The sequence below is a fragment of the Bos indicus x Bos taurus genome, chromosome 4 (assembly GCF_003369695.1).
Source record: "Bos indicus x Bos taurus breed Angus x Brahman F1 hybrid chromosome 4, Bos_hybrid_MaternalHap_v2.0, whole genome shotgun sequence".
NCBI classification, from domain to species: domain Eukaryota; kingdom Metazoa; phylum Chordata; class Mammalia; order Artiodactyla; family Bovidae; genus Bos; species Bos indicus x Bos taurus.
In genome coordinates this window covers 13,914,031-14,058,209 of record NC_040079.1, presented here as the reverse complement: position 1 = coordinate 14,058,209, position 144,179 = coordinate 13,914,031, and the positions used below count along the sequence as shown (strand labels likewise).

At 42.9% G+C, this 144,179-nt stretch overlaps 1 long non-coding RNA gene and 12 gene segments (V, D, J or C); 12 read left to right on the top strand and 1 right to left on the bottom strand.

Moving 5' to 3' along the window:
- The first annotated feature begins 20,275 nt into the window (after nucleotides 1-20,275).
- LOC113891088 lies at nucleotides 20,276-22,033 on the top strand. The segment is given in 2 exon segments: nucleotides 20,276-20,511; nucleotides 20,628-22,033. Coding segments are annotated over 2 exon segments (525 nt in total).
- Nucleotides 22,034-44,844: 22,811 nt separating this feature from the next.
- LOC113890861 lies at nucleotides 44,845-45,409 on the top strand. The segment is given in 2 exon segments: nucleotides 44,845-44,938; nucleotides 45,030-45,409. Coding segments are annotated over 2 exon segments (429 nt in total).
- A 14,014-nt stretch (nucleotides 45,410-59,423) lies between these two features.
- LOC113890860 lies at nucleotides 59,424-60,298 on the top strand. The segment is given in 2 exon segments: nucleotides 59,424-59,750; nucleotides 59,847-60,298. Coding segments are annotated over 2 exon segments (501 nt in total).
- Nucleotides 60,299-62,124: 1,826 nt separating this feature from the next.
- On the top strand, nucleotides 62,125-62,768 carry LOC113890859. The segment is given in 2 exon segments: nucleotides 62,125-62,252; nucleotides 62,335-62,768. Coding segments are annotated over 2 exon segments (483 nt in total).
- Nucleotides 62,769-64,439: 1,671 nt separating this feature from the next.
- LOC113890858 lies at nucleotides 64,440-65,011 on the top strand. The segment is given in 2 exon segments: nucleotides 64,440-64,525; nucleotides 64,647-65,011. Coding segments are annotated over 2 exon segments (414 nt in total).
- Nucleotides 65,012-82,073: 17,062 nt separating this feature from the next.
- On the top strand, nucleotides 82,074-83,137 carry LOC113891094. The segment is given in 2 exon segments: nucleotides 82,074-82,473; nucleotides 82,607-83,137. Coding segments are annotated over 2 exon segments (384 nt in total).
- A 2,343-nt stretch (nucleotides 83,138-85,480) lies between these two features.
- Nucleotides 85,481-86,691, top strand: LOC113891093. The segment is given in 2 exon segments: nucleotides 85,487-85,629; nucleotides 86,111-86,691. Coding segments are annotated over 2 exon segments (381 nt in total).
- A 4,137-nt stretch (nucleotides 86,692-90,828) lies between these two features.
- On the bottom strand, nucleotides 90,829-98,853 carry LOC113891109. The gene is made up of 5 exons (XR_003510665.1): nucleotides 98,765-98,853; nucleotides 95,123-95,214; nucleotides 93,779-93,955; nucleotides 93,380-93,551; nucleotides 90,829-93,189 (listed from the first exon to the last, which is right to left on the bottom strand). It is a non-coding gene; the product is annotated as an uncharacterized LOC113891109 (long non-coding RNA).
- On the top strand, nucleotides 98,182-99,020 carry LOC113891100. The segment is given in 2 exon segments: nucleotides 98,182-98,453; nucleotides 98,540-99,020. Coding segments are annotated over 2 exon segments (372 nt in total).
- Nucleotides 99,021-115,595: 16,575 nt separating this feature from the next.
- LOC113891092 lies at nucleotides 115,596-116,378 on the top strand. The segment is given in 2 exon segments: nucleotides 115,596-115,860; nucleotides 115,994-116,378. Coding segments are annotated over 2 exon segments (384 nt in total).
- Nucleotides 116,379-118,903: 2,525 nt separating this feature from the next.
- Nucleotides 118,904-119,886, top strand: LOC113891101. The segment is given in 2 exon segments: nucleotides 118,904-118,986; nucleotides 119,499-119,886. Coding segments are annotated over 2 exon segments (381 nt in total).
- A 13,258-nt stretch (nucleotides 119,887-133,144) lies between these two features.
- LOC113891102 lies at nucleotides 133,145-133,802 on the top strand. The segment is given in 2 exon segments: nucleotides 133,145-133,202; nucleotides 133,315-133,802. Coding segments are annotated over 2 exon segments (378 nt in total).
- A 4,549-nt stretch (nucleotides 133,803-138,351) lies between these two features.
- LOC113890856 lies at nucleotides 138,352-138,828 on the top strand. The segment is given in 2 exon segments: nucleotides 138,352-138,400; nucleotides 138,503-138,828. Coding segments are annotated over 2 exon segments (375 nt in total).
- The last annotated feature ends 5,351 nt before the right edge of the window (nucleotides 138,829-144,179 follow it).

Here is a 144,179-nt window from a genome sequence, read left to right as displayed (position 1 = left end):
CTTGGTTGGGAAGATCCCCTGCAGGAGGGCCTGCGACCCACTCCAGTATTCTTGCCTGGAGAATCCCATGGCCAGAGGAGTCTGGCGGGGTACATTCCATAGTGTCGCACAGAGTCGGACACGACTGAAGCGACTGAGCACACACGTCCCTGTTATATTGCAAGTTTTCCACAATATAGCATCAAGCCTGTCGTCCTGTTTGAAGTAAAATCCTTACTACTTCTGTGCCAGTTAGTTGACAAAGACAGCGTTGAAAACAGTAAGACTTTATTTCCTTTGCCTCATTTAAGCAACCCACTTTCTCTATTTTGTTTTCATGTTTTCACTGCTGCAGTCCTGACAGTTAGACTAAAGCGTACTTTCACAACCTCTCCAGTTTCATGCTGATTCCCTGAATAAATCTGTTCTCTAGAGGTTGTTGTAATTCACACCCTAGGCTTTTGATTTGAAATACTTTCCCTGAGGTCTTTAACTCAAGAAGACACGATATTTTCTAATGCTTCTATTCCTTTTTATGTGTTTGCTATATTACCTATTGTTATACATATTGGTTATAAATATAAATACCTATATTGTAAGTAACACCTTCTATCCATCTTTACCCACAGATGAATCTATGAAATCTAAAGCCCTGGTCAGAGTGGATGTGATTATGGGTCATGGTTTCTAGGAGTCTGAAGAGATAACCAGATAACTCTGGTGGGTAGGATGGTAAAGAACCCGTCTGCAGTGCAGAAGACCTGGGTTCGATCCCTGTCTTGAGAAGGTCCCCTGGAGAAGGGAATGGCAATCCACTCCAGTATTTGTGCCTGGAGAATCCCATGGACAGAGGAGCCTGGTGGGCTACAGTCCTTGGAGTCCCAAAGAGTGGGACAGGACTGAGCTACTGACACTTTCACTTTTCAAGTGGTAACCCAGCTGCAAGACTGGGATTGAATGGCATAGCCTTGGCCATGATACGGGCACCCTGAGCCTTGCATAGCAGGTAAAGGGAATGACAGTTGCCCTAAATCCACTTATTATTAACTGTAGTCACTCGGTACACCAAGGTTTTTCCCAAGAGCATGAGTGCCCAGAGGAGGGAATTTTCCTGGTCTTTGATTGTGGTATCTGCAAAGCTTTCCTGGCTCTGGGGAGCAAGGAAGGTCAGATACACACGAGAATTCCCTACTCTAGCAATCCCATTTGAAGGACTCCCTTTCCAGATTCTGGTCTTCATTTTTCCCCCCCATTTTCCCATCTTTGCCACATGAACCTGGCAGATTCAGCTTCCTTATAATACTATGTTGCACCGCCGTTTTCATATCTTCCAACTCCACTGCTTCTTCCAGAACCATCTGTTCCCTCCCTGCTGCTCAAATTGGCACAGTGATCAAGTTGATCATTTAGTGGAGACTGTTCCTGGCTGATCTCAATTCCATCCATCCTTATCTCCCCATGACATACTGTTCTTCCACGATGGCTTATGGCTTTATAAGATGTTCTTTTTTGTTCTTACATTCCAAGTTTACTTTTTATTCAGACACAATTGACCCCATCTCAAAGGCAATTTCATTATTTCCTCAGTCCTTTGCTGATCTATATTTTGGAGTTAACACTGATTGTCTTTTTTTTTTTTTTTTTTTTTAGCAGTTTTGTGAGAAACGCTGGGCTGGAAGAAGCACAAGCTGGAATCAAGATTGCCAGGAGAAATATCAATAACTTCAAATATGCAGATGACACCACCCCTTATGGCAGAAAGTGAAGAGGAACTCAAAAGCCTCTTGATGAAGGTGAAAGAGGAGAGTGAAAAAGTTGGCTTAAAACTCAACATTCAGAAAACGAAGATCATGGCATCTGGTCCCATCACTTCATGGGAAATAGATGGGGAAACAGGGGAAACAGTGCCAGACTTTATTTTTTTGGGCTCCAAAATCACTGCAGATGGTGACTGCAGCCATGAAATTAAAAGATGCTTACTCCTTGGAAGAACAGTTATGACCAACTTAGACAGCATATTGAAAAGCAGAGACATTACTTTGTCAACAAAGGTCCGTCTAGTGAAGGCTATGGTTTTTCCAGTGGTCATGTATGGATGTGAGAGTTGGACTGTGAAGAAGGCTGAGTGGTGAAGAATTGATGCTTTTGAACTGTGGTGTTGGAGAAGACTCTTGAGAGTCCCTTGGACTGCAAGGAGATCCAACCAGTCCATTTTGAAGGAGATCAGCCCTGGGATTTCTTTGGAAGGAATGATGCTAAAGCTGAAACTCCAATACTTTGGCCATCTCATGTGAAGAGTTGACTCATTGGAAAAGACTCTGATGCTGGGAGGGATTGGGGGCAGGAGGAGAAGGGGATGACAGAGGATGAGATGGCTGGATGACATCATTTACTCTATGGACATGAGTCTGAGTGAACTCCGGGAGTTGGTGATGGACAGAGAGGCCTGGCGTGCTGCGATTCATGGGGTCGCAAAAAGTCAGACACGACTGAGTGACTGAACTGAACTGAATGAAGATAAAAGATCTCCTTACACTTCAACTTCTGCGTTTCTCTCACTACCTTTAATAAACTTTTCCTTTCATGTCTCCCATTCTATTCCTCTCCCTTTCAGAAGACAGTTTGAAGAAGGAAGATCTCAGTTGGACTATAACTGCCAGATAATGAGATAGAGGTTACGTAGAATGAAGATTGCCTATTAAGGGTGATATATCAAAGGGATAGTTAGGGTTAGAATTAGTGTTGGGATTAGAATTGAAGGAAATTGAGTATAAAATGTGATCACTCAGACATTTCCCAGCACCCCTTGGACCACTGCAGAAGAAACAATGGTGAAGCTTCAGTTATTGGCCACAAGGTGGCACTATGATGCCACTGAGATCTGGGGCTCTGGGCAGGATCTGGGAGAGAAACCTGGGAGGGAAAGTGTTAAGAAACAGGCAGGGATCCAGCACTAGGCAGCTGTTGACGTTTTCAGTTATTTCCAGGCTACCTAACAACCATGGAAGAAGTGGGAGGCCCCTCTAAACCTTAATGAGATCAGCAGTTGAAGGGTTTGGGCAAAGCAGCTTTGATGTCAGGCAGGGGCAGGTGCAGACAGAGGAGCAACTGTCTCAGAGGAATACCGGGGACCCAGGGGCCGAATCCATGCACCCCAAATTCAGTACATTGCAGCCCCGCCCATCTCCCCTGCAGCAACATCTAAGCCAGGAGGAGCTGATGTGCCTGAGCCAAGTCACAAGGAACCCTGGGAGAATCTGCAGGGGTGGGGGCCGGCATCCCAGGCAGGCCCGTCTGGCCTTTGGAGAAGAGCCCCAGCTCTCTCTCTCTCAGACCTGTGGATCAGAGCGTTTAGCAGGGACAGTCCTCCTCGCCCTGACCCTGCCACTAGCCCCAAACTCTGCGTGATTCTTTGTCTCCTGGCATCAGGTGAGTTTGGAACTGTCTGAAACCTCTGCAGGGTTTGCAGAGTCCCAGCTCCAAGTCATCTCTTTCCTTCTCAGACCCAGTTTACTCTTCTCACTAAGCCATATCTTTGCTGTGTGTATCTGCCTCTCCAACAGGACCGATGGATGCGGCAGTCACCCAGAAATCAAGAGACCGTATTATACAAACAGGAAACAAGATGGTCCTCAAATGTTCTCAGCATATGAACCACTTGAGAATGTTCTCGTACCGGCAAGACCTGAGACAGGGGCTAAGGCTTATCCATTATTCAAATGGTGTCCGTGACACTGGCTGGGGTGGGGGTGGGGGTAACAGAGATACTGTATCCCTCTGAATCTGAAGCAAGAAGGAGACTTTCCCCGTGACCCTGGAGTCGGCCAGGACCAACCAGACCTCCTTGCACCTCTGTGCCAGCAGTGAACCCACAGCGTGGCATAGCCAGCTGCTCTCTGCACAAAAAGGGCAGCCACAGGCATGAGGTGGACCCTTCTTCCTAAGGCCACGTCTCATCAGGGGAGAAAACTGCTCATTTTGGAGATCTCATGAGACTAGTGTGAACTGCGCTCCATCAGCGTGAAGGGTGTGTGTGCTGTAATTCGAAAAGACACATGACCTCACTGTTCACTGCAGCGCTATTTACAATAACCAAGACATGGGAGTGACCTAAATGTCCGTCAACAGATGAATAAATGAATGAAGATGTACATGTATAAATAGAACATCACTCAGCCATAAAAAGAATGAAATGATGCCATTTTCAACAACATGGATGGACTTGGAGATTATCATAACAGGCGAAGTCAGACAGAGAAAGACAGATATATGATATCACTTTCATGGAATCTAAAAATGATATAAATGAATTTATTCACAAAACAGAAATCAACTCACAGACATGGAAAACCATCTTGTGGTTACCCGAGGGGATAGCAGGGTGGGAGGGAGATATATTAGGAGATTGGGATTAACATATGCACACTGCTACCTATAAAACAGACAACAAGGACCTACTGTACAGCACCCGAAACTATATTCTATGTGTTGTAATAGCCTATAATGGAAAACGATCTGAAAAAGATTATATATATGCATATATAACTGAATCACTTTGCTGAACACCTGAAGCTAACACAACATTGTAAATTATATCAATACTTCAATTTTAAAAACAGTTAAAAAAAGTAAATTCAAATAGCACTTAATGTTACATCTCTCAATTGAGAATATTCTGATAATTGAGGAAAGTCAAGAAACACCTGGAGTAACAGCCAAATTTGGCCTTGGAATACGGAATGAAGCAGGGCAAAGACTAATAGAGTTTTGCCAAGAAAATGCACTGGTCATAACAAACACCCTCTTCCAACAACACGAGAAGACTCTACACATGGACATCACCAGATGGTCAACACCGAAATCAGATTGATTATATTCTTTGCAGCCAAAGATGGAGAAGCTCTATACAGTCAGCAAAAACAAGACCAGGAGCTGACTGTGGCTCAGACCATGAACTCCTTATTGCCAAATTCAGATTTAAATTGAAGACAGTAGGGAAAACCCCTAGACCACTCAGGTATGACCTAAATCAAATCCCTAATGATTATACAGTGGAAGTGAGAAATAGATTTAAGGGCCTAGATCTGATAGATAGAGCGCCTGATGAACTATGGAATGAGTTTCGTGACATTGTACAGGAGACAGGGATCAAGACCATCCCCATGGAAAAGAAATGCAAAAAAGCAAAATGGCTGTCTGGGGAGGCCTTACAAATAGCTGTGAAAAGAAGAGAAGTGAAAAGCAAAGGAGAAAAGGAATGATATAAACATCTGAATGCAGAGTTCCAAAGAATAGCAAGAAGAGATAAGAAAGCCTTCTTCAGTGGTCAATGCAAAGAAATAGAGGAAAACAACAGAATGGGAAAGACTAGGGATCTCTTCAAGAAAATCAGAGATACCAAAGGAATATTTCATGCAAAGATGAGCTCGATAAAGGACAGAAATGGTATGGACCTAACAGAAGCAGAAGATATTAAGAAGAGATGGCAAGAATACACAGAAGAACTGTACAAAAAAGATCTTCATGACCCAGATAATCACAATGGTGTGATCACTGACCTAGAGCCAGACATCCTGGAATGTGAAGTCAAGTGGGCCTTAGAAAGTATCACTACAAACAAAGCTAGTGGAGGTGATGGAATTCCAGTTGAACTATTCCAAATCCTGAAAGATGATGCTGAGAAAGTGCTGCACTCAATATGACAGCAAATTTGGAAAACTCAGCAGTGGCCACAGGACTGGAAAAGGTCAGTTTTCATTCCAATCCCAAAGAAAAGCAATGCCAAAGAATGCTCAAACTACCACACAATTGCACTCATCTCACATGCTAGTAAAATAATGCTCAAAATTCTCCAAGCCAGGCTTCAGCAATATGTGAACCGTGAACTTCCTGATGTTCAAGCTGGTTTTAGAAAAGGCAGAGGAACCAGAGATCAAATTGCCAACATCTGCTGCATCATAGAAAAAGCAAGAGAGTTCCAGAAAAACATCTATTTCTGCTTTATTGACTATGCCAAAGCCTTTGACTGTGTGGATCACAATCAACTGTGGAAAATTCTGAAAGAGATGGGAATACCAGACCACCTGATCTGCCTCTTGAGAAATCTGTATGCAGGTCAGGAAGCAACAGTTAGAACTGGACATGGAACAACAGACTGCTTCCAAATAGGAAAAGGAGTTCGTCAAGGCTGTATATTGTCACCCTGCTTATTTAACTTCTATGCAGAGTACATCATAAGAAACGCTGGACTAGAAGAAACACAAACTGAAATGAAGATTGCCGGGAGAAATAATAACCTCAGATATGCAGATGACACCAGCCTTATGGCAGAAAGTGAAGAGGAACTCAAAAGCCTCTTGATGAAAGTGAAAGTGGAGAGTGAAAAAGTTGGCTTAAAGCTCAACATTCAGAAAACGAAGATCATGGCATCTGGTCCCACCACTTCATGGGAAATAGATGGGGAAACAGTGGAAACAGTGTCAGACTTTATTTTTCTGGGTTCCAAAATCACTACAGATGGTGATTGCAGCCATGAAATTAAAAGACGCTTACTCCTTGGAAGGAAAGCTATGACCAACCTAGATCGCATATTCAAAAGCAGAGACATTACTTTGCCAACAAAGGTCTGTCTAGTCAAGGCTATGTTTTTTCCTGTGGTCATGTATGGATGTGAGAGTTGGACCATGAAGAAGGCTGAGCACCAAAGAATTGATGCTTTTGAACTGTGGTGTTGGAGAAGACTCTTGAGAGTCCCTTGGACTGCAAGGAGATCCAACCAGTCCATTCTAAAGGAGATCAGCCCTGGGATTTCTTTGGAAGGAATGATGCTAAAGCTGAAACTCCAGTACTTTGGCCACCTCATGTGAAGAGTTGACTCATTGGAAAAGACTCTGATGCTGGGAGGGATTGGGGGCAGGAGGAGAAGGGGACGACAGAGGATGAGATGGCTGGATGACATCATTGACTCGATGGACATTAGTCTGAGTGAACTCTGGGAGTTGGTGATGGACAGGGAGGCCTGGTGTGCTGCGATTCATGGGGTCGAGAAGAGTCGGACACGACTGAGTGACTGATCTGATCTGAAGGAACAGTAGCATCCAACATGAAATTTATATTTCTCTTTCTTTTTTTAAGCAGAAAGCACCCAGGCAGCTTTAAATACCCTGAGTGATCTGAGCTCTCCCATCTTGAAACTGTTACATAAAACTGCTTGGGGCTCACTGAATACCAGGCAAGAGTTCTCCAGAGGAAAAACAATCTCAGTAATAAATTTTAAAATACACAAGTAAACAGAACACTTAGGAGAAATGTTAGTAGATGCGTCAAACAGCTGCATTAAACCCCAAGATGATCAACTGCAGAATTATCAAAATTGGATGACAAACTCAGTCTGTCTTGTGGGCACAGGGCAGTATTTTGCATCTTCTCAGGTCATGAGGTCTTCTGAGGTCACAGAGACCATCTCACATACTCAATATTTTATACATATGACTATTTCCGTAGTCTCTTACTTGTGTGTGATTCATTTCTAAGTTGAACTGCATGGAACACAAGCATAAAATGGTACATGACTCCCATTTGTATACAGTTTGTTAATTAAGAAAGAACTTCATTTTTATCATCCATTTGATTTGGATTAAAGACTATGAGCTTTTCAATTTTTTCTTGTAAAATATAAAATTTTTATTGGGCAACAATTTCATTTGCCCCTAGGCTGTATCCCTCCTGGGCTCCTTACACGTGGAAGTCCACACACAAAGGGCAGAGTTTCTTCCCCTGGGATCCACTGACTCCAAGACTGGGGGTTCACAGCTGGGTTTCACAGGAAGGGCAAACCCCAAGTGCTGCTCACCCCTTGACCTTCTGTGCCACATACACCCTGGGACAGGGGAACACCAGCTGACCCAGGACCTGATCACAGACAAGAGAGCAGGTTGCTTGCTGGGCAAAAACTCCACTCACCAATTGGCCAATCTGCTGAAAGTCTCAATGGTGAAATTGATGAATAACCAATTTTGATAAGTTATACTCTTTACACAGAGAAGGCGATGGCACCCCACTCCAGTACTCTTGCCTGGAAAATCCCATGGATGGAGGAACCTGGTAGACTGCAGTCCATGGGGTCGTACGAGTCGGACACGACCCAGCAACTTCCTTTCACTTTTCACTTTCTTGCATTGGAGAAGGACATGGCAACCCACTCCAGTGTTCTTGCCTGGAGAATCCCAGGGACGGAGGAGCCTGGTGGGCTACCGTCTACGGGGTCGCACAGAGTCGGACATGACTGAAGCGACTTAGCAGCAGCAGCAGCAGCAGCATGCTCTTTACAGCAGTTCAGGATGCTTGGAATGATTTCAGCAGTCTTTTGAGTTTTTTTCTTTTGAAGTTTTTGATTGGCTACAGCTTTCTTTCAGCCATTGATCCTCAGCTGTTTCTGGGCAAACTTGTCAGTCTAGCTTATTTTGAGGTCAAATTTGGATGTTGTATATTTCAGTCACTGAGGACTTCTCACATTCTCAATATTTGATGCATGTGATTGTTCTTGTCTTCTCTTATTTGTGTGTGGTTCACTTGTAAGGTGAGTTGCTTGGAATACAAGCAACAACTTGAACCCTTCTCCTGTGTAATTGTGTATTTATGTTTTAGGAATACTTTAAGGTGTAATTAATAGGGAGAAAATGCTCTAATTAATATATATAATACTCTCAGTTCAGTTCAGTCGCTCAGTCATGTCCGGCTCTTTTCAACCCGATGAGTTGCAGCACGCCGGGCCTCCCTGTCCATCACTAACTCCCAGAGTTCACTCAAACTCACCTCCATCGAGTCAGTGATGCCATCCAGCCATCTCATCTTCTGTCGTCCCCTTCTCCTCCTGCCCCCAATCCCTCCCAGCATCAGAGTCTTTTCCAATGAGTCAACTCTTCGCATGAGGTGGCCAAAGTACTGGAGTTTCAGCTTTAGCATCATTCCTTCCAAAGAAATCCCAGGGCTGGTCTCCTTCAGAATGGACTGGTTGGATCTCCTTGCAGTCCAAGGGACTCTCAAGAGTCTTCTCCAACACCACAGTTCAAAAGCATCAATTCTTTGGCGCTCAGCCTTCTTCACAGTCCAACTCTCACATCCATACATGACCACTGGAAAAACCATAGCCTTGACCAGATGGACCTTTGTTGGCAAAGTAATGTCTCTGCTTTTGAATATGCTATCTAGGTTGGTCATAACATTCCTTTCAAGGAGTAAGCGTCTTTTAATTTCATGGCTGCAATCACCATCTGCAGTGATTTTGGAGCCCCCCAAAATAAAGTCTGACACTGTTTCCACTGTTTCCCCATTTATTTCCCATTAAGTGATGGGACCAAATGCCATGATCTTAGTTTTCTGAATGTTGAGCTTTAAGCCAACTTTTTCACTCTCCACTTTCACTTTCATCAAGAGGCTTTTGAGTTCCTCTTCACTTTCTGCCATAAGGGTGGTGTCATCTGCATATCTGAGGTTATTGATATTTCTCCCAGCAATCTTGATTCCAGCTTGTGCTTCTTCCAGTCCAGCGTTTCTCATGATGTATTCTGCATAGAAGTTAAATAAACAGGGTGACAATATACAGCCTTGACGTACTCCTTTTCCTATTTGGAACCAGTCTGTTGTTCCATGTCCAGTTCTAACTGTTGCTTCCTGACCTGCATATAGGTTTCTCAAGAGGCAGGTCAGGTGGTCTGGTATTCCCATCTCTTTCAGAATTTTCCACAGTTGATTGTGATCCACACAGTCAAAGGCTTTGGCATTTGGCATATAATGCTCTAATAATACCTAAATATACAAAATAAACACAAAATGCTCTAATATAATACACGCTCAGTCATGTTGACTCTGTGACCCCACGGACTGTCCATGAAATTCGCCAGTCCAGAATATGGAGTGGGTAGCCTTTCCCTTCTCCAGGGGATCTTCCCAACCCAGGGATTGAAGCCAGGTCTCCCACATTGCAGGTGGATTCTTTATCAGCTGATCCACAAGGGAAACCCAAGAATATTGGAGTGGGTAGCAGATCTTCCTGACCCAGGAATCAAACCAAGGTCTCCTGCATTGCAGGCAGATTCTTTACCACTCAGCTATCAGGGAAGCCCAAATTAATATTTCTGGGTAAGTTTTGACAAGGGCATACACCAATGCAACCATGATTGAAATCAAAATAAAGAACATTCCCTTCACCCAAGAAATTTTCCTCATGCCTCTTCCCAGTTTATTTCCAAGAAAACCACTTTTCTGATTATATGACTATAGTTTTGTCTAATAGGAAATACTGTTTTGATTGAACTCTTTTTCTCAAAATTATTAATTTTTAAATTTTATTTTATGTATTTATTTGTGGCTGCGCGGGGTCTTTATTGCTGCACGGGCTTTTCTCTGGTTGTGGTGAGAGGGGGCTACTCTCTAGTTTTGGCGTGCAGGCTTCTCACTGCAGTGGCTTCTCTTGTTGCCGAGCCTGGGCGATAGGGTGCACGGGCTTCAGTAGTTGCGGTGTGTGGGCTCGGTAGCTGTGGGTCGCGGACAAAACACAAACTCAGTAGTTGTGGCACACAAGCTTAGTTGCTCCAAGATATGTGGGATTTTCCTGGATCAGGGATCCAACCCGTGTCTCTTGCCTTAGCAGACGGATTCTTTACCACTGAGCCATGAGGGAAGCCCCTCAAAATTATTATTTTTGAAATGTACTCAAATTGTGTATATCAGTACTTTTTCCTTTATATTACTGAGTAGTAGTCTATTGTATTGGAGAAGTAAATGATGACCCACTCCAGTATTTTTGCCTGGAAAATCCCATGGACAGAGGAGCCTGACGGGCTATGGTCCATGGGGTCACAAGAGTCAGACACGATTCAGCAACTAAACCACCACCACCACCGGTCTACTGTATTTTAAAATTTGCTTATCCACCCTCCTATGGGTGGATGACTAGGTTGTTCTGGTTTTCAACTCCTCTGAATAAAACTGCTCTAAATATTCTTGTACACATCATCTTTAGGGTAAATGCATTCATTTCTCTTAGGTATAAATGTTAAGAGTGGAATGATTGATTCATAGGGTAAAGCCACGCTTGACTTTATTAGAAGCAGTTGAACAGTTTTCCAAAGTGGCTGCACCAATGTGCAGCACCAAGCGTAGGGGTTCCCCTGTACCGCCACCCACACCAATATTTGGTATTCTTTTTATTGTTAGCCATTCTATCGGGTTCATAGTGATGTCTCCTTTACACTTCATTAATCAGTAATGATTAATGCAATCAATGCAGCGATCAATGCAAAGAAATAGAGGAAAACAACAGAATGGGAAAACAACAGAATGGGAAAGACTAGAGATCTCTTCAAGAAAATTAGAGATACCAAGGGAACATTTCATGCAAAGACAGGTTCGATAAAGGACAGAAATGGTATGGACCTAACAGAAGCAGAAGATATTAAGAAGAGGTGACAAGAACACACAGAAGAACTGTACAAAAAAGATCTTCATGACCCAGATAATCATGATGGTGTGATCACTCACCTAGAGCCAGACATCCTGGAATGTGAAGTCAAGTGGGCCTTAGGAAGCATCACTACAAACAAAGCTAGTGGAGGTGATGGAATTCCAGTTGAGCTATTTCAAATCCTGAAAGATGATGCTGTGAAAGTGCTGCACTCAGTATGCCAGCAAATTTGGAAAACTCAGCAGTGGCCACAGGAAAAGGTCAGTTTTCATTCCAATCCCAAAGAAAGGCAATGCCAAAGAATGCTCAAACTACTGCACAATTGCACTCATCTCACGTGCTAGCAAAGTAATGCTCAAAATTCTCCAAGCCAGGCTTCAGCAATACGTGAACCGTGAACTTCCAGATGTTCAAGCTGGTTTTAGAAAAGGCAGAGGAACCAGAGATCAAATTGCCAACATCCGCTGCATCATAGAAAAAGCAAGAGAGTTCCAGAAAAACATCTATTTCTGCTTTATTGACTATGCCAAAGCCTTTGACTGTGTGGATCACAATCAACTGTGGAAAATTCTGAAAGAGATGGGAAAACCAGACCACCTGACCTACCTCTTGAGAAATCTAGATGCAGGTCAGGAAGCAACAGTTAGAACTGGACATGGAACAACAGACTGGTTCCAAATAGGAAAAGGAGTACGTCAAGGCTGTATACTGTCACCCTGCTTATTTAACTTCTATGCAGAGTACATCATGAGAAACGCTGGACTGGAAGAAGCAGAAGCTGGAATCAAGACTGCTGGGAGAAATATCAATAACCTCAGATATGCAGATGACACCACCCTTATGGCAGAAAGTGAAGAGGAACTCAAAAGCCTCTTGATGAAAGTGAAAGTGGAGAGTGAAAAAGTTGGCTTAAAGCTCAACATTCAGAAAACTAAGATCATGGCATCTGGTCCCATGGCAAATAGATGGGGAAACAGTGGAAACAGTGTCAGACTTTATTTTGGGGGGCTCCAAAATCACTGCAGATGGTGATTCCAGCCATGAAATTAAAAGACGCTTACTCCTTGAAAGGAAAGCTATGACCCACCTAGATAGCATATTCAAAAGCAGAGACATTACTTTGCCAGCAAAGGTCCGTCTAGTCAAGGCTATGGTTTTTCCAGTGGTCATGTATGGATGTGAGAGTTGGACTGTGAAGAAAGCTGAGCACGGAAGAATTGATGCCTTTGAACTGTGGTGTTGGAGAAGACTCTTGAGAGTCCCTTGGACTGCAAGGAGATCCAACCAGTCCATTCTAAAGGAGATTAGCCCTGGGTGTTCTTTGGAAGGAATGATGCTAGAGCTGAAACTCCAGTACTTTGGCCACCTCATGCGAAGAGTTGACTCATTGGAAAAGACTCTAATGTTGGGAGGGATTGGGGGCAGGAGGAGAAGGGGACGAAAGAGGATAAGATGGCTGGATGGCATCACTGACTCGATGGAGGTGAGTTTGAGTGAACTCTGGGAGTTAGTGATGGACAGGGAGGCCTGGCATGCTGTGATTCATGGGGTCACAAAGAGTCAGACATGACTGAGCGACTCAACTGAACTGAATCAGTAATGATATTTACTTTTTCATATCTTCCTATCTTTTTTTATAACGTGCCTGCTTTTAAATTTGTTCATATTTAAAAATCATGTTGCTTTATGTTACTGATTTGTAGAGGATATTTTTATATCCTAGATAGGAGTCTTTTGACCATTAAATAGATTGACACTGTCTTCTCCCACTTGGCTTGTCTTCTTGCTTTTTAATGCTGCCTTTTGATAAATTGAAGATTAAAATTTTTATAAGGCCTAATTTATCACTTTTTCTTTTTCACTTGGTGCCCTTTGCATCCTGTTTGCCTATCCCAAAGTTATCTATTTCTTGCTCCATTGCTTCACTTTAATAACATCATTCCCTGCTCCTTGCCGTCAGCTGGAAATAACCCACTTCCAAATCACAACTTAAACATCTCACTCTGCCCACAATTTCCTATCCTAATCTTTGACAATACCTAGCCATTGGTAACTAGTCTTCCTTTCTTCTACTCCTTAGGATCCTTCCATATTTTCATCACCTCCTGATAGAGTAGATTCGATGATGTTACATTCTTTTAACCCTTCCTTTCAAATATTCCTTCTTCAGCCATAACCTTTTAGGTTGCCCTCATATTACAGAAACCCAAACCAGAGTGGGTGCATTGATCTCTCATTTTCACAACAGCAGCTGAGAGCTGTCAGAGTAAGTCACATCTGTACAAACTAGTATCTAATGTGACAAATCAAGTCACTAACCTCACCTGCTTTTACATCTCTGTTTTGAGATACCAGTTAGTTCACTCACTCACTTTCCAAAACACTATTCCAAATATTTAAAATGCTTTCCACTCTCTGTAAAATGTGCCCACTTCTTGCCTCTTAATTCAAGGGTGAATCCTAACGCAGAGGGCAGTGCCCTTCAAGGGGGATCTTTGTGGGGCCCCTGGTCTCTACCGAATATGTGAAGAAACCCACCCTGCTGTAGACTTCCCTGAGTAGAGGTAGGTGAGGAGTAGAGTCCGACTTCCCTGGATCCCCTTCAGAGTCTATGTCCCGAAGTCACACTATTTATTCTCACATAGCATATTCCTCTGCTTCTGCTGCCTGTCTCAGCAATGCTAATTGCAGAACGTTAGAAATTTTGTTACTGCTAATTGCAGAATGTTGGAAATTTGTCATTGCTAATTGCAGACAGAACTTTTGTTACTGCTAATTGCAGAATGTTAGAACTTTCTCTTTTTTTTAAGGCAGAATACATTCTCCAAGCTCGTTTTCCTCTTTTCGCCTGGCCACATCTACTATTTTACCCAGCAGGGTGATGGCAGGTTGAGGAGGACCAATGAAGATCCTATTTATAAAGGTGGGACAGAGTTCAGGGAAACCAGTAAAGGAAGGAGAAGCGTCCTAAGGGTGGCATAAGTGGGTGGCTCTTATCCTCACAGACCTGAAAGTTGGCGGGGGAGGGGGGGCTGTTTCCTGGGCAGTAGGGTGCGGTAATTTAGGGAGTCAGGTCTGGCCTTTGGTAAGAAAGAGTAGCTAGGATGAAATGTAGGGAGGAGAAGGAGGCCATGGGGTAGACATTTATTATAAACCAGGACAGTGGTGCCTTGCTTCCCTTCACTCTCCTGCCATCATCTCCTATAAACACAACTCAATCTAGAGGAAGCCCAGTTACTAGAGTCCATAAAGGTCAGAATCACAGGGTAAGACGGGTCTGTAGGGATAAACAATAACTCCCCAGAACTGAAGATGGGCTTGAGAACAGTAACCCCAAGTTAGCTAGGTCCCTGCCCGTGAGTGGATCACGGCTGAGACTTGTTTCTGGAGGACCTTCACTCCCAAGAATTTATAGACAACCCAGGTCCCCTGCAGACCCAGTCAGATGGACTAAATCTTAAAGTCTCTGCATCACTGGCCAGTCAGGATGGGGGCGGGGGGGCGGCACCCAGGAAAGGAAAATATCCAGACAAGGCTTGGCTTGACCCCCGCATCAACAAGACGAGGGTGCACAGGCTGAGAGAGACCTGGAGGCTTCCTCACAGACCCTCCCCCTCGGCTGACGTCATGGTGGGTGGGCTTCAGCACGGAGACCCGCGAGCAGAAGCCGTGGGGCTAAGGAAGATGAGGGGAGACAGGGCTTCCTGGTTGCTGGTCGGGGTGGGTGTCGGGGCAGCAAAGGGGTACCCGCCTCAGAGAAACATCAGCACAGCTGTGTGGGGACAGACGTCGCCCGGAGCCATCTTCCTGCTTGGCCTCCGGAACCCACAGGGTGAGGACAAAGGGGCGGGGCTATCACAGGATAATCCTCCAATCAGAGAGCGCGAAGCCAGAACTCCGCTCTCATCCAGGAGGACCAGACTCTGAGGGCTCGGTGCCTGCAGCCCACCCCAGGGTGCCATGGGGTCCAGGCTCCTTCCCTGGGTAATGCTGTATCTTCTGAGAGCAGGTAAGTCCTGTGGACAAAGAGATAATTGCCCTTCAGAGCTTGTCGACTCCCGAAAGCTCTACCTCACCTTAGGGGTAATCATCAAGCTCTCTCCGGTGCTTATTTGATCTCTGTGGTTCCCACAGGCCCTTTGGAGGCTGAAGTCACCCAAACTCCAAGACACCTGATCAAAACGACGGGACAGACAGCGACCCTGAGATGTTCTCCTATGTCTGGACACAGCAGTGTATCTTGGTACCAACAGGCCCAGAGTCAGGGCCCCCAGTTCATCTTTGAGTTTTATGAAACTCTGCAAAGAGCTAAAGGAAACTTTTCGAATCGGTTCTTAGCAAAACAGTTCCCTGACTTTAGCTCTGAGCTGAACGTGAACTCCTTGGACCTAACGGACTCTGCCCTGTACCTCTGTGCCAGCAGCTTGGCACAGCTGTGCTGAGTCACCCGCGCTCTGCACACAAACCTCTCTGCCTTGGTTTGAGCAGTGACAGAGCAGTGCAGCCTTCCACCCAGGTTTCCCTCCTCCGAGGGATGTTTTTAGCCGCTTCAAATTTGCTTGTTGTGCCCTGCTGAGCTCGGAGCACTCCCCAGGAAGAGCAATCAGAGTCTCCTCAGTGCACTGAATGTTTCCACATCTCCCAGCATCAGCCAAGTAGTGGGGATCATCAACAGAAGGGGACACCTGAGCCCTTTGCTTGTGCTAGAGTCTCTGTAGATATCATACCCGTTAAAGCGCTGTGACAGTCATGCAAATCAAATATTCTTATACCCACTTTATAGATAAAAGAACTCAGGGACACTAAATCATTTTCCCAATGTCTCATGATTTAGAAGGAGCAGAACTGGGAGACAAACATGTCTGTTTACAAAATCCATACTTCCTCCATATGCCCAGCTGTTCCATCATTAGCCTCTCTGGCCCCATCAGAGAGAGCAGAGGCAGGGCTTCACCTTCACCTGTCCTGGTAGTCAGCAGTGGAAAGCTGATACCTCATCGTGGACATCACCATGGCCTCCTCCTTGGCAACACTGAGGAACATAAGATTTCACATGGATTCATTCTCATTTGTATGCAGCCCTCTCATCTTTTTTCAGTCTGTAGCTCACCTCTTCATTTTTTACAGTCTGTTTTGATGGACACAAGTTTAATACAACTGACATTATAATTTTCTTTGTGTCTCAACTAGACAAATGCTTCCTCAAACAAGTACCTGGAAATATTCTCCTTAATTTAGTCTAGTAAATTAAAATTTTTCTTTTCATAAGTAATAATAAAATATACGTGAAATATATTTTCATGTAAGGCATTAAGTAGAGATCTGGGACTATAAGGAAAGAATATATTTGCAGAGATGTGGAGGGACCTAGACAGGGTCATACAAAGTGAAGTAATTCAGAAGCAGAAAAAGAAATATCATGTATTAATGTTTATAAGCGGAATCTAAGAAAATGGTGCAGATGAACAAACCTTTTTTGGATAAATTAGAGGTCACAGGACCTGGTCCACTTAACTATGTGGTGGATGTCCATTTCCACGGATCACTGGGGCAATGCCAGAGACACAGAGCTGAGGGTCACTTGTCCTCAAACCCCAGTCTCCTCCAGCCCACACCCTGCCTGTGGGGTGGATCGCTAGGCAGGGCTCTTTCTGGGCTCCCCCTCTTCACCCCCAGCCATTTCAGAAATGCTGTTTGTGACAGCAAAGCCTCCATTTTTAGAGAGAGGCCATGTATTAGTCCTTGAATAATTGTGTGAGTCTTTCTGGGCAGAAATAATCAAATATACAATTGCCTAGCATGGCCCAAGGATAGACCAAAGCCCTGGTTTTGCCTGAATGATTCACATCAATGCTTTAAAAACTAATGCAGCTTCATCTCCTTAGGCAGCGAAGACTAAAAATAGACTGCTCATTTCAAAGAGTCGAACCTTAGAAGACTGGAGTTAGAACATGTGCCCTGGGGACAGCACCTCTTATTACCCTTTGGAGAAAGCTGTGAGCTGCTGATGAACACTGGAATAACGTCACGACCAACACTGGAATGAGTAATAGGAGCATTTCTGCTGCTGCTGCTTAGTCACATCAGTCGTGCCCAACTCTGTGCGACCCCATAGAAGGCAGCCCACCAGGCTCCCCGTCCCTGGGATTCTCCAGGCAAGAACATTGGAGTGGGTTGCCATTTCCTTCTCCAGTGCATGCAAGTGAAAAGTGAAAGTGAAGTCGCTCAGTCGTGTCTGACTCTTCGAGACCCCATGGACTGCAGCTTACCAGGCTCCTCCGCCCATGGGATTCTCCAGGCAAGAACACTGGAGTGGGTTGCCATTGCCTTCTCCAAGGAGCATTTCTAGAGCCAGTGAAAATGTAACTTATTTTTGAGTTTGGAAATTCAGGCACTAGGGGGTGCTGATTAACCTTCCTTTTCAAGTAAGAATTATTTAAGGCTTGTTCTAGAATGATGGGTCAGAGGCTCTGCTCCAGGTGCCGGCCAATTGTTGTACAAACAGAAGCCACGTAAATCCACACTCAGCACAAAATGAAGTCACCATCGACCTCATCATTCACCCAGCTCACCGGTCAGGGGCTGGCCGTGTGCACAGGGCACTTGTGTTCCTTCGCCCTTGGCTTCTGTTTTAAAATAAGCATTTATACTGTATTCCACGGTCAGTGCCTCTCTGGATATTGTCTATTTAGACACCACAAATTCTACAACCTGATCAAGGGTCTGAGTTTAAAGCTCTCATGTGGTTAGGCTGTTTTTGGTTTTCAGTAAATCGTTGTTGATTATCTATTGTATGTATAGTAGTTTGTATCTGTTAATCTCTTACTCCTAATTTGTCCCTCCTTCCCTCTGTTTCCCCTTTGGTAACCATGGACTTGCTTTCTATGGCTGTGAGTCTGTTTTTGTTTTGTGTATACATCCGTCTTATTTTTCAGATTCCACATACAGCCGATAACATGTAGTATTGGTCTTCCTCTGTCTGGCTTATTTCACAAAGCATAATGTTCTCTAGGTTCATCCACATTGCTGCAAATGACAATATTTCATTCTTTTTATAGCTGAATAATATTCCATTGTATATATACGATATATATTATGTAATGTAGCACACACACACACACATATATATATTTATATGTCACATCTTTGTCCATTCATCTGTTGGTGGGCACTTGGGTTGCTTCTATGCATTCTTAATAATGCTAAGCTATGTTCTATAGTTAGGGCTTCCCTTGTGGCTAACTGGTAAAGAATCCACCCACAATGCAGGGGACCTAGGTTAGATCCCCTGGAGAAGGGAATGGCTACCCACTCCAGTATTCTTCCCTGGAGAATTCAGTGGATAGAGGAGCCTGATCGGTTACAGTCCATGGGTCACAAAGAGTTGGACATGACTGAGCGACTAATACACACGTTTTACAGTTTAAAAAAAAAATCAACAATGTATAAAGACAAATGTTAATAATCCCCCTCCCTCTCCAGACATACCCCTATCCAATCCCATCTTCAGGGTGTGTTTCTTACCTTCTTCTCAATGCTGATGCAAACCTGTCTACCCAAATACACCCACAAAAGTGGGGCCACCTGTACACATTAACCGCCACTTGCATGCTTTCTTCTATTAGTCTACTTCAGACATTTTTTTCAGATCAGTAGATAGAGATCTAAGTTGACTCTATTAACTGCTTCATATCGCATAATGGGGGTGGACAGGTAGGTTAATGGCCTCATGCATGGTCTCAGAGCTGATAAGTAATGGAACCAGATTACAAAGCACCGTTTGTCTGCATCTGTGTTGGAGGGCATGGGAGCTATAGGGTCCCTCTGGGAATCAAAGATACAGAACCACTGGGGGTTTTCGGTCTTCAGGTCAGACACGAGAAGTAACAGGGTCTGAGCATTTCTTATAGTCCTGCAGGTAAGAGCATCATCATATTGGCAGAGGAGAAGTGTTAGAGGCGTCTGACTGGGGCTAAGCCCCAGAAAAGCCAAGCTTTGAGCAAATTATTCCAATCCCAAGATGCATCAGAGACGCAAATGTAAATAAATTAGGGGAGGAAATTTTGTTTAAATGAGAAGTGGGGAGAGAGATAACTGAATGGTCGCTTAATAAATGTGAAATGCAGAGGAATACAATGTTAGCTAAATGCCACGCTGGTTCTGATCAGTTTTGCTTGTTAAGGCAGGTGAAAATGGGATAATTTATCGTGAAGGTGAAGTTACCATCTGGACTACTCCTTTTATGTCCATGAAGGCTAGTGACAAAGGGAGAAGTGGTAGGGCTGGGACCACAGCTTGCCTGTTCAGTTGTCGTTCACTCTCTACGTCGTGTCTGACTCTTTGCAACCCCATGGACTGCAGCATGCCAGGCGTCCCTGTCTTTCACTATCTCCTGGAGCTTGCTCAAACTCATGTCCATCGAGCCGGTGATGCCATCCAACCATCTCACGCTCTGTCGCCCCCTTCTCCTCTTGCCCTCAATCTTCCCCAGCATCAGCACTTATTCGGTGGGACGCGCTAATAAATCATGCTCTGACCAAAGAGAATCTCTGGGGCTGGACATAGGTCAGTTTTCCTGCATAATAAAGTTGGAGGAAACTTATCTTCTTCTGGAAGGGATTGTGATTCTTGTTCCTTTTCTGAAGGCGTGGTCTTCATAAGTGCATGCTCAGTTGTCTCCAGCGTTTACGACCCCATCGACTGTAGCCTGCCAAGCTCCACTGTGCATGAGATTTTCCAGTCAAGAACACTGGAGTGGGTAGCCATTTCCTCCTCCAGGGGATCTTCCCAACCCATGGATCAAACCTGCATTTCCTGTATTGATAGGCAGACTTTTTACTACTGAACCACGTGGGTAGCTCGAAGGCATCTTAGATACACTTAATTGATTACTATCAGTGAGGCTCAGTGATGTCACCATGGGAACTGCCTTGTGGGAACAGGTGACGCCGGTCCTCCTCTGCTCATGCTCACAAGGACCCTGAGCTGGTGAACCTCCCATTGCTGCTCTGACCCTGCCATGGGCTCCAGGCTCCTCTGCTGGGTGACCCTCTGTGTCCTGGGGGTGGGTGAGTCCTCAGCAAGCAGGTCCTGTGTGTGTGTGTGTGTGTGTCTGTGTCTGCGTATGTGTGATGATGATTACATATATGCTCTACCTGATTGTCCCCCACTTCTGTTCCCACAGGTCATACAAGAGCTGGAGTAGTGTCCCAGTCACCTGGGTACAGGGTTGCAGGCAGGGGCCAGACTGTGAATTTCAGGTGTGATCCAATTCCTGGTCACCAAGTCCTTTACTGGTACCGACAGATGCTGGGGCAGGGTCTGGAGTACCTGACTTATTTTCAGGGCAAGGAGGAACCAGACAAATCAGGAATGCCTAAAAACCGGTTTTCTGCTGAGAGGCCTGAGAGCACGTACTCCTATCTGAAGATCCAGCCAGTGGAGCCCGAGGACTCGGCCCTGTATCTCTGTGCCAGCAGCCCAACCACAGCGCGGCACAGTCACCTCCTTCCTGTTCACAAACCCCTACGTGCTCACTTCTCGTCATGGTTCCCAGAAATGCCAGAAAAAGGAGCTACCTGTTCTTCCCTCTGCAGGGGGAGTAAGTGGATTTGGGGCTTCAGCTGTTCTGATAGTTGGAGGTCAGAAAATTACCTTTGAAAGACTAGAGCATCTGTAGGGTAGTCATAATTTTCGCTTATGGGTTTCTGAGATCCCTTTATATAGGAACTATAAAATTCTATAATTGGGCCACAATATCAGACTTTAGTCTCAAGTAGACTGAAATACACTCTTATAAAACTATGTAGTTTTAGCACATTTATAATAAACTGTTCATACTGAGTGTCACCAGCTCAGACTACACCGTGCCCAGAGGTAGGCCAGCCAATGCAGAACACTTGTAAGGTCATCTGTAGCTACTAGTCTTAACAATAAATAAATTAGAATCCTAAGTGACTGATATAAATTATCCACAAGGAATTTTCATCCACAATAATGTATGCTAATGTATGTCCATATATTGCTTTTTACTTCTTGACAATCCTGAAGTCATTCTGTGTTTAATTTCCTTCTTCTCTAGTCTGTTTCTTTTTAAATAGAAACTCAGTTTGGTTTTCATAAAAGATAACCCTACTTGAGAAGATATCAAAGAAGAATGGTTAAAAAAGATTGGAATAAGAGTCATGTCAAACATTCAGGGTTCTTGGAGGTTTCCAATTTATACTCCCACCAGAAGTATATGAGCCTTTCAACTGGCTTATATAGACACATGTACATACATCCACACATATTCTGTGGGTTACTTTTTCACTCTCTTAATGATGTCTTTTGGTGAAGAGAACTTCTTAATCCAAAATTATTCCACCCCCCCCATTTGTGGTTTGCATTTTGTATTTTACTGTCTAGGAATTTTTTTCCTATTTCAAAATGATCATGTTTTCTTATATTTCCATCTAAATTCTTTATATTTTAAACTTTTACATTACCATCTAATCCAACTGGAATTAATTCTTTGTATATGAAATGAGGAAAAGGTCATGTCATGATATTCCATATAGACATTAAATTGACCCAATATTTTTTGTTGAAGCACAGTACTTTTCTTACCACTCTGTAATACCACTTTTGTCATATATCAGTCACTGAATATATGTTGGTCTGTTTTGTCAGTTCTTGCACAAATAACACACTGCCTTATTTACTGTAGCTTTATAATAGATCAGCTTCCCTGGTGGCTCAGATGGTAAAGCGTCTGCTTGCAATGCAGGAGACCTGGGTTTAATCCATGAGTCAGGAAGATTCCCTGGAGAAGGAAATGGCAACCCACTCCAGTACTCTTGCCTGGAAAATTCCATGGATGGAGGAGCCTGGTACTCTAAGGTCCATGGGGTCCCAAAGAATCAGACATGACTGAGCGACTTCACTTTATAACTTATCGTATCAAATACTATAAAAGGAAAACCATACAATCACATCTACAGATGTTCAAAAAAAGTTTGATAAAATCTAACATCCATTCCTGATTTTAAGGAAAAAACTCTTAGCAAATTAGGAATAACTGGAAACTTCATTATTTCCATTATTAATGAAGAGCATTATAAATGCTCTTCATTATAAAGAGCATTTATGGGAAGTATTAGTCACCAACTTGTACCAAACTCTTTGTGACCCCATGGACTGTAGCCCCCCAGGCTTCTCTGTCCATAGGATTCTCCAGGCAAGAATACTGGAGTGGGTTGCCATTCCCTTTTTCAGGCAGTCTTCCCAACGCATAGATCAAACCCGGGTCTCCTGCATTGCAAGCAGATTCTTTACCATTTGAGCCACCAGGGAAGCCCATTTATGGGAAACCTATGGTTAATAGATCCTTTCTGCAAATAGACTATGATAAGGTAAAGATGCATATTGTAATCTCTAGACCAAATACTAAAAGTAGCACAAAGAGGAAAAAAACCAATCTTTTTAACAAATGGTGCTGGAAAAAAATGTATATCTTGTGGGAAAATAATGACTTTCAATTCTTATCTCAATCCATAAACCAAGACTGGACACACTAAGGTTCACAGGCCAAATAGGGCCTCTGTCTATTTTTATACAGCCCAGGAGCTAACAATGGTTTTTGCATTTTTAAATAGTTGAAAAATATAAAGAACAATGTTTTGTGGCAGATGGTGATTATATGAGATTCATATTTCAGTATCCATAAGTAAAGTTTTGTTGGAATAGAGCTAAGCTCAATCTTCCATGTATTGCTTCTGGCTGATATTGCATAGCAATGGCAGAGTTGAGTAGTTGTAGCAGAAACTTCATGGGGTGCACAGAACCGGACATATTTACTATCTGATTATTTACAGAAAAGGTTTGCTTATCCTTGCCAAAAGCAAAACTTAATATGAGATGGAGCAATATTCCCCAAAGATCTTAAAGCTTCTGAACTATAAAGTTTCTGAAAGAAAAAAAGAGGATAAAAAATGTTCTAGTTTTTTAAAGTATTAAATTTTTCTTTATCAAAGTTTTAAAAATTGTATTCATCAAAAGATACTAAGGAAATTAGGTAATACATGGATAGAGGAGCCTGGTGGGCTATAGTCCATCGGGTTGCGAAGAATCAGACACGGCTGAGTGACTAAGCACAGCACAGCACAGATAGATGAGAAAGAGTATGTATTCATAATATAAAGAATTCCTACAAATCAATACTTAAAGTGACAAATTTAATTGAAAATTGTAAATCAATTTTTAGAAGATTTGAATAGGATGTTCAGATAAGAGAAGATATGTAAGTAGGCAGTTTCCTCTTCAAGGAATTGATGACCTTGTTTCCCTGGCTGCTTGGAAGATGTTTTGGTTGATAGATCTCTACTGGCAGCCTCTCTTGGAATGAACTTTAGTTAAAGAGAAAGCTTTATTCAAAGTCCCACCTCTTCCTGTGTTTGTATGCATAGTCACTCAGTCGTGTCCAACTCTTTGCAACCCTATGAACTGTAACCCATGAGGCTCCTCTGTCCATGGGCTTCTCCAGGCAAGAATACTAGAGTGGGTTTCCATGCCCTCCTCCAGGGGATCTTCCTAACCCAGGGATTGAACTCAGGTCTCCTGCATTGAAAGTGGATTCTTTACCATCTGAGCCACCAGGGAATCCCATGAATACTGGCGTGGGTAGCCTATTTGTTCTCCAGGGAATCTTCCCAACCTAGGAATCAAACCAGGGTCTCCTGCATTGCATGTGGATTCTTTACCAGCTGAGCTACCAGGGAAGCTCAGCTGGCATCTAATGACTGGCCAGTATCCCCTTTCCTGGAACACTAATTAATGAGGTTTAGAATTTTTATTCTCTTCTGGAAAAGTGTTTGCTTCATGCTTCCCTCACTACCATGTGCAATGGGTGAGCCCGGGACAGATAAACAGCTAATCAGCAAGACCTGCGCCTTGAGTGTCCTGGCAGATTCTGATTCAAATCCTAGTTTAGATAGTACCAAGCCTGCCTGGGCTTCCTGGGTGGCGCTAGTGGTAAAGAATCCACCTGCCAATGCAGGAGACACAAGAGATATGAGTTCGATCCCGGTATCTGGAAGATCCCCAGGAGGAGGGCATGGCAACCCACTCCAGTATTCTTGCCTAGAGAATTTCATGGACAGTGGAGCCTAGTAGGCTAGAGTCCATGGGGTTGCAAAAGACAGTACTGCTTGAGCTTCTTCAATAACGCTATTGCACAACTGGCCCCTTGAGGGCACTGTGGATCCACTGAGTGAGCCTCTGTTTGCAGCACCTGGGAGGGACATGGAGAGAGCTCGAGAGGGAGGGGAGGGGGTGTCAAGTGAGACTCAGTCCTGGCTTGGTCCCTGAGCCAGGGAGGCCATTTGATGAATCCATTACTGCTGGCATTTAGAGAGCTGATTGTAATCTTCTCGCATTAACAGATATGCCAGTGTGTTTGTCACAGCAGGGAGCCATGAACTTCCCCTGGCGGGGTAGTAAAGGCCTCTGTTTCTTGGAGGCTACATTTAGTACAGAGTGTGCTGGGGCTTCAGTGGGGCAGCCTGGATAATGCAAGCCAGATGTGAAAAAAAGGAGCACTTGCTCCAAGGGCAGTAGAGAGGTGTTGGGGTGGCCACCTGGCCCAGCCCTACACATAGAGCTCTACCTGCTCCCTGGGGGCTCCCCTGGGGGCTCAAGGGTAAAGGATCCGCCTGCAAATGCAGGAGTCACTGTTTCAATCCCTGGGTGGAGAAGATCCCTTGGAGGAGGGAATGGCAAGCCACTCTAGTATTCTTGCTTGGAGAATTCCATGGACAGAGGAGCCTGGCAAGCTATCGACCACAGGGTCACAGAGAGTTGGACATGACTGTGCAACTTAGCACAGGGTGACAGGACAAAAGAGAACATTCTCAACCAGCTGAGCCTGATTAGTGGGAGGTTGGAGCATGGGGGTGGTGCAGAGTACCTGCGGGAGCCCACAAGGACAGGGGCATCTGAACAGTAATGTCACAGGTAAGCCCTCCAAAAGGAAAAGGAGGGAACCACACATCTGCTGTCTCACCCTCAGAGACCAGACCCCTGAGTAGGGAGAAGCCCAGTCTCCTTCTGCCGGAGTTGACCAGGGTGCTCGGCTTCTTGGCTGTGTGTCCTGCTGTCTCCTAGGAGCAGAGGAGCTCTGAGTTCAGCGGCACAGCCCTGGACTCAAAGGCTTTAACTGTTGATGGAGTGTCTCCAGCTTCCACCTCCTTCCTCCAGGGTTCAGTGGATGCTGGAGTCACCCAGTCCCAAGACACCTAGTCAGAGGCAATGGGGGAAGGCTGTTCTGGAATGCTGTCCCATCTCTGGACACAACAGTGTGTGCTGGTACCAGCAGGCCTTGTGGCAGGACCCCAGGCCCCTTAGTATTATGAAAAGGCACAGAGAGACAAAGGAAACATCACCGATTGCTTCTCAGCTCAACAATTCAGTGACCACAGCTCTGAGCTGGACATGAGCTCCTTTGCAGCTAGGAGACTTGGCCTCATGCCTCTGTGCTTGCAGCTTAGCACAGCCCTGCAAAGTCCCTGGCTTTCTGTACTCAAACCTTCCTGTCCTAGCAGAAGATATAGTGGGGAGAAGAAGGGGGCTCTTAACCAAATTTGAGGGATGTTTCAATTTCTTTTCTAACACTCTCTCTGTCCTGCTGAGCTTAAGCCAAAGCACTCCTAAACATTCAGACACCAGATTTACTGAACATTCTCACCCATTCCTAGCAAACGGCAGGTGCTCCTCCTCTGTGCTAGAGTGGAGGAATCTACTATGTGTTTTAATGCAAGATAGTGGTGCTGGGAAGACTTTGAGAGTCCCTTGGACTGCAAAGAGATCAAACCAGTCAATCCTAAAGGAAATCAACCATGAATAGTCACAGGAAGGACTGATGCTAAAGCTGAACTCCAATACTTTGGCCACCTGATGTGAAGAGCCAACTCACTGGAAAAGACCCTGATGTCAGGAAACATTGAGGGCAGGAGCAGAAGGGGGCAGCAGAGGATGAGATGATTTGATAGCATCACCAACTCAGTTCAGTTCAGTTCAGTTCAGTCGCTCAGTCGTGTCCGACTCTGCGACCCCATGAATTGCAGCACGCCAGGCCTCCTTGTCCATCATCAACTCCCGGAGTTCACTCAAACTCACGTCCATTGAGTCAGTGATGCCATCCAGCCATCTCATCCTCTTTCGTCCCCTTCTCCTCCTGCCCCCAATCCCTCCCAGCATCAGAGTCTTTTCCAATGAGTCAACTCTTCGCATGAGGTGGCCAAAGTACTGGAGTTTCAGCTTTAGCATCATTCCTTCCAATGAACACCCAGGACTGATCTCCTTTAGGATGTACTAGTTGGATCTCCTTGCAGTCCAAGGGGCTCTCAAGAGTCTTCTCCAACATCACAGTTCAAAAGCATCAATTCTTCGGTGCTCAGCTGTCTTCACAGTCCAACTCTCACATCCATACGTGACCACTGGAAAAACCATAGCCTTGACTAGACGGACCTTTGTTGGCAAAGTAATGTCTCTGCTTTTGAATATGCTATCTAGGTTGGTTATAACTTTCCTTCCAAGGAGTAAGCGTCTTTTAATTTCATGGCTGCAGTCACCATCTGTAGTGATTTTGGAGCCCCCAAAATAAAGTCTGACACTGTTTCCACTGTTTCCCCATCTATTTCCCATGAAGTGATGGGACGAGATCACCAACTCAGTGGACATGAATTTGAGCAAACTCTGGGAGATAGTGGAGGATAGAGGATCTGGCATGCTGCAGTCCATGCAGTCACAGTGAGTCAGACATGACTCAGCAACTGAACAACAATAAGCATGGGTATGTCCACTCTGTCGATGAGAAGGTCTCAGTAAACCATGGAATAAACAGCAAGCTGGAGATCATGGACTTTCCAAATATTTCCTGTTTTAAAGTATCAGAGATAGGATCCAACCTAATCATCATGCTTCCAAGATAAATGTTCTCCTAAAATTCCATGAGGTTTCCTGGGCTTTGGTCAACAAGTTGTAGCAGAACACTGTCTCTGCCATCTTAAGACTGGCTGAGCTGTAGCAGGTGGTCACACATCATGATGTGGTTACTACAAGCTTACTACCTGTGAACTTCTAGGACATTTGACTTCAAGGCAGATAATGTTTGTCCAGACATAATTCCTTATAGAATGAGGCATGATAGCCCCCAATACAGGAACTAGTGACTAGAGAGAGGGGAATTTCCAGTCTATCAGCGGATTCAGTAAAAGAAACAGAAACCCTCCAGGAATTTTCAGCAGAATGGGAGTGAATACAGGGAATTCATGCTTCTAAGCCATGGGTGGGTCTGGAGAAGAAAGGGTCTCCAAAGGTTGTGGCTTGTTCTCAGGTGGACTGCTTTTGACCAGAAAATCTGAAATTGCTACATTTGCCCAGATCAGCCACTACAGAAGATAGCTGAGAGTCATAACTATTAAATGCATGGTGTTGCCACTTATAGATCGCAGGCACAAGTTTATTAGTGAATGCAGACTGCTTTTAGAGGCACAAGTTTATTAATGAATGCAGACTGCTTTTAGAGGCACAAGTTTATTAATGAATGCAGACTGCTTTTAGAGGCACAAGTTTATTAGTGAATGCAGACTGCTTTTAGAGGCACAAGTTTATTAATGAATGCAGACTGCTTTTACTCTGCCTGGTGAAGTTATAGAAAATTCTTTTATTTATCCTTCATTTTCTCTCTGCCATGTACATTATTTCAATTAGGTTTCTTAAGAACCACACGAGATAGAGCAATATATCCACTTTAAGATGAAAAAACTGACTCCTGAAGAGTTTAGTTAATTTGCTAAAGCAGGCACAGCCAACAAATAACAACTGGGACTCAAACCCACCCATGGTTTTGACCCACTTCTGTGTTTTGGTAGCGGGAGACATCTCCAGCATCGAACCACAGACCCAAGTCTCGTTCAGAAGCACTAAATCTGACACAAGTTTTCTTCACAACTTTTCACATGGGAGGCTAGAAGGACAAGAGCTCTGACTTCAGAGACCTTGGTCTGTTCTGCTGTTGACTATTCTGACCTGCCTTGAGCTGGTGACTTGGAGAAGGTTTGGCTGAGTTTTCCCATTTGTAAACTGAAGCCAGTGATACGTGACTTGCAGAGATTTTATGCAAGAAAACGAAACAGATTGCCTAATGCAAAGTACAGGCTTAAGAAACCTGAGTTCTCTGTTAACTCTCTGACAAATCTCTGGCCTAGCACAATTACCGACTGTGCCCAATTCTGGGATCAAAGACAAGGACGGATTACTCTTGTCTGAGTCACCTGTGTTCCAGACACAAAGTCATTTGAAATGCAAATACAGTTACCTGATAATTTATTATGTGAAACTGGCTACAAAGACTTGCCTCTTGAGGAAAAATGAAAAGGGAACCCAGCATAGCCTTTCTTGTTTGATATTAAGTCTGATATGCAAGAAGGTGTGGTTCTTCCAGAAAATTCCAGTTTCCAAGCTGTTAGCAGTGATGCACAAGATCTGCTAGAAGAAGGGACAGTTCTTTCACCTGAAAAGTGACCACCATGGAGCTTCTAGGGTTTTCCGTCACATCCTCGCCCCCCTCCTCTGATTTCAGCCTCAACTGCAGTGAAGGTTACATGCAAGTCTGCATCCATTTGCTCCAAGCTATGAGAGACTTTATTTTTCTGGGCTCCAAAATCACTGCAGATGGTGACTGCAGCCATGAAATTAAAAGACTCTTGCTCCTTAGAAGAAAAGTTATGACCAACCTAGACAGCATATTAAAAAGCAGAGACATTACTTTGCCAACAAAGGGTCCGTCTAGTCAAGGCTATGGTTTTTCCAGTGGTCATGTATAGATCTGAGAGTTGGACTATAAAGAAAGCTGAGCATGAAAGAATTGATGCTTTTGAACTGTGGTGTTGGAGAAGACTCTTGAGAGTCCCTTGGACTGCAAGGAGATTCAACCAGTCCATCCTAAAGGAGATCAGTGCTGGGTGTTCATTGGAAGGACTGATGTTGAAGCTGAAACTCTGATACTTTGGCCACCTGATGTGAAGAACTGACTCATTGGAAAAGACCCTGATGCTGAGAAAGATTGAAGGCAGAAAGAGAAGGGGACGATAGAGGATGAGATGGTTGGATGGCATCACCGACTCAATGGACATGAGTTTGGGTCAACTCCAGGAGTTGGTGATGGACAGGGAAGCCTGGCATGGTGCAGTCCATGGGGTTGCAGAGTTGGACATGACTGACCAACTGAACTGAACTGAACTGAACAGTCTCCTTCCATGCATGCTGGGAGTCCTTCCCTCTGCTTTCTGCCCCAGGGTCTTCTGTGATGTCCTAGGAGCCCTCGCAGCCTGTGTCCAGAGCAGGCAGAGCTGTAGGGGTGCTAATGGTCCTGATGGGACAGAAACCAAGGGACACAACTCTAGTGTTTCCATCAGGGACAGTTTAGGGAGGCATTCCCTGCTCCTCTTGGAAGGTCCTAATGGAATCCATCTTCTACTGCCCAGCACAACCTCAATATGGTGCCTTATCCTGGTTTTCTCCTTCCGTGCTTCATTCTGCCTGCTCTCTGACAGGGATGGAATGACGTCATCAAGGGAGGCTTCTCCTTGGAAGAGACCACCATTTTCCTTTTCTTCATACTGCGGTTCAGTCATTCAAACAGTCTTATGGTAGCCTATATGAATGAATCTTTCCTCATTCATTTTGGTTGATTTTGAATTCCCAACAGACTCATATAGTTTCTGTTCCCTTAAAGCTCTGAACCTATTTGCAACTAGAATTACATTTACAAAAGTAGAGTTGACTTGAACTCAGTCATTTTTTTCTTCAGTCATTCAACAAACACTTGTTGAATGCAGAGTAGATCCAGGTTTTGCAAGACCTAAATCTTATATAAAGAATAGAAATCTTTTAAAAGTCTTTGATTTTGTGCAAGTGAGAAGGCCTGAAGTTATTTTATTCTTCATTGACTTCATGGTCGATCTACTATTTACTACTCACCATGTGTAGGTTCTGTTCCATACTGTTCTGGGTGCTTGGAAACACCAGTGCAAAAAAACAAAAAACAAAAAAAGCCCAAACCCCCAAACAAAGCTTCTAGATGAGGTGTATGTTTTCAGCAACACCAAAGTTTAAACTCAGTTGTTAATTTAAAAATAAAAAGGGAAGTTTCTGGCACATACTCATCTCCCTAAAAAAGTCAAAATGCTGTTTGAAAATACTAATATTAGAGGCAGTTAATACCTTATTGTGAGAACAATTCTCAGCTTTCAAGAATCCCATGCACCCTACCTCAAAGAATGTGAGTCTCAGCTGAAAAACTCCCTTTTTGGCACTAACTCAGCCATAGGAGGTAGGCTGCTTTGCTGTGAGGCTCTTGGTCCCTGGGACCAAGTAGGTCCTGGGAAGAGATGGGAAAATTCTTCCCCAAGTTTTCCAGGCCCCAGTAACAAGCTTTTCCATACCGTTCTATATCACCCTCCTCCTTGTCTGATTTTGGATTCCATATCCTTCCTGACTGTCATGTGATCATAGGGATTCCCCATCCAGATACCACCAAGATAGGTGATCACAGAAATAGGGAAGTCATCCATGCACACATCCGTGACCTATATATGACTTAACAGTAAGCACTGATATTGTCTAGCTGTAAGTTTTGCACTATAGCCAATTTATGATTCAATCAATACGCTCTCATTTGGTGGATGTAACGCCTGCCACATGGAGACAGAACATTTCCCTGTGGCCCTGGAGCCATCAGGTATGTGTACATCTGGGCGAGTATTTTATCCACATTGCTAACAAGCCTCATTCCTTTTTCACAAAAAACACAGTCACGTAAGTGAGTGATCTAGCTCTCCATGGCCTCCTCTGGAACAAAGGGAGGAATCTTACCCCCCGAGGATACAGAGACCTGAGCATGGATGGTGGGGCTCCCATCATAAATAGTTCTTGAAATTCCCATGACTTTGACCTTGAGACTGAAAACATTCTGGAAATCAGGTAGCTCTTTTTCAATGGAAAGATCTCTGTTGGCTGATAGTCAAGTACCCAGAGTTTAGGCAAAAAAAAGAAAAAGAACTAGTAAAATTTTGAGCATAGAAGTCACAAAAGTACCAGGACCGCCAAGAGAATATTTCTTAGTCCACAGAAGTATGAAAAATTTTTAACAGTGTCCAAATAAGGAATATTATCATTATGCAGAGAGGAAAAAAATTCCTTACTTAAAAGGTGGAGGGAAAGCTCATAGATCTAAGATTTCTTTTTAAAGCACACTTACTAATTCTTCCTGTTCTGAGCTGTTAGCTTTATATAGATTGTTGACTTGCTCCTGTGGGAAGGTCTGTGACTGCTGAGCTTTGCAGCTCGTGCGTGTGTCAAGGACAGTGACATCATCGAGTTACCGAGAGCCCAAGTTCTTTTTTTGAATTTTGGTGGTGTCACATGTCTCTTGGGACCTTAGTTCCCCAACCAGGGATTGAAATTGGCTCCTGGCAGTGAAAGCGCCAAGTCCTAACCACTGGACCTCCAGGGAATTCCCAAGAGCTCAAGTTCTATTTCCCTGAAACAGAGCTGGATGGCATGAGTCTCTGTCCTGGGCCAGAAATGGTCATCAGACTCCTCCTGTGGGACTTTGTATCTCTTGTGGGCAAGTAAGTACCGGTGGGGTCTCTCCCTGGAATTCTCAAGACCTCAATACAAGCCTTCCTTTTGGGATAATTACATCAGCTCTGTCTCTCACAGGTCCTGTGGAGGCCAGGATAGACAAGATACAAGATACAAGATCACAGTGACAGGAGAGACAATGACTCTGGAATGTCACCAGACTGATAACCATGACTATATGTACTGGTACCAACAAGACCTGGGACACAGGCTGAGGCTGACCCATTATACCTATGATGTTGACAACACTGAGAAAGTTGAAATCTCCAAAGGGTACAGCATCTCAAGATCAAATACAGAGGATTTCTACCCGACCCTGAAGTCTGTTATCCCCTCCCACACATCCATGTACTCCTGTGCCAGCAGTAAGTCTATAGTGCTGCATGGCCACTTCCTCTCTGCACAGAAGGGTGGTTAAAAAGACTGAGGGTTGACTGCACGTGGGAGGTCTGGCCCAAACCCCTGGAAGTCCCTGTCTCCATCAAAGTCACAGAGCCGTTGCCAGCCTGGGGGTTTGACTGCAGTGGGCAGTGTGACCCTCGGTGCTGAAGTCTGCCCCATGCCAGTCTCAGTCTGACTGCCCATCACCCCAACACCTTCGCTGGCTGGTTCTCTCTTCTGAAGTCCCTCTGCTTGCAGAAAGGAAAATGCATCTTTAGTTGAGATACATGAAGAGCCCCTTGATAATCTCCGAGTCCCACCCTCTTCTCCCTGCTGTGGGCTTTGCAACTTCATCTACCGCTTACCCCACTCTCAACTATCCTTCACCTTACAAGTCAGAAACCTTCATTCACATGGTCTCTGCTCCCGACTGCCTTTCTTTAGGGCAGTAGTCCTACAAATTCCTATAATGTTTGCCTTCCTTCTATCCCTCGCCATCATTCCGCATGAGTTTCCCCTGACTCTTCCTGCTCCAGCCGTAAGCATCCACATTTAGTTATTTCCTCCTCTGGGTCATGTTCCTTGTCACTCTAGGATCTTTTTTATAGACTATTTCTTCTGCACTAAACATATATCCCTCCTTCTTATTTCTAGATCTCTGCTTCATTCCTTACATGAAAATCTATTTCAGGTATTTGTGCCTGCTTAGTCACTCAGTCGTGTCCGACTCTTTGCAACCCTTTGGACTGTAGCCCACCAGACTCCTCTGTTCATGGGATTTTTCAGGCAAGAATACTAGAGTGGGTTGCCATTTCCTCCTCCAGTATACTTAATTGTAATTGTGAAGAGCAAATTAAAATTTTACTAGGAGAAATGAAGGAAAAATATTTGGGGGCGTTCATCTGAGAAGGGATTATTTTTTTTAAGAGAAACACAAAAGAACACAAACTACAGGAACTTTCTAGGTGGTCCAGTGGTTAAGAATAAGCCTGCCAATGCAGAGGCCATGGGTTTGATCCCTGGGTTGGGAAGATTCCACACGTCATGGGGCAGTTAAGCCCATGCACCACAACTGCTGAGCCTGCACGCTAGAGCATGTGGACCACGAGAGAAGCCACTGCACTGGGAATCCCACGTACTGCAATGGGAGAGGAGCCCCTCAATCAGGAACCAGAGGAAACCCACGTGCACCAATGAAGAACCAGCGCAGCCAAAAATAAATACATAAAAATAAAATACAAGCAAAAAAAGCATACAAACTGCAAAGAAAATATTTATAATGTGAGTGCATTCAATTAAACCCTTGTACATAAACACACTGTAACACACTGTAAAAAAATGAAAAGGTAAGCTGCAGGCTGTAGACAAATGATACAGAATCAGTGTGACAGAGTCTAACCCTGCTCACCAAAGTCCCATGGCACCTCTGTGATTCCTATATCACTTACAGTTAGAGGGCTGGGAACCTAAGACCTGGTTCTGAACAATGGGAGGCGTGTAAGCCAATTATGTAAGTCAATTTCCAGCCTTGGCCCTTATAATTTTCTATGGCATTGTGATGGGATTCCCCAAGTATCCTCCCATTTGGAGATTTCCTTTAAAGGCTCGTCAGATATGACATAGAGTTGTAGTCATGGCTAAGATTTATTAGTTTACAAAAGAAATATTCAGTGGCAGATCATCAAGGAAAAAGGGTTTGGAAGAATCTGGACACGGGCTTCCTTATGCTCTCTTCCTCCTGGGAGGGCTCACACAGCACAGAGCTCACTGTTCCTGGGTCACAAAAATGCAGCAACATGGGTGTGATGATCCTGCCAAGGGAGCCCACTGAGGACTTTGCAAATCTGGACTCTGGCTAGCATCTGGGAACTTGGCTGGTGAACAGCTGTCTACAGTGATAGAAACTTTTCTTGAGAAGAGTATCTCATTGTGCCCCACAGTTCATGTGAACAATATAGCTTATGCTGTACACTGAATTTCCTTCTGGGAGACTAGATTTTTTTCATTAATGGTAGGCAGAGTGTGCCTGTGGGATCAGATCCCCCCAAAAAACTTGGGCTGAGTTCTCAATGGGCTCCCTTGGCAGAAGTCAGCCAAATTCTCAGGAAAACAACTGCCTTGGGAGACCTTCAGAGAAACCCTAGAGACGCACCTGTACCCCAAACCTAACCCCTCCTAGTTGTGTGCCCTAGATACTGTGTAGGATGATGCAAGAGAGATTCGGGCAGGAGAGCCGATAATTCTAGACCTTGTCTAGGCTAGTCTTGAATTGCTCACACCGGTGACACGGCAAATATCCTTAATAAGAATCAGATCAGCCAGAACACCAGCCTTTCCTCCTCTGAGCGGTGGAAAGCCTTTCCTCCCTTCCTGCCCCACCTGGATTTTGTCTTGGATTTGTTCCATTTTGCGGCCCAGGAAGCAGGAGAGGCTGGGAACACAGGAGATTTCTTCCTGGAACGCTCACACCTCAACTACAAGCATTTCACATGTAGCCCGAGAGGGCCCTGTCTCCAGTCACCCAGGTCACCACCCACCATGAATGCTGCTGTCCCTCAGAACCTTTAACCCCTGGGCACAAGGATGGGACACGTAATGACACCTCAGTGTGAAGAAGCCTCCCATCAGGGGGTGATTAACTGTTGCCAACAGAAACTGGACTCAGACCACTGGCTTTTCTATCTCAATAATAGAGAATTTAAGAGGGAAATGGATGGTTCTAATAGTTCTACATCCATGGGTCTTAAATGGATAAGGTTGGCATGTAAGCCCTAGGGTTTGAATACTCAGAAGACTATCTCAGAGAACGTGACTCTACTGCTTCCAGCTCTCTGACACACATTTCCTTGTTTTCTTGTTTCATACCAACTCTCAGGGCCTTCTTCAGTCCTCTAACCTTTTCTACCTCACCACTCAGACAATGAAGAACACGTTTCATAACAAAAAAAGAAAAAAAAATTTAAAAAAAGATACTGATCACTGAAATTCAATTGTATGTCTGCTATGCTTTTTTTAAGATTCCAGAAGCTCTGTTCAATTTTATATTTATTGGTATTGTATCCATCCTGGTACTTCTAGGGATAAGGGGGTTCTCTGCCTTCTCAACTGAGATTAAAGGTATTGCACTGATGGCCTTGAAGTACAGGCAGCACCGTGTCAAAGGCTTTGGTACACGATACATACGGAGAACAGCAAGAGCAAAGAGGAAGCTGGTCTTTGCCCTTCAGCTAGAACAAAAGCTGCCAACTTAAATCTACACCCAGGGCATCATTTATCCCTTTATCTTCAAGTGTGTCAGTTAGTTCACTGTGCTTCTAGGATAAAGCTGTGGTAATTACCCCAGCTTCCACCTAGTCTTGGGCTTCCATGTAGCTCAGTGGTCAAGAATCTGCCAGAAATGCAGGAGACTAGGGTTCAGTCCTTTGGTTGGGAAGATCCCCTGGAGGAGGAGGAAATGGCAACCCACTCCAGTATTCTTGCCTGGGAAATCCTATGGATAGAGGAGCCTGGTGGGTTGCAAGAAGTCAGACACGACTGAGCATGCATGCACATGCACCACCTTATCTAAGCTCATCTGATTGGGAAACTCGAGAACCTGGTAAAAGAGACATCTCCGAAGAGAAGGATCAGATCAGATCAGGTCAGGTCGCTCAGTCGTGTCTGACTCTTTGCGACCCCATGAACTGCAGCACGCCAGGCCTCCCTGTCCATCACCAACTCCCGGAGTTCACTCAAACTCACGTCCATTGAGTCAGTGATGCCATCCAGCCATCTCATCCTCTGTCGTCCCCTTCTCCTCCTGCCCCCAATCCCTCCCAGCATCAGAGTCTTTTCCAATGAGTCAACTCTTCGCATGAGGTGGCCAAAGTACTGGAGTTTCAGCTTTAGCATCATTCCTTCCAAAGAAATCCCAGGGCTGATGTCCTTCAGAATGGACTGGTTGGATCTCCTTGCAGTCCAAGGGACTCTCAAGAGTCTTCTCCAACACCACAGTTCAAAAGCATCAATTCTTCACCACTCAGCCTTCTTCACAGTCCAACTCTCACATCCATACATGACCACAGGAAAAACCATAGCCTTGACTAGACGGACCTTTATTGGCAAAGTAATGTCTCTGCTTTTGAATATGCTATCTAGGTTGGTCATAACTTTCCTTCCAAGGAGTAAGCGTCTTTTAATTTCATGGCTGCAGTCACCATCTGCAGTGATTTGGGAGCCCAGAAAAATAAAGTCTGACACTATTTCCACTGTTTTCCCATCTATTTCCCATGAAGTGGTGGGACCGGATGCCATGATCTTCCTTTTCTGAATGTTGAGCTTTAAGCCAACTTTTTCACTCTCCACTTTCACTTTCATCAAGAGGCTTTTGAGTTCCTCTTCACTTTCTGCCATAAGGGTGGTGTCATCTGCATATGTGAGGTTATTGATATTTCTCCCAGCAATCTTGATTCCAGCTTGTGCTTCTTCCAGTCCAGCGTTTCTCATGATGTACTCTGCATATAAGTTAAATAAGCAGGGTGACAATATACAGCCTTGACGTACTCCTTTTCCTATTTGGAACCAGTCTGTTGTTCCATGTCCAGTTCTAACTGTTGCTTCATGATCTGCATACAAATTTCTCAAGAGGTAGGTCAGGTGGTCTGGTATTCTATCTCTTTCAGAATTTTCCACAGTTGATTGTGATCCACACAGTCAAAGGCTTTGGCATAGTCAATAAAGCAGAAATAGATGTTTTTCTGGAACTCTCTTGCTTTTTCCATGATCCAGCAGATGTTGGCAATTTGATCTCTGGTTCCTCTGCCTTTTCTAAAACCAGCTTGAACATCAGGAAGTTCATGGTTCACATATTGCTGAAGCCTGGCTTGGAGTATTTTCAGCATTACTTTACTAGCATGTGAGATGAGTGCAATTGTGCGGTAGTTTGAGCATTCTTTGGCATTGCCTTTCTTTGGGATTGGAATGAAAACTGACCTTTTCCAGTCCTGTGGCCACTGCTGAGTTTTCCAAATTTGCTGGCATGTTGAGTGCAGCACTTTCACAGCATCATCTTTCAGGGTATAGATAACAGAAAGAGGGCATTAATTGATATCTCAAACTTGAGTCACCTTTGACACATCTAAGTAGGATCGTCCAGCAGAGAGTTAGACGATGGTGATAGGAGATCCACTCACTCAGGTTCTGAAGTGATGGGTGAGGATGCTTCGATGAATTCACCCCCAGTCTATGACATTCAACAAACTCTAGATATGTTTTAGTTAATAGTGATTGGCTTTGAAGGCTATGGGCCTTTGCAGAGGCAGTGATGTCACCTTGGGAACTTCCAGTGGGGACAAGGCCCCCCCCAACTCATGCCCAGAAGGACCCTGAGACGGTGAACCTCCCACTGCTGTTCCTGCCTGCCATGGGCTCCAGCCTCCTCTTCTGGGTGACCCTCTGTCTCCTGGGTGCGGGTGAGTCCTGAGAACATCAAGCTCTCGCTGCGTTTTTCTCTTTCCAGTTAAAGTTTCAATCATCTCCTTTTTCCATTTTCAAATTCTATCTTTCTCCCCAACCTCGGCAGAACTCACAGAAGGTGCGGGTAGCCCAGTCCCCCAGACACAAGATCACAGAGAAAAGAAAGACCATGGCTTTGTGATGCAATCCTGTTTCTAACCACAGTATCCTTTACTGGTACTGTCAGACACTGGGACAAAGTCTGGAGTCACTGATTCTCTTTAAGGAAGAGACTGAAATAAACATTATTCAGTTGCCTGAAAATCGATTTTCTGCAGAGAGGCCCAGAGGCGCAGACTCCACTCTCTGGATCCAGTCTGCAGAGCTGGGGGACTCGGATGTGTATTTCTGTGCCAGCGGCCAACCATAGCCTCACAGAGACCCTTCCTTTCTGTGCACAAATTTCATGATTCTCCCTCTTTGTAGCTCATGGCAGCTCCAGATAGGCTCCCCCGCCACCCCCCTCCCCCGCCTTATTCCTCATTATGCCAGGGGAAGACGTGGGTTTGCAGAGATAAGCTGTGATGCATATAAATGGAGAACACAAGCTTTTCCTTAAAACACAAGAGATGAAATTGAAAATCATTACGACTCAGGGATTAGAATCATTTCATGGTGACAACTCAAGAATCCAAAATGAAAGTACTTGTCACGGATTCAGCCCTCAGGGGCTAGTGATGGTTGTTCTCCTGTAATATGCAATCAAAAACCATGTCCAATAAACTTTAATAATACAGGTGGTGATTTTGTGAGTGCAGCAAACAGCAGGCTCTCTGAGCTTTTTTTCCATCATCTGAGTGATTCAAGTTTACATCCTTCTCTTTTTGTTTTTACTTAGGAAGCTTTAGGCATCAAAGTCTCAACACAGAGTATGTGTTTGGAAAACACTCCCCCCCCCCAGTTTTATGGGGGGAATATTATGATGTTGTTAATGGTGATGATAATTTCAGCTATTTTATTCAGCCATTTTTCAGCTTCAAAGAAATATATACAAATAGATATCCTGGTAACCAGTCTTAAATCCTAGCCCAAAACAAATTCTTGCTCAGGAATTGTCTAGCTTTTCATGATAACTAACACAACTCAACACTCTATATAGGTTTGTGACTTCCCTGATGGTCCAGCGGCTAAGACTCCACACTCCCAATGCAGGGAGCCAGCGTTTGATCCCTGGTCAGGGAACTAGATCCCACATGCCACAGCTAAAGATCCTGTGTGCTGCAACTAAGTCCTTGTGCAGCCAAATAAGTAAGTGAATAAAAAAGAAAGAAAGAAAGAAAAACACTGTATGTAGGCTTGAGCCAGACATTCAGAGGCTATTGAGGAAGGACATTTCCAGTTGTTTGGCTTAGTACATGAAAATAGTTCCTTAACACATTAAAATATTTTTTAGTAAGAACTTCTAAAACAGTTGCCCTGATCCAATTGCCCCCTCTGATACTGTATTCTCTACTCTAACTTCTGCTTAGGTTCTCAATGATAATTATAGAAATCATTCTGAAGCACTGGTTGGAACTATTTGGAAAGCAACTTACTGAGACCCTCTTGAAGGCATGGTCACTACCCCTCAGCCTCTGTTGGTTTCACTTCTCTCCTTGTCCAACCAAAACTGCAAGTCATAATACATATTCATTCACTCAGTGCACATTCCTCTCCACGGCTCTGCCCATATCTCCATCCCACTTAGTTGTCTGATAAAACTTCAGTCACTGATGACCATCTCTTTGCTGTTGTTGATTAGTTGCTAAGTCGTGTCCGACTCCTTTGTGATCCCATATATACACATGTATACATATACATGTATCCTCTCTGTTCTGGATTTCTTTCCCATTTAGGTCACCATGGAGCATTGAGTAGCGTTCCCTGGGCTGTACAGTAGGTTCTTGTTACCGATTTGATACATAGTGGTGTATATTTGTCAATCCGAATCTCCCAATTCATTCTATCCCCCTTCCCTTCTTGGTATCCATAAGTTTGTTCTTTACATGAATGGGTGTGTGCTAAGTCATTTCAGTCGTGTCTAACTCTGTGTGAGGGCTGTAACCTGCCAGGCTCCTCTGTCCATGGGATTCTCTAGGCAAGGATGCTGGAATGGGTTGCCTTGCCCTCTTCCAGGGGATCTTCCCAACCCAGGAATCAAACTCTTGTCTCTCATGTTTCCCCTGTTGGCCGGCAGGTTGTTTACCAGTAGTACCACTTGGGACGCCCATTCTCTACATCTGTCTCTATTTCTGTTTTGCAAATATATTCAGTTGTACTATTTTTCTAGATTCTACACATAAGCAATATTATACAACATTTGTTTTTCTCTTTCTCACTTACTGTACTCTGAGGACTGTCTCTAGTCAGTCCATGTCTCTGCCAATGACACAATTTCATTCCTTTTTATGGCTGAGTAATATTCCATTGCATGTGTACACCACATCTTCTTTATCCTTTCCTCTGTTGATGGAAATTTAGGTTGCTTCCATGCCCTGGCTATTGTAAACAGTGCTGCAATAAACATTAATGAATTGAACTTTGATGATTATTTTTACCCAACTATTTAGATTAAACAAAGAAGGGTTGACTTGAGAGCTCTCATCCATAAGTACTATAATTAAAGTCAAAAGAATTTTATTTGGAATTTTAAATAAAAATTAATCAATGTTAGATTCTTAATCTGAGATTGCTTAGATATTTAGCTTAAATGACCTAGGGATGTTACACTTAAATTTTAATTTTAGCCAAAGTATTCCTTTTAAAAACTTAAAGAGTATTTGTAATCAAATTGAGACATTGGCTTTGTCATTTTATTATTGATGTTTTAAAATGTTTTCTTTTTTAAACCTTTATTTATTGTATGACTTCTGATGTTCCATTGGACCCTGTGGCAGGAAGGGAAATGAAATAGGGAGTGGATATTTAGACTTGATCACAGTGTACAGAATAAATTTGGGATTTGTTTAATTGTTGCAATGTCAGGACATATATGTGCAGTTTTCTTAAGTATACCAGAGGAGCAATGGTTGGATTTGGGGAGAGTAACTGACATGTTTCTGTCTTTTCATCTCCCCTTAAATTCAGTCTTCTAGGACAATGCTTTATTTGATATTCCCCATGTTTGGGAATTTGATAAGGTAATCCTCCTATTCTAATCTTTTTATTCCTTGCTGAATCTACTCTATGGGAAGAGAAATAGATAATCTTATTTAACCTCTTTTTCTACTTTAGTCTCTCATCTCCTTGCCTTCTTCTTGCTGGCTGTCTACACAAGAGATAGATGTTTTGGTGTTTCCTCAACATGCACGAAGAATAGCAAAGAACTTTCTTATCCATACAGGGTCATGCTGTAGTTCGGAGGAGAGAGAAAATGAGTTAAGTTCCTATTCAGCATAGTGTAAACCAATCCTTTTGATTTCACATCTGAGCCCTGTTGTTACCAATATCAAAACTGATATTATTATCTTTGCCTGACTCCAATGTCTAACTCTCAGGTGGTTCCATCTTAGGCCCTAAGACAGTATTATTCATTGTCCCTCTAACACCAAGAAATCGTAATACCCATATGTCCTGTACTTAAGGAAACAACACAAAATCCCCTTATGTTTTCAGTCAGTTCAGTCGCTCAGTCGTGTCCGACTCTTTGTGACCCCATGGACTGCAGCATGCCAGGCCTCCCTGTCCATCACCAACCCCAAGAACTTGTTCAAACTCATGTCCATCGAGTTGGTGATGCCATCCAACCATCTTATCCTTTGTCGTCCCCTTCTCCTCGTGCCCTCAATCTTTCCCAGCATCAGCGTCTTTTCCAATGAGTCAGTTCTTTACATCAGGTGGCGAAAGTATTGGAGTTTCAGCTTCAGCATCAGTCTTTCCAATGAATATTCAGGACTGATTTCCTTTAGGGTAGACTGGTTGGATCTCCTTGCAGTCCAACGGACTCTCAAGAGTCTTCTCCATCACCACGGTTCAAAAGCATCAATTCTGCGTTCAGCTTAGAGAGAGCATATTTGTGCTGCTTCTGCCCACTGGCCACTAAGAGGCGCTGTGGCGTCGTTGTCATCTAGTGTCTATGCTGGTGCTGCCTGAAAGGATGGCATTAAAACCAGAGGGTTGGATTTAGAATTAGGGAGTTGCAGATGTCTTGAGTAAAGGCTGAGAGTGAAGGAACTAGAGACCAACCCTTCTTCCTCTGTTGTGTAGGTGGGTTTTGCTCTGACCGGACCTCTGAGTGCTCGCTCGCTTCAGTCGCGTCCGACTCTGCGACCCCACGGACTGCAGCCCAGCGGGCTGTGAATGACAGGTGCACCCGAACAGTGGGTATTTCTCTGAATTTGCTGAAGTCGTGGCTTCACAAGGAACTGGGGTGCGGTGGCTTGCAGGTTCTGGGTTGGGGAAAGCAGAGAAGCAGTTTGAGTGTCAGAGCAGCCCAGCCTAGCGAGGCAGAGCTCAAGCCACCCACTCTGCTGAACTTAGAGGGCAGGGCTGGGAGAAGGGCAGGTGCTAACCCGGCCCTCATCAGGGGACCCTGGCCCCGGGGAGCTGACAACCACAGGGGCACGACTGGCAAACCCACGTGTCAGGCAGGGACTGAGTGGATCCGGGAACAGAATTTCTGCAGGGAGATACGTAATGGAGTTTTGCCATTCACTCCAGATTCATGTGTCCCTTTGAAGCAGATGAAATCTGGCAGAAATGAGAATTTTTTTGTCTGGGCTACCTTGGTCTCATTTCAAGTTCTTTCTGTGGGACTGCGTCAGTCTCCTCTCTGTATCTCCTATCTAGCCTATGTGGCCTCTTTCAACCAGGATCCCCATGTACTGTGATTGATTACATTCCTGTTGCTGTTCTAACAAATTACCATACATTTTGTAGCTTAAAACAATGCAAGTTTATTGTCTGATGGTTTCGAAGGTCAAAAGTCCAAAATGAGTCTGTGCCGTGCTTAGTCGCTCATCTGTGTCCGACTCTGTGTGACCCCATGGACTGTAGTCTGCCAGGCTCCTCTGTCCATGGAATTCTCCGGGCAAGAATACTTGAGGGGGTTGCCATGCCCTCCTCCAGGGGATCTTCCCAAGCCAGGGATCAAACCCAGGTCTCCTGGATTATAGTCAGATTCTTTACCAGCTGAGCTACCAGGGAAGCACCAAAATGGGTCTAAGTGGGTTAGAATCAAGGTGTCAGCAGGGCTGCCTTCCTTCTGGAGGCTGGAGGGGAGCATTTGTTTTCTTGCCTTTCTCAGCTTCTAGAGGCCACAGGATTTCTTGGCTCGTGGGTGTTTCCATCTTCAAAGCCAACAATGACAGATCAAGTCTCTTCTCATGCTGCATCGCTGTGACCCTTACTCTTCTTCCTTCTTTTTCCACATTTTACAGTCCTTGTGATTACATTGGGCCCATCTGAAAAATCCAGGCTTGTCTCCCTACATTAAAGTCAGCTGATTAGCAACCTTAATTCCACTGAGAACCTGGATTCCTTCCCCTGTGTTACATAATATAACATATCCACAGTTCCAGGGAGCAGGCATTGAAATCTTTGGGGACCCATCATTCTGTTTACCATACCCTAGGTACAGGTAACAAGGAAGGAACAAACAATGATCCCTTATAAAAATATAATAATGGCCTCAGTTTTACGTTTAGGATCCAACATAGACCAAAGGGATGGACTCTGCAAGGGGAACAGGGACCTCTGGTAACATAATTTAGCCTGTAGACTCTCTGCTCTTTAAAATTGACATGTGCATCTTCAATCTCTCCCAGTGGCTCAGTGTTAAAGAATCTGCTTGCAATGACCCAGATTTGATCCCTGGGTGGGGAAGATCCCCTGGAGAAGGGGATCTCAATCCACTCCAGTATTCTTGCCTGGGAAATCCCATGGATAGAGGATCCCTATGGAGGCACAGTCCATGAGGTTGCAAAGAGTTGGGCATGACTGAGTGACTAACGCTCCTTGGTTCAAAAGACTTAGTAGTGCATCTCTGTGTTAATCACAAAATAAAGATTGAACTTGTCCTTCTTCTTGGTTAACAATAACTCACTTGAACAACCCAGTAAACAGAGCCTTGCTTCTCTCAGCTTTCTGTAACCTCAACCATGTGGGGAAGTAGGTTTGTGGCACCAAACCCCTTTTATAGGCAAAAGGCGAAATGTTAATATAAAGACATTGAGTTTTTCCAGAAATAAGGATAGCATATAAATCAATGCTAGAGAATTTTATTTGCAAAGAGAACATGAAAATCCTCTGCTTATTTCAAGGCGGGGATAGAGAAATATGGGAAATTCTATGCTAGGAGTTTTGAGAATTTAATAGAACTTGAGGATATATAAACTCAGAAAGATCTTTCACTGCAAAAAGAGATTTCAAATGGAATCAGTTCTCAGGGCATCAGTTCAGCCCTTGAAGCCCTAAAAAGGCAGTTGCTATTCTTGTTTATCCTGGAGCACTCAGAGCCAAACTCCTAACCGATGGATGAGTTTGAGTGTGATATGACCAGGGTCATCTCGTCACTGGTGACAGGAACTCGAGGGTTCCTGGAGGAGCTGGATTGTGATGAGACAGTGAATTCATCTCTAAGTTCTTGGAGTTTGAGATTCAAGTGGAAATATTGGGTTGGCAAGCTCTAGATAAGAGAGAGTATAGAGAAGGCATTATGAATTGATGCTACCAAAATAAATCTGGGGGAACCTCTATCTCATATCAATTATAATTGAGTTCAGTCCTGCCTGATTCATCTGCCGGAGATGCAGCCTTCTCTGAAGGGAGCTGCCGAGTGGGGAGTGGTAGCTCATTCAGTGATGTCACTGACAGACACATCTTGCCAGGACAAGTGGTCCCGAACACACTTCTCTGCTCATGCTCACAAGGGCTTGATCTGGGTAATTCCCCACCATTCTCATCCTGCCATGGGCACCCGAGCCCTCTGCTCTATGGTCCTTTGTCTCTTGGGGGTAGGTGAGTCCTCAGAACATGCCCCATCCTCCTGTTGGTTTGCCCTATTGTGACTCCCATATTTTTCTTATTCTGTTTCCAAATTCTTTCACAGGAACCACAGATGCTAACCTAGGAGTCACCCAGACCCCTAGGCATGAGGTGACAGAAAAGGGACAGGCAGTCACTCTGAGTTGTGAGCTGATTAAAAGCCACACTGCCCTTTATTGGTACAGACAGACCGCGGTGCGGGGACTGGAGTTTCTGGCTTACTTCAGCAACCAAGCTCCTATTGATGAGTCGGGGATGCCCAAGGACCGATTCTCAGCTAAAATGCCTAACTCGTCGTTCTCCACTCTGAAGATCCAGCCCACAGATCCTGGGGACTCGGCCACATACCTCTGTGCCAGCAGCAAAGACACAGCACTGAAGAGTCGCCCCATCCCGAGCAGAAAACCTCTGCTTCCCCTTCCGGTTCTGCTCCCAGCCCTCTAAGTCATCCCTACTTCTCTTTCACCAAGAGAAGTGAGTGGGTTTGGGGCTTAACAAGAACAGAAAACAAGGTATCAACATAGACGATCTTGTATAGGAAATCCTGTAGGAATGGGATTCAGGGATTGCTCTGAAATTGTCAATGGGCTCAAAATTCATCCCTCATATAAGATAAGCCTTAATTACTCAGATCATAGAATTTCCTGCCTTCCTGCACTTGCCACCCCCATCTGAATGGAAGAAGCTCCAGATAATGGCTGTTCAGCATTCTCCATTCTTTTTCAACTCTAAGTTGTTAACAGAATCCTGCCCCACCCCAACACAAGTTGTTGTTTTTTTTTTTTATAGTATCCTGTTTATTGTGATTATGTGATTATACATCCCATTCTAATGATAATATCAACTTAACATATACAGGGCTTTTTCAACACATTTAAGGTAAAGTAAACAACTTAATTCAGTGGGTGTAAGTTGCCACTCCTTGAATCTAGGTATTTATTTATCTCTCTCCTGCCTAGGAGAGATATTGATATTGAAATAAAACCACTCAATATCACAGCAATCCAAGTCTATGCCCCAATCAGTAATGCTGAAGAAGCTGAAGTTAAATGGTTCTATGAAGACCTACAAGACCTTCTGGAACTAACACCCCCAAAAGATGTCCTTTTCATTATAGGGGACTAGAATGCAAAAGGAGGAAGTCAAGATATACCTGGAGTGACAGGCAAATTTGGCCTTGGAGTACAGAATGAAGCAGGGCAAAGGCTAATAGAGTTTTGCCAAGAGAACACATTAGTCATAGCAAACACCCTCTTCCAACAACACAAGAGATGACTCTGTATGAGGACATCACCAGATGGTCAATACTGAAATCAGACTGATTATATTCCTTGCAGCCAAAGATGGAGAAAGTGAAAGTGAGAGTGAAGTTGCTCAGTCATGCCCGACTCTTTGCGACCCCATGGATAGTAGCCTGCACCAAGTTCCTCCGTCCATGGGATTTTCAAGGCAAGAGTACTGGAGTGGGTTGCCATTTCCTTCTCCAGGGAATCTTCCCAACCCAGAGATTGAACCCAGGTCTCTCAAATTGTAGACAGACGCTTTACCATCTGAGCCACCAAGGAAGTCCAAAGATGGAGAAGCTCTATACAATCAGCAAAAAGAAGACCAGGAGCTGACTGTGGCTCAGATCATGAACTCCTTATTGTCAAATTCAGACTTAAGTTGAAGAAAGTAGGGAAAACAACTAGACCATTCAGGTATGACCTAAATAAAATCCCTTACAATTATACAGTGGAAGTGAGAAATAGATTCAAGGGATTAGATCTGATAGAGTACCTGAAGAACTATGGTCGGAGGTTCATGATGTTGTATAGGAGGCAGGAATCAAGACCATTCCCAAGAAAAAGAAATGTAAAAAGGCAAAATGGTTGTCTGAGGAGGCCTTACAAATAGCTGTGAGAAGAAGAGAAGCAAAAAGCAAAGGAGAAAAGGAAAGGTATACCCATTTGAATACAGAGTTCCAAAGAATAGCAAGGAGAGATAAGAAAGCCTTCTTCCGTCATCAATGCAAAGAAATAGAGGAAAACAATAGAATGGGAGAAACTAGAGATCTCATCAAGAAAATTAGAGAAACCAAGGGAATATTTCATGCAAAGATGGGCTCAATAAAGGACAGAAATAGTATGGACCTAACAGGAACAGAAGATATTAAGAAGAGGTGGCAAGAATACACAGAAGAACTGTACAAAAAAGATCATGACCCAGATAATCACGATGGTGTGATCACTCAGCTAGAGCCAGACATCCTGGAATGTGAAGTCAAGTGGGCCTTAGGAAGCATCACTATGAACAAAGCTAGTGGAGGTGATGGAATTCCAGTTGAGCTATTTCAAATCCTAAAAGATGATGCTGTGAAAGTGCTGCACTCAATATGCCAGCAAATTTGGAAAACTCAGCAGTGGCCACAGGACAGGAAAAAGTCAGTTTTCATTCCAATCCCAAAGAAAGGCAATGCCAAAGAATGCTCAAACTACCACACAATTGCACTCATCTCACACGCTAGTAAAGTAATGCTCAAAATTCTCCAAGCCAGGCTTCAATAGTACTTGAACAGAGAACTTCCAGATGTTCAAGCTGGATTTAGAAAAGACAGAATAACCAGAGATCAAATTGCCAACATCTGTTGGATGATAGAAAAAGCAAGAGAGTTCCAGAAAAACATCTACTTCTGCTTTATTGACTATACCAAAGCCTTTGACTGTGTGGATCACAAAAAACTGTGGAAAATTCTTGAAGGGATGGGAATAACAGACCACCTGACCTGCCTCCTGAGAAATCTGTATGCAGGTTAAGAAGCAACAGTTAGAACTGGACATGGAACGATAGACTGGCTTCAAATCAGAAAAGGAGTACATCAAGGCTGTATATTGTCATCTTGCTTATTTAACTTATATGCAGAGTACATCATGAGAAATGCTGGACTGGATGAAGCACAAGCTGGAATCAAGATTGCTGGGAGAAATGTCAATAATCTCAGATATGCAGATGGCAGAAAGTGAAGAACTAAAGAGTCTCTTGATGAAAGTGAGAGAGGAGAGTGGAAAAATTGGCTAAAACTCAACATTCAGAAAACTAAGATAATGGCATCTAGTCCCATCATTTTATTGAAAATAGATGGGAAAAGAATGAAACAGTGAGAGACTTTATTTTTGGGGGCTCCAAAATCACTGCAGATGGTGACTCTACCCATGAAATAGAAGACGCTTGCTCCTTGGAAGAAAAGTTATGACCAACCTAGACAGGGTATTAAAAAGCAAAGATTCAAAAAAAAAAAAAAAAAGCAAAGATTCAATGCAATCCCTATCAAGCTACCAACAGTATTTTTCACAGAACTAGAACAAATAATTTCACAATTTGTATGGAAATAAAGAAAACCTCAAATAGTCAAAGCAATCTTGACAAAGAAGAATGGAACTGGAGGAATCAACTTGCCTGACTTCAGGCTATATTACAAAGCTACAGTCATCAAGACAGTATGGTACTGGCACAAAGACAGAAATATAGATCAATGGAACAAAATAGAAAGCCCAGAGATAAATCCATGCACCTAAGGACACCTTATCTTTGACAAAGGAGGCAAGAATATACAATGGAGAAAAGACAATCTCTTTAGCAAGTGGTGCTGGGAAAACTGGTCAACCACTTGTAAAATAATGAAACTCTAACACTTCCTAACACCATACACAAAAATAAATTCAAAATAGATTAAAGATCTAAATGTAAGACCAGAAACTATAAAACTCCTAGAAGAAAACATAGGCAAAACACTCTCCAACATAAATCACAGCAGGATCCACTATGATCCACCTCCAGGGTAATGGAAATAAAAGCAAAAATAAACATATAGGACCTAATTAAACTTAAAAGCTTTTGCACAATGAAGGAAACTATAAGCAAGGTGAAAAGACACCTTCAGAATGGGAGAAAATAATAGCAAATTAAGCAACTGACAAAGAATTAATCTCAAAAATATACAAGCAGCTCAATTCCAGAAAAATAAACGACCCAATCAAAAAATGGGCCAAAGAACTAAATAGACATTTCTCCAAAGAAGACATACAGATGGCTAACAAGCACATGAAAAGATGCTCAACATCACTCATTATCAGAGAAATGCAAATCAAAACCACAATGAGGTACCATTTCACACCAGTTAGAATGGCTGCCATCCAAAAATCTACAAACAATAAATGCTGGAGAGGGTGTGGAGAAAAGGGAACCCTCTTACACTGTTGGTGGGAATGCAAACTAGTACAGCCACTATGGAGAACAGTGTGGAGATTCCTTAAAAACCTGGAAATAGAACTGCCTTATGACCCAGCAATCCCACTGCTGGGCATAAACACTGAGGAAACCAGAATTGAAAGAGACACATGTACCCCAATGTTCATCGCAGCACTGTTTATAATAGCCAGGACATGGAAGCAACCTAGATGCCCATCAGCAGATGAATGGATAAGAAAGCAGTGGTACATATACACAATGGAGTATTACTCAGCCATCAAAAAGAATACATTTGAATCAGTTATAATGAGGTGGATGAAACTGGAGCCTATTATACAGAGTGAAGTAAGCCAGAAAGAAAAACACCAATACAGTATACTAACGCATATATATATGGAATTTAGAAAGTTAGTAATGATAACCCTATAATTAAAACAGCAAAAGAGACACAGATGTACAGAACAGATTTGGACTCTGTGGGAGAGGGCGAGGGTGGGATAATTTGATAGAATACATTGAAACATGTATATTATTATATGTGAAATGGATCACCAGTCCAGGTTCGATGCATGGGACAGGGTGCTCGGGACTGGTGCACTGGGGTGACCCAGAGGGATGGGATGGGGAGGGAGGTGGGAAGGGGTTCAGGATGGGGAACACATGTACACCCATGGCTGATTCATATCAATGTATGGTAAAACCACTACAATATTGTAAAGTAATTAGCCTCCAATTAAAATGAATAAATTTATTAAAAAATAAAATAAAATAAAAATAAATGGTGAAAAAATAAAAAGCAGGGACATTACTTTGCCAACAAAGGTCTGTCTAGTCAAAGCTACAGTTTTTCCAGTAGTCATGTATGGATGTGAGAGTTGGACTGCAAAGAAAGCTGAGCACCAAAGAAATCGTGCTTTTGAACTGTGATGTTGGAGAAGACTCTTGAGAGTTCCTTGGAAAACAAGGAGATCCAACCAGTCCATCCTAAATGAAATCAGTCCTGAATATTCATTGGAAGAACTGATGCTGAAGCTGAAACTCCAATACTTTGGCCACGTGATGCAAAGAACTGATTCATTTGAAAAGCCCCTGATGCTGGGAAAGATTGAAGGCAGGAGGAGAAGGGAATGACAGAAGTTTAGGTGGTTGGATGGCATTACTGACTCAATGGACGTGAGTTTGAGTAAGCTCTGGGAGTTGGTGATGGACAGGGAAGCTTGGTGTGCTACAGTCCATGCGGTCACAAAGAGTCAGACACAACTGAGCGAGTGAACTGAAATGAACCTAAGTCCTGCCTAAGGAGAGTGCAGGCCTGACCTAGAGCAGAAGACAGAGGCCAATGCTAGCTGAAGGCTTGTGTGGGACTCAGAATACCAATGCTGCCTCTTCAGCTGTCTGTTTGGGAGCAGTAACTGGACTCCTTTGAAGAAAAACTATGGAAAAACTAGACAGCGTATTAAAAAGCAGAGACATCACTTTGAGGACCAAGGTCTGTCTAGTCAAAGCTATGTTTTTTTCCAGTAGCCATGTACAGATGTGAGAGTTGGACCATAAGGAAGGCTGAGTACTGAGAATTGATGCTTTCAAACTGTGGTGCTGGAGAAGACTTTTGAGAGTCCCTTGGACAGTGTGGAGATCAAACCAGTCAATCCTAAAGGAAATCAACACTGACTATTCATTGGAAGGACTGTTATTAAAGCTAAAGCTCCAATACTTTGGCCACCTGATGGGAAGCGATGACTCACTGGGAAAGACTGAAGGCATGAGGAGAAGAGGGTGACAGAGTATGAGATGGTTGACGGCATCACTGACTCAGTGGACATGAGCTTAAGCAAACTCTGGGCAATAGTGAAGGACAGGGAAGCCTGGCACGCCGCCGTTCATGGTGTTGCAAAGAGTTGGACACGATTTAGTGACTGGAGAACAACAGCAAAGTGGACTCCACATTGGGATATCTAAGTCTGCAGACCTGTCCAGTCTAACTTTGCTCTCTTTTTCCTTGATCACATGTCTTTAAGACCCGAATCTCTATTTTTCTTCTGATTTATGCAGAGATATCTACATAATATTGGCAATCCATTCTGAATGGTTATAATTACTCTCTTCCAAGTTCTTTTTTTAACATCCAGATCCCTTCTCAGCCCCTCTGAGGACATCTTTGGCAACTGATGCAAAGAATGCCTGTATTTTGAGTGCCTGAGGCAATTCAGGTTTATAGAGTTAAGAGGCAAATTCCACTTGCAGTTGTCCTGGGCTTGCCATTCAGGGGCCCTAACTTTCAAGATGGAAACTTGGTTTCTATTGTGTTTATACCAAGAGGTATAATCTGCTTTTGTGTTTGATTTTAGCACCGTCTTTGTCCTCCTGGCTACTCCCCACTGCTTCTGGATCATTTTTCTCCCTCTTGCTTTAAAACCCAGCGCCTTCCACACACCCGACATGGGCATGTTCCCCTTCATCACTGTTGCAGTTGCTCCATTCCCATCAGGCCTCACCTTCTCATTCCGTGCCCCCACGATTAATCCTGTGACCATCTTGGTGATGTCATTGTCGTGTAGACTGCTTACACATGGTTTTGGTTTCTTAGTTTCTTGGCCTCCTCCTTCAGATGGTGTTTTGCCTCCAGTCTTTTTCAGGTGCAGGTCCATGTTGACAGAGCATATAATAAACAACACATAAGTTCCTGCCAAATTTTCTGCTTCAATCATCTATGCTCCTACCTTTACCTCCTTTCTTTCCATCTCATGAACTCTGGTTCCATTCCTCCTATCATCCCATCCACTGAACCTCAACCCCTAAATCCAACAGATATGAAACTCCCATGTTCGTAATTCTCACATTGTTTAAAACAGAGTTCAAGGTTTAGGGCTATAATTTCAACCCCGGTTAAATCTAATGGATTAAAATATCTGTTTGAGATACTTCTTTTAAAAAATTATTCAGTTATTTATTATGGTTATGCTGGGTCTTGGTTGCTGCTATCAATAAGAAAATGGATGAATAAACTCTTGGAAATTCATCCAATTATTTTATATTAAACCAAATGTAAATAAACTAAATCTATTGGATAAAATAGATAAGTACATAAAACAAATTTTAGAAATGCAAGTCCAATATAGCACCACTTGATATCATTTTAAACACAGGTAAAAGAGCACTCTTTATTGGCAAGATCATTTACTAAATATGTCACCATGGACAATTACTTCATCTCTCATTATTTCAGATTTCTCATCTTAGAAGCAGGAATAATAATTATAAATACATTATGGTATTTTTGAAAGGCAATTTATGAAAAACACTTAAAATGATGGCTGAAACTTTCAAGCTTTCAACACATATACCCATTTATTTTCATTATTGTGCTTGATAAAATCCATATGTAGTAAAAGTATAAAAGCAAGAGAGGAAATAGACTCACCAAACTCAGACTAATTGTTACATCTCAGAAGGAAAGAAAAGACCAAGAAGAGATAGTAAAGAGCAACTTACTTGATTTGCTGTATTTTTCTCTAATTTAAAAAAATTAAAAACTAACTGGTCATATGTTTAAATTTGTTCAAATTCCATGATTAGAGATTTAGTGCATTAAGAGTTGAAGAGATTATGGTCTGCACAATTTCTGCTGATGTATCAAATCTTAATATTTCTAAGGTCTCTGAGTCACTCCCAAGTGTGGTCTTTAGCTCTTACCAAGGCTAATCGACTAGTCATTTGGTCATTCCTGGACCCATAAGTTCAAATTCAACAATATTCCTTCCCCCAAAATGTAATACTAGTTGCTTCACATATAAAAAGAATGTGTCATTTTAATCTTCCAAGTAGATTGTTATAATTATGTGTTAATTACATCCAGCAGATTTATTTGGGGTTATTAACAGTTCTGGAGAAGGCAATGGCACCCCACTCCAGTACTCTTGCCTGGAAAATCCCACGGACAGAGGAGCCTGGTAGGCTGCAGTCCATGGGGTCGCTGGGAGTCGGACATGACTGAGCGACTTCACTTTCACTTTTCACTTTCACGCATTGGAGAAGGAAATGGCAACCCATTCCAGTGTTCTTGCCTGGAGAATCCCAGGGACTGGGGAGCCTGGTGGGCTGCCGTCTATGGGGTCGCACAGAGTCCGACACGACTGAAGTGACTTAGCAGCAGCAATAGCAGCAACGGTTCTATTCTCAACCCTGTTCCCCAGTTCAAATGCAGAAGACGGGTTTTGGATGATCCAGTTGCAGGCTAGGGTTTTTCCATTAAATATAGAGCTGTACAATGGCAGCTACTCTTGGCTGGATATTTTCTGAGATCCTGGTTGATTACAACCTCCCCATTCTTGGTCAAAGATTAAAAAATTCAAGATCAAGCTTGATATTGAGTCTTCAGACAGTGAAAAGAAACTCACAGAAATAGCCTTTTTAGGTGGATCATCACGGAAAAATCTATATTTCCAAGGTTCTTCTTGAAATCAGAGTGAACGATCAGTAACTAATGAAGTCTCAGACAGAAATAATTTAGAGTATGTGATAATAAGCATGACTGGCCAGGCCCTGTCTCCTGAAGGAAAAATGAATGGGGAAGACTCTTAAGGAGAAATGGAATAGATCACATGCACAGAGAAATCCCAAATTATCCAACATAATTATTGCAAAAGGTCAGAGAACACTTAAAAGAGCACTTGTGCCTTAAACATTGTCACAGGGAATTTAAAATTGCTAAGAGAATGGATGAGACATTACAGTGGTTTGAAGTCATTCTTCATTCTTACCATCAGGATAGGAAGAGAGCAACATTTACAGTAGAAAGTTCTTATATGCTTCTTCCAAAGTGATGGGCATTCCACTAGATGCTGAACACATTCCGTTAGTACCCCATATTACAGACAAGGGAACTAAAGAAGAAAACTTGTATGTAATTTTCCAAAAGTCAGCTAAAAAATGGTGGGAAAGGATCCAAACACAAGAAATTTGAGACCAGATTCTTTTTAATCATTTGCAAACCACTAATAAACAAAATTAAAAGTATAGGTTCACTAAACTGGAGAAAGAAAGATACATCTTTAGGAAAAGTGCTGAAATCTTAGGAGGCTCAGTGTTCTTATGTGGAAGGGAAAGGCAGCCTCCAGTCAGGAGAGACAGATGTTAAAGGGGAGGGGGAGTGCATTTGGGCTCAACTGCTCTCAAAGTTATTAGAAAAGACAGAACTGTTTTCTTAGCTGTTACCAAAGTTGACAAGATAACTGGGCCCCCCAGAGCCCTTTGGGAAGATCCTCTGGAGAAGGACATGGCAACCTACTCCAGTATTCTTGCCTAGAGAATCCCTGTGGACAGAGGAGCCTGGTGGGTTGTGGTCCATGGGGTCACAAAGAGTGGGACACGACTGAGCTACTAAGCACACTCAAAGCCCCTGAGAAATGAAGGCATAATCTCAGAGGCCACAGGGAAGCTAGGAATGACTCTGAAAATCAACCTGATTGAAGGGCTAAGTACAATCTGGACAATATTGACAGGGATTGAAGTGAAAATATTCACATTATTGTACAAACATTATCTATAGGCTATTTTAAAGGGTCATGCCTCATACACTTACAAAATTACGATTCCTATGAAAGGCTTAGGAAAATACAGGAGGTATTAAAGCAAAAGCATGCAAAACAAGAGAATGCCTTGTAGATGGGGTTGCTCAACAGAGGAAGTTGAAAATATGCAATATTTAATGGGGCTTGTTTTAGAAGACTCAGAGCTTAATTTCACATTTCTCACTAGGGAAGATAGCAGAGATAAAATCTAGAAGAACATATTAAAGAGCTTATGATTTGGGCCAGGATACAAACATAACATTAAAGAAGGCATTCAATTCCAGTGACTGCTGCTAACACCACTGTGTCTGAGGAACAACAGAATGAATTTTAAAGGCATTTCAAATTTTGACAACTTCGATTAAACCTTTCTTAAAGGGTTAGGTAATCACAGAGGGAAATAAAATGATTAAATTGGGATCTTTCTTGTAGAGATAAAATGTTGTAATGGAAATACTATTCAAATCCTGGAGCACTCCAGATTTGAAAAAAGAGTGTGAATTGATGAAAAAAAATTAATGACTTAGATTGTTGTTTTCTAGAATTTCATAATGGAAGTAGTACTTAAGTTTGGGGCAACTTTGAGTATTGGCATTTAACCATTGGTAGCTCATCATGATGTCATTTTTTTTTAAAGATATTTTTTGGATGTGGACCATTTTTAAAGTCTTTATTGAATTTGTTACAATATTGCTTCTGTGTTATTTTCTGGTTGTTTGGCCTTGAAGCATGTGGGATCTTAGCTCCCTGGATAGCAATCAAACCCATACCCCCTGCATTGGAAGGTGAAGTCCTAACCACTGAGCCACCAGGGAAGTCCCTATGATGTCATGTAAGTGTGTCATTGAACCTCTGTTTGGTCATAATGGGAAATGTAGCAGGAGAGATCGGAGAGGGAAAGGGAAATGGAGAGCTAATGCCCAGTGTTCCAGCCAGCCTGGCCTGTGAGTTCTTTAATTACTATACTGCTGTGGGCCATTTCATGTCCTCTGAGGCCCAGCTTAATTGCCCTCTGTGGCTCCAGGAGTAAATCCCAAAGAGCAGTAATTAATACTGGGGGGAGCCCCTTAAGAAGGTGGAAATAGAGTTGTCCTGCCACACGGCTCATCTCTAGACACAATGGTCGAGTTCAAGGTGTTGAGAGAACACGAATCTTGAGAGTCTTACGGGGAACATCTATTGCCCACTTTCGTCTCTGGGAGTTCCTGGAACAATATCCTAGCCCCTCTCCCGTCCCCTCCCTCTTCTCTTTGGTAAGAGAACTGAGTTAATGATTAGAGATTTTTTAAAGGAGGAACTCAGCAGGCTCAGACCAAACCTTCCTACTTCTATCTTGTGTTTGTTTGTCTTTTGTCTGCAAGGAAGATGCTTTCTATTCTCCTGGCTCACAATTATGGTAAAATTAGTGAGCAGACTGTATTCAGTGGGGAAGACTGGCTGCTGGGGAAAAAGTAGTCAGGGGTATACATTCATCTCAGAGGATATGAGCTACTACTCGGCGACACATCTTAGCCCCACCTTTACTGGAGCCAATGCTGATGTTTGAATTTCAGTTTGACTTCAGTTTCTCTCTTTCTCAAGTGTTTTATCTGAGCAACAGGATTATTTTTGAACTTCTAAAACACGAACACAGATAACTCCCCATTGTCCATATACCAATGTAACAGCACAGTTCACCTTGCGTCTTGACAAAAGGTTCATTTCTAGTGATACTACCCAACTGGCCACCAGGAGATGCTGTGGTTCCACATTCCTTGGTGGCTTACTGGGAGAATTGCCTTATGGTGTGGGTTAGAGAGAAGCTCTAAATCTCATGGTCCCTGAATCATGAAACTGATTTGCAGACACTGAGCAGGTGTTGGAGACAGAAAGATAGGGATCAAAGACTTCTACAAACGGGTTAAGACCCATAGTGAGCACAGACTTACAGGCAAGCCTGGGATGGACTGTGTAGTCCATGGGGTTGCAAAGAGTCGGACATGACTGAGTGACTTTCCCTTTCATTTCCATTTTATTTTCCTTCCATTTCACTTTTTGGGATGGTTGCCATGTAAAGGAGCCAGTGATACACGAAACGTTAACATCATGCAGTCCAAATTAATGTGTGTGTGTGTGTGTGAGAGAGAGAGAGAGACAAGTGCAGAAGAAACAGAAACAGTGTGCTTCCCATCCCCCTTATCCTCAACCCAAGTCTCATTAACCCACAGAGATGTGTGTTTAGGTGGGTCATAGGTAGATTGCAAAGAGTATGGACAGTATTCTGGTAGATGCCTCGTGATGCTGTAAATATTCTGTGGAACAAGAGGGATGAGCAGGGGACATCTCTGTGACTTCAAGAGATGTCCTCTTCATGGTTAAAGAAATGGCCTTAATGGAAAGGAAGATCTTGTTTTTCTGTAAGCTAATGCAGATCATCAAGCCAGCTCTCTACTAAATTACCAAAAAAATTTAGAAAATAAGTCCTCAAGGTCATTTCTCTCTGCTCCAGGGGGGCACCTCTTGAGCCTGTCAAGATGTGGGCGGAGAAGGAGATGGTTGGTAAATTTTTGTGTCCTGATAGAAGGAAAGCAAAACAGCTCCTGTGTCAGGACATAAGAGAAGCTGTTGGAATGGGCTTCCCTCTAAACCCAGCCTGCTTCCATCCTACCACTGCTGGGGGCTTTACGGCAGGGCCCCAAGGAGGACGGCCTGAACTGTGTTCTAAGTCAGAGGGGCCCTGAGCCTTCAGAAGTCCACAAGTAAGTCTGTATAAGCAGAAAATGTACCAGGGCCTCGGGTGACCCTAAGACTGATTTTTCTCTCCATAAGAGATTGGAGCACTTAGGAAGTAGCTGGCTCACTCATATTCTGAACTTGTTATAGGCTCACAGCTTCTCTGTTTCACAACATTTTGTATCTTATAGAAAAGTCCTGGACAGGAGTCAGAAAATCCACATGCTGAATGCTGTGTCCTGATTTGCAATGTTTTCTATTTGTCTCTGCTGTTATTGCCCCTCCTAAAGAATCTGCCTGTCAATGCAGGAGACATGTTTTCGATCCCTGGATTGGGAAAATCCCCTGGAGAAGGAAACGGCAACCCACTCAATATTCTTGCTGGAAAATCCCATGGACAGAGGAGCCGCAGGCTGCAGTCCAAGGGATTGCAAGAGTCAGATATGACTTCGCAACTAAGCAACAGAAACAAAAAACCCTGTGTCCAGCTCTGCATTCTTTAACCTCAGGTTGCAAGATGCTCTCCTGAAGCAAGTAAACACTGGACCGGGGAGTGGGCACTGCTGATTCTATAAAACTAAGAAAGTTTATCATAATATTTCCAAGTAGTCAGTCATATGTTTCTCTCTGTCTCTTGACAGATTCCCAAGTTTGGGGAGTTGAGGAATATGTCTCTGTGCCAACAGCCAAGACATGGAGCTAACATGTTTCATTTCCTCTGTAAACAGAATCTTACTACTCTCCATACCCCCAAGAACTGGGTCATTTTCCAGAGTCTCATCCTCATCACCAGAAAGAGTTCATTTATGAGTATTGGTTGGCTTAGTACAAGGAGAGTCAAGTGTTAACCATCAAAGAACCTTTTAGAGCTTTGTTAGGGGTTGGAGAGGATTAGAATGAACTGAGAGTGCTTTATTGCAGTTCCTCAAAGAAGGCTGAAGCCCTCATTTTTCACTGCACAACCCACACCAGGACCTGCAGGATTAAGGCAATTCTGAGGAGTTGGACACGACTGAGCGACTGAACTGAACTGAACTGACTGAGGTTCATCAGAGGTAGCATGGCTTCCCTGGTGTCTCAGACAGTAAAGAAACTGCCTGCAATGCAGGAGACCCAGGTTCAATCCCTGGATTGGGAAGAACCCCTGGAGAAGGAAATGACAACCCACTCTAGTATTCTTGCCTAGAGAATTTCATAGACAGAGGAGCTTCACAGTCCACGGGGTCGCAAAGAGTCAGACACGACTGAGTGACTAACACTTTCTCTTTCTCTTTATGAGGTAAGATGGAGCCCCTTCATGGAAAAGGTGCAGACATACAGAGGCCCTGTGCTGCAGGCTGGGGATTATGCAGCATATGTCTCTAGCTTTTGCTGGGAATAAAATCTTCCCAAGCCAGTCTCTTTCCAAGGCTTCCATTTATGCCCCTTAGAGATGAGCAAGGAGAAGGCAATGGCACCCCACTCCAGTACTCTTGCCTGGAAACTCCCATGGATGGAGGAGCCTGGTAGGCTACAGTCCATGGGGTCGTGAAGAGTCGGACACGACTGAGCTTTCGCTTTCATGCATTGGAGAAGGAAATGGCAACCCACTCCAGCGTTCTTGCCTGGAGAATCCCAGGGACGGAGGAGCCTGGTAGGCTGCCGTCTACGGGGTCGCACAGAGTCGGACATGACTGAAGCAACTGAGCAGCAGAGATGAGCATGGTGGCCAAGTACAAAAGCTTTGGGAGGAATCTGTGGCAAAGCTCTAACTTGGCAAGGATTTATTTTGATTTTCTATATCCAGGTGATAGGGAATGCCAGCCAGAGGCATGCTGAAGGTCTTAATATGTAAAGAGTAATTTACTGATGTCTGGAATTTGTGGTGCTGGTAGTACATTCAAGCAGAAACATTCAATGGACCGTTGACATATGACACATCAGAGAAGGCCAGAGGGGTGGGAACACCAGGGCTGGGAGAGGTGACAGTTGGGGAAGGTGCTTGGGAGCAGGGGAGGGGGGGCGGTCTGTGAATGAGCCAATACACCCTAGAAGAGTTGGGACCTGTTCAGTCAGTCTTTTGTAGAGAATGAACGTTCACCTTTGGAAGGAGGTCCCGTGAGCAGAGTCAGAATGCAGTGTCCCTGCCAGGTTGCTCTCTTGCCTTGCGGAGGACTCAGAAGCCCCGCCCTTCTGTTCACACTCACAAGAGCCCCTCTGGGTGAAGCTTCCTCCTGCTGGCACTGTCATGGCCACCAAGCTCCTCTGCTGTGTGGCCCTGTGTCTCCTGGGAGTAGGTAAGTCCCCAGAAATAATCTGCATTCTTGGATATTTTCCGTTATGATTCCAATCATGCTTCTTATTCTGTCCCCAAACTCTGTCCTTCTCCACAGGGCCCACAGATGCTGGAGTCACCCAGACCCCTAGGCATGAGGTGACAGAAAAGGGACAGGCGGTCACTCTGAGTTGTGAGCCGATTAAAAGCCACACTGCCCTTTATTGGTACAGACAGACCTCGGTGCGGGGACTGGAGCTGCTGATTTATTTCAACAACCAAGCTTCTATCGACGAGTCGGGGATGCCCAAGGACCGATTCTCAGCTAAGATGCATAACGCGTCATTCTCCACTCTGAAGATCCAGCCCACAGATCCCGGGGACTCAGCCACGTACCTCTGTGCCAGCAGCAAAGACACAGCGCTACAGAGTTGCCCCGTCCCGAGCAGAAAACCTCTGTTTCCTCTTCCGGCTCAGCCCCTAGCGTCATCAGCTGTCTTCTTAGGCTCCTCCCCTAGCAGCCCAGCGGTTCAGCTTTCTATGACCCTAGGGAAGGCAAGAATAGAATGAAACAACCCATCACATTAGGAAATATTTGGGGGGAAGGCAGTAGAGGGCTTGGTTTCTGGCATTTCTCACAACTTTTTCACAGAGGGTGACAGTTCATTTGATGTTGTCATTGTTCAGTCACTCAGTCATGTCCGACTCTTTGCGACCCCATGGATTGCAGCATGCCAGGCTTCCCTGTCCTTCACCATCTACCAGAGCCTGCTCAAACTCATGTCCATTGAGTTGGTGATGTCATCCAACCATCTCGTCCTCTGTCATCCCCTTCTCCTCCTCCTGACAGTCCATGGCTAAGGGTAAATGTCACCCACTGGGCCTTCAAGTGATTATATAACCAGCAGATAAACCCAGTTTGAAAGGGCTTCTACAAAATACTTGACTGGTGATCCTCGAAAGGGCTTCCCAGGTGGTTCTAGTGGTAAAGAACCTGCTTGCCAATGCAGAGGACATAAGAGTTGTGGGTTTGATCCCTACGTTGGGAAGATCCCCTGGAGAAGGGCATGGCAATCCACTCTGGTATGCTTGCTTGGAGAATCCCATGGACAGAGGAGCCTGATGGGCTACAGTCCATAGAGTCGCACACAGTCGGACACAACTGACGTGACTGAGCATGCACGCATGATTCTCAGAAGTGTCAAAATCATTCAAAACAAGAAAAGACTGAGAAACTCTCATGGCTTGAAGAAATCCAAGAAGACAGGTCATCTAAATGTTCTGTGGTGTCCTGGATTAGATCCTGGAACAGAACAGTAGAAAAAAAGAGGGAAATTGGAGTTTAGCCTGTAGCTGACTGGTGCGTATGTTAAATCCTTGGTTCTGAGCAAAGAATCATGCTTATGCATGACGTTTACAACAGGGGAAGTTGGATGAAAGGTAGAGAGGAACCATAGTATCTTTACAACTCGTAGGAAATACGTTCTCCAGTGTTGGGTCTCCAGAGTCCCTGCTAAAGCAACAAGGGATGTTGCTATTAATTGTCCTGGTTCCCCAGGCTCAGCGGACTCAGACAGATCCAGACTCAGCTGCTGCTTCTTGGTCTCCGCTCCAGTGCTTCCTGAACATTGGGCTGGGCAATGTAGGCTGAGCAGAAGCCTGCAATGCAGAAGTCCACCACCAGGGCTGGCCCACCGCTTCTTGGAGGCTCCCCTTCTGTCTCCTCTGCACACCACCGCCACGCACACTGGGGTCCTGACTCCGGCTTCGCTAGCTGCTGCGAGCTGACAAACACTGAAGCTTAACAGTGAAGAGAATGTGTTGCAGATTTATATACAAAGGGCTCAAGCTGATTCATTTAGTATTATGGGGAAATGACACGTGTAAAAACTTCCCAAATGATCAGCAGAACATTTCGTATTGTGTGGCAGGTTGAATAATGACCTCCGGCCCACCCCACTGTCCCAAAGATGTCCATGTATTCATCCCTGTAATCTGCAGATGTTGCCAAGATGGAAAAAATGGACTTTATAGATGTGATTCAGTTAAGACTTTGAGAAGGGACATTTATCTGGGATTATCCAGCTGGGCCTTAATGAGACCATGTGTATCTTTATCAGAGGGAGGCAGAGGAGATTTGATACAAATAGAAGAGGAAGAAGCAAGGCAACCACAGAGGCAAAGTTCGAACCCATACGAGGTCAATACCTAGTTAAAGGCATAAACAGGCCAATTTTTTGGGTGTCAGATCACCCCTCAAAGGCAGCCTTCTTTGGGGAAAACTAAGCATGCTCTTTCTTCTGTGCTTCTGTTTCCCTAGAGGGAGCCACCGAGACTGTGGGCGCCTGCTCACACCCTGATGTCAGTGCCAGCCCGCACCGTATAGGGCCCCCGGGACACGGATCTGCTTTCATTTCTGCTCCTACAACAAGTTCGCTCATCTGGGAAAGCTCTCATTTTCATCTGGATCCTGCCATGCTCTCCAGTCTTCTCCGCTTAGCGTCGCTATGTCTCCTGGGAGCAAGTGAGTCCTTAGAAACGTGAACATCTCCCTGGGCGCTTTTCCTACCTGCCCCTGACACGTATGTTCTTGTCTTCTCCCACAGGGTACATATCAGCTGAAGTCGCCCAGTCTCCCAGCCACAGGGTCATAGAGAAGAAACAGGCTGTGAATCTGAGTTGTGACCCTATTTCTGGACATGAATCTCTTTTTTGGTACTACCATGCTGTGGGGAAAGAAATGAAACTTCTGATTTACTTCCTAAGAGAGTCTATGCAGGATGACTCAGGGATGCCCAAAGGCCGATTCACAGCAGAAAGGATGGAAGGGACATCTTCTACGCTGAGGGTCCACTCTGCAGAGCTGGGTGACTCAGGAGTGTATTTCTGTGCCAGCAGCCGAGACACAGTGCTTCAGAGTTCTGTCCTTTCTGTGCAAAACCACATCCTATCTGCTCCTCTCAAGTCAGGCAGCCCTGAACAGAAGTCTTTCCCTGTGCCGCCTCTCCAAGGAAGAGAGGAGAGGAATAACTGGAATTAGCCGTTGAAACTCAAGAGTATTTTTTAAAAATGTAACAGGGGATATCTGTGGCTTGGGAGACTCCTGGGGCTCCTCACATAGAACTCAATCTATGCAAATCTATTTGTTTTAATTTAGCTTATTGAAGTATAGATGATTTACAATGCTGTGTTAATTTCTACTGTACAGCAGTGACTCAGTTACACACACACACACATATGTATACACTCTTTCATATTCTTTCCATTATGCTTCATCACAAGATATTTAATAAAGTTCCTTGTGCTGTACAGTAGGATTTTTTTGTCTACCATCCTATACATACTAGTTTGCATCTGCTAGTCCCAAACTCCCAATCCATACGCAAATCTACGTGTGTGTGTGCGTGTTATCCTGATGTAAAGCACAGTGGGTTTCTTGCCTACCTTGGTGCTCTGATCTAAAAGGAATTGTGATGCTGATTGTAGCCACATCTTTATATTCCTTATTACATCACAAACAAGTGTCCCTGATAGAAATAAAAATCATGAATCAAAACGCTTTTACTCTTTCAGTTTGCTTCCTGATAATGGAGATGATCAGTTTAAGTTACATGGGTCTAGCACACATCCATTATCAAATACTTTTAAAAAACCTCATTTTTGAGTGGAATAACCAGGTCAATTATCATCAGGACAATTTTCCTTTATCTGTAGAGACTGATTTTTCTAACATAAAAAGCACGGGTTACTGCTAAATGCTAATGTGTGTCAGCCCATCCTGACCATTTGTGAGGTCGGGGCCAGTGGCTGCACTAGGGCTCTGGCATCAGGTGAGGCTGATTCACTGGTGTGGTGGCCTGATGCTTCCAGATGCAGTCAGAGTGGAATGAGGGACTGGATACATCTCTAAGCCCTGATGTGTCTCACCCTCACCCTTTGCCCAGATTTGCTCGGACCAGTGTAGGAAGGCTGCTTCTAGGCACATTTCTACTGGCCATAAGGAAGCATTCTGTTGTCACTGATGGCTAAAAGGTGTAGATAATTTCTTTGATACTCTCTGAAAAGTGGTCATAAATAGAGGGATTCCAGGACCTGATTTCTGCATGGTGAGGAGAGGATAGTTTGCAAACATCAGTCACCCATCTGTGATGCGGAGGGCAGAACAAGACTTTAGCAAAAGCTAGGACACGACTGAAGTGACTTGGCAGCAGCAGCAGCATTCACATGTTGGGGGCTTCCCAGGTTGCTGGTGGTAAAGAACCTACCTGCCAGTGCAGGAGATGCAAAAGATTGATCCTTGGGTTGGGAAGATCCTCTGGAGAAGGACGTGGCTACCCATGCCAGTACTCTTGCCTGGAGAATCCCATGGACAGAAGAGCCTGGTGAGCTAGAGTCCATGAAGTCGCAAAGACTCTGACATGACTGAGTGACTTAGCACAGCACACACATTCACGTGCTGAGGAATCTCTGAACTATCTTATAGGAAAAAAGAAATGAGGAGGGAGAGGGAGAGGCCAGGATGAAATGGGGCAGATGTAGGAACAGAGGCAGATAAGGGAACATCACCTCTACTTTATACTGGATCCAGCCAAGTCCAGATGCCCCTGTCAAGCAGGAAGCTGTGTCCATTATCAGTGAGGGTGTCCTTGTGCTGGTGACATTGACGTCACAAGCAGACCTGCCCGTCTGTCTCTCAACCCAGAGACCAGAGTCTGGAACACAGGTCTCCTTCCTGTCCCAGCCCTGCCATGAGGCCCAGGCTTCTCCTCTGTGTGGCCCTGCATCTCCTGGAAGCAGGTAAGTCCTGGTCAGGAAGGACATCTCTAACTAAAGCTTGTCCCCAGTTCTGTGCCTTTCGTTTACAGCGGCAACATGACTCTCCTGCACTCTGCCTCTAAATCTTCCTCCTCCTGTGCAGGTCATGTGGGAGCCATGGTCGTTCAGAACCCAAGATACCTGGTTACCGGGCTGGGAAAACCAGTGACCCTGAGCTGTTCTCAGAATATGAAGCATGATGCCATGTACTGGTACCAACAGAAGCCAAGCCAAGCACCAAAACTGCTGTTGTACTACTATGATACACAAATCACCAAGGAAAAAAACACCTCTGAAAACTTCCAGTCCAGCCGGCCTAACACCTCTTTCTGTTCTCTTGACATCCGCTCGGCAGGCCTGGGGGACTCAGCCATATATCTCTGTGCCAGCAGCAGAGACACAGAGCTGAAGCCTTCCCTGCCCTCTGTTCATAAACCTCTGTTTCCCAGAGCCAAGAGTCCCCTCTAGACCTGCCTCCCCTCTGGCAACCATGAGAGGAAGTGGTTTAAGACTGTCATTATCTCCTCCGTAGATAGAAGTTGGGTCTAAACCTACAAAAACCATTAACAGTTATGCCAGGAGTGGAAAAGCGGTTACTCTTACCCGACATTCAGTTGGTGGTAATTTCCCTGGATCACCCCTTCTGTTCTCTTCAGTAGAGTAATAAAATTTTTTTTCTTTGTTGTTTCTGTTAAAGTCTGAGAGGTTGACTCAGAAACATGTTTAAGGACAGACCCAGGCAAGAGTTAGCACCATTCCCCTGAATTCTCACCATTAGAGGAAACTTCCCTCATAAGCATGTGAATGCAGTCTCACTGTTTCCTTATCAAGTAGGGAAAATGATGGTGATGGTCTAGTTGCTAAGGCATGTCTGACTCTTGCAACCCCATGGACTGTAGGCCATCAGGCTCCTCTGTCCATGGGATTTCCCTGGCAAGGATACTGGAGTGGGTGGCCATTTCCTTCTCCTCTTCCCAACCTAGGGATTGAACCCAGGTCTCCTGCACTAAGCTGGGTCTCCTGCACTAAGCTGGATCTCCTGCATTGCAGGCAGATTCTTTACCAACTGAGCCACCAGGGAAGCCCAGGGAAAATTAGAACTGCTAAAATTTTGTGCCAGATTTGAAGACACGTGAATTGCCTGGGACATGCATTATGCACAGTGCCTTTATCTTTTTTTTCCTGATATAAATCCATCTATGAACCATTTAAGTTGCACGATAGGTCTCGTGTCAAAATCGAGAAGCAGCACTGTGGAAGATGTATTAAAATTACTAGAGTTTTAAACTTTACATAATTGTATTAGTTTTGCCAAATATCAAAATGAATCCGCCACAGGTATACATATGTAAAGTTTAAAAATAAAATAAAATTAAAGTAAAAAAAATTACTAGAGTTTGTCCTATCTTTTTAATATTAATAAAAATACCAAATACCACAGCTTGTTTGAAGGAAAAAGGATTTCTGCACTCTACTATGAACAACTTTCTGAAAGCCAGTTTGTGTCTTACGTCCTTTACTAGGTTGAAATATTTATGGTGACTGATTGAGTAAGTGGTGCATGAGTGAATAAAGTTCATCAGTGCAGAAAGGAATTGGCATCTGCTAGTTCTGAGATGCCTGATTTAGAAGATGAGAGCGTTTTAATGCTGTGTCCCTGTTTTAATGCTGAAGGACACAGATATTCTTACTATGCAATAATGTGTTGCATCACTGCATATAGTCATCAATATCACAGGTGTCCAAGTCTTTAATCAAGAGACCAAGAAGTACTGCCCTAGATCCAATTCTGGTGATGTTAGGTAAAAATCAGAGAAGCTGAAAACTGGCATTTGAGCCACCTACCGTCTAACTTCCATGTTCTACTCTCCTCTTTCTTAACCCACCATACATTTGCACTGCATTTCTTGTGAGTGATTAACTCTTTATCTCTTTATTCATCTACCTAGATGTCAAATTTTTCTTCTATAAAACGAGATGTTGGGCCTAGATTAATCTAGGGCCGCTCACATTTTATGGCTCCACGCTAAAGTCTATAAAACTGACTCATCTTGAGTGTAATGGCCAAAGAATTCCACCAGGAGGCAGCAGATGAGCTGCCAACTGCTGCTTTCCTTCCGCAAACATTCCACTTCCTCTTGAATAAAAAGAGGGGAGAAATGAAGACTACAGGCTCATCTCATTTCAGGCCCAGATGAAAGGTGATATGAGCCAACGAAAGAAAATAAAGGAACGAAAGATAAAAAGTGGAGAGGGGAGTGGCACGAACTGTTTCGGAAGCTAAGGGTCTGTAAGGAAGGTTCAGTTCAGTTCAGTCGCTCAGTCGTGTCCAACTCTTCGCAACCCCATGAATCACAGCTCGCCAGGCCTCCCTGTCCATCACCAATGAAGGTTATTAATCTCTCAACACTGTCCCCATATGGACACATTCTAAACTAGGTGGTGTGTATAGTTAAGAAAAGATGCTCCACTCAACTGATGTACAAAATTAGTTCTAGAAACAATATTTTTTTAGAGAAAATCCTTGTTGAGGGAAAATGGGAAGGAAGCCAAGGAGGCTGGGCAGGCCATATGACTGGGATGCAGATCTGACCTTGTAAGGAGAGAGGGAGGGAAGGAAGGAGGAAGGGGAGGAAAAGAGGAAGGAAGAAATGCAGGGCTTCGGCTGCCCTTCCTTAAGTCACAGTAGAGCTCTGAAGCTCTGTGTCGTCATGGCCTGCGGCTCACCATGGGGGCAGGGACAGTGGCTCGCTTCTCTTGAAACGACACCCTTCTGCTCTCTGAGTGGATCCCTGGGTGGGGTCTTCTCGACTTGCCCCCCTCCCAGGATGGAACCTCCACCCTATGGGCAAGTCAGAAAGAGGAAGACTGGGGCCTTATGTTCTTGGCCTGTTATTTCTGGAACAGAGTCTGCCCTTTGAATAGGTGCTGGTGGAAGGAGGGAACACAGACCTCTGGGCTGGACTGGCCAGGAATAGTTTCTACACTGCAGATCTGGAGGGGAGGAGCATTGCTGGCAGCTGGCCCCTCCCCAGGAGAAACTCGGGGATCCCGGTGTTCTGGACCACATCCGCATGGGCTAGAGCTTCTATCACAGAACGACAGGGCAAGAGTCACGGCTCAGTGACACAGACTCGCATGGCTTCTCCCAAGATTTAGAAGATTTTCTTGAGTAACTGTTTCTCCATTTGCTGTATGCTCTTGGGACAATTTTCAGAGGTTACAAATGCTCGTTTCTAAATGTTCAGCCATCATGCCACTTTCTTTGGAAATGAGGTATTCAGAGCTCCTCAAGCTGTCATCCTGGAGGTGCTTTTCACCCCAGTACAAGTGGTCACATAACAGGTGGCCAGGCCCTGGGTTATAATGTGCCAAACCCTGCTTGAGCCTCATTTTGTCCCAGGACAAAAGCATGACCGTTCTGGGAGTACTGGTGAATCTTTTCTGTGCTTTCTCTCTAATGTTTGTTAGTTCCGTTCTACAGAGACACAGACTACTCCTGAGTCAAAATTTTATTATGATCCCTACAAAGGTTTCTGGAACTTTTTGTGAGCTTCTTCCTCTCTGGTAGTCTTCCTCCCAAATTGTAGTTGCTTTTGTTCCCTCTATCTTCTAACCTCTGTCTCATCACAACATTTACCTCCTCTGTTTTTCCTCCACACTTGTTATGTGTCCGATTCTGTGTGACCCCATGAACTGCAGCACGCCAGGCTTCCCTATCCATTACCAACTCTTGGAGTCTACTCAAACTCATGTCCATCAAGTTGGTGATGCCATCCAACCATCTCATTCTCTGTCGTCCCCTTCTCCTCCCACCTTCAATCTTTCCCAGCATCAGGGTTGGCTCTTCGCATCAACCCTCTTCATTGTGTACAGATTTTTCCCCTTTCTTTTCTTGTTTCGGAAGAATCAGTCTTGTGCTGGCTGTTTTCCAAAGACTGAGTACAGTTGTTTCCTATATTCTATTTTTTCACTTGTACAGAGTAGGATTCTAAATTTAATGGATAGATTTAGGTTCTGGTGACTGCATTTAATAGCATAATAGATAGGAAATGATAAATCTAATGGGAGATGATGTGAATGAAACTGAGGGAAGACAAATTTCCAGGACCTAGTGGATAGTCTATAGTCAATGCTGTCAAATGCTTCAACGAGATCAAGCAGGCAGAGAAAAAAATTAAGTTTGGGAGCTTCCCTGGTGGCTCAGTGGTAAACAATCCACCTGCCAATACAGGAGACATGGGTTCGATACCTGGTGTGGGAAGACCCCACATGCTGTGGAGCAGCAATGCCCATACACCACAACTATTGAGTCTGTGCTCAGAGCCCAGGAAATGCAACTACTGAGCACATGTGCTGCAGTTGCTGAAGCCTACGCACTCTTGAGCCCGTGCTCTGCAGCAAGAGATACCACCACAGTGAGAAGCCCAGGCGCTGCAACTCGAGAGTAGCCCCCATTCTCTGCAACTAGAGAAAAGCGCCCCCAGCAATGAAGACCCAGCACAGCCAAAAATAAATAAAATAAAATAATTTCAAAAAAGAAGTTTATGTCCTAGTAAATATACCATACTAATCTGTAGAGGAATAGTTTTATAAGCATAGAGTGGAAATACACCACAAAAGCTGAAGATGGCATCTAAAGGAGTGACTTCTTTGTGGCAAAAGCAAACGTCTTTATGTAAATTTCACTGGGTTCCAGGAAGTTATCTCATCACAGAGGAGCCGCTCACAGGGGATGAAAGAGCCTCAGAGAAACCACCTGCCTCTGCCCTTTTCCTGATGCTGCCGTGAGCCCCACACTCACCTGCGTCACAGTCCTTTGTCTCCTGGGCGCAGCGAAGTCCCTGTTTTGATCTGTTCAGTGCCCTGCTCTCAGCCTTTCATCCAGGTCATCAGACGCCCTCCAGGGCTAAGTCTCCAACTTCAGTGTGCTTTCTTCACAGGTTTCCTTGAGGCAGAAGTCACCCAGACTCCAGGGCACCTGGTTCAAGGGAAAGGACTGGAAGTGAAAATGTATTGTGTTCCCAAAAAAGGACATATTTATGTGTTCTGGTATCAGCAGATCCTGACCAAAGAGTTCAAGTTCTTGATTTCCTTCCAAAATGATAAAGTCTTGGATGATAAAGAGATGCCCAAGAGATTTTCAGCTGAGTGCCCCTCAAACTCACCTTGTAGTCTGAAGATCCAGCCTACGGAGCCGCAGGACTCAGCTATGTATTTCTGTGCCAGCAGTGATTGCACAGTGAGAAATACCGGCTAAGCTTAATGCACACTCAACCCAGGTTCAGCTCAGGAAGCAGGTGTATAATAGAATTAGAGCAATCTTAAGCCATATGAAAATTTCTTTTAAGAAAAAGTGTATTATTGTACATCTTATAAAATCTTAAAACAAGAACACAGGCATTCTTCTGGAATGAAGTCCCAAAACTATGCCATGGTAGATTTGATGACTCCTTTCTTTTTCCAACTTGTTGGCTCCATTTATTCTCCCTTATTATAAACTGTCTTCTCTATTTCTTAGATTTCACAGTAAACTGTTGTTCATTCACTCAGTTATGTCTGACTCTTTGCAGAGTGGACTGCACTCCATGGACTGCAGCATGCCAGGCTTCCCTGTCCTTCAACATCTCCCGGAGCCTACTCAAACTCATGTCCATTGAGTCAGTGATGCCATCCAACCATCTCATCATCTGTCATCCCCTTCTCTTGCCTTCAGTCTTTTCCACATCAGGGTCTTTTCATAGTATGTAGAAGATTTTAGATTCAGATGTCAGCCCTCCAGCCACCTTAAGGACCAACTTTCTCTCATGTTAGATTCCAAATCTAGAAAATCGGGGAAAAGATGATCCTGTTTTACTTGAAAACATGCTTTTGGAAAATACATTAGCCAAAGGGGTTGTGCTATTTTGAACAACATGGCAGCTGAGGCTTTGTCACTTTGACTTTATAGATCAAAAACAGCAAAGACAGGAATTCTTTAATTAGGGGCCAGGACACCCAAGAGATGGTCATCACACATGAGGTGTGAAGGATAATTAATGCATTTGCTGGACACAGAAAACCTAGGAAAACAGAAAGAACTAGAGAAGGGAGCAGATCCTTAGTTTCTAGAATAATGTCAGCCCAAGTGAAGAATCCGGAGAAGGCAATGGCACCCCACTCCAGTACTCTTGCCTAGAAAATCCCATGGACGGAGGAGCTTGGTAAGCTGCAGTCCATTGGGGTCGCTAAGAGTTGGACACGACTGAGCTACTTCACTTTCACTTTTCACTTTCATGCATTGGAGAAGGAAATGGCAACCCACTCCAGTGTTCTTGCCTGGAGAATCCTAGGGATGGGGAAGCCTGGTGGTCTGCCGTCTATGGGGTTGCAGAGTCGGACATGACTGAAGCAACTTAGCAACAGCAGCAGCAAGTGAAGAATCTAGTTAATTTCTTTTTTAAGGCATTAAATCCAGGTAACACAAAAAACACGTTAATTTTAAGTGTGACCATGTCAGACCCCACAGTCACTAATTAGTTTCTATGGAGTTGACGGAGGAGACAGATTAATATGTTCTCAGCAGAAAAATACATATTGTGCTGACAACTGAAATCCAGATAATTGAAAAACCCTCAGGTATCTGACCCAAGTTGTAATGAGGGACAATACAATCTACATCAGTGTAAGTGAAGGGAGCTGGGGAGGTCATTGCCGTGACATGGAACAGTTAGAGAATTCAAAATCCCTCTGCTAAAATCTAATGATCCATTCTTTTTACAAATCTGATCATTTAGCATCATGTAACAAGAGTTTATTTCCTCTTTCTAGTCATATCTGTTCTTATTTCAGTATAAGCTGAACCAACTGTGTTATTCCCAGAAGTCCAAATATAATTCTTTTTTTCTCAGGCAAAATTTCATTCTGACCCCCTGAAACAGAAACGCAGAGAAATGCTCCTTAGTGTCCATTTTCGTTCCTCTGCAAACCCAGTCTTACTCTTGATCCCCAGCACTTTTGTTTTTGTTACAGAAGAGTCACTCTTTTGAATGCTATCTTCAGCTTCTTAGGGGGTACTCCCATTCTTATGAAACTATTAAATATTAGAAACTCCTAAATATTAGAAGCATATATTTTGCTGGAATAAAGACTTATTTTTGTTTCTGTACTGCCTCATCTATTTGAAGCATTTGACAATACTGGCTATACCCTAGGCCCTGGAAATTTCTCTTCCTTCAGCTTCATTCACATCATTTTCAATTAGGTTTCTTGTTTCCTATCTGTTTTTTAACACAATTTTCAGAACATGAATCTGTCCATTAAATATTCCCTTTCCAGGCTTCCCTGTAGCTCAGACAGTAAAGAATCTGCCTGTAATGCAGGAGACTCAGGTTTGGTTCTCGGATCAGGAAGATCCCCTGGAGAAGAGAATGGCAACACACTCCAGTATTCTTGCCTGGAGAATCCCATGGACAGAAGAGCCAGACTACAGTCCATGGGGTCACAAAGAGTCAGACATGACTGAGTGACTGACACTACTATACTACTTCCCAGGAAATTCTTGTTCTACTTAAATTTTAACATGTAATTTAATGCATTAGGTGTCTTTTTTAGTTAGTTTAGCCTGTTAAGAATCTCTACTTGAAAAAAATGTAGTGTGATCTGAGACAACTTGCCTCACCTGAGGGACAGAATAAACAGGTAAATTCTAGGACAGCATCAGGATTTCAGAGGCAGAATTTCTGGGGTTGGTTATAGGAATGCATATAATTTTGCCAAGACCCTGGTTATTTTTGTTCATATTAAAATTTGAGAATATATGTCGAGAACTTTATAAGATGGATAGAATTGCAACCCTTGTATAGAACTCTACCATTCTCTTCTTGATCTTTTTTTTTTTTAATTTTCACTCTCTTCGTTTCCCTTTTCTATTTCTTCTTGCTTCTTTTTGTTGTTAGAATGATTTCTGTATTTGATACATAACAGGAGGCCGGTAAGAAAGGAGAGACATAATTACAGCTAAATAATTTAAAATCCTAGATCAGTATTAAAGACACCCACTCATTTCTGATGAAAATTTTGCAGCACGTGCTTCAGTGTCAAATGAAAAAATATATTCCAGAATTGCTGGCAGAATCACTTCCTGATTCTCCTCCAGGTCTTTGGGGTCCTGCCTGCCAGTCTTGTTCCAGGTTGATGTCAGAGGACTCAGTTGGCAAGTACTGTGATTCCATGACCCAGCTTCTCTGGAGTGATGAGGCCAGGGTTTGGTGGCAGTCTCTGGACTCAGAGATTGAATTAAATCCAACAGAGATGTTTCATACCTGCTAGTGTTGGAGGGTGTCCTGTGGAGGCGTGGGTTGGCAGGGGCTCATCACAGGGACGGGGTACTGCCAGCAGCAGTCCTGGTAGGTCCCCCTTGGCGTAAGCCCTCCTGAAGGTTGCCATCAACCCTACCATAGAGTCTGCAAGAGCCCTCGAGTCCTAAGAGCCCTTAAGTGGATTTGGAGCCTGTTCACATCGTCCATGTAACAAAATCAACAAGAGGTCAAACATTTGGACTGAGGGTTCCCTGTCTCCTGCAAAAGGTGCCCCTCAGGCTGTGGGTGTTGTCAATGGGGCCCACGGTCTGCAATTCTCTTTGCTGCTGTGCATCAGAAGCCATTGCTGGGAGAGCTCTTCCTACTCTGATCCTGCCATGGACATGAGGCTCTTCTGCTGGGAGACCTGCCTCCTGGGGGAGGGGAGTTCAGGGGTGCATGAGGACCTATGTAGAAGATGTTTCCTAGAGCTACAACAGAAGCACCCTCTGTGCTTCTATCTCTTCCCACAGGACACGCAGACCCTGGGGTCAGCCCAATACCACCCACTGGATCACAGAGATGGGACGGGGCGAGTCTTAGATAGGATCCAATTTCTGGTTACATCAGTTCAGTTCAGTTCATTTGCTCAGTTTTGTGAGACTCTTTGCAACCCCTTGGACTGCAGCACGCCAGGCTTCCCTGTCCATCACCAACTCCCAGAGTTTGCTCAAACTCATGTCCTTTGAGTCAGTGATGCCATCCAACCATCTCATCCTCTATCGTCCCCTTCTCCTCCTGCCTTCCATCTTTCCCTGCATCAGGTCTTTTCCAATGAGTCAATTCTTCTCATCAGGTGGCCAAAGTTTTGGAGCTTTAGCATCAGTCCTTCCAGTGAAATATTCAGGACTGATCTCCTTTAGGATGGACTGGTTGGATCTTGCAGTCCAAGGGACTCTCAAAAGTCTTTTCCAACACCACAGTTCCAAAGCATCAATTCTTTGGTAATCAGCTTTCTTTATGGTCCAGCTCTCACACCCATACATGACTACTGGAAAAACCATAGCTTTGACTAGGTAGACCTTTGTTGGCAAAGTAATGTCTCTGCTTTTTACATGCTGTCTAGGTTGGTCATAGCTTTTCTTCCAAGGAGCAAGCGTCTTTTCATTTCATGGATGCAGTCACCATCTGCAGTGATTTTGGAGCCCAAGAAAATAAAGTCTGTCACAGTTTTTCCATTGTTTCCCCATCTTTTTGCCAGGAAGTGATGGGACGGGATGCCATGATCTTCATGTTTTGAATGTTGAGTTGTCCGGTCACGTATTTGTTGAGAATGTCTGGTCACATATTTCTTTACAAAATGTGAGGCTGGAGATGGAGTTTCTGTTTCCTTCCATATTCCCAAAGCACCGCAGCTGAGTCAGGGTGCCCACGGATGGATTCTCAGCCGAAAGACCTAAGGGCACCCGTTCCCTCCTGAAGCTCTGGCCTGTGGATCCAGGGACTCAGCTGTGCGTCTCTGATCCAGGCGGCCCTGGTGCAGTGTGGCTGAGTCAGTTTCCTCTGGTACAGGCTCCCTGGCCTCTCTTCTCCCCTTGAGCTCTAGGAAGACGTTTGAAAAGGCCCTTCCTCATCTTTCTGCCTTGGAGGAAAGAAGCAGCTTGATGGCTGTGACTCCAGGTGCTACCGGCAGGGAGCCAGACTGTAAATTCTGTCTTGAATTATCCTGGTGGATGTGCTTTGGGACTTGGGCTTCTGAAATTCCTAAAAATAATGCAGAATTAGGCAGCCTGTGGTTAGGCCTGTGATTAGAATTGGGTTTAGAAGACCTCCATCCCAACAATTTCAAGTACAGAAGCCAGATAGCTGAAGTCAGTATCTCAGAAATGCTAAGAAACTCCTTCTGAGTTTACCTCAAACACAACTCCCCTGCAAACTCTTTCTCCAGCAACATACCCTCCCAAGATGATGACCTCCCTGTCTGTGGACCCATGGACATTCGACAGCTAGGGGTTTATAATAGTCCTTTCATCAGAAGTCTGTCTCCTCCACAGACTGACAGACCCTTGAAGGCGGTGACTATATAGGAGTAACTGTGAAGGAACAGCAAATACAGTCTTTTTAAGAGGATGGAAGTCAGATAAACGCTAATTAGCGATCCCCACTCAGAGACACTTTCAAGAAACTCAAATCACAATCCTTGTCCAGCTTCCCAGGAAAGCATGAAATGATACTCTATGATATCAAACCCTCAACTCCTCCATTCTCTCTCATATAGGCTCCAGGTCCACAGGCACTAAAACTGGAGTTTTAGGAAACCTGCTTCCTAATTCTAATTCTGGGACTTCCCTGGTGGCTCAGTGGTAAAGGGTCCATCTGCCAGTGCAGGAGATGCAGGAGACTCGGGTTTCATCCCTGGATCAGGAAGATTCCCTGGAGAAGGAAATGGCAACCCACTCCACTATTCTCGGATAATAGTGGAAAATCCCTGGAAAATCCCATGGACAGAGGAGCCCGGTGGGCCACAGTCCATGGGGTTGCAAAAGAGTTGGACACAACTTGGCAACTAAAACAACAACAACAATCCCAATTCTGGCTTTTATTTTAAAAAAGCGGTAAGATGCTGGCAGATGTCCTCGACTTTCTCAGGCTCAGCATTCTCTTTAAAATTAGAGACTTGCATCATTTACTTGTTCTCCAAGATCTGACATGACTATTACTTTTTGACTCAGGATGTATCTCCATTTTTTTCCCCCCACACCTGTGACCACAGGGATTGCTGGGGAAGACATGTCACAACCATCTGGAAGTAACCAAGCATAATTGTACATGTGGATATGACTGATCCAAGAACACCTGCTTGGAAGGGGCCCCGTGGAACACCCCTGCAAGCCTTAACGTGGATTCTGACTCGAAATGTGTTCCTATCAAAGAAAACAGTGTGTATTTTCTGCAATCTCCCCTGCTGCTGCCAGTTGGCAATAAAGGAGTGTGTCAGAAAGTCTACCACCACAGAAAGTGGTCAGACCCTCTGGTGTACATGGCAGCCCTGATTCAGACCCGTCATCCTGACCTCATTATGAAGAGCATCTTTTTCATATACTAAAGGGTTCTGTTTGGGACCACAAGTGCATGGCTATTGTAGATCAGAACACAACTTGCAGCTTCCCGGTGTGAAGAGCAGACCATTTATTATCGTGGTGAACTGTGTCAAAGAAAATTTTACTCAGACACTTATTACAATGATAAGGCAGGCTTTATTCAGTGAAACCACAGCAATGGGGTTTTGTGGTAGGGGAGACAGATTGGGCACAACTCAAATAAACCAAGAAAAGTTTACTTTATAGTCAAAGAGTAGGGAGGCAGAGGGGTTCAGTAGACAGAATTACTAAGAGGAAACTTCAGGAATAAGGGGAGATACTGGCTAAACTGAGCTACCTGGGTTGTTGAAGACAGGTCAGAATGATCAGACACCACCTTGGGGGATTCGGGGGTGTAGGAATTAGGTTAGATAACAAGGGTATCAGATACTGAGGGTGGGTACTCTGGCTAACTGACTTATGAGGGTTTTTGGTAAAATTGGGCTCTTGAGGACTGCCCAAGAACAGGGCCTAGTTCAAGAAGAGAAGGGATTCTTAATGTAGAGAATGGACAGAATTTTAACACATTTGTTGTAAGAAATGAAGGAGAATGATGAGGTGAAGAGACAAAGATGACTCTCAGATTTTAATAGTTACAGGATGTTCAACAAATCCAGGAATCACAGATAAAAGAGAACATTGAGTGAGCAAGTTTAGTTTGGATCGCTTTTGAAATTGTGGTACGTTTGAGGTGTCCACATGGGTATCCTTACAACCGTCCCCTGCCAAGAACCCCTCTCTCTTTCCTTTTTCCAAAGCCAGTGACCTCACCCACTGCTGCCCCACATTTCAAGGCTAACACACACACATGCACACACATGCACATATGCACACATCTGCTAAGACATCCATTGAAGGCACACGTCAGCTCTTTCTCTCCCCACCTTCCCCAGCAGAGGGCAGTATCAGATTTAAAAACCAGTCATCTATTTTAATTTTGTTTTATTACTATCTTCTCTTATCTAAATCTTGTGCATAACAGGAATACTATTCTGGTGCAGTAAAAGCAAGTCCATATTTCCATTTTTACTATTAAGAAGTATAGAGTAACAAACTAGAGTTTCTCTGGGGCTTTATGCATCAAAATAATAAGACATCTAGGAAAAAATTTAACTAATAAAATGAAAGCTATTGACTGAAAAGGACAAAATATCGCTTGAAAGAAATTAAGGAAGGTCTCAATAAATGGAAACCTATCCCAGGATCATGTATTGGAAGAGTTAATATTATTGAGAAGGAAAAACTGAATTCCAAAATTCCAGCTACCTTTCTTGGCCTGGAAATTGACAGTTTAGTTCAATTCAGTTGCTCAATTGTGTGAGACTCTTTGCAACCCCATGGACTGCAGCATACCAGGCCTCCCTGTCCATCACCAACTCCAGGAGTTTACTCAAACTCATGCTCATTGAGTCAGTGATGCCATCCAACCATCTCATCCTCTGTTGTCCCCTTCTCCTCCTGCCTTCAATCTTTCCCAGCATCAGGGTCTTTTCAAATAAGTCAGTTCTTCACACCATGTGGCCAAAGTAATGGAGCTTCAGCTTCAGCATCAGTTCTTCCAATGAATATTCAGGACTGGTTTCCTTTAGGATGGACTGGTTGGATATCCTTGCAGTCCAAGGAACTCTCAAGAGTCTTCTCCAACACCACAGTTCAAAAGCATCAATTTTTCAGCACTCAACTTTCTTTATAAATCAACTCTCACATCCATACATGACTACTGGAAACACCAAAGCTTGGACTAGATGGACCTTGATTGGCAAAGTAATGTCTCAGCTTTTTAATAGGCTGTCTAGAAATTGACAAGCTGATGCTAAAATTTATATGGAAATTTAAGGTACTAAAATTAGTCAAAACAGTTTGAGAGAAGAAAATTTTCAGATGACTCACATGTCCCCATTTCAAAACTTGCTGCACGACTACAGAAATCAAGACAGTATTTTGCTGGAAACAGGATAAGCACATAAATCAATATAATTTTTATTAATAATAAAATTACTAAAGTCAATATATTAATAAAATTAATGGCATTAATATAATTCTATTAATAAAATAGAATTGAGAGTCATCTCAAATAAATCAATACATTTATTTGGAATTGACTTTAGATAAGAGTCCTGATGCTGCTGAGTCATGTCAGTCACGTCTGACTCTGTGGGACCCCATAGACGGCAGCCCACCAGGCTCCTCCATCCCTGGGAGTCTCCAGGCAAGAACACTGGAGTGGGTTGCCATTTCCTTCTCCAGTTCATGAAAGTGAAAAGTGAAAGTAAAGTTGCTCAGTCACGTCCGACTCTTCGCGACCCCAGGGACTGTAGCCTACCAGGCACCTCCATCCATGGGATATTCCAGACAAGAGTACTGGAGTGGGTTGCCATCGCCTTTTCCAGATAAGAGTGCAAAGGCCATTAAACTAGGAAACAATATTCTTTCTAATGAACGGTGCTAGGAAAACTGGATATCCATGTACAAAAGAATACAGTTGCATCCCTTCCTCATACCATATACAAAAATTCACTCAAATGTATCAAAGAGCTAAGTATAAGATCTGAGATTATTCTTAGAAGAAAACAAAGGTGTAAATCTTCATGATGATGGAATAGGCAATGATTTAACTATCACACTAAAAGCACAGGCAGCTAAGAAAAGCTAAGTAGGCTGGAATTCTTTGAACTGAAAAAAAAAAAAAAAGAGTTTGTGCTTCAAACAGCACTCTCAAGAGAGGTAAAGATAACCTCCAAAATGAGAAAACATTTATTAATCATATATCTATGATAAATATATTTTTAAAAAGCTTATATATATATATATATTTTAAAAAGCTTTCAACTAAACAATAAAAAAATACTCCAACTTTAAAGTGAGCAAAAGATCTAAATACACATCTCTAAAGAAGATATGTAAGTGGCCAATAAATGTAGCAGATAGTCAGCATCATTAATCATTAAAGAAATGAAATCAAAATCACAGTAAAATGCCATCTCACATCCACTTGGCTGTGATGAAAATGACAGACAACAACAAATTTGGGGGCAGCTGGGGAGGAATTGGGAGCCTCATGCATTGCTGGTGGGAATGGAAAATGGTACAGCCACTGTGTAAAATGTATGGGCAGTTCTTCGAAAGTTAAAATGGAATTACCATATAACCTAGCAATTTCAACTGAAAGCATGTGTCCATACAAAAACTTTCACGTGTGTGTTCAGGCAGCATTATCTGTAATAGCCAAAAAAGTGAAGAGATAACTCATTTCCCTACTGCCCTAGCAGGCTGAGGATTCCTCGATCTGAAAGCATCCTGAAAGAGTCCCTTCAGGCTAGACGTGTGTGTTCAGAGATGGGCATTTTTGTCAATAGCATTAGTGAACAATTTGGAGTGTTTTCAGGAGAAATGACTGAGCGGATTCTAAGTGGTGATGGCAGCTAAGTTCTGATTGAAGCATATAATTGGGTAAGCCTATGAATACCTCCCACAATAAGAGAGACACTTTGAAGAAGGCCTTAGGACCCTGCTATTATAAAAGAAGGTCTTGAGCCATGGTTATTTGGACACTAAAAGTTACTATGATCTTATTTATTTTTCGAGGCCTGAAGCATCCTAGATGTACAAGGTACATCTCCTCCAGGGAGCCTGTGCATTCTAAAAGGGAGGGATGGTGTCTAATTCCTTCTTTGCATCTTCTTTCATATAATTATCTACTGTCACAGGGTAGGAAAGGACAAAAGAATGGAAGAAAGGAAGATCCCTCACACACAGGTATTCCATTTGTGATTAAAGAGAATAATACAAATAAATAGCAATGAGACAAAAGGTTTGAGAGGGAGAGTTTATGGTTTTTCTAGTGACTGTTCTTTGTATTACCTAGATCAAAAAAAAAAAATCAAGTAGGATATCACAGAGAAGAAAATGGATTATGAACCATTAACTAAGGTTCTCTCAAGATGCTTGAAGCCTTGCTTAGCTGAGGTGGACGAAAGAAATGGAGTCAAATCCTTTTCTGTCTCTATTGTTTTTGGCACAAATTCTGGTCTCCACTTCCCTGCCTCTCAACAAACGTACCTAAATATCACATGTGGTCACTCCCTGTACTCAGTAATGGAAAATGGAAAGATGATAGAAGCCAATGAAAGAAAATGGAAGAATTAAAAATAAAAAGTGTGCAGAAGTGGCACAAACTGTTTCAGAAGCTAAGGACTGATAATGAAGCTACTCATCTCTCAACACTCTGTCCATACTGAAATATTCTAAACCAGGTTGTGTGCATAATTCTGGGGGGAAAAAGACTAATCTTGAACCTCAGTTCCATTTAAGTGAGGTAAAAGATTAATTCTGGAGACAATGGGATGCACTGGAAATGGTGACCTCATAGGAAGACCCGCCTCATAGAAGCCAGCTTTGAGCTCTAGCTCCCCAAGCTCATGCAGTAAATACACTTCCTGGTCCTGCCTGCAGGCTCTCTTCATGCGCAACCCTGTCATGGGCACCAGCCTACTCAGCTGAGGGGTCATCTGGCTCCTGGAGGCAGTGAGTTTTGAGCTAATGGATCAGCATCACTGGCTTTATCTGTGGGTCTATAGCTGTGTCTCGAATATGCCCTGGACCTCTATGTTGCCCAGAGATGTTCTAAAAGGTATTGACATTCAATGCAAATAATTGCATTTTGGAGTACAAAGCAAAATTCCTATGAACTTTTAAATGAATGCAGGAGACTTCAAACATTTCTGAGCTCCCCTTGCCTTGCTTCATTGGAAGGCATTCATGTCCCCTTCTATTAAAACTCCATCTCATGCAGTCCCTTCTGCTCTGAGGTCCCATGAATGTTGGCATCACCAGGAACCCAAAACACCTTGTCAGGGGTGAAGAACAGGAGGTAACACTGAGATGCAGCCCAGTGAAAGGACACAGTTAAGTTTACTATCAGCAGCTCCTGGAGGAAGATCTGAAATTCATGACTTACCTTGAGCAACCAAAAAATCATAGATGAGTCAGGAATGCGAATGGAATGCTTTTCTGCTGAATTACCCAAAGAGGGACCCGGTGTCGTGAAGATACAGTTGTTGGAGCTGGAAGACTCTCCAGCGTGTTTCTGTGCCAGTTCCTAATCCGTATCAACGCAGTCATGTCCTTCCACTGCACAAACATTCTCCAGGCCCATCCCAGAAACAGCCGTGGGCTGGGGAAGCCGAGATGTCTGATTAGTGAAATTGGCTACAAAGCCTTCCAAGGGATGAAGATGGAGACAGGAGAGGGCTGGAACACGCCAACTGAGGCTCAGGGACGAAGACTCCGTTACCCCAAAATGGGAACATAATAAGAACCACATCATTTGTCATGGGAAATATGCATTGCCTGATGCTTCTCTTTACTTCATACTCTATTTCGAGTTCTCTACCGCATGCTTTAAATATAGGATTTTATTTAATCACCAAGACAAGCAAAGGCACTATTTTCTTCATTTTCAACATAGGAAAATATGGTTTCAGGAGTTCACTTTTTCTTTCTCAAGCTCAAAAAAATGGGAGGTGGGCTGTGGAGAAACAGAGAAAACAAGGTGTGTTTGGCCAAAAGGGTTGTGCTCGTTATACCAACCTATGTTGCCTCTTATTCTTTCTGGAATGTTCCCTGCCTAGTGCTTGCACAGGTAGGTATGGATGCCAGGATTAGAAATTCTTCAAATGTCTATGGTATATCCCAGAGATGGTGGGAATAGAGTTGGATAAACTGGTCTGGAATTTAAGAGATGGGTCTGATCCTGAAATAGTATTCTTAGAAACACATCACCTCAGATTTTCATCTCAGTGATTTTTTTTTTTTATTCTCGTCAAACAAAAAATGTTGGACACCTACAGAACACCGTTTTGTTATCATTTTCTTTGATGAAACAATTGCAGAAAATCAAAAAGCAGATGAACCAACAAGGACCTACTGTACAACACAGGCAACTCTGCTCAGGGCTATGTGGCAGCATGGATGGGAGGGGTATTTGGGGGAGAATGGATACAAGTATATGTATGGCTGAGTCCCTTTGAAAATATAAAACATGGTTAATCAGCTATACTCCATTGCAAAATAAAGTTAAAAACATAAACTCTGTGTTCTTGTGTGACCAGAGCATCTACTGTGCTCCCATTGTGATCAAACCTTCCTTACTGCAAGGAGGAAGGTGGGCCAATCACAGTGAGGCTCTGGCCTGGAAATGTGGGGTGGCGCCCACTAGGGCCAGACAAAATGCAGAGTTTGGGGGAGGGAGGCACAAGGGAGGTGCAAGTGACTCAGATCTCTGTCCTCAGTCGCCTCATCTGCCAGATTAGGGAGACCCTCTTGAATATCTACAGGATCCTGTCCAACCCTCCTTTCTGGGCTTCTGATAGATTCCACACATTCAACCAGGGGAAGCCCCATAGCTAAGTGTCTTTCCTCATCGGTCTGTGCTGGAGGCTACAAGGAGACCCCCTTCCTACTATGGGCAACCAGGTGATCTGCTGCGTGGCCCTTTGTCTCTTTGGAGCAGGTGAGTCCCGGGTTCAGAGAGCAGATTCCCATCCTAAAGACGCTCAGCTCCAGAGCTAAGCCTTTCCCTCACGGCAGCAGCATTGGCTGCCCTCTTGGGCCTTGTTTCCCGAGTTGCTCTCTTTCTTCCATAGGCACCGTGGCTGGTGGGGTCACTCAGACCCCTAAATACCTGCTCAAAAAGGAAGGCGGAGCTGTGACCCTGGAATGTGAACAGGATTTTGATTACGACTCAATGTACTGGTACCGACAGGACCCAGGTCTAGGACTGAGGCAGATCTTCTTCTCGCGAGTTGTAAACAATGTTCAGAAAGAAGACATAGCTAAAGGCTACAGCGCCTCTCGTGAAAAGAAGCCTTTCTTTCCTCTTACCGTGACATCAGCACAGAAGAACCAGACGGCTCTGTATCTCTGTGCTGCTAGTAGAGACACAGTGACTCAAAGCCACCTCCTCTCTGCACACAAATGAGTCCTGCTTCCCACCAGGTGATGGGGCTTTTCTGTGTTCAGTATCCTGGGCAGTCAGCTTCTTCCTCCTGAACCAGGCACCCAAAGCAGCTGCTGCAGCAACACACGTCGTGGAATGGCACAGTCATGATTCAGCAATCCCCTGGGTTGATTCTTAAAAATCACACCTATCTACACTAGGGGGCTTCCCAGGTGGCACAGCAGTAAGAATCTGCCTGCCAATGCAGGAAATGCAAAAGATGTGGGTTTGATCCCTGGGTCAGGAAAATCCCCTAAAGAAGGAAATAGCAACCCACTCCAGTATTCTTGCCTAGACAATCCCATGCACAGAAGAGCCTGGCGGGCTCCAGTCCATGGGGTTGCAAAGAGCCAGATATGACTTAGCAACTAAATCAACTACTGAAAGGAAACAGGTTTCCTCCTTCCAGTGGAAGAATTTATGACCAAAAAAGGCAGATTTTAAAACATCACTTGATTTTAAAACATCCACTGTAAAACTATCGAACTCTTTATTATTTCAGGGTGCCCCTAGTACTAAAAAGAACTCTTTGTTAAATGTCATAATGGCCCCCATTCCCATGGCCAAGTTGTAAGAAAGTGACTGTATGAAAGTCAAAAAAGTTAAAGTGTCACTTAATGTTTTCTTAGTGTTAACAAGCCATTGCATCAATTACCTTGGAAGAACAATGTCTAGAAAAATAGAATCAAATAACTATAATGTTTCTTGGACACATACACATAGTTTCTGAATTTAAAAATATACTAGAAAAAATAATGAGTAAATTAGACAAGTCAGAAAACCAGTTTAATTGTATAAAAACTTAAATAGTCCAGAATTGTGAGGAAGTAGAAAGGGATATGTGAGAAAAACCTACTGTCGTGGCAGCTCTATTCATGATGACCTCAAGCTGGAAATACCCAAATGACCATCCGCAACACGGTGAACAAATAACTGCCCTTAGGAATGGAATCAAATCTAGCAGAAAAGCAAATGTTATTTGTGAAATCATGGATGGATCTCATGAATGTATGGATCTCTTCTTGAAAAAGAAGCCAGATCACAGACTGTACAAAGTTAAGACAGCAGCTACATTCTGAGGGCATTTTTATTTCACTTGTAGAGAAGCATGAGGGAGGCTTCTGGGTTATGAAAATGTCCTCTATCTTGATCTGGGTCGTAGTTATATAGATGTAGTCATTTGTGAAATTTCACTATGCTGTACACTCAAGATTTGTGTAGTCTATTATATGTGGAATTTATATCTCATTTTAAAAGCTTAGAAAAACAACAGTAACAACAGCCACCTCAAAATGTAGTGACTTTAACATATATTATCTCTCATGGTTCTGTCGGCTGAGTGGGCCTGGCTGGGCAGTCCGCATTTGGGGCCGCTCATGCGACTGGATGGACGTGAGTCTGAGTGAACTCCGGGAGTTGGTGATGAACAGGGAGGCCTGGCGTGCTGTGATTCATGGGGTCGCAAAGACTTGGACACGACTGAGCGACTGAACTGAACTGAACTGAGGCGGTCATGGTCAGATGGTCCCTGAGGCGGAGACGCCTGAGGCTCCAGTCGCCTGCACATCCAAGATGGCGTCTTTCCGCACGTGGCTGACCCCTGCCCTGGGGTGCCTGGGCAGCTGTGCACCAGCCTAGCGTGTCTGTCTTTCTACCCTCAGCCCCTCAATGTGGCTAGGTGGGTTTCCTTGCAGAATGGTGGCCTCGGGGTAGTGAAAATGATTATCTCGTGGCTGGCTTCCCCTAGAGTGAGCATTCGAGAGACCCTGGAGGGATCTATAAGGTTACTTGTGACCCAGCTTTAAAAATCATAGCATCACTTCTACCGCATTCAGGCTATTATAAAGAGATGTGTGTTTATATAATACATAGATATGTTTAGTATTCAGTCCATTATATGAGGGGACTGGCATAATATACTCATGAAATAAATACTTCATTGAGAAGATGAGGACGTGTTTTTTTTTTCAATGTAAAGAAGCATTGAGCTTCTAGCCTGGTAGGTTCTTATGTTCCTCTATGGTTCTAGTGATTAACAGGCATGAGTTGTCTTGATTACTTTGAGGATACGTTACAGAAGTAAAGAATTAACAATGTCATTTACCACACAAATATAGCCATTTCCTTAGATAAGACTAGGAAACTACTACCATTTCAATGATCTAGGCCTCAGTTTCTGTCCTATAACATTGAGAGTTGGGTTAGAATATCTCTGAGTTCTTCCAGCAATGTTTGAATGGTTCTTTTATGGAAAAGGGCTTCCCTGGCGCCTCAGACAGTAAAGAATTTGCCTGCAATGCAGGAGACCCAGGTTCACTCCCTGGAGTGAGGACGATCCCCTGGAGAAGGGCATGGCTATCCACTCCAGTATTCTTGCCTGGAGAATCCTATGGACAGAGGAGCCTGATGGGCTATAGTTCCAGAGGTCGCAAAGAGTTGGACATGACTGAGTGACTTTCACTTTCACTTGATTGAAAGAGGGGCGGATCCTGCATCAGTGATAATGATGACCACCAGGGGGCAGACTGGAGCATCCTTAGAATTATGCAGACACTCAGCCCTCCTTCTAGGGATGGAGAAAGAAAGGGCAAGGTCATATCTTTCTGCTGAGAGGTGTGGTGTGAGGCCAGTTCCTGAAGATGCTGGTGCTTCTGCTGCTTCTGGGACCCAGTACGAGCCTTATTAGCTAAGTAGCTTGGTCAAGTGTCTGTGTGTGTGTGTTGGCATGTGTGAAGTGATAGTCAGGGATTGTGGACTTTTATAATTTTTGAAGTTTTTTTGGTTGCTTGGTTTGTGGGATCTTAGTTCCCCCACCAGGCATTGAACCTGGTCCCTGGCAGTGAGAACACTGAATCCTAACTGCTGGACCACCAGGGAATTCCTTAAGACTGTGGATTTTTTTACACTGAACAAAATGAGAGGGAACATTCCATCCTATTTGGAGGTGTAAAGGGTAAGGTGAGGAGCCACCAGTCAGGAGAGATGGGGGATGAGAAGCCTAAGAATTAGGACAGGATGATTTCACATAACAGACAGGATTCCCTTGGAGCCGGGAGAAAGGTGAGCGAATGAGCAAGGCTGTGGTTTTCTGCCTATGGTCATGTCTTCCTGTCCTGCTGGGCTCTCATCTCCTTGACCTCTGTCTCAGCAGGCTCTGGGCTTGGCGCTCTCGTCTCTCAGCAGCCCCGCAGGGCTGTCAGTAAGAGTGGGGCCTCTGTGACCATCGAGTGCCGTGCATTGGACTTTCAAGCTACAACTGTGTTCTGGTACCGTCAGTTCCCGAAACGAGGCCTCGTGCTGATGGCAACTTCTAATGAGGGCACTGATGCCACATACGAACAAGGTTATACCAAGGACAAGTTTCCCATCAGTCATCCAGACCTAACATTTTCATCTCTGACGGTGACACGTGTGGATCCTGCAGACAGCAGCCTCTACTTCTGTGGTGCTAGAGACACAGCGCTGGGCCGAGATCAGAGACCCAGACAAGAATCTTGGTAGCAAACCCCTTCCGCACCCCACTGAACCATGGGGCCCTGTGGAAGCAGGTGTGGAGAGAGAAAAGCCACAGCCTCTCTGACTGAGTCATCTGTGGCTATGTGTGTAGAGAGAGAAACGGAGAGAAAAATATCTGAGTAGAGAGCAGGGGGAAGGTATGGTGCTTGAGAACTAGCCATATGGAAATGGAGCTAGGCCTGTAAATGGCCAACCAACCTGGAAAGTTCCCTGGGCTGAAAATTATAAAATCTGGATTTTTTTTTTCTGATTCTCCCGAATGCTAATCATAAGTTTTTAGATAAATTGACACATAATCCTATAGGTAGATCCCAAAATGCTTCTAGAAAAGCAATGAATACTTCTATAATGGGCTTCCCTTGTGGCTCAGACAGTAAGGAATCCATCTGCAATGCAGGAGACGGAAGTCTGATCCATCCCTGGGTTGAGAAGTTCCCCTGGCGAAGGGAATGGCAACCCAATCCAGTATCTTGCCTGGAAAATTCCATGGACAGAGGAGCCTGGCAGGCTACAGTCCAGGGGATCACAAAGAGTCAGACATGACTGACTAACACTTTTATAATAAACACTGGAGTTTTTTCCTCCAAGAAAATTCAGCACTGTCTTGTCACCATCCTAGACTTTCAAGACAAATGGAATCATTAGGCAGCCAAGTAGAGATGTTCACTCATGAAAGAATTCAGGAATGTGCTATATACAGTATTGAGGTTGATAAAAGAACAAGGTAGGACTGGAAGGGGCAACCCTCTACACCCAAGTACAGAACATGCGCAGAACCTTCACAAAGGGATCAGAGGAAGGAGAAGACAGAAAGGATAAATAAGAAAGACTTCAGACAACAAGGCTTGTCTCAAAACTAGAAAGTTCTGTGAGAAGCCACAAGCTAGTAGGTGAAGCACTGAGTTTAAACCCCTGAAAAATCCTTTTCTAGGAAAAGGAAAAATCACACATTGACGGTAAACCTTGTATCAGTTCAGTTCAGTCGCTCAGTCGTGCCCGACTCCTTGCGGCCCCATGAATCGCAGCACGCCAGGCCTCCCTGTCCATCACCAACTCCCAGAGTTCACTCAGCCTCACATCCATAGAGTCAGTAATGCCATCCAGCCATCTCATCCTCTGTTGTCCCCTTGTCCTCCTGCCCCCAATCCCTCCCAGCATCAGAGTCTTTTCCAATGAGTCAACTCTTCATATGAGGTGGCCAAAGTACTGGAGTTTCAGCTTCAGCATCATTCCCTCCAAAGAAATCACAGGGCTGATCTCCTTCAGAATGGACTGGTTGGATCTCCTTGCTTAGCCCAGTAAAAATAAGCAAAAATATTAACATACACTTTGGAGAAGAAACATCTGTAATCAATAAACATTGATTTCCTGGTGATCAAGAAACATGGAGAAAGACACAATTATATGTAAATTGATATCCATTTGATTAGCAAAATATAAAAAGCCTAGAAATAAAGAGTGTTAGAGAGAGTCTTTCAAATTGTGGTGCTAAAGAAGACTCTTGAGAGTCCCTTGAACTACAAGGAGATCCAACCAGTCCAGCCTAAAGGAAATCAGTCCTGAATATTCATTGAAAGGACAGATGCTGACGCTGAAGCTCCAATATTTTGACCACCTGGGGTGAAGAGCTGACTCGTTGGGAAGACCCTTAGGCTGGGAAAGACTGAGAGCAAGAGCAGAAGGAAGCAACAGAAGATGAGATGGGAGGATGGCACCAGCGACTCAGTGGACCCAAGTTTAAGCAAACTCAGCGAGATAGTGATAGACAGGGAAGCCTGGTGTGCTGCAGTCCATGGGGTCACAAAAGTCTTGGACACGACTTAGTGACTAAACAACAACAGCATGCGTGTGAGATCAAAAAGGAGAGACAATGAAAGAAACAACTGAAGGGATATTGAAGCTAGGACGATGATGGTGGCAGTGCTAGAGATACAGGGAAATGAGAGTTTTAAAACATAATTAGGAAATGAAATCAAGACCTGGGTAACTGATTCATCACGAGAGGCAATAGATGGAGAGGAAGCTTTTGACTACAAGTCAGATGAATCAGGAGGACCAAGTGGAAAGACCATCATGATTTTCTTGACATTGCGGATGCCTCTGAGACAGAAATCTCACCAGAAATATGCAGAAAGCAGTGGTACATAGGAGTCAGGGACTCAAAAAATGGACCTGGGTGAAGGTAAAAATTTGGGACAATTTCCATAATTGGAAGAATGAAAGTGCCTTCTTGATCCCTCTATGACAGAATATACGAAGAAAAGATCAAAGAACTGAGGACAGAGATCTGAGGAGCCCACTCACCTTGAATGTGGCCCTAAGAGATTAAATTTAATTAACTGATCAATAACACCAATCAGTACTGGATCAGTGACTGTGTAACTAAGTACTAGTAGCAAGTCTCTGCAGTACTCCAGCAGGTCACCACACACATGGCTGCATGTTTCCTGTCCTGATGATTCTTGGGGTGTCTGGCTGCCACTGTGCAGCATAGAGAAACTCCCCACTCGCCACACAGAAGGTGAAGACCGCCTGAGACCAGAGGGCTTGTGAGAAGGGTGCCCCTCTGACCATCTAGTCAATCAGTCAGTCATAGTTATCAGGGCTTCCCTTTGGCAAAGAATCCTCCTGCAACGCAGGAAACTCCGGTTTAACTCCTAGGTCGGGAAGATCCACTGGAGAAGGGATAGGCTACTCACTCCAGTATTCTTGGGCTTCCCTTATGGCTCAGCTGGTAAGGAATCTGCCTGCAAAACGGGAGGCCTGGTTCGGTCCCTTGGTTGGGAAGATCCCCTGAAGAAGGGAAAAGCTACCCACTCCAGTATTCTGGCTTGAAGAATCCCATGGACTGTATGGTGGTTGGAATTGCAGAGTCGGACATGACGAGTGACTTTCACTTGAGCACTAGGGGGTGCTCATAGTGAGCAGCACCAACCTTCCTTCATTTGAGAAGTTGTCTGATACTTCTGGAAACTCAGGTGAGATCTTTGAGGTAGTGGTTGTGAAAGCATGAGTAAGGATTAATCAGATCCATTGCACCTGCCTTCACTAATCAAGGTCGTTTTAAGACTTGCTTGGCCTCCACGTGGCATGTATCCTGAATAAGATGTTTGCCTGAGTTATTTTCCAGGAAACTGCCGGTAGTGCAGCAGAGCCCAGAGTCAGCTGTGTCTAGTTTGAGCCAAACTGGTTGAGACTGGTTAGAACCAGCGACCCTCCTCCTAGGGAAGCACAGGTGTCTGCCTGGGGACCTTCTGACCTCAGAGGATCCAAGACTCCATTCTCAGATCTTGCTGAGCACTTCTGTGGTGAACGGGCAGAGGCTACAGCTCATTTACCCCAGCAGAGAAGGACAACGCATGCACATTTTTTCAGTCCCAAGCTTCCCAAGTGCCCCAGGCTCCCCATGTACACGTGCTCAGTAGCTAACTCGTGCCCGACACTTTTCGACCCCATGGATGTAGCCCTTCAGGCTCCTCTGTTCATGGGATTCTCCAGGCAAGAATACTGAAGTGGGTTGCCATGTCCTTCTCCAGGGGATCGTCCCAATCCAGGGATTGAACCCGCATCCCTTGCAGTGGCGGGGTGGATTTCTTTACCACTGAGCCACCAGGGAAGCCCGTATCTCAGACCTTCAGGTCATGCTTCATTCGTGACAGTCTAAATGCCCTGTGCCCCTTGCCTTTGCGGAGGCGGATTTGAGGTCTTGTTTTCCCTGGTGGCTCAGTGGTAAAGAGCCCACAGGCCAATGCAGGAGACATGGTTTCCATCCCTGGGTCGGGCAGATGCCCTGGAGAAATAAACGACAACCCACTCTAGTATTCTTGCCGGGAGAATCCCATGGACAGAAGAGCCTGGAGGGCTACAGTTCATGGGTCGCAGAGTCAGCCCAACGGGGTAGGAGGGCGGGGATACTCTTGCTTGGCTGGCTTGAGAAGAAGCCCTTACTTTGCTGCAAACATTAGAGTCTCAGCAGTTTGGCTCCTTGTACTTAGGGCAAAATGAACCTGCTAACAGTTGGGAGAATGATTTGCAGTTATCCTGGGATGACAATAGGTCTTGAAAACAGCAGGATCTAATTCTACACTTCCTAATCCCCAGAGCATGTAGCACAGTCTACAGTACCAGTAGTCGTTCTGGTCACACGTCATTGATAAGTAAGTCAATGAAGGTCATCACTAGTTCTGTTTCACATTGTGTTGAATTTCCAGCCTGGCAAAACAAGAAAAAAGCATGAAAATGAAAAAAGAAGGGGGAAAGAGTGATTATAGACAGATGACAAGTTTAGAAGGCGCAAAGGAATCTAAAGAAGCATTGCATTATTTATAATAACACTTAATAAGTTAATGAAAATTAACATAAAGTCAGTTTATTCCCATACACTAGCAATAGATTTTTAAAGAGATATCATTTAGTAACAAAAAACATAAAAGATAATACACCTAAATCTATACAAAGATAAACAATTCAGAAATTTATTAAATTTTAGAGGAAGGCATTTTAAAATCTGAAATAACTGAAGTTACATGCCGTGATCATGAATAAGTTAAACCAGTACTAAAATTATTCCAATTTCAGCACTATCATCTATGTATTCACTATAGCACTAAACAAAGTCACAACAGGAATTTCATGAAATTTGACAAAATAGTCATAATTTAAGTGGGAAAAAGAGGAGAGAATACTGAAGATAATATTAAAAAACTACAAAGTGATGTGAATTTGCAATCTAATCATCAAATTATTTTATAATTTCATATAACTAAGTGGACAAATGGAAAATCATAAATTTAAAATAGCACTGTGCATATATAGGCACTTAATATACGGTAAAGCCACCACTGCAGGTATGTATGGGAGTAATGCAATATACAGGTTCTTCTGGGACAAGTAGTTCTCCACAGGAAGAAAAATTAATCTAAACTCTTTCTCACTACATAGGCAAAAAAAAAAACACAAAATTCTAAAAGGATTAAATGCTGAACTGCAACATTTAAATTATTAACTATTTGGTAAATATTACAGGAATATATTTTTATGAACTTTAGTTATGGAAACATTGCTTATAAAGAATTAAAGAATTCACACCTTCCCCCCAAAAAAGAATGATAGACTTTACTAAATAAGAAATATCAACAAAAAATTTACAAAGAGTTAAAACACAAGTCACGAATTGAAAAGATATTAGCATACATGTAAATGACAAAGTTTAGTATCTGAGATATATGAAGAACTGTTACAAATAAATGCTAGTTAATCTACCAAAAGTATGAGAAAAGAGCAATGTTCAGAAAAACCAGTGGCCTATAAATGTATTACTTTAGAATATCAATCTCTTTAGCAGTCATAAAAATGCAAGCTAAAGCTATAGTGAGATACCACTTTAACCTAACAGACTGACAAAATTAAAAGAACAGTACATGCCAATGTACTAGATGCTAGATGAGGAACATTTGAATGTAGTTCATAAACTGTTGTGGGATTACTTATTTGCTTAATTAATTTGGAAACCATTTTGTCTTGCTATGTAAAATAGACGTGGTGACCCTAAGGCTCAATTTTTACAATCCCAGGTATACAGAAACTTTACACTTAAGTATGTAAAGAATTGTGTAAGAATACACTCCTATTTGTCGTAGCATTAAAATCTGGGTGAGAAAAAAAACAACAACGAGGGTGCATGAGGTTAAATGGATAATAGATTCTGACAAACTAGTAAGTGGAATCCTACATATTAGTGAAACTGATTTATCTAAAACTACATGAGACAACATGATTTAGTATCATAGGCATATGTTGAATGAAAAGAGCATGGCCAAGAAAAAGAACTCCCTCAAAAAAATTTAAAAGACGTACAACACTGATTAATACAAAATTTTCAGATTCTTACATAAATGAGAACAACTGTAATGAAAAGCAAGTGAATAAAAATATGAATTTCAGGAGTGTAGTTACATGGACATGGTAGAAAAACAACCATGAAGTCTATAAAAATAACACAGGGGCTTAAACATTCTTAGTGCTAATCTAACTCCTAAGCTGATTGATTCAAACAAGAGGATTCCCTTTATTTTTTTCCCTAAATGGATTGCATATTCATCATAAATATTATTTTGCATAAGTTCAACATTTAACTCTTTAATTTAAAGAGGCAGATATATGATTTTTTAAGTGCAGTGGAAACTATGATTGATAACAGCAAGCTGTTCTGTCTGAGAGGGAAGGGAAAAGGCAAATCTACAAGGTAAAAAGGAAATAAATTGTTAATATGCAAATAACTTTTATTTTTAAAGAAATAGTGAAAGAGCAGAATCAGGAGAAAGAAAATTAAAGCAGTTTGAAATCCACACCAGTTGTTTAACCAGCTTTCTCTGCCCTCCCAGGCTGTGCAACGTTAGTCTCATTTTCCATATGATGACCACGAAAAGTAATCACGTCACAAGCAGGTGCTGAAGGGGGATGAGGAGCCTTAGAGAAAAAGTCGCTGCCCTGCTTTCTCCCTGAGCCAGCCATGTGCTTCAGCCTTCTGTGCTGTGCGGCTTTGCGGCTTTTTGTTTTCTTTTGGGGAGCAGGTGAGGTGAACTTATTGGATTCCAGTTTCAGGACGTTCTCCTGTGGCAGCAAAATGAGGCTTTCTCCTGGGCTTTCACTGCACTTTCTCTCTCTTTCCTTACAGGCTCCATGGACACTGAGGTCACCCAGAGTCCCAGTCATCTGGTCAAAGGAAAAGAATAGAAAGCAAAGATGGATTGTGTCCCCATAAAAGGACACTCTTATGTTTACTAGTATCGCAAGAAGCTGGAAGAAGCATTAGAATTTTTGGTTTATTTTCAGAAGCAAGACATTGTGGAAGATACAGCCATGTTCAAACAGTGATTTTCAGCTGAGTGCCCCCAAAACTCACCCTGCAACCTGGAAATCAACTCCACCGAGGCACCGGACTCGGCTCTGTACTTCTGTGCCAGCAGCCAGTCCACAGTGCTGCACGTCAGCTCTTCTTAGAACACAAACTCACCGTCGACCCAGCTCAGGAAATCAGTGGTGTTGTAGGAGGGCAGGAACTAAGAGAAGCCCACCTTGAAAGAGCATAAAGCAGAAGGAAAAATCTGTAAATGGCCACACAGGATGAGCAGAAGGGGAGGTGGAAAACAGCTGGTGGGAACACAAACCCAAGGACAGGGCAGGAAGCTGTAAGGGGTCTCAGAGTATCTGGCAAAGGAGACACAGGATGTGACCTTGATGGGTTCCTAACAATCTTTATTAAAATATGTAGTTCTGAGCTTTTCATCTGGCAAAGCTGTACCTTCAGGAAGAAGGATAATCGGCAGCTCATCTGTCTTCCCCAGGCACCCTAATCACCCGGCTCTGCACATTCATGTTTCCAGACCCAGAGACTCCTCAGGGTTCATCACCACTTCTCTCAGCTGTCCCAGCCAGAGAATCTCAGCAAGAAACTCAGCAACTCCCTTCGTCCAGATTCCTGCAATTGTGCAATTTTTAAAAGCATCTTTGAGGCATAACATACCCATAACAAAATACACCCATTTTAGGCACATACTGATGTATTTTCACAAGTTTTTACACCCATGTAACCAGCATGACAATCAAGACACAAAACGTTTCCCCCTTCCCAAAACATCCCCCATGGCATTTTACTGAGGTCCTTTTAACTTCTCTTACTATTGCTTTGTATATTTTCTTGAACAATCATGTTCTGCACATATTTTGTTGAATTTTTCTTAGTTTTTCCTGAAATTGTTTTAAGAGATATATTATGAATGTAATTTTTAATACTCATAAGGAATTTATTTATTAAAATATTTTCTGCAAAGACTTTATATTTTCATACTTCGATTTAGTCTTTACATTTCTCAGTTGATGTCTCAACCTCAGTATAGAGGTTTACAGAAAGGACCTTTTCCAGAAGTTCGTGTTTACCGGCAACCAAAACTGAGATCACAAAAGTAGCCTCATTTTCTGTGTGCCCAACTGTTAGGACTGCTCTGCTTTAAAGGAAAAGAGACTAAATCAAACATATTGTTAAAGTTAAGAAGAAATATATTTTGCTTATGAAAATAAGCTGGAGAGTTAAGAATAATTAAGGGGAATATTTGACAAAGCACATGATTTGCAAAGAAAAATGTGGATGCTGCCTCTCTGCTGGTCAAGCCTGTGAATACATTTCTTATTTTTCCTATCAGCCAGTTCCGCAATTAATATTGTTAAAAGGTCTGTACTACAGATTTACTGCAGTCTCTGTCAAAGTGCCTATGAACAGAACTAAAACAAATAGTTGTAAAATTGGTATGAAACCACATGAGGTCCCAGATAGTGAAAGCAATCAAGAGAAAAAAGAATAAAGCTAGGGATAGTACAATCTCTGATGTCAGTTAATGCTCAAAGCTGTAATAATCAAAACAGAATGGAACGGGTGCAAAAATGGACACAGAACGGACAGCCCAGAAATAAACCCGGGCTTGTATGGTCAGTTCAACTACGGCAAAGAATGCAGGAATATAGCGTTTGGAAACAACTTCCTCCTCAATGAGCAGTACTAGTGAAACTGGACAACTACATAACAGAATGAAGTTAGGACATTTCCTCACCCCACACACAAATATAAACTCAAAATGGATTAAAGACCAACCTGTAAGGCAGGAAACCATAAAACTCCCAGAAGAAAACCCAGGCAGAACATTCTTTGACATCTATTGTAGCAACGTATCTTTTGATCTGTCTCTACAAAGAAAAGAAACAAAAGCAAAAATAAACAAACGGGACCTAATCAAGATTAAAATCTTCTCACAGAAAAAAGAAGAGACAAAAAAAGTTGTCAAAACAAAAATCCAACCTGATGAATGGAAGAAAATATTTGCAAAAAATAACACCAGTAAAGCATTAATATCCAAAATATCTAAAGAGTTAAGGCAATTCAATTTAAAAAACACAAAACAACCCAATTACAAATTGGGCATAAGATCTCTCGTCTCCTTGCTTGGTTGCCTTGCAAATAAACCTCTTCCTGCTCCAAACATGGGCATCTAGTGTTTTGTCTTCCTGTGGGTCAGCCAAGATGAACCTGGTCCAGCAGCATTGGGGATAATGATTTGCAGATATCCTGGCACGCCAGGAACTCCTTTAATAGTAAGATCTAATGTTACACTTTGTAACCCCCATAGCATCTACCACATATCCAGTATCTGTATGTCTACATCAAATATAGCTGATGAATAAGTAAATCAATGTGACCACAATTTCTAGTCAAGACTGTGCTGAATTTCAAACCAGCAGAACAAGAGAAAAAGAGTGTGATAAGAAAAGGAGGAAAAAAAGTGATTAAAGACAGATGGCAAATTTAGAAGAACCAAAGGAATCTAGAGAAGTATTGCGTTATTAACAACAACAAATTTAATAAGTACTGAATTTAACGTGAATATAAAAAGTCAGTTTATTTCTATATTCTGGCAACAAACAGTTAAAAATATTTTTAGGGAGAGACCATTTACAAATTTTAAAATAACATAAAATACATAAAAACAAATTGATTAGGTAAATGAGATTTTAATACAGAAAAATATTAAATCTTAAAGGAAAACATTTAAAAAATCTGAAATAAGTGAAGATTTATACCATGATCATGAAAAAAATTAAACCCGTAGTGTTTCTGCAGTATTATCTATGAATTCAATGCAGCACAAAACAAAATCACAATAGGTATTTTCATGAAATTTGATGAAAGTAAACTGAAGTTTATGTGGAATAAAGAGAATAGGGAAGATAATATTGAACAAGTAGAAAACGAGGTGGTTCCTCTTTGAATCACCAAACCATTTCCTAATTTAGGACAATGAAAAAGGCATATGAATTTACAAACAGAAAATCATAGATTTGAAAGGGCAGCATGCTTATGTAGGCATATTATATATGATAGAGCCATCACTGCATGTATACAGAGGAGTAAGGCACTACACAAAACGTTCTTCTGGGACAAGTTGTTATAAAAGATTTTAAAAATTAAAATTCCATACATTATAAAAGAATTAAATGCTTCAGTGCAACATTCCAAATGTCAGCGGTTTAATAAATAACTTGTGAATTTATCTTTATGACCTTGGAATATGAAAGCGTTGCTTATAAAGACTTAAATGTGTACACTCCATAACAAGAATGTAGACCCAACTAAATTAGAAATATCAATAAAAAACACTGCAGCACTCTCCTGGGGTCCGTTGGCTAAGACTCGGTATTCTCAGTGCAGGGGGCCCAGGTTCCATCCCTGGCCAGGGAAGTAGACCCCACAGGCTGCAACAGTGAGCCTGTGTGCCACAGCCAAGACCCTGAGCAGCCAAAGAGATACATAAATGTATTTTTTAAAAATTACAAAGAGTGAAACACAAGCCACAAAATCAAAAGGTATTAGTAACAAATGTAACTGACAAAATTTGGTAACCAGAATATGTAAGGAACCGTTACAAATAAGTAATAGCTTCTGCTGCTGCTGCTGCTGCTAAGTCACTTCAGTCGTGTCCGACTCTGTGTGACCCCATAGACGGCAGCCCACCAGGCTCCCCCGTCCCTGGGATTCTCCAGGCAGGAACACTGGAGTGGGTTGCCATTTCCTTCTCCAATGCATGAAAGGGAAAAGTGAACATGAAATCACTCAGTCGTGTCCGACTTTGCGACTCCATGGACTGCAGCCTACAGAAAACACTAGTGGCCTATAAACAGAAAAAAATATATTCAACCTCCTTAACAATCATAAAAAGTGCAAACTAAGACTACAGTCAGATACCATTTTATCCTAATAGACTGGCAAAAGAATTGTGCCAATTGAGTCCTAGATGTGTAACACTAGAAAACACACAATAAAATGTTCTTGAGATGATTTGAGTTAATTAACTTGGAAAGCATTTTGTCTTAGTATGTAAAGTTAACGTGGTGACCCTAAGGCTCAATTTTTATATTTCCAGGTATAGAGAAATCTTTCAACTCAGTTTATAAAGAAAGGTATGAGAATGTAGTCCTGTTTATACTAGTACCAAAATCTAGAGGAAAAAAACTACTGTGAATAAATTCGAGAATGGATAATAAATTCTGACAAACTAATAAATGGAATTCTAGTTATTAATGAAATTGAATTATCTAAAATTATGTGCAAAACATGAATTATTGGCACAGACACACTATTGAATAAAAAAAGAACATTACCGGAACAAAGTATAAACAGAATGAACCCCTTAGATAATTTTCAAAGACATAAAACACTGATGAATAAATAATTTACAGATTCTTACATAAATCTAAAAGTGATAATAGAAAGTGAGTAAAAATTTGAACTTCGGGATTATGGTTACCTAGACCTGGTAGAAAAGAATGGTAGAATCCAGAAAAACAACAAGGACTTAAAAATTCTCTGGGAAAATCTACCTTCCAAACTGATTGCTTCAGGCAAGATCATTCATTTTATTATTTGACTAGATCTATTGCAGGTGCATCACAAATATTTCTTTTGTATAGTTCAAAATTTGGTTTGCTAACATAAAGTAGCTGCTATCCCACTTTATAAGTGCAGTAGAAGTTATGATTGACATACCGCAAGTTATATGGTTCATTGTCTGAGAGGGAAGGGAGGAGGAGAGGGGGCAAACGGACACATTTAAAAAGCAAATAAATTATTCATGAGAAATGATTTTTATATTTAAAGAAGCGATGGAAGAGCAGAATCAGGAAACAGAAAGTTAAAGCAGGTTGGAATGCATACTGATTATTTCACAGCTTTCCTTGTCCTGTCAGCCTATGAAATATTATAGTCTCAGGTACCCGGGAACTGTGAGGACCACAGGAAGTGACCACGTCACAAGGAGGTGCTGAAGGGGGATGAGGCGCCTGAGAGGAAACGCCGCTGCCCTGCTTTCTCCTGGAGTCAGCCATGAGCCTCAGCCTCCTGTGCTGGGTGGCTCTTTTTCTCTGGGGAGCAGGTGAGGCAAATGTATTGGACTTTCTCCTATGGCTGCCAAATCAGGCTCCCTCTAGGGCTTTTTGTGAACTTTCTCTTTCCTTACAGGCTCCATGGACACTGAGGTCACCCAGAGTCCAGGTCATCTGGTCAAAGGAAAAGACCAGAAAGCAAAGATGGATTGTGTCCCCATTAAAGGACATGCTTCTGTTTACTGGTATCTCAAGAAGCTGGAATCACTTGAGTTTTTGGTTTATTTGTGGAATGGAAAAATTACAGAAGATACAGCCATGTTCAAACAGCGATTTTCAGCTGAGTGCCCCCAAAACTCACCCTGCAGCCTGGAAATCAACTCCACTGAGGCAGCGGACTCAGCTCTGTATTTCTGTGCCAGCAGACAGTCCACAGTGCTGCACGTCAGCTCTTCTTAGAACACAATGGACCCAGCTCAGGAAATCAGTGGTGTTGTAGGAGGGTAGGAATTAACAGAAACCAACCTTGAAAGAGCATAAAGCAGAAGGAAAAATCTGTAAATGGCCACACAGGATGAGCAGAAGGGGAGGTGGAAAACAGCTGGTGGGAACACAAACCCAAGGAAGAGGAAGGAAGCTGTGAGGGGTCTCAGATTCCCCAGTTTGCAGAATATCTGGCAAAGGAGACACAGGATGTGACCTTGATGGGTTTCTAACTGTCTTTATTAAACATGCAGTTCCGTTCTTTTCATCTGGCAAAGCTGTGGCTTCAGACATAGGGATAATCTGCAGGTCACCTGTCTTCCGTGGGGACCTTGATCACCTGGCTCAGCACATTCATTGCTCCAGACCCAGAGACTCCTCAGGGTTGGTTCATGGCTGCTTCTCATCTGTCCCTGACAGAGCAACTGAGCAGAAAAATCAGCATCTCTCTTCAACCAGATTCCTGCAATCATGCAACTTTTAAAAGCAACTTTGAGGCATAACATACCAAAACAAAATGCTCCAATTTAGGTCTGTATTTCAGTACATTGTGATAAGTTTATAACCCATGCAACCAGCGTGAGAATCAAGACACAGACTATTTCCCCCTCCCCCCAAATCCCTCCATGCTATTTTACTAAGGTCTTTTTAACTTCTTTTACCATTGCTTGGAGAAGGCAATGGCACCCCACTCCAGTACTCTTGCCTGGAAAATCCCATGGACAGAGGAGCCTGGGAGGCTGCAGTCCATGGGGTCGCTAAGAGTCGGACACGACTGAGCGACTTCACTTTCACTTTTCACGTTCATGCATTGGAGAAGGAAATGGCAACCCACTCTAGTGTTCCTGCCTGGAGAATCCCAGGGATGGGGAGCCTGGTGGGCTGTTGTCTATGGGGTCGCACAGAGTCGGACAGGACTGAATTGACTTAGCAACAACAGCAACAGCAACCATTGCTCTGTATATTTTTTATTGACTATGTCCAGCACATATTTTGTTGAATTTTTTTTCTTTTCTCTAAATTTTTTAAGACATGTATTATGAATTTACTTTTTCATTTAATTTTTCATTTTCCATACTCATGTGGAATTTATTTATTCAAATATTTCTTCCAAGACTTTGCATTATCACACTTTGACTTAGTCTTTACATTTCTCAATTGATATCTCAAACACAATATATTATAGAAAAACACCTTCTCCAGAAATTAGTGTTCTTCAGCAACCGTACCTGAGATCATAAGATCAATCTGATTTTCTGTGTGCCTGTTAGTATTGTTCTGCTTTAAAGTAAAAGAAACTAATTCAACCATACTGGAAGAGTTAAGAAGAGATATATTTTGCTTATGAAAATAAACCAGTGAATTAACTATATTAAGGAGTTATTTGACTGCAAAGCACATGACTTGCAAAGAAGAATTTCAGTTGCTGCATCTCCACTGGTCAAGTCTGTGAATTCATTTCTTGTTCCTCTCATGGGCCATTTCTAAAATTAATATTGCTAAAAGGTCTGTACTACAGATTTAATGCAGTCCCTATCAAAATGCCTACAACAATTTTCACAGAACTAGAACAAATAGTTCTAAAATTTATGCGATAGACACAGAAGACCCCAGATAGTAAAGAGCATTCAAGAGAATAAAAAAATGCCCACAAAGCAAAAGGTGTCATACTCTCTGACTTCAGTTAATATTATTAATACAGAGCTATAATAATCAAAACAGAATGATATTGCACAAAAATGGACATACAACTGAGAGTCTAGAAATAAACCCACGAAAACACGGTCAGTGAAACTATGACAAAGAATGCAAGAATATACAGTTTAGAAAAGATTGTCTTCAATAAGTAGTACTGGTAAAACTGGACAGCTACATAACAGAATGAAATTAGAACATTCACACCCCACACACTTATATAAACTCAAAATGGATTAAAGATTGACGTGCAATCAGGAACAACAAAACTCCTAGAAGAAAACACAGAACGCTCTTTGACATCTATTGTAGCAATGTATATTCAGATCTGTCTCACTGGGGAAGGAAAACAAAAGCAAAAATAAACAAATGCAATTGAATTAACCTTAAAATCTTCTAACAGCAAAAACAAACAAACAAAAGAGAACCACTGACGAAGAAAAGATAACGTGCTGAATGGAAGAAAATATATGCAAACAAAATAATCAGTAAACCATTAATATTCAAAACATATAAACAGTCAGGCAACTCAATATGAAAAACACAAACAACACAATTTTAAAATTGGGCAGAAGATCTTTCATCTCTGCCTGATTCCTTTGCAAATAAATCCCTTCCCTGACGCAAATGGGCTTCCCTTATGGCTCAGCTGGTAAAGAATCCGCCTGCAATGCAGGAGACCCCAGTTCAATTCCTGGGTAGGGAAGATCTGCTGGAGAAGGCATAGGCTACCCACTCAAGTCTTCTTGGGCTTCCGTGGTGGCTCAGCTGGTAAAGAATTCACCTGCAGTGTGGGAGACCTGGATTTGATCCCTGCTTTGGGAAGATCCCCTAGAGAAGGCAACGACCCACTCCAGTAATCTGGCCTGGAGAATTCCACGGACTGTGTAGTCCATGGGGTCACAAAGAGTTGGACATGACTGAGCGACTTTCACTCTCACTTTCTGCAGCAAACCTGGGCATCTAGTGTCTTGGCTTCATGTGGGTCAGCCAAGATGAACCTGGGCCAATAACAGTCAGAAGAGTGATGTGCTTCCCTGGTGGCACTAGTGGTCAATGCAGGAGATGTAAGAGACATTCGTCTGATACCCACTCTGGTATTCTTGTCTCAAGAATTCCATGGACAGAGGAGCCTGGCAGACTACAGTCCATGGGTGGCAAAGAGTCAGACACGACCGACGATCACTTTCGCTTTCACTTGGCATGTGGATAACTCCTTTAATAGCAGGATGTAATCTCATACCTTGTAACCCTCATAGCACCTACCACATATTTAGTACCTGTAGTTCTCCAAGTCAAATATAACTGATAAATAAGTAAATGAATGGCACTAGTATTTCTAGTGAAGATTTTGCCAAATTCCAGCCAGGAGAACAAGAAAAAAGGCTGAGAATGAGAAAAGGAGGGGAAGAAAAGTTTTAAAACACAGACGGCAAGTTTAGAAGAACCAAAGGAATCTAAAGATGCAATGCGTTATTAATAATAACAGATTTAATAAGCTTATTGAATTTAACATAAATATAAAAAGTTTATTCCATATGTTATCAACAGTTAAAATGTTTTTTCAAGAGAGATGATTTAAAAATTCTAATGTAACATATAAAATACATAAAAACAAATCTATTAGGTAAATGAGACTGTAATTCAGAAAAGGATTACATTTTAGAGGAAAACATTTTAAAAACCTGAAATAAGTGAAAATGTACACCATGATCATGAATCAGTAAAACCGATGGTAAGAGTATTCCTAAATCTTCACTATCAACTGTTTGTTCAGGCCTGATCAAAATCACGAAAGATATTTTCATGAAATCTGACCAAAGTCATCTGAAATTTAAGTGGTCAACACAGAAAAGAGAAAATAATGTTGAACAGAGACAAAGTAAGGTGATTTCTCCTTGAACTATCAAATTATTTCTTAGTTTAGGACAATGAAAAAGGCATAAATAAACAGACAAACGAAAATCATGGATTTAAAAGGGGAGCAAGTTTAAGCTGAATCATAGAAAAAGCAAGAGAGTTCCAGAAAAACATCTATTTCTGCTTTATTGACTATGCCAAAGCCTTTGACTGTGTCAATCACAATAAACTGCGGAAAATTCTGAAAGAGATGGGAATCCCAGACCACCTGACCTGACTCTTGAGAAACCTGTATGCAGGTCAGGAAGCAACAGTTAGAACTGGACATGGAACAACAGACTGGTTCCAAATAGGAAAAGGAGTACGTCAAGGCTGCATATTGTCACCCTGTTTATTTTAACTTCTATGCAGAGTACATGATGAGAAATGCTGGGCTGGAAGAAGCACAAGCTGGAATCAGGATTACCAGGAGAAATATCAATAACCTCAGATATGCAGATGACACCACCCTTATGGCAGAAACTGAAGAACTAAAGAGCCTCTTGATGAAAGTGAAAGAGGAGAGTGAAAAAGTTGGCTTAAAGCTCAACATTCAGAAAATGAAGATCATGGCATCTGGTCCCATCATTTCATGGGAAATAGATGGGGAAACAGTGGAAACAGTGTCAGACTTTATTTTGGGGGGCTCCAAAATCACTGCAGATGGTGATTGCAGGCATGAAATTAAAAGACGCTTACTCCTTGGAAGGAAAGTTATGATCAACCTAGACAGCATATGAGATGGCTGGATGGCATCACTGACTCGATGGACGTGAGTGTCAGTGAACTCTGGGAGTTGGTGATGGACAGGGAGGCCTGGCGAGCTGCAATTCATGGGGTCCCAAAGAGTCAGACATGACTGAGCGACTGATCTGATCTGGTCTGATCTGAGAGAGCATATTAAAAAGCTAGAGACATTACTTTGCCAACAAAGGTCTGTCCAGTTAAGACTGTGGTTTTTCCAGTCGTCATGTATGGATGTGAGAGCTGATCTATAAAGAAAGCTGAGCTCAGAAGAATCGATGCTTTAGAACTGTGGTGTTGAAGAAGACTCTTGAGAGTCCCTTGGACTGCAAGGAGATCCAACCAGTCCATTCTAAAGGAGATCAGTCCTAAGTGTTCACTGGAAGGATTGATGCTAAAGCTGAAACTCCAATACTTTGGCCACATGATGTGAAGAGCTGACTCATTGGAAAAGACCCTGATGCTGGGAAAGAATAAGGGCAGGAGGAGAAGGGGACAGCAAAGAATGAGATGGTTGGATGGCATCACTGACTCGATGGACATGGGTTTGGGTGGACTCTGGGAGTTGGTGATGGACAGGGAGGCCTGGTGTGCTGCGATTCATGGGGTCGCAAAGAGTCAGACATGACTGAGCGACTGAACTGAACTGAACTGAACTGGTGTTTAAGTAGGCATTTTATATATGATAGAGCCATCACTGGAGGTATGCATGGGAAAAATGCAGTGTTCTTCTTGGACAAGCTGTTATCCACAGAAATAAGGATGGACTTAAATTCATTTTCACAGCCTAAGCAAAAATAATTATTATTAAAGAATCAAATGCTTATACACAACTTTAAAATGTTAGCTGTCTGGTAAATAACTGGTAAGTATATCTTTATGATCTTGGGGTACAAGAACATAATTATAAAGAATTAAATGTATACCCTCCCCAAAGAGAATGTAGACTCAACTAAATTAGGAATTCCAACTTAAAAAAAAAAGGCATTACAAAGAGTGAAAGACAAGCCACTGATTGAACAGATATTAGCAGCACATGTAACTGACAAAGTTTGCTATCAGGAATATGTAAGGAATTGTTACAAATAAGTAATAGCTGAACATTCAAAAAGAAATGTGGTCAAACGGCAGTGTACTAAAAACACTAGTGGCCTATAAACAGAAAAAATATATTCAACCAAAAAGTAAGAGAATTATAGAAAAAGGTCTACTTCTGCTTCACTGACTACGCTAAAGCCTTTGACTGTGTGGATCACAACAAACTGTGGAAAATTCTGAAAGCAATGGGAATACCAGACCACCTGATCTGCCTCCTAAGAAACCTGTATGTGTGTCAGGAAGCAACAGTTAGAACCAGACATGGAACAAGAGACTGGTTGAAATTTGGGAAAGGAGTACATCAAGGCCATAGATTATCACCCTGTTTATTTAACTTATATGCAGAGTACATCATGTGAAATGCTGGGCTGGATGAAGCACAAGCTGAAGTTAAAATTTCTGGGAGAAATATCAATAACCTCAGATATGCAGATGATACCACCCTTATGGCAGAAACTGAAGAGGAGCTAAAGAGCCTCTTGATGAAAATGAAAGAGGAGAGTGAAAACGTTGGCTTAAAACTCAACACTCAAGAAACTAAGATCATGGCATCCGGTCCCATCACTTCCTGGCAGATAGATGGGAAACAATGGAAATAGTGACACCCTTATTTTCTGGGCTCCAAGATCAGAGCAAATAGTGACTGCAGCTATGAAATTAAAAGACTCTTACTCCTTGGAAGAAAAGCAATGACCAACCTAGACAGCATATTAAAAAGCAGAGACATTTACTTTGCCAACAAAGCTCTGTCTAGTCAAAGCTATGGTTTTTCCAGTAGTCATGTATGGTTGTGAGAGTTGGACCATAAAGAAGGCTGAGCACCAAAGAATTGATGCTTTTGAACTGTGGTGTTGGGGAAGACTCTTGAGAGTTCTTGGACTGCAAGGAGATCAAACCAGTCAATTGTATAGGAAATCAGTCCCAAATATTCATTGGAAGGACTGATGTTGAAGCTGAAGCTCCAACACTTTGGCCACCTGATATGATGCCCTGACTCATTGCAAAAGACCCTGATGCTGGGAAAGATTGAAGGCAGGAGGAGAAGGGGATGACAGAGGATGGGATAGTCGGATGGCATCACCAACTCAATGGACATGAGTTTGAGCAAGCTCCAGGAGTTGGTGATGGACAGGGAAGCCTGGTGTGCTGCAGTCCATGGGGTCACAAAGAGTCAGACATGACTGAGTAACTGAACTGATCTAAACTGAAAAATCATAAAAATGCTAACTAAAACTAGATTGATATACCATTTTATCCTAATAGACTGGCAAAGTTAAAAGACCATAAATGACAGGAATTCCATGGCCATCTAGTGGTTAAGATTCTGGGCTTCCCCTGTAGCGGTGGGGCCGGGGGGGCAGCGGGTCGGGGGGCGGGGGGAGAGGGACTTGGTTCTATTCCTGTTCAGGGTACTAATAAACTGCATGCCAATGGGCACAGCCAGAAATTTAAAAAATTAGAAAGAATAGTACCAATTGAATTTTAGATGTGCAACCCTAGAAAACACACAACAGTTGTTGGGATTATTTATCTGGCTTAATTTGGAGCTTCCCTGGGGCCACCGTCATGGCTCAGACAGTAAAGCATCTGCCTGCAATGCTGGAGACCCCGGTTCAATCCCTGGGTTGGGAAGATCCCCTGGAGAAGGAAATGGCAAACCACTCCAGTATTCTTGCCTGGAAAATTCCATGGACGGAGGAGCCTGGCGGGTTACAGTCCATGGGTTACAGAGAGTTAGACACAACTGAGCGACTTCATTTTAATTTGGAAAGCATTTTGTCTTAGAATGTAAAGTTGACATGGTGACCCTAAGGCTCAATTTTTATATTCCTAGGTAAAGAGAAATATTATACCTTGGTATGTAAAGAAAGGTATAAGAATGAAGTCCTGTTTGTACTAGCACCAAAATCTAGAGGAGAAAACTAGTGGACATGAACTCAGAATGGATAATAAATTCTGACTGTTAATAATAAATGGAACCTTATATATTAGTGATGGCTCATCAGGTAAAGAATCCGCCTGCTTTGCAGGAGACACAGGAGATGCAAGTTGGATCCCTGGGTTGAGAAGATCCCCTGGAGGAGGACATGGCAACCCACTCCAGGATTCTTGTCTGAAAAATCCCAGGGACAGAGGAACCTGGTGGGCTACAGTCCATGGGGTCACAAAGAGTCAGACACGACTGAGGGAATGAGCAGGCATGCACATATTAGCAAAAGTGAATTATATAAAATTATCTGCAAAAACAGAAATTATTATCACAGACATAAAAGTGAATAAAAATATGACACAGAAAAAGTATAGACAGAATGAATCCCTTAGATAAATTTCAAAGACATAAAACACTGATTAAAATATAATTTACAGATTCTTACACAAGTTAAAACTGAAAATGGAACGAAAGAGAGTAAATACTGGACATTGGGATTGTGTTTTCCAAAACCTGGTAGACAAAGAATGATAAAATCTGGAAAAATAACACAGGGACTTAAAAATTCTCAGAGAAAATCTGTATCCTAAGCTAACAGTTTCAGGCTGCTACTGCTGCTAAGTCGCTTCAGTCGTGTCCGACTCTTAGTGACCCCATAGACGGCAGCCCACCAGGCTCCCCGGTTTCTGGCATTCTCCAGGCAAGACTACTGGAGTGGGTTGCCTTTTCCTTCTCCAATGCATGAAAGTGAAAGTGAAGTCGCTCAGTCGTGTCCGATCTTCATGACCCCATGGACTGCAGCCTACCAGGTTCCTCCGTCCATGGGATTTTCTAGGCAAGAGTACTGGAGTAGGGTGCCATCCTCTTCTCCGAACTCCTCTAATAGCAGGACCTAATCTTACACTTTTTAACCCTCCATAGCATCTACCACTTATCTACTACCTGTAGCTCTCTGGGTCAAACAGAATTAACAAGTAAGTAAATGAAGTCCACCACTCTTTCTGGTCATGATTATGCTGAATATCTAGCCAATAGAACTAGAAAGAAGGGTGAGGATGAGGAAAGGAGCGAATAAATGATTAAAGACAGATGGAAAATTGAGAAGAACCAAAGGAATCTAAAGAAGAATTGCATTATTAATAACAACAAATTTAATAAATTGACTGAATTTAACATAAACTTAAAAAGTCAGTTTATTTCCATATATTAGCAAGAAACAGTCAAAAATATGTTTTTTAAGGAGAGAGACCATTTACAAATTATAACAACATATAAAATACATTAAAAATCTATTAGGTAAATGATGACTTAATTCAGAAAAGTATCACATTTTAGGGAAAACATTTAAAAAACCTGAAACAAGTGAAGCTATACACCACGATCATGAATAAGCTAAACCAATAGAAAGAGTATTCCTGTTTTTGTACTATCATCTATGTATTCAGTGCCACACTACTCAAAATCACAAAAGATATTCCCATGAAACTTGATGAAAGTCACTGAAATTTAGGCAAAGAGAGAGAATAGGGAAGATAATGTTACGATTACCAAGACAGGTAGAGAAAGAAAGATAAGAATCTAGAAAAATAACACGGAAATTTGGAAATTCTCAGTGAAAGTCTGTTTCCTAAATTGATTGTTCCAGGCAAGATCATTCATTTTGTGATTTCTCTAGATGTACTGCATGTTCATCACAAATATTTGCAGAGCTCAAAATTTGTTTTTTTAACATAAAGTAGCTGCTATACGATTTTGTAAATGCAATAGAAGGTATGACTGACATATAGCAAAGTGTGTCATTCATTGCCTAAGAGGGAAGGGAGGAGGGGAAAGGGCAAATTGACAAGTTAAAAAACGAAATAAATCACTGATGTGAAATGACTTCTATTCTTTAAAGACTGATGAGAGAGAAGAATCAGGAAAAAAGGAAAATAAAGCAGTTTCAAATTCAAACTAGTTGTTTCACCAGCTTTCTCTGCCCTCCCAGCCTATGAAATGTTAGAGACTCATGTACACAGGGGCTATAATGACCACGTCACAAGGAATTGCTGAAGGGGGATGAGCACCTTAGGGGAAAAGTCACCACCCTGATTTCTCCCTGAGCAAGACGTATGCTTCAGCCTCCTGTGCTGTGCAGCTTTTTTTTCTTCTGAGGAGCAGGTATATCCCTGTTGTGAAGTTGTTGGATTCCAATCTCAGGACTTTCTCCTGTGGCTGCAAAATCAGCCTTTCTCCTGGGCTTTCATTGCACTTACTGTCTCATTCCTTACAGGCTCCATGGATGAGGATGGAGCTCCTGATGACCTCCTCAGGGTGAGGTCATCCAGAGTCCAGGTCATCTGGTCAAAGGAAAAGGCCAGAAAGCAAAGATGGATTGTGTCCCCATAAGAGGACATATTAATGTTTACTGGTATCACAGGAAGCTGGAAGAAGCATTTGAGTTCTTGGTTTACTTTCAGAAGCAAGACATTGTGAAAGGCACAGAAGTGTTCAAAGAGCGATTTTCAGCTGAGTGCCGCCAAAACTCACCCTGAGCCTGGAAATCAACTCCACCGAGGCAGCAGACTCGGCTCTGTACTTCTGTGCCAGCAGCCGGTCCACAGTGCTGCGCGTCAGCTTTTCTTAGAGCACAAACTCACCGTGGACCCAGCTCAGGAAATCAGTGGTGTTGTAGGAGGGTAGGAACTAACAGAAACCCACCTTGAAAGAGCATAAAGCAGAAGGAAAAATCTGTAAATGGCCACACAGGATGAGCAGAAGGGGAGGTGGAAAACAGCTGGTGGGAACACAAACCAAGGACGGGGCAGGAAGCTGTGAGGGGTCTCATTTCCCAGTTTGCAGGGTATCTGGCAAAGGAGAGACACAGGATGTGACCTTGATGGGTTCCTAATAATCTTTATTAAGATATGTAATTTTGAGCTTTTCACCTGGCAAAACTGTGTCTTCAGAAATAAGGATAATCAAGAGAGGCACCCTGATCACCTTGCTCAGCACATTAATTGATCCAGACCCAGGGACTCCTTAGGGGTTCATGGATGCTTCTCTCAGCTGTCCCTGCCAGAGGAGCTGAGCAAGAAACTCAGCAACTCCCTAGGTCCTGAATACTACAATTACACAAGCTTTAAAAGCAACAACTCTGCAATAAAATGCACCCAATTTGAGTATATGTTTCAACACTTTTTGAGGAGATTTTGCACCTGTATAGATAGCTGGCTGGAGAAGGCAATGGCACCCTACTCAAGTACTCTTGCCTGGAAAATCCCATGGAAGGAGGAGCCTGGTAGGCTGCAGACCATGGGGTTGCTAGGAGTCCGACATGACTGAGCAACTTCACTTTCACTTTTCACTTTCATGCACTGGAGAAGGAAATGGCAACCCACTCCAGTGTTCTTGCCTGGAGAATCCCAGGGATGGGGGAGCCTGGTGAGCTGCGGTCTATGGGGTCGCACAGAGTCGGACACGACTGAAGCGACTTAGCAGCATAGATAGCTGAGATGACAATCAAGACACAGAAGACTTCTCCCTCCCCTAAAAGTCCCTCCTTGATATTTTTCTGAGGTCTTTTTAAGTTCTTTAAGCTTGGCTTCCTATTTTTTAATCATAACAACATAGCATCCAATCCCATCACTTCATGGCAAATAGATGAGGAAAAATTGGAAACAGTGAAAGACTTTATTTTCTTGGGCTCCCAAATCACTGCAGATGGTGACTGAAGGAATGAAATTAAAAGATGCTTGCTCCTTGGAAGAAAAGCTATGACAAACCTAGGCAGTGTATTAAAAAGCAGAGACATCACTTTGCTGACAAAGGTCCATATTGTCCAACTATGGTTTTTCAGTATTCATGTACAGATGTGAGTTGAACCACAAAGAGGTCTGAGAGCCAAAGAATTGATGCTTTTGAAATGTGGTGCTGGAGAAAACTCTTGAGAGTCCTTTGGACAGCAAGGAAATCAAACCAATCAATCCTAAATGAAATCAACTCTGAGTATTCATTGGAAGGACTAATACTGAAACTGAAGCTCCAAGAGTTTGGTCATTTGATGTGAAAAGCGACCCATTGGGAAAGACCCTAATGCTGAGAAAGATTGAAGGCAGCAGGAGAAGGGGATGACAGAGGATGAGATGGTTGGATGGCATCACAGACTCAGTGGGCACGAGTTTGAGTAAACTCCAGGAGTTGGTGATGCACAGGGAGGCCTGCTTTGCTGCAGTCCATGGGTTCTCAAAGAGTTGGACATGACTCAGCGACTGAACTGAACTGAACTGAACTGATGCTAACTCATTAAACTGTACATTAAATATGTGCAGTTTTGGTACATAAATCATAGCTCAATGAAGCTGTTAAAAATAATTATAAAGTAAGTAAATCGAGGGCTTCCCTGATAGCTCAGTTGGTACATAATCCCCTTCAATGCAGGAGACCCCGGTTCGATACCTGGGTTGGGAAGATCCGCTGGAGAAGGGATAGGCTACCCACTCCAGTATTCTTGGACTACCCTTGTGGCTCAGCTGGTAAAGAATCTGCCTTCAATGTGGGAGACCTGGCTTCAAACTCTGGTTTGGGAGGAAGCTGTTAACAATAAATAAAAGGCAAGTAAATGTAATTCAAGCCAAAAGGGCTGCTTAGAACAGTGTGTGTATACTTGCTCAGACGTGTCCAACTCTTTGCAACACCATGGACTGTAGTCCACCAGGCTCTTCTGTCCATGGGATTTTCCAGGCAAGAATACTGGAGTGGGTTGCCATTTCCTTCTCCAGTTCATGAAAGTGAAATGTGAAAAGTGAAAGTAAAGTTGCTCAGTCATGTCCGACTCTTTGCAACCCCAGGGACTGTAGCCTACCGGGCACCTCCGTCCATGGGATATTCCAGGCAAGAGTACTGGAGTGGGTTGCCATTGCCTTTTCCAGTTAAGAGTGCAAAGCCATTAAACTAGAACAGTATTCTTTCTAATGAACGGTGCTAGGAAAACTGGATATCCATGTACAAAAGAATACAGTTGCATCGCTTCCTCATACCATATACAAAAATTCACTCAAATGTATCAAAGAGCTAAGTATAAGATCTGAGATTATTATTAGAAGGAAACAAAGGTATAAATCTTCATGATGATGGAATAGGCAATGATTTAACTATCGCACCAAAAGCACAGACAGCTAATAAAAGCTAGGTAGGCTGGAACTCTTTGAACTGAAAAAAAAAAATAAGTTTGTGCTTCAAAGAGCACTCTCAAGAGAGGTAAAGATAACCTCCAAAATTAGAAAACTGATGTATTACTTTATTAATAAAAATTAATTTATTAATAATTGTAATAATACTAATAACAATATTAATGTTGATAATATTATTAATGATTAATTTATTGATAAAATGTGATTTATTAATCATATATCTATGAGATATATATTTAAAGCTTATATATATATTTTAAAAAGTTTACAACTCAACAATAAAATGACAAATAATCCAACTTTAAAATGAGCAAAAGATCTAAATACACATCTTCAAAGAAGATATGTAAGTGGCCAACAAATGTAGCAGATAGTCAGTATCATTAATCATTAAAGAAATGAAATTAAAATCACAGTAAGATGCCATCTCACATCCACTTGGCTGTGATGAAAATGACAGACAACAACAAATTTGGGGGCAGCTGGGGAGGAATTGGGAGCCTCATGCATTGCTGGTGGGAATGGAAAATGGTACAGCCACTGTGTAAAATGTATGGGCAGTTCTTCAAAAGTTAAAGTGGAATTACCATATAACCTACCAATTTCAATTGAAAGCATGTGTCCATACAAAAACTTTCACGTGTGTGTTCAGGCAGCATTATCTGTAATAGCCAAAAAAGTGAAGAGATAACTCATTTCCCTACTGCCCTAGCAGCCTGAGGATTCCTGGATCTGACAGCATCCTGAAAGAGTCCCTTCAGGCTAGACGTGTGTGTTCAGAGATGGGCATTTTTGTCAATAGCATTAGTGAACAATTTGGAGTGTTTTCAGGAGAAATGACTGAGCGGATTCTAAGTGGTGATGGCAGCTAAGTTCTGACTGAAGCACATAATTAGGTAGGCCTATGACAATAAGAGAGACCCTTTGAAGAAGGCCTTAGGACCCTGCTATGATAAAAGAAGGTCTTGAGCCATAGTTATTTGGACACTAAAAATTACTATGATCTTATTTATTTTTCGAGGCCTGAGCATCCTAGATGTACAAGGTACATCTCCTCCAGGGAGCCTGTGCATTCTAAAAGGGAGGGATGCTGTCTAATTCCTTCTTTGCATCTTCTTTCATATAATTATCTACTGTCACAGGGTAGGAAAGGACAAAAGAATGGAAGGAAGGAAGATCCCTCACACACAGGTATTCCAATTGTGATTAAAGAGAGTAATACAAATAAATAGAAATGAGACAAAAGGTTTGAGAGGGAGAGTTTATGGTTTTTCTAGTGACAGTTCTTTGTCTTACTTACTTCAAAAAAATCAAGTAGGATATAACAGAGAAGAAAATGGATTATGAACCATTAACTAAGTTTCTCTCAAGATGCTTGAAGCCTTGCTTAGCTGAGGTGGAGGAAAGAAACTGAGTCAAATCCTTTTCTGTCTCTATTGTTTTTTGGCAGAAATTCTGGTCTCCACTTCCCTGCCTCTCAACAAATGTACCTAAATATCACATGTGGTCATTCCCTGGTAATGGAATGGTAATGGAAAATGGAAAGATGATACAAGCCAATGAAAGAAAATGGAGGAATTAAAAATAAAAAGTGTGCAGAAGTGGCACAAACTGTTTCAGAAGCTAAGGACCGATAATGAAGCTACCAACCTCTCAACACTATGTCCATACTGAAACATTCTAAATCAGGTTGTGTGCATAATTCAGAGGGGAAAAAGACTAATCTTGAACCTCAGTTCCATTTAAGTGAGGTACAAGATTAACTCTGGAGACAATGGGATGCACTGGAAATGGTGACCTCACAGGAAGACCCGCCTCATAGAAGCCAGCTTTGAGCTCTAGCTCCCCGTGCTGATGCACTAAATATACTTCCTGGTCCTGCCTGCAGGCTCCCCTTCATGCCCAACCCTGCCATGGGCACCAGCCAACTCAGCTGAGGGGTCATCTGCTCCTGGCGGCAGTGAGTTTTGAGCTAACAGATCAGCATCACTGGACTTTATCTTTGGGTCTATAGCTATGTTAAGAATATGCCCTGGACCTCCATGTTGCCCAGAGATGTTTTAAAAGGTATTGACATTCATACCAATGCAACTAATTGCATTTTGGAGTACAAAGCAAAATTCCTATGACCTTTAAATGAATGCAGGAGACTTCAAACATTTCTGAGCTCCCCTTGCCTTGCTTCACTGGAAGGCACTCACGTCCCCTTCTATTAAAACTCCGTCTCATGCAGTCCCTTCAGCTCTGAGGTCCCATGAATGTTGGCATCACCAGGAACCCAAGACACCTTGTCAGGGGTGAAGAACAGGAGGTAACACTGAGATGCAGCCCAGTGAAAGGACACAGTTAAGTGTACTATCAGCAGCTCCTGGAGGAAGACTTGAAATTCATGATTTACCTTGAGGAAAGAAAAAATCACAAATGAGTCAGGAATGCCACTGGAGCGCTTTTCTGCTGAATTACCCAAAGAGGGACTCGGTGTCTTGAAGATACAGTTGGTGGAGCTGGAAGACTCTCCAGTGTGTTTCTGTGCCAGTTCCTAATCCATATCAATGCAGTCATGTCCTTCCACTGCACAAACATTCTACAGGCCCATCCCAGAAACAGCCGTGGGCTGGGGAAGCCGACATGTCTGATTAGTGAAATTGGCTACAAAGCCTTCCGAGGCATGAAGATGGAGATAGGAGAGGGCTGGAACACGCCAACTGAGGCTCAGGGACGAAGACTCTGTTACCCCAAACGGGAACATAATTAGAACCACATCATTTGTCATGGGAAATATGCATCCTGATGCTTCTCTTTACTTCATACTCTACTTCAGGTTCTCTGCTGCATGCTTTAAATAAGGGTTTTATTTTATCACCAAGACAAGCAAAGGCACTATTTTCTTCATTTTCAACTTAGGAAAATATGGTTTCAGGAGTTCACTTTTTCTTTCTCAAGCTCAAAAAAATGGGAGGTGGGCTGTGGGGAAACAGAGAGAGAAAACACAAGTGTGTTTGGCCAAAAGGGTTGTGCTCTTTATACTAACATATGTTGCCTCTTATTCTTTCTGGAACATTCCCTGCCTAGTACTTGCACAGGTAGGTATGGATGCCAGGATTAGAAATTCTTCAAATGTCTATGGTATATCCCAGAGATGGTGGGAATAGAGTTGGATAAACTGGTCTGGAATTTAGGAGATGGGTCTGATCCTGAAATATTCATTAGAAACACATCACCTCAGATTTTAATCTCAGTGAATTTTATTTGTTTTTTTTATTCTCATCAAACAAAAAATGTTGGACACCTACAGAACACCGTTTTGTTATCATTTTCTTTGATGAAACAATTGCAGAAAATCAAAAAGCGGATGAACCAACAAGGACCTACTGTACAGCACAGGCAACTCTGCTCAGGGCTATGTGGCAGCCTGGATGGGAGGGGAGTTTGGGGGAGAATGGATACAAGTATATGTATGGCTGAGTCCCTTTGAAAACATCAAAACATGGTTAATCAGCTATCAGATAAGATCAGATCAGTCGCTCAGTCGTGTCCGACTCTTTGCAACCCCATGAATCCCAGCACGCCAGGCCTCCCTGTCCATCACCAACTCCCAGAGTTCACTCAGACTTACATCCATCGAGTCTGTGATGCCATCCAGCCATCTCATCCTCTGTCGTCCCCTTCTCCTCCTGCCCCCAATCCCTCCCAGCATCAGAGTCTTTTCCAATGAGTCAACTCTTCCCATGAGGTGGCCAAAGTACTGGAGTTTCAGCTTTAGCATCATTCCTTCCAAAGAGATCCCAGGGCTGATCTCCTTCAGAATGGACTGGTTGGATCTCCTTGCAGTCCAAGGGACTCTCAAGAGTCTTCTCCAACACCACAGTTCAAAAGCATCAATTCTTCGGCGCTCAGCCTTCTTCACAGTCCAACTCTCACATCCATACCTGACCACAGGAAAAACCATAGCCTTGACTAGACAAACCTCATCAGCAATACTCCATTGCAAAATAAAAAGTTAAAAAAAATAAACTCTGCGCTCTTGTGTGACCAGATCATCTACTGTGCTCCCATTGTGATCAAACCTTTCTTACTGCAAGGAGGAAGGTGGGCCAATCACAGTGAGGCTCTGGCCTGGAAATGTGGGGTGGTGCCCACTAGGGCCAGGCAAAATGCAGAGTTTGGGGGAGGGAGGCATAAGGGAGGTGCAAGTGACTCAGATCTCTGTCCTCAGTCCCCTCATCTGCCAGATTAGGGAGCCCCTCTTGGATATCTACAGGATCCTGTCCAACTCTCCTTTCTGGGCTTCTGATAGATTCCACACATTCAACCAAGGGGAGCCCCATAGCTAAGTTTCTTTCTTCATTGGTCTGTGCTGGGGGCTACGAGGAGACCCCCTTCCCACTATGGGCAACCAGGTGATCTGCTGTGTGGCCCTTTGTCTCTTTGGAGCAGGTGAGTCCCGGGTTCAGAGAGCAGATTCCCATCCTAAAGACGCTCAGCTCCAGAGCTGAGCCTTTCCCTCACGGCAGCAGCATTGGCTGCCCTCTTGGGCCTTGTTTCCCGAGTTGCTCCCTTTCTTCCATAGGCACCGTGGCTGGTGGGGTCACTCAGACCCCTAAATACCTGCTCAAAAAGGAAGGCGGAGCTGTGACCCTGGAATGTGAACAGGATTTTGATTACGACTCAATGTACTGGTACCGACAGGACCCGGGTCTAGGACTGAGGCGGATCTTCTTCTCGCAATTTGTAAACACTGTTCAGAAAGAAGACATAGCTAAAGGCTACAGCGCCTCTCGTGAAAAGAAGCCTTTCTTTCCTCTTACCGTGACATCAGCACAGAAGAACCAGACGGCTCTGTATCTCTGTGCTGCTAGTAGAGACACAGTGACTCAAAGCCACCTCCTCTCTGAACACAAATGAGTCCTGCTTCCCACCAGGTGGTGGGGCTTTTCTGTGTTCAGTACCCTTGGCAGTTGGCTTCTTCCTCCTGAACCAGGCACCCAAAGCAGCTGCTGCAGCAACACATGTCATGGAATGGCACAATCATGATTCAGCAATCCACTGGGTTGATTCTTAAAAATCACACCTATCTACATTAGGGGGCTTCCCAGGTAGCACAGCAGTAAAGAATCTGCCTGCCAATGCAGGAAATACAAAAGATGTGGGTTCGATCCCTGGGTCAGGAAGATCCCCTAAAGAAGGAAATAGCAACCCACTCCAGTATCTTGCCTAGACAATCCCATGCACAGAAGAGCCTGGCGGGCTACAGTCCATGGTGTTGCAAAGAGCCAGATATGACTTAGCGACTAAATCACCTATGGAAAGGAAACAGGTTTCCTCCTTCCAGTGGAAGAATTTATGACCAAAAAAAAAGCAGATTTTAAAACATCACTTGATTTCAAAACATCCAGTGTAAAACTATCAAACTCTTTATTATTTCAGGGTGCTCCTAGTACTAAAAAGAACTCTTCGTGAAATTTCATAATGGCCCCTATTCCCATGGCCAAGTTGTAAGAAAGTGACTGTATGAACGTCAAAAAAGTATTACTCAATGTTTTCTTAGTGTTAAGAAGCCATTGCATCAATTACCTTGGAAGAACAATTTGTAGAAAAATACAATAAAATAACTATAATTTTTCTTGGACACCATATACATAGTTTGAAAAAATAATGAGTAAATTAGACAAGTCAGAAAACCAGTTTAATTGTATAAAAACTTAAATAGTGCAGAATTCTGAGGAAGTAGAAAGGGATATGTGAGAAAAACCTACTGTCATGGCAGCTCTATTCATGGTGACCTCAAGCTGGAAACACCCAAATGACCATCAGCAACACGGCAAACAAATAGCTACCCTTAGGAATGGAATCAAATCTAGCAGAAAAGCAAATGTTATTTGTGAAATCATGGATGGATCTCATAAATGTATGGATCTCTTCTTGAAAAAGAAGCCAGAGCACAGACTGTACAAAGTTAAGGTAGCAGCTACATTCTGAGGGCATTTTTATTTCACTTGTAGAGAAGCATGAGGGAGGCTTCTGGGTTATGAAAATGTCCTCTATCTTGATCTGGGTAGCAGTTATATAGATGTACTCATTTGTGAAATTTCACTCTGCTGTACACTCAAGGTTTGTGTAGTCTATTATATGTGGGTTTTATATCTCATTTTAAAAGCTTAGAAAAACAACAGTAACAACAGCCACCTCAAAATGTAGTGACTTTAACATATATTATCTCTCATGGTTCTGTGGGCTGAGTGGGCCTGGCTGGGCAGTCCGCATTTGGGGCCGCTCATGCGACTGGATGGACGTGAGTCTGAGTGAACTCCGGGAGTTGGTGATGGACAGGGAGGCCTGGCGTGCTGTGATTCATGGGGTCGCAAAGACTCGGAAACGACTGAGCGACTGAACTGAACTGATGCGGTCATGGTCAGATAGTCCCTGAGGCGGGAGACGCCTGAGGCTCCAGTCGCCTGCACATCCAAGATGGCGTCTTTCCGCACGTGGCTGACCCCTGCCCTGGGGTGCCTGGGCAGCTGTGCACCAGCCTAGCACGTCTGTCTTTCTACCCTCAGCCCCTCAATGTGGCTAGGTGGGGTTCCTTGCAGAATGGTGGCCTCGGGGTAGTGAAAATGATTATCTCGTGGCTGGCTTCCCCTAGAGTGAGCATTCGAGAGACCCTGGAGGGATCTATAAGGTTACTTGTGACCCAGCTTCAAAAATCATAGCATCACTTCTACCGCATTCAGACTATTATAAAGAGATGTGTGTTTATATGATACATAGATATGTTTAGTATTCAGTCCATTATATGAGGGGACTGGCATAAGATACTCATCAAATAAATACTTCATTGAGAAGATGAGGACGTGTTTTTTTTTCAGTGTGAAGAAGCATTGAGCTTCTAGCCTGATAGTCCTTATGTTCATCTATGGTTCTAGTGATTAATAAGCATGAGTTGTCTTGATTCCTTTGAGGATACGTTACAGAAGTAAAGAATTAACAATGCCATTTACCACACAAATATAGCCATTTCCTTACATAAGACTAGGAAACTACTATCATTTCAATGATCTAGGCCTCAGTTTCTGTCCTATAACATTGAGAGTTGGGTTAGAACATCTCTGAGTTCTTCCAGCAATGTTTGAATGGTTCTTTTATGGAAAAGGGCTTCCCTGGCGCCTCAGACAGTAAAGAATTTGCCTGCAATGCAGGAGACCCAGGTTCACTCCCTGGGTTGGGAAGATCCCCTGGAGAAGGGCATGGCTATCCACTCCAGTATTCTTGCCTGGAGAATCCTATGGACAGAGGAGCCTGATGGGCTATAGTTGCAGAGGTCACAAAGAGTTGGACATGACTGAGCAAATTTCACTTTCACTTGATTGAAAGAGGGGTGGATCCTACATCAGTGGCAATGATGACCACCAGGAGGCAGACGAGAGCATGCTTAGAATTATGCAGACTCTCAGCCCTCCTTCTAGGGGTGGAGGAAGAAAGGGCAAGGTCATATCTTTCTGCTGAGAGGTGTGGTGTGAGGCCAGTTCCTGAAGATGCTGGTGCTTCTGCTGCTTCTAGGACCCAGTACGAGCCTGATATGCTAAGTACCTTGGTCAAGTGTGTGTGTGTGTGTGTGTGTGTGTGTGTGTGTGTGTGTGTGTGTGTGTTGGCATGTGTGAAGTGATAGTCAGGGATTGTGGACTTTTATAATTTTTGAGTTTTTTTGGCTGCTTGGTTTGTGGGATCTTAGTTCCCCCACCAGGCATTGAACCTGGTCCCTGGCAGTGAGAACACTGAATCCTAACTGCTGGACCACCAGGGAATTCCTTAAGACTGTGGATTTTTTTACACTGAACAAAATGAGAGGGAACATTCCATCCTATTTGGAGGTGTAAAGGGTAAGGTGAGGAGCCACCAGTCAGGAGAGATGGGGGATGAGCAGCCTAAGAATTAGGACAGGATGATTTCACAAAACAAACAGGATTCCCTTGGAGCTAGGAAAAAGGTGAGGGAGTGAGCCAGGCTGTGGTTTTCCGCCTATGGTCATGTCTTCCTGTCCTGCTGGGCTCTCATCTCCTTGACCTCTGTCTCAGCAGGTTCTGGGCTTGGCGCTCTCGTCTCTCAGCAGCCCCACAGGGCTTTCAGTAAGAGTGGAGCCTCTGTGACCATCGAGTGCCGTGCAGTGGACTTTCAAGCCTCAAGTATGTTCTGGTACCGTCAGTTCCCAAAACGAGGCCTCGTGCTGATGGCAACTTCTAATGTGGGCACTAATGCCACATACGAACAAGGTTATACCAAGGACAAGTTTCCCATCAGTCATCCAGACCTAACATTTTCATCTCTGATGGTGACAAATGTGGATCCTGCAGACAGCGGCCTCTACTTCTGTGGTGCTAGAGACACAGCGCTGGGCCGAGATCAGAGACCCAGACAAGAATCCTGGTAGCAACCCCCTTCCCACCCCACTGAACCATGGGGCCCTGTGGAAGGAGGTGTGGAGAGAGAAAAGCCACAGCCTCTCTGACTGAGTCATCTGTGGCTATGTGTGTAGAGAGAGAAAGGGAGAGAAAAATATCTGATTAGAGAGCGGGGGGAAGGTATGGTGCTTGAGAACTAGCCATATGGGAATGGAGCTAGGCCTATAAATGGCCAACCAACCTGGAAAGTTCCCTGGGCTGAAAAGTATAAAATCTGGATTTTTTTTCCGATTCTCCCTTATGATAATCATAATTTCTTAGATAAATTGACACATAATCCTATAGGTAGATCCCAAAATGCTTCTATAAAGCAATGAATACTTCTATAATGGGTTTCCCTGGTGGCTCAGACAGTAAGGAATCCATCTGCAATGCACGAGACGGAAGTTCGATCTATCACTGGGTTGAGAAGTTCCCCTGGAGAAGGGAATGGCAACTCAATCCAGTATCTCGCCTGGAAAATTCCATGGACAGAGGAGCCTGGCAGGCTATAGTCCAAGGGATCACAAAGAGTCAGACATGACTGAGTGACTAACACTTTTATAATAAACACTGGAGTTTTTTCCTCCAAGAAAATTCAGCACTGTCTTGTCACCATCCTAGACTCTCAAGACAAATGGAATCATTAGGCAGCCAAGTAGAGATGTTCACTCATGAAGGAATTCAGGATGTGCTATATACAGTATTGAGGTTGATGAAAGAACAGGGTAGGACTGGACGGGGCAACCCTCTACACCCAAGTACAGAGCATGCACAGAACCTTCACAAAGGGATCAGAGGAAGGAGAAGACAGAGAGAATAAATAAGAAAGACTTCAGACAACAAGGCTTGTCTGCAAAACTAGAAAGTTCTGTCGGAAGCCACAAGCTAGTAAGTGAAGCACTGAGTTTAAACCCCTAGAAAAATCCTTTTCTAGGAAAAGGAAAAATCACACATTGACCATAAATCTTCTGTCAGTTCAGTTGCTCAGTCATGCCGGACTCCTTGCGACCCCAGGAATCGAAGCATGCCAGGCATCCCTATCCATCACCAACTCACAGAGTTCACTCAGAGTGACGTCCATCGAATCAGTGATGCCATCCAGCCATATCATCCTCTGTCGTCCCCTTCTACTCCTGCCCCCAATCACTCCCAGCATCAGAATCTTTTCCAATGAGTCAACTCTTCTCATGAGGTGGCCAAAATACTGGAGTTTCAGATTCAACATCATTCCCTCCAAAGAAATCACAGGGCTGATCTCCTTCAGAATGGACTGGTTGGATCTCCTTGCATAGCCCCGTAAAAATAAGCAAAAATATTAACATACACTTTGGAGAAGAAACACCTGTAATCAATAAACATTGATTTCCTGGTGATGAAGAAACATGGAGAAAGATGCAATTATATGCAAATTGATATCCATTTGATTAGCAAAATATAAAAAGCCTAGAAATAAAGAGTGTTAGAGAGAGTCTTTCAAATTGTGGTGCTGGAGAAGACTCTTGACAGTCCCTTGGACTGCAAGGAGATCCAACCAGTCCATTCTAGAGGAAATCAGTCCTGAATATTCACTGGAAGGACTGATGCTGAGGCTGAAGCTCCAATATTTTGACCATCTGGGGTGAAGAGCTGACTCATTGGAAAGACCCTTAGGCTGGGAAAGACTGAGAGCAAGAGCAGAAGGGAGCAACAGAAGATGAGATGGGTGGATGGCACCAGCAATTCAGTGGACCCAATTTTAAGCAAACTCAGCGAGATAGTAATAGACAGGGAAGCCTGGTGTGCTGCAGTCCAAGGGGTCACAAAAGTCTTGAACATGACTTAGTGACTAAACAACAACAACACACATGTGAGATCAAAAAGGAGAGAGAATAAAAGAAACAACCGTAGGGGTATTGAAGCTAGAACGATGATGGTGGCAGTGCTAGAAATACAGGGAAATGAGAGATTTAAAACATAATTAAGAAATGAAATCAAGACCTGGGTAACTGATTCATCACGAGAGGCAATAGATGGAGAGGAAGCTTTTGACTACAAGTCAGATGAATCAGGAGGACCAAGTGGAAAGACCATCATGATTTTCTTGACATTGCGGATGCCTCTGAGACAGAAATCTCACCAGAAATATGCAGAAAGCAGTGGTACGTAGGAGTCAGGGACTCAAAAAATGGACCTGGGTGAAGGTAAAAATTTGGGACAATTTCCATAATTGGAAGAATGAAAGTGCCTTCTTGATCCCTCTATGACAGAATATACGAAGAAAAGATCAAAGAACTGAGGACAGAGATCTGAGGAACCCACTCACCTTGAATGTGGCCCTAAGAGATTAAATTTAATTAACTGATCAATAACACCAATCAGTACGGGATCAGTGACTGTGTAACTAAGTACTAGTAGCAAGTCTCTGCAGTACTCCAGCAGGTCACCACACACATGGCTGCATGTTTCCTATCCTGATGATTCTTGGGGTGTCTGGCTGCCACTGGGCAGCATAGAGAGACTCCCCACTCGCCACACAGGAGGTGAAGACCGCCTGAGACCAGAGGGCCTGTGAGAAGTGTGCCCCTCTGACCATCTAGTCAGTCAGTCAGTCAGAGTTATCAGGGCTTCCCTTTGGCAAAGAATCCTCCTGCAATGCAGGAAACTCCGGTTCAACTCCTGGGTCGGGAAGATCCACTGGAGAAGGGATAGGCTACCCACTCCAGTACTCTTGGGCTTCCCTTATGGCTCAGCTGGTAACAAATCTGCCTGCAATACGGGAGACCTCGGTTCGGTCCCTGGGTTGGGAAGATCCCCTGGAGAAGGGAAAGGCTACCCACTCCAGTATTCTGGCTTGAAGAATCCCATGGACTGGCGCAGAGTCGGACACAACTGAGAGACTTTCACTTGAGCACTAGGGGGTGATGTGGGTCTTTCTGTAAAACACATCAGTGCATATAGAGCAGCACCAACCTTCCTTCATTTGAGAAGTTGTCTGATACTTCTGGAAACTCAGGTGAGATCTTTGAGGTAGTGGTTGTGAAAGCATGAGTAAGGATTAATCAGATCCATTGCACCTGCCTTCACTAATCAAGGTCGTCTTAAGAGTTGCTTGGCCTCCAAGTGGCATGTATCCTGAATAAGATGTTTGCCTGAGTTATTTTCCAGGAAACTGCCTGTAGTGCAGAAGAGCCCAGAGTCAGCTGTGTCTAGTTTGAGCCAAACTGGTTGAGACTGGTTAGAACCAGCGACCCTCCTCCTAGGGAAGCACTGGTGCCTGCCTGGGGACCTTCTGACCTCAGAGGATCCAAGACTCCATTCTCAGATCTTGCTGAGCACTTCTGTAGTGAACGGGCAGAGGCTATAGCTCAGTTACCCCAGCAGAGAAGGACAACGCATGCATGTTTTTTCAGTCACCCTCCCCCAAGCTTCCCAAGCGCCCCAGGCTCCCCATGTGCACGTGCTCAGTAGCTAACTCGTGCCCAACACTTTGCGACCCCATGGATGTAGCCCGCCAGGCTCCTCTGTTCATGGGATTCTCCAGGCAAGAATACTGGAGTGGGTTGCCATTTCCTTCTCCAGGGGATCATCCCAACCCAGGGATTGAACCTGCATCCCTTGCAGTGGCAGGGCAGATTTCTTTACCACTGAGCCACCAGGGAAGCCCGTATCTCAGATCTTCAGGTCTTGCTTCATTCGTGACCCTGTAAATACCCTGTGCCCCTTGCCTTTGCAGAGGCAGATTTGAGGTCTTGTTTTCCCTGGTGGCTCAGTGGTAAAGAGCCCACAGGCCAATGCAGGAGACATGGGTTCCATCCCTGGGTCGGGAAGATCCCCTGGAGAAGGAAACGACAACTCACTCTATTATTCTTGCCGGGAGAATCCCATGGACAGAAGAGCCTGGAGGGCGACAGTTCATGGGTCGCAGAGTCAGCCCAACGGGGTAGGAGGGCGGGGATACCCTTGCTTGGCTGGCTTGAGAAGAAGCCCTTACTTTGCTGAAAACATTAGAGTCTCAGCAGTTTGGCTCCTTGTACTTAGGGCAAAATGAACCTGCTAACAGTTGGGAGAATGATTTGCAGCTATCCTGGGATGACAATAGGGCTTGAAAATAGCAGGATCTAATTCTACACTTCCTAATCCCCAGAGCACGTATCATAGTCTACAGTACCAGTAGTTGTTCTGGTCACATGTCATTGATAAGTAAGTCAATGAAGGTCATCACTATTTCTGTTTCACATTGTGTTGAATTTCCAGTCTGGTCAAACATGAAAAAAAGCATGAAAATGAAAAAAGAAGGGGGAAAGAGTGATTATAGACAGATGACAAGTTTAGAAGGTGCAAAGGAATCTAAAGAACCATTGCATTATTTATAATAACATTTAATAAGTTAATGAAAATTAACATAAAGTCAGTTTATTCCCATACACTAGCAATAGATTTTTAGAGATCATTTAGTAACAGAATATATAAAATATAATACACCTAAATCTACACAAAGATAAACAATTCAGAACTTTATTAAATTTTAGAGGAAGGCATTTTAAAATCTGAAATAACTGAAGTTACATGCCATGATCATGAATAAGTTAAACCAGTACTAAAATGATTCCAATTTCAGCACTATCATTTATGTATTCACTACAGCACTAAACAAAGTCACAATAGGAATTTCATGAAATTTGACAAAAGTAGTCATAATTTAAGTGGGAAAAAGAGGAGAGAATACTCAAGATAATATTAAAGAACAACAAAGTGATGTGAATTTGCAACATAATCATCAAATTATTTTATAATTTTGTATAACTAAGTGGACAAATGGAAAATCATGAATTTAAAATAGCACTGTGCATATATAGGCACTTAATATATGGTAAAGCCACCACTGCAGGTATGTAGGGGAGTAATGCAATATACAGGTTCTTCTGGGACAAGTAGTTCTCCACAGGAAGAAAAATTAATCTAAACTCTTTCTCACAATATAAGCAAAAAAAAAAAAATTCTAAAAGGATTAAATGCTGAAATGCAACATTTAAATTATTAACTATTTGGTAAATATTATAGGAATTTATTTTTATGAACTTGAGCTATGGAAACGTCGCTTATAAAGAATTAAAGAATTCACACCTTCCCCCCAAAAAAGAATGATAGACTTTACTAAAAAGAAATATCAACAAAAAATGTACAAAGAGTTAAAACACAAGTCACAAATTGAAAGGATATTAGCATACATGTAAATGACAAAGTTTAGTATCTGAGATATATGAAGAATGGTTATACATAAATGATAATCTACCAAAAATATGAGAAAAGAGCAATGTACAGAACCAGTGGCTTATAAATGTATTACTTCAGAATATCAATCTCCTTAGCAGTCATAAAAATGCAAGCTAAAGCTGTAATGAGATACCACTTTAACCTAACAGACTGACAAATTAAAAGAACAGTACATGCCAGTGTCCTAGATGCTAGATGAGGAACATTTGAATATAGTTCATAAACTGTTGTGGTACTATTTGTTTGCTTAATTAATTTGGAAACCATTTTGTCTTGCTATGTATAATAGACATGGTGACCCTAAGGCTCAATTTTTACAATCCCAGGTATAGAGAAACTTTATACCTAAGTATGTAAAGATTGTGTAAGAATACACTCCTATTTGTTGTAGCACTAAAATCTGGGTACAAAAAAGAAAACAACTAGGGTGCATGAGGTTAAATGGATAATAGATTCTGACAAACCAGTAAACGGACTCCTACATATTAGTGAAACTGATTTATCTAAAACTACATGAGACAACATGATTTAATATCATAGGCATATGTTGAATGAAAAAAGAGCATGGCCAAGAAACAGAACTCCCACAAAAACATTTAAAAGACATACAACACTGATTAATACAAAATTTGCAGATTCTTACATAAATGAGAAAAACTGTAATGAAAAGCAAGTGAATAAAAATATGAACTTCAGGAGTGTAGTTACATGGACATGGTAGAAAAACAAGCATAAAGTCTATAAGAATAACACAGGGGCCTAAAAATTCTTAGTGCTAATCTAACTCCTAAGCTGATTGATTCAAACAAGAGGATTTGCTTTATTTTTTCCCTAAATGGATTGCATATTCATCATAAATATTATTTTGCATAAGTTCAACATTTAACTCTTTAATTTAAAGAGGCAGATATATGATTTTTTTAAGTGCAGTGGAAACTATGATTGATAACAGCAAGCTGTTCATTGTCTGAGAGGGAAGGGAGGAGGCAAATCTACAAGGTAAAAAAGGAAATAAATTGTTAATATGCAAGTAACTGTTATTTTTAAAGAAATAGTGAAAGAGCAGAATCAGGACAAAGAAAATTAAAGCAGTTTGAAATCCACACCAGTTGTTTAACCAGCTTGCTCTGCCCTCCCAGGCTGTGCAACGTTAGTCTCATTTTCCATATAACGACCACGAAAAGTAATCACGTCACAAGCAGGTGCTGAAGGGGGATGAGGAGCCTTAGAAGAAAGGTCCCTGCCCTGCTTTCTCCCTGAGCCAGCCATGTGCTTCAGCCTTCTGTGCTGTGCGGCTTTTTTTTTTTTTTAATTCTGGGGAGCAGGTGAGGTGAATTTATTGGATTCCAGTTTCAGGACTTTCTCCCCTGTGGCTGCAAAATCAGGCTTTCTCCTGGGCTTTCACTGCACTTTCTCTCTCTTTCCTTACAGGCTCCATGGACACTGACGTCACTCAGAGTCCAAGTCATCTGGTCAAAGGAAAAGGCCAGAAAGCAAAGATAGATTGTGTCCCCATAAGAGGACACTCTTATGTTTACTGGTTTCGCAAGAAGCTGGAAGAAACATTAGAATTTTTGGTTTACTTTCAGAAGCAAGACATTGTGGAAGATACAGCCATGTTCAAACAGCGATTTTCAGCTGAGTGCCCCCAAAACTCACCCTGCAGCCTGGAAATCAACTCCACCGAGGCAGCAGACTCGGCTCTGTATTTCTGTGCCAGCAGACAGTCCACAGTGCTGCGCGTCAGCTCTTCTTAGAGCACAAACTCACCGTGGACCCAGCTCAGGAAATCAGTGGTGTCCTAGGAGGGTAGGAATTAACAGAAACCCACCTTGAAAGAGCATAAAGCAGAAGGAAAAATCTGTAAATGGCCACACAGGATGAGCAGAAGGGGAGGTGGAAAACAGCTGGTGGGAACACAAACCCAAGCGTTGGGCAGGAAGTTGTAAGGGGTCTCAGATTCCCCAGCTGGCAGGGTATCTGGCAAAGGAGACACAGGATGTGACCTTAATGGGTTCCTAACAATCTTTATTAAAATATGCAGTTCTGAGCTTTTCATCTGGCAAAGCTGTGCCTTCAGGACTAAGGATAATCGGCAGGTCATCTGTCTTCCCCGGGCACCCTAATCACCCGGCTCTGCACATTCATGGATCCAGACCCAGAGACTCCTCAGGGTTGGTTCATGGCTGCTTCTCATCTGTCCCTGACAGAGCAACTGAGCAGAAAAATCAGCATCTCCCTTCAACCAGATTCCTGCAATCATGCAACTTTTAAAAGCAACTTTGAGGCATAACATACCAAAACAAAACACACCAATTTAGGTCTGTAATTCAGTACATTGTGACAAGTTTATAACCTACCCAACCAGCGTGAGAATCAAGACACAGACTATTTCCCACCCCACCCCAAAATCCCTTCATGCTATTTTACTAAGGTCTTTTTAACTTCTTTTACCATTGCTTGGAGAAGGCAATGGCACCCCACTCCAGTACTCTTGCCTGGAAAATCCCACGGACAGAGGAGCCTGGGAGGCTGCAGTCCATGGGGTCGCTGGGAGTCGGACACGACTGAGCGACTTCACTTTCACTTTTCACGTTCATGCATTGGAGAAGGAAATGGCAACCCACTCCAGTGTTCTTACCTGGAGAATCCCAGGGATGGGGGAGCCTGGTGGGCTGTCGTGTATGGGGTCGCACAGAGTCGGACAGGACTGAAGCGACTTAGCAACAACAGCAATAGCAACCATTGCTTTGTATATTTTTTATTGACTATGTCCAGCACATATTTTGTTGAATTTTTTTTCTTTTCTCTAAATTTTTTAAGACATGTATTATGAATTTACTTTTTCATTTAATTTTTTATTTTCCATACTCATATGGAATTTATTTATTCAAATATTTCTTCCAAGACTTTGCATTATCACACTTTGACTTAGTCTTTACATTTCTCAATTGATATCTCAACCACAATATATTATAGAAAAACACCTTCTCCAGAAATTAGTGTTCTTCAGCAACCATACCTGAGATCATAAGATCAGTCTGATTTTCTGTGTGCCTGTTAGTATTGTTCTGCTTTAAAGTAAAAGAAACTAATTCAACCATACTGGAAGGGTTAAGAAGAGATACATTTTGCTTATGAAAATAAACCAGTGAATTAACTATATTAAGGAGTTATTTGACTGCAAAGCACCTGACTTGCAAAGAAGAATTTCAGTTGCTGTATCTCCGCTGCTCAAGTCTGTAAATTCATTACTTGCTCCTCTCATGGGCCATTTCTAAAATTAATATTGCTAAAAGGTCTGTACTACAGATTTAATGCAGTCCCTATCGAAATGCCTACAACAATTTTCACAGAACTAGACCAAATAGTTCTAAAATTTATGTGAAAGACACAGAAGACCCCAGATAGTAAAGAGCATTCAAGAGAATAAAAAAATGCCCACAAAGCTAAAGGTGTCATACTCTCTGACTTCAGTCAATATTATTAATACAGAGCTATAATAATCAAAACAGAATGGTGATGCCACAAAAATGGACATACAATCGAGAGTCTAGAAATAAACCTACGAAAACACGGTCAGTGAAACTATGACAAAGAATGCAAGAATATACAGTTTAGAAAAGATTGTCTTCAATAAGTAGTACTGGTAAAACTGGACAGCTCCATAAAAGAGTGAAATTAGAACATTTTCACACCCCACACACTTATATAAACTCAAATGGATTAAAGACTGATGTGCAGGCCAGGAACAGCAAAACTAGAAGAAAACACAGTCAGAGCACTCTTGACATCTATTGTAGCAACGCATATTCAGATCTGTCTCACTGGGGAAGGAAAATAAAAGCAAAAATAAGCAAATGCAATCGAATTAACCTTAAAATCTTCTAACAGCAAAAACAAACAAACAAAAGAGAACCACTGACGAAAGAAAAAGATAACATGCTGAATGGAAGAAAATATATGCAAACAAAATAATCAGTAAACCATTAATATTCAAAATATATAAACAGTCAGGCAACTCAATATGAAAAACACAAACAACACAATTTTTAAATTGGGCAGAAGATCTTTCATCTCTTTGCCTGATTGCTTTGCAAATAAACCTCTTCCCTGACGCAAACGGGCTTCCTTTGTGGCTCAGCTGGTAAAGAATCTGCCTGCAATGCAGGAGACCCCAGTTCAATTCCTGGGTAGGGAAGATCTGCTGGAGAAGGCATGGGCTACCCACTCAAGTCTTCTTGGGCTTCCGTGGTGGCTCAGCTGGTAAAGAATTCACCTGCAATGTGGGAGACCTGAGTTTAATCCCTGGTTTGGGAAGATACTCTAGAGACCCACTCCAGTATTCTGGCCTGGAGAATTCCACAAACTGTATAGTCCATGGGGTCGCAAAGAGTTGGACATGACTGAGCGACTTTCACTCTCACTTTCTGCAGCAAACCTGGGCATCTAGTGTTTTGGCTTCATGTGGGTCAGCCAAGATGAACCTGGGCCAATACCAGTCGGAAGAGTGATGTGCTTCCCTGGTGGCACTAGTGGTCAAGAACCTGCCTGCCAATGCAGGAGATGTAAGAGACATTCGTCTGATCTCTGGGTAGGGAAGATCCCCTGGAGGAGGGCAAGGCAACCCACTCTGGTATTCTTGTCTCAAGAATTCCATGGGCAGAGGAGCCTGGCAGACTACAGTCCATGGGTGGCAAAGAGTCAGACACGACCGACCATCATTTTCAGTTTCACTTGGCATCTGGATAACTCCTTTAATAGCAGGATGTAATCTCATACCTTGTAACCATCATAGCATCTACCACATATTTAGTACCTGTAGTTCTCCGAGTCAAATATAACTGATAAATAAGTAAATGAATGGCACTAGTATTTCTAGTGAAGATTTTGCCAAATTCCAGCCAGTAGAACAAGAAAAAAAGTCTGAGAATGAGAAAAGGAGGGGAAGAAAAGTTTTAAAACAGAGATGGCAAGTTTAGAAGAAGAACCAAAGGAATCTAAAGATGGAATTCATTATTAATAATAACAGATTTAATAAGCTTATTGAACTTAACATAAATATAAAAACTTTATTCCATATGTTATCAACAGTTAAAATATTTTTTCAAGAGCGATGATTTAAAAATTCTAATGTAACATATAAAATACATAAAAATAAATCTATTAAGTAAATGAGACTGTAATTCAAAAAGGGATTAAATTTTAGAGGAAAACATTAAAAAAATCTGAAATAAATGAAAATGTACACCATGATCATGAATCAGTAAAACCGATGGTAAGAGTGTTCCTAATTCTGCACTACCAACTGTTTGTTCAGGGCTGATCAAAATCACGAAGGATATTTTCATGAAATCTGATGAAAGTCATCTGAAATTTAAGTGGTCAACACAGAGAAAAGAGAAAGGAATGTTGAACAGGGACAAAGTAAGGTGATTTCTCCTTGAACTATCAAATCATTTCTTAAATTAGGATAATGAAAAAGGCATAAATAAACAGACAAACAAAAATCATGGATTTAAAAGGGGAACAACGTTAAGCTGGATCATAGAAAAAGCAAGAGAGTTCCAGAAAAACATCTATTTCTGCTTTATTGACTATGCCAAAGCCTTTGACTGCATGGATCACAATAAACTGTGGAAAATTATGAAAGAGATGGTAATCCCAGACCACCTGACCTGCCTCTTGAGAAATCTATATGCAGGTCAGGAAGCAACAGTTAGAACTGGACATGGAACAACAGACTGGTTCCAAATAGGAAAAGGAGTACGCCAAGGCTGTATATTGTCACCCTGCTTATTTAACTTATATGCAGAGTACATCATGAGAAATGCTGGGCTGGAAGAAGCACAAGCTGGAATCAAGATTGCCGGGAGAAATATCAATAACCTCAGATATGCAGATGCCACCACCATAATGGCAGAAAGTGAAGAGGAACTAAAAAGCCTCTTGATGAAAGTGAAAGAGGAGAGTGAAAAAGTTGGCTTAAAGCTCAACATTCAGAAAACAAAGATCATGGCATCTGGTCCCATCACTTCATGGGAAATAGATGGGGAAACTGAGGAAACGGTGTCAGACTTTATATTTTTGGGCTCCAAAATCGCTGCAGATGGTGATTGCAGCCATGAAATTAAAAGATGCTTACTCCTTAGAAGGAAAGTTATGACCAACCTAGATAACATATCCAAAAGCAGAGACATTACTTTGCCAACAAAGGTCCGTCTAGTCAAGGCTATGATTTTTCCAATGGTCATGTATGGATGTGAGAGTTGGACTGTGAAGAAAGCTGAGCACCAAAGAATTGATGCTTTTGAAGTGTGGTGTTGGAGAAGACTCTTGAGAGTCCCTTGGACTGCAAGCAGATCCAACCAGTCCATTCTGAAGGAGATCAGCCCTGGGATTTCTTTGGAGGGAATGATACTGAAGCTGAAACTCCAGTACTTTGGCCCCCTCATGTGAAGGGTTGATTCACTGGAAAAGACTCTGATGCTGGGAGAGAATGGGGGCAGGAGGAGAAGGGGACAACAGAGGATGAGATGGCTGGATGGCATCACTGACTCGATGGATGTGAGTCTGAGTGAACTCCGGGTGTTGGTCATGGACAGGGAAGCCTGGCGTGCTGCGATTCATGGGGTCATAAAGAGTCAGACACGACTGAGAAACTGAACTGAACTGAGCTGTGGGTCAGTCAAGAAGAACCTGGTCCAGAAACAGCTGGGAGAATGATTTGCAAATATCCTGGCGTGCCAATAACTCCTCTCATAGCAGGACCTAATCTTACACTTTTTAACCCTCCATAGCATCTACCACATATCTACTACTTGTAGCTCTCTGGGTCAAACAGAATTGACAAGAAAGTAAATGAAGTCCGCCACTATTTCTGGTCATGATTGTGCTGAACCTCTAGCCAGTGGAACTAGAAAGAAGGGTGAGAATGAGGAAAGGAGCGAAGAAATGATTAAAGGCAGATGGAAAATTGAGAAGAACCAAAGGAATCCAAAGAAGCATTGCATTATTAATAACAACAAATTTAATAAATTGACTGAATTTAACATAAACTTTAGAAGTCCATTTATTTCCATATGTTAGCAAGAAACAGTCAAAAATATATTTTTTAAAGAGAGAGACCATTTACAAATTATAACAACATATAAAATACATTAAAATCTATTACGTAAGTGATGACTTAATTCAGAAAACTATTACATTTTAGGGAAAACATTTAAAAGACCTGAAACAAGTGAAGCTATACACCACGATCATGAATAAGCTAAACCAATAGAAAGAGTATTCCTGTTCTTGTACTATCATCTATGCGTTCAATGCAGCACTAATCAAAATCACAAAAGATATTCTCATGAAACTTGATGAAAGTCAAAAGATATTCTCATGAAACTTGATGAAAGTCACTGAAATTTAGGCAAAGAGAGAGAATAGGGAAGATAATGTTATGATTACCAAGATAGGTAGAGAAAGAAAGATAAGAATCTAGAAAAATAACAGGGAGACTTGAAAATTCTCAGTGAAAGTCTGTTTCCCAAACTGATTGTTCCATGCAAGATCATTCATTTTGTTATTTCTCTAGATGTATTGCATGTTCATCATAAATATTTGTAGAGATCAAAATTTGTTTTTTTTTTTAACATAAAGTAGCTGCTATACGATTTTGTAAATGCATTAGAAGGTATGATTGACATATAGCAAAGTGTATCATTCATTGCCTAAGAGGAATGGGAGAAGGGGAAAAGGCAAATTGACAAGTTAAAAAAGGAAATAAATTGCTGATGTGAAATGACTTCTATTCTTTAAAGACTGATGAGAGAGAAGAATCATGAAAAGAGAAAAATAAAGCAGTTTCAAATTCAAACTAGTTGTTTACCCAGCTTTCTCTGCCCTCCCAGCCTATGAAATGTTAGAGACTCATGTACACAGGGGCTATAATGACCACGTGAACCCACCACATCACAAGAAGTTGCTGAAGGGCGATAAGCACCTTAGGGAAAAAGTCACCACTCTGATTTCTCCCTGAGCCAGACATGTGCTTCAGCCTCCTGTGCTGTGCAGCTTTTTTTTTCTTCTGGGGAGCAGGTAAGTCCCTGTTGTGAAGCTGTTGGATTCCAATCTCAGGACTTTCTCCTGTGGCTGCAAAATCAGCCTTTCTCCTGGGCTTTCATTGCACTTACTGTCTCAGTCCTTACAGGCTCCGTGGACACTGAGGTCATCCAGAGTCCAGGTCATCTGGTCAAAGGAAAAGGCCAGAAAGCAAAGATGGATTGTGTCCCCATAAAAGGACACATTAATGTTTACTGGTATCGCAAGAAGCCAGAAGGAGCATTTGAATTTTTGGCTTACTTAAAGAATCAAGACATTGTGGAAGATACAGAAGTATTTCAACAGCGATTTTTGGCTCCGTGGCCCCAAAACTCGCCCTGCAGCCTGGAAATCAACTCCACCGAGGCAGCGGACTCGGCTCTGTACTTCTGTGCCAGCAGCCAGTCCACAGTGCTGCGCGTCAGCTCTTCTTAGAGCACAAACTCACCGGGACCCAGCTCAGGAAATCAGTGGTGTCGTAGGAGGGTAGGAAGTAACAGAAACCCACCTTGAAAGAGCATAAAGCAGAAGGAAAAGTCTGTAAATGGCCACACAGGATGAGCAGAAGGGGAGGTGGAAAACAGCTGGTGGGAACACAAACCCAAGGAAGAGGAAGGAAGCTGTGAGGGGGCTCAGATTCCCCAGTTTGCAGGGTATCTGGCAAAGGAGACACAGGATGTGACCTTCCTGGGTTCCTAACAATCTTTATTAAGACATGTAATTTTGAGCTTTTCACTTGGCAAAACTGTGCCTTCAGAAATAATCAGCAGGGGCACCCTGATTGCCTTGCTCAGCACATTCATTGATCCAGACCCAGGGACTCCTTAGGGGTTCATGGCTGCTTTTCTCTGCTGTCCCTACCAGAGGAGTTGAGCAAGAATCTCAGCAACTCCCTAGGTCCTGAATACTACAATTTCACAAGCTTTAAAAGCAACAACTCTGCAATAAAATGCACCCAATTTGAGTATACGTTTCAATATTTTTGACGAGATTTTGCACCTATATCGATAGATGGCATGACAATCAAGACACAGAATACTTCTCCCTCCCCTAAAAGTCCCTTCTTGCTATTTTACTGAGGTCTTTTTAAGTTCTTCAAGCTTGGCTTCTTAGTTTTTCATCATAAGATCATAGCATCCAATCCCATCATTTCATGGCAAATAGATGAGGAGAAATTGGAAACAATGAAAGATTTTATTTTCTTGGGCTCCCAGATCATTGCAGATGGTGACTGCAGGCATGATATTAAAAGATGCTTGCTCCTTGGAAGCAAAGCTATGACAAACCTATAGCATATTAAAAAGCAGAGACATTACTTTGCTCATAAAGGTCTGTCTAGTCAAAACTATGGTTTTTCCAGTAGTCATGTGTGGATGTGAGAGTTGGACCATAAATGAAGCTGAGCGCCGAAGAATTGATGCTTTGAAGTGTGGTATTGGAGAAGACTCTTGTGGTGCTGGAGAGCCTCTTGGACTGCCAAGAGATGAAACCAGTCAATCCTAGAGGAAACCAGTTCTGAATATTCATTGGAAGGACTGAAGTTGAAGCTAAAGCTCCGATACTTTGACCACCTGATATGAAGCCCTGACTCATTGGAAAGGACCCTGTTCCTGGGAAAGATTGAAGGCAGGAGAAGTGGGTGACAGGGTATGAGATGGTTGGATGGAATCACCAAGTCGATGGCAAGCTTTGGGAGTTAGTGACGGACAGAGATGCCTGGTGTGCTACAGTCCATGGGATCACAAAGAGTTGGACACGACTGAGTGACTGAACAGAACTAAACTGAAAAATCATAAAAATGCAAACTAAAACTAGAGTGATATACTATTTTATCCTAATAGACTAGCAAAGGTTAACGAACATTCAGTGCCAGGACTTCCATGGAGGTCTAGTGGTTAAGATGCTGGGCTTCCCTGCAGAGGGCGCTGGTTCTAGCCCTGTTCAGGGTACTAGTAAACCACATGCCACCTGGCACAGCCAGAAATTTTAAAACTTAGAAAGAATAGTACCAATTGAATTTTAGATGTGCAACCCTAGAAAACACACAACAGTTGCTGGGATTATTTATTTGGCTTAATTTGGAAAGCATTTTGTCTTAGTCTGTAAAGTTCACGTGGTGACCCTAAGGTTCAATTTTTATATACGCAGGCATAGGGAAATATTATACCTTGGTAGGTAAAGAAAGGTATAAGAATGCAGTCCTGTTTGTACTGGCACCAAAATCTAAAGGAGAAAACTAGTGGACATTAACTCAAGAATGGATAATAAATTCTGACAAACTATTCCAAAGAATAGCAAGAAGAGATAAGAAAGCCTTCTTCAGTGATCAGTGCAAAGAAATAGAGGAAAACAACAGAATGGGAAAGACTAGGGATCTCTTCAAGAAAATCAGAGATACCAAAGGAACATTTCATGCAAAGATGAGCTCCATAAAGGACAGAAATTGTATGGACCTAACAGAAGCAGAAGATATTAAGAAGAGATGGCAAGAATACACAGAAGAATTGTACAAAAAAGATCTTCACGACCCAGATAATCACGATGGTGTGATCACTGACTACAGCCAGACATCCTGGAATGTGAAGGCAAGTCGGCCTTAGAAAGCGTCACTACGAACAAAGCTAGTGGAGGTGATGGAATTCCAGTTGAGCTATTCCAAATCCTGAAAGATGATGCTGTGAAAGTGCTGCACTCAATATGCCAGCAAATTTGGAAAACTCAGCAGTGGCCGCAGGACTGGAAAAGGTTAGTTTTCATTCCAATCCCAAAGAAAGGCAATGCCAAAGTATACTCAGACTACTGCACAATTGCACTAATCTCACATGCTAGTAAAGTAATGCTCAAAATTCTTCAAGCCAGGCTTCAACAATATATGAACCATGAACTTCCAGATGTTCAAGCTGGTTTTAGAAAAGGCAGAGGAACCAGAGATCAAATTGCCAACATCCACTGGATCATGGAAAAAGCAAGAGAGTTCCAGAAAAACATCTATTTCTGCTTTATTGACTATGCCAAAGCCTTTGACTGTGTGGATCACAATCAACTGTGGAAAATTCTGAAAGAGATGGGAATACCAGACCACGTGATCTGCCTCTTGAGAAATTTGTATGCAGATCAGGAAGCAAGAGTTAGAACTGGACAAGGAACAACAGACTGTTTCCAAATAGGAAAAGGAGTATGTCAAGGCTGTATTATGTCACTCTGCTTATTTAACTTATATGCAGAGTACATCATGAGAAACGCTGGACTGGAAGAAACACAAGCTGAAATCAAGATTGCCGGGAGAAATATCAATAACCTCAGATGTGCAGATGACACCACCCTTATGGCAGAAAGTGAAGAGGAACTAAAAAGCCTCTTGATGAAAGTGAAAGTAGAGAGTGATGAAGTTGGCTTAAAGCTCAACATTCAGAAAATGAAGATCATGGCATCCAGTCCCACTACTTCATGGGAAATAGATGGGGAAACAGTGTCAGACTTTATGTTTTCTGGGCTCCAAAATCACTACAGATGGTGACTGCAGCCATGAAATTAAAAGACGCTTACTCCTTGGAAGGAAAGTTATGACCAACCTAGATAGCATATTCAAAAGCAGAGGCATTACTTTGCCAACAAAGGTCCATCTAGTCAAGGCTATGGTTTTTCCTGTGGTCATGTATGGATGTGAGAGTTGGACTGTGAAGAAGGCTGAGCGCCGAAGAACTGATGCTTTTGAACTGTGGTGTTGGAGAAGACTCTTGAGAGTCCCTTGGACTGCAAGGAGATTCAACCAGTCCATTCTGAAGGAGATCAGCCCTGGGATTTCTTTGGAAGGAATGATGCTAAAGCTGAAATTCTAGTACTTTGGCCACCTCATGCAAAGAGTTAACTCACTGGAAAAGACTCTGATGCTGGGAAGCATTGGGGGCAGAGGAGAAGGGGACGACAGAGGATGAAATGGCTGGATGGCATCACTGACTCGATGGATGTGAGTCTGAGTGAACTCCGGGAGTTAGTGATGGACAGGGAGGCCTGGCATGCTGCGATTCATGGGGTAGCAAAGAAGCGGACATGACTGAGCGACTGATCTGATCTGATCTGATCTGATACATTAGTGATGGGCTAGCAGGTAAAGAATCCACCTGCTTTGCAGGAGACACAGGAGATGCAGGCTGGAATCCTGGGTCGGGAAGATCCCCTGGAGGAGGACATGGCAACCCACTCCAGGATTCTTGCCTGAAAAATGCCAGGGACAGAGGAACCTGGTGGGCTACAGTCCGTGGGGTCACAAAGAGTCAGACACGACTAAGGGAATGAGCAGGGACACACATATTAGCAAAAGTGAATTATATGAAATTATCTGCAAAAACAATAATAATAAAGTATTATCATTTAAATTATTATATGAAATAATAAAAAATTATTATCACAGACATAATGCTGAGTAAAAAAATGACATGGAAAAAAGTATAAACAGAATAAACCCCTTAGATAAATTTCAAAGACATAAAATACTGATTCGTATGTAACTTACAGATTCTTACACAAGTCTAAAACTGAAAATGGAATGAAAGTGAGTAAACACTGGAACTTTGGGATTATGTTTTCCCAGACCTGGTAGGGAAAGAATGATAAAATCTGGAAAAATAACACAGGGACTTAAAAATTCTCAGAGAAAATCTGTCTCCTAAGGTAACAGTTTCAGGCTAGATGACTCATTTTATTATTTCTCTAGATGCTTTATATATCCATCACAAATACTTTTCTATTGTTCAAAGTTGTCTTGTTAATATAAAATAGCTACTCTGTTAATTTGCAACTGCAGTGGAAGCTGTGACTGACGTACAGCAAGTTGTGTATTTCATTACCTGAGAGGGAAGGATGGAGGGGAGGAGGCAAATAGACAAAATAAAAAGCAAAGAAGTTATTGATGTGTAACTGCTTTTTTTTTTAAAGAAATGATGAAAGAGCCTAATCAGGAAAAAAGACAATTCAAAGTCTGGAATCCATGCTAGTTGTTTCACCAGCTTCCTGCCCTCCCAGTTAGACTCTCAGGTACCTGGAGACTGTGATGCCCACAGGAAGAGAGCACATCACAAGGAGGAGCTGAGGGGGAGGAGGAGCCTGAGAGGAAACGCCTCTGCTCTGCTTTCTCCCTGAGCCAGCCATGTGCCTTGGTCTCCTGTGCTGTGTGGCTCTTTTTATCTGGGGAGCAGGTGAGGTGAATTTCTTGGATTCTAGATTCAGGACTTTCTCCTGTGGCTGCAAAATCAGGCTCCTTCAAGGGCTTTTTGTGAACTTTCTGTCTTTCCTTACAGGCTCCATGGACACTGAGGTCACTCAGAGTCCAAGTCATCTGGTCAAAGGAAAAGGCCAGAAAGCAAAGATGGATTGTGTCCCCATAAAAGGACATATTAATGTTTACTGGTATCGCAGGAAGCTGGAAGAAGCATTTGAGTTCTTGGTTTACTTTCAGAAGCAAGACATTGTGAAAGGCACAGAAGTGTTCAAAGAGCGATTTTCAGCTGAGTGCCCCCAAAACTCACCCTGCAGCCTGGAAATCAACTCCACCGAGGCAGTGGACGCGGCTCTGTATTTCTGTGCCAGCAGCCAGTCCACAGTGCTGCGCGTCAGCTCTTCTTAGAACACAAACTCACCGTGCACCCAGCTCAGGAAATCAGTGGTGTCGTAGGAGGGTAGGAATTAACAGAAACCCACCTTGAAAGAGCATAAAGCAGAAGGAAAAACCTGTAAATGGCCACACAGGATGAGCAGAAGGGGAGGTGGAAAACAGCTGGTGGGAACACAAACCCAAGGATGGGGCAGGAAGCTGTAAGGGGTCTCAGATTCCCCAGCTGGCAGGGTATCTGGCAAAGGAGACACAGGATGTGACCTTGATGGGTTCCTAATAATCTTTATTAAGAAGTGTAATTTTGAGCTTTTCACCTGGCAAAACTGTGTCTTCAGAAATAAGGATAATCAAGAGAGGCACCCTGATCACCTTGCTCAGCACATTAATTGATCCAGACCCACGGACTCCTTAGGGGTTCATGGCTGCTTCTCTCAGCTGTCCCTGCCAGAGGAGCTGAGCAAGAAACTCAGCAACTCCCTAGGTCCTGAATACTACAATTACACAAGCTTTAAAAGCAACAACTCTGCAATAAAATGCACCCAATTTGAGTATATGTTTCAACACTTTTTGAGGAGATTTTGCACCTGTATAGATAGCTGGCCGGAGAAGACAATGGCACCCTACTCCAGTACTCTTGCCTGGAAAATCCCATGGAAGGAGGAGCCTGGTAGGCTGCAGACCATGGGGTTGCTAGGAATCTGACATGACTGAGTGACTTCACTTTTACTTTTCACTTTCATGCACTGGAGAAGGAAATGGCAACCCACTCCAGTGTTCTTGGCTGGAGAATCCCGGGCATGGGGGAGCCTGGTGACCTGCCGTCTATGAGGTTGCACAGAGTAGGACACGACTGAAGCGACGTATCAGCAGAGGTAGCTGGCATGACAATCAAGACACAGAAGACTTCTCCCTCCCCTAAAAGTCCCTCCTTGCTATTTTACTGAGGTCTTTTTAAGTTCTTTAAGCTTGGCTTCCTATTTTTTAATCATAAGATCATAGCATCCAATCCCATCACTTCATGGCTAATAGATGAGGAAAAATTGGAAACAGTGAAAGACTTTATTTTCTTGGGCTCCCAAATCACTGCAGATGGTGACTGAAGGAATGAAATTAAAAGATGCTTGCTCCTTGGAAGAAAAGGTATGACAAACCTAGGCAGTGTATTAAAAAGCAGAGACATCACTTTGCTGACAAAGGTCCATATTGTCCAACTATGGTTTTTCAGTATTCATGACCAGATGTGAGTTGAACCACAAAGAGGTCTGAGAGCCAAAGAATTGATGCTTTTTACATGTGGTGCTGGAGAAAACTCTTGAAAGTCCTTTGGACAGCAAGGAAATCAAACCAATCAATCCTAAATGACATCAACTCTGAATATTCATTGGAAGGACTAATACTGAAGCTGAAGCTCCAAGAGTTTGGTCATTTGATATGAAAAGCCAACTCATTGGGAAAGACCCTAATGTTAAGAAAGATTGAAGGCAGCAGGAGAAGGGGATGACAGAGGATGAGATGGTTGGATGGCATCACAGACTAGTGGGCACGAGTTTGAGTAAACTCCAGGAGTTGGTGATGCACAGGGAGGCCTGCTTTGCTGCAGTCCATGGGTTCTCAAAGAGTTGGACACGACTCAGCGACTGAACTGAACTGAACTGATGCTAACTCATTAAACTGTGTACATTAATATGTGAAGTTTGGTACATGAATGATAGCTCAATGAAGCTGTTAAAAATAATCATAAAGTAAGTAAATCTAGGGCTTCCCTGATAGCTCAGTTGGTAAATAATCCCCTTCAATGCAGGAGACCCCGGTTCGATACCTGGGTTGGGAAAATCCGCTGGAGAAGGGGTAGGCTACCCACTCCAGTATTCTTGGACTACCCTTGTGGCTCAGCTGGTAAAGAATCTGCCTGCAATTGGGGAGACCTGGCTTCAAACTCTGGTTTGGGAGGAAGCTGTTAACAATAAATAAAAGGCAAGTAAATGTAATTCAAGCCAAAAGGGCTGCTTAGAACAGTGCGTGTATGCTTGCTCAGACGTGTCCAACTCTTTGCAACACCATGGAGTGTAGTCCACCAGGCTCTTCTGTCCGTGGGATTTTCCAGGCAAGAATACTGGAGTGGGTTGCCATTTCCTTCTCCAGTTCATGAAAGTGAAAAGTGAAAGTAAAGTTGCTCAGTCACGTCCGACTCTTCGCGACCCCAGGGACTGTAGCCTACCAGGCACCTCCGTCCATGGGATATTCCAGGCAAGAGTACTGGAGTGGGTTGCCATTGCCTTTTCCAGATAAGAGTGCAAAGCCATTAAACTAGAAAACAGTATTCTTTCTAATGAACGGTGCTAGGAAAACTGGATATCCATGTACCAAAGAATACAGTTGCATCCCTTCCTCATGCCATATACAAAAATTCACTCAATTGTATCAAAGAGCTAAGTATAAGATCTGAGATTATTATTAGAAGAAAACAAAGGTGTAAATCTTCATGATGATGGAATAGGCAATGATTTAACTATCACACTAAAAGCACAGGTAGCTAAGAAAAGCTAGGTAGGCTGGAATTCTTTGAACTGAAAAAAAAAAAAAGTTTGTGCTTCAAAGAGCACTCTCTAGAGAGGTAAAGATAACCTCCAAAATGGGAAAACTGATTTATTATTTCATTATACAATTAATTTATTAATAATTTTAATAATATTAATAACATTATTAATGTGGATAATATTATTAATAATTAATGTGTTGATAAAATATGATTTATTAATCATATATCTATGAGATATATATTTAAAGTTTATATATATATATTTTAAAAAGTTTACAACTCAACAATAAAATGACAAATAATCCAACTTTAAAGTGATCAAAAGATCTAAATACACATCTTCAAAGAAGATATGTAAGTGGCCAATAAATGTAGCAGATAGTCAACATCATTAATCATTAAAGAAATGAAATTAAAATCACAGTAAGATGCCATCTCACATCCACTTGGCATGATGAAAATGACAGACAACAACAAATTTGGGGGCAGCTGGGGAGGAATTGGGAGCCTCATGCATTGCTGGTGGGAATGGAAAATGGTACAGCCACTGTGTAAAACGTATGGGCAGTTCTTTGAAAGTTCAAGTGGAATTACATATAACCTAGCAATTTCAACTGAAAGCATGTGTCCACACAAAAAACTTCCACGTGTGTGTTCAGGCAGCATTATCTGTAATAGCCAAAAAAGTGCTACTGCCCTAGCAGCCTGAGGATTCCTGGATCTGAAAGCATCCTGAAAGAGTCCCTTCAGGCTAGACGTGTGTGTTCAGAGATGGGCATTTTTGTCAATAGCATTAGTGAACAATTTGGAGTGTTTTCAGGAGAAATGACTGAGCGGATTCTAAGTGGTGATGGCAGCTAAGTTCTGATTGAAGCATATAATTGGGTAAGCCTATGACAATAAGAGAGACCCTTTGAAGAAGGCCTTAGGACCCTGATATGATGAAAGAAGGTCTTGAGCCATGGTTATTTGGACACTAACAGTTACTATGATCTTATTTATTATTCGAGGCCTGAAGCATCCTAGATGTACAAGGTACATCTCCTCCAGGGAGCATGTGCGTTCTAAAAGGGAGGGATGGTGTCTAATTCCTTCTTTGCATCTTCTTTCATATAATTATCTACTGTCACAGGGTAGGAAAGGACAAAAGAATGGAAGGAAGGAAGATCCCTCACACACAGGTATTCCATTTATGATTAAAGAGAATAATACAAATAAATAGCAATGAGACAAAAGGTTTGAGAGGGAGAGTTTATGGTTTTTCTAGTGACAGTTCTTTGTATTACTTACATCAAAAAAATCAAGTAGGATATAACAGAGAAGAAAATGTATTATAAACCATTAACTAAGGTTCTCTCAAGATGATTGAAGCCTTGCTTAGCTGAGGTGGAGGAAAGAAACGGAGTCAAATTCTTTTCTGTCTCTATAGTTTTTTGGCAGAAATTCTGGTCCCCACTTCCCTGCCTCTCAACAAACGTACCTAAATATCACATGTGGTCACTCCCTGTACTCGGTAATGGAAAATGGAAAGATGATACAAGCCAATGAAAGAAAATGGAGGAATTAAAAATAAAAAGTGTGCAGAAGTGGCACAAACTGTTTCAGAAGCTAAGGACCGATAATGAAGCTACTCATCTCTCAACACTACGTCCATACTGAAATATTCTAAACCAGGTTGTGTGCATAATTCAGGGGGAAAAAGACTAATCTTGAACCTCAGTTCCATTTAAGTGAGGTACAAGATTAATTCTGGAGACAATGGGATGCACTGGAAATGGTGACCTTGCAGGAAGACCCGTCTCATAGAAGTCAGTTTTGAGCTCTAGCTCCCCGAGCTGATGCAGTAAATATACTTCCTGGTCCTGCCTGCAGGCTCCCCTTCATGCCCAACCCTGCCATGGGCACCAGGCTACTCAGCTGAGGGGTCATCCGGCTCCTGGCGGCAGTGAATTTTGAGCTAAAAGATCAGCATCACTGGACTTTATCTGTGGGTCTATAGCTGTGTCTTGAATATGCCCTGGACCTCCATGTTGCCCAGAGATATTTTAAAAAGTATTGACATTCATACCAATGCAACTAATTGCATTTTGGAGTACAAAGCAAAATTCCTATGAACTTTTAAATGAATGCAGGAGACTTCAAACATTTCTGAGCTCCCCTTGCCTTGCTTCATTGGAAGGCACTCACGTACCCTTCTATTAAAACTCTGTCTCATGCAGTCCATTCTGCTCTGAGGTCCCATGAATGTTGGCATCACCAAGAACCCAAGACACCATGTCAGGGGCAAAGAACAGGAGGTAACACTGAGATGCAGCCCAGTGAAAGGACACAGTTAAGTTTCCTATCAGCAGCTCCTGGAGGAAGATCTGAAATTCATGATTTACCCTGAGCAACCAAAAAATCACAGATGAGTCAGGAATGCCACTGGAGCACTTTTCTGCTGAATTACCCAAAGAGGGACCCGGTGTCTTGAAGATACAGTTGGTGGAGCTGGAAGACTCTCCAGTGTGTTTCTGTGCCAGTTCCTAATCCATATCAACGCAGTCATGTCCTTCCACTGCACAAACATTCTCCAGCCCCATCCCAGAAACAGCTGTGAGCTGGGGAAGCCGACATGTCTGATTAGTGAAATTGGCTACAAAGCCTTCCAAGGTATGAAGATGGAGATAGGAGAGGGCTGGAACACGCCAACTGAGGCTCAGGGAAGAAGACTCTGTTACCCCAAAATGGGAACATAATTTAGAACAACATCATATGTTATGGGAAATATGCATTGCCTGATGCTTCTCTTTACTTCATACTCTATTTCGAGTTCTCTACCGCA